General features: G+C 38.8%; 1 protein-coding gene across 3 annotated transcripts; it reads left to right on the top strand.

Annotated features, from left to right (window-relative positions):
- Positions 1–56,283: 56,283 nt before the first annotated feature.
- Positions 56,284–136,795, top strand: wfs1b (Wolfram syndrome 1b (wolframin)). 3 transcript variants are annotated; one of them, XM_039650651.2, is made up of 8 exons: positions 56,285–56,490; positions 59,468–59,653; positions 70,877–70,941; positions 71,017–71,161; positions 73,408–73,581; positions 80,907–80,984; positions 81,091–81,248; positions 133,597–136,795. In XM_039650651.2, exons 2-8 carry the CDS (start codon positions 59,557–59,559, stop codon positions 135,427–135,429), a joined length of 2,550 nt encoding a protein of 849 aa, XP_039506585.1. In that variant the 5' UTR covers positions 56,285–56,490; positions 59,468–59,556; the 3' UTR covers positions 135,430–136,795. The 3 variants fall into 3 exon arrangements, with proteins under 3 accessions (XP_088990851.1, XP_039506585.1, XP_039506584.1); XM_039650650.2 differs by having other exon boundaries at positions 59,414–59,653; XM_089134725.1 differs by lacking the exons at positions 70,877–70,941; positions 71,017–71,161 and having other exon boundaries at positions 56,284–56,490; positions 59,414–59,653.
- Positions 136,796–144,179: the final 7,384 nt, after the last annotated feature.

Below are 144,179 nucleotides of genomic sequence, written 5' to 3'. Positions count from 1 at the left end.
CAAAAAGTTTAAAACAATGTAAACTTTTAGACTTCTTCTGATGTTATATTTGATATACATAGATCAATTTTTGACCACCAGGAACACATTTATGGCACATTTCCAGAAGAAAATGTGAAGTTGAGCCTGAAGTGGCAAATCTCACCACCCGGTTACTAGGGTGTTCTGTGTGGTTGCTAGGTGGTTGTTAGGGTATTCTGGGTGGTTGCTATGGTGTTTTTATGTGGTTGCTAGGTGCTAATGTTCCTAGGTGGTTGCCAGGTTGTTCTGGATGGTTGGTAGGGTGTTGCTAGGTGGTTGCTGGGGTGTTCTTGTTTGTTGGTGTTGGTTGCTGGGTGGTTGCTAGGGTGTTTTAGGTCGTTACTATGGTATTCTGGGTTGTTGCTATGGTGTTACCAGGTGGTTGGTAGTGTTTACATATGGTTACTAAAGAGTTTCTGTAATGTTTTTGGGCATGATTTAGCTCTTAACTAATAAATTCTTTTGCAATATAATGTAATATGATATAAACTAATCAATATGTTTATATTGTTTGAAACCTTTTGAGGACCCTTTTACCATAACAATATAAACTTCTAGAGTCCATCTGATGTTGTATTAGCTATACATGGGTCAATTTTTGACCTATGTAACACATTTATGGCACATTTCCAGAAGAAAATGTGAAGTACTGCTTGCAGTGGCAAATCTCACCACCCGGTTGCTAGGGTGTTCCCGGTGGAAGCTACAGTGTTATGGGTGGTTGCTAGGTGGTTGTTAGGGTATTCCGGGTGGTTGCTAGGGTGTTGCTAGGGTGTTCTGGGTGGTTACTAGGGTGTTAATCGGTGGTTGCTAGGGTGTTCTGGGTGGTTGCTTGGGTGTTGCTAGGGTTGGTTGCTTGCTAGGGTTTTGCTAAGGTTTTCTGGGTGGTTGTTAGGCGGTTGCTAGAGTGTTGCTAAGGTGTTCTGGGTGGTTGCTAGGGTGATTTAGGTTGTTACTATGGTAGTCTGTGTGGTTCCTATGGTGTTTCTAGGTGGTTGGTAGTGTCCAAATTACTATAGAGTTTTTATAATGTTTTTGGCAATTGATTTATATATCATCAAAAGGAGCTCATAAGTTTTTCAGAAATAATTTCAATAGGTCAGATGTGGACAATTCTATATGGCCTAGGAACCATCAAAAGGAGTCTATGACTATGTAGAAAGTTCAAGATCAAGTACACATGGGCAAGAAATACAGTCTGTAGGTCAAATATCTGTCTGGCTAAAATAACATGATAAGAGGTCATTCTGTATAGTATCCTGATTTTCAAAGAACACCTTAGCCAGAAATATGTTCAGTAGTTAAAATAAGGACTCTTGTATGGCTTCAGTAACATCAAAAGGAGTTAATGAGTATGTTTAGAATGTTCAAGATCAAGTACTCGTGGGCCAGAACTATGTTCAGTAGGTCAAAAAGGAACCTATCTATAGCTCATGTAATATCAGAAGGAGTCTAAAAGTTTTTCTTGTTTAAAAACTTTTGAGGACCCTTTGACCAGACATGAGTTAAATACTTAAGATATGGACATTCTATATGCCTTAAGAAGCATCAAAAGGAGTCTATGAGAATTTATACAAAAAGGTCGAGACCTACTACTCGTCGGCAAGGACTATGTTTGTGGGTCAATGAGGAACCTCTAGGCCTAGGAAGTAGTGTAAGAAGTAGCATAAGAAGTAGTCTATTTTTTATGTATAGAAAGTTCAATATCAGGTACTCGTGGGACAGATATATGTTCAGTATATGTTCAAATATCTTCCTGCTCATAAAACATCATAAGTAGTAAATATCAATGTATAGTAACCTAATGATATAGTAACCTATGTTCAGTAGGTCAAATAGGAACCTTTGTATAGCTTATATATCATCAAAAGGTGTCTAATAAGCTTATATTGATTAAAAACTTTTGAGGTCCCTTTTACCAGAAATGAGTTCAATAGCTATACTATGCACTGTAAAGCTCATGTGTTGTTTTCTCGTCTGTGCACAAATAAATTAGTTTGTAAAATAGAAATGCATGCAAAATCACGTTATATCTTTTCATTGCAACGAGGAACAAGTTAGATATGTCATGCAATGCGACGAAACACATCTTAGGTGTTTTCTTTTCATTGCACAGAGGTTAGTTATAGCGTTCATATGCATAACGAGGAACACGTTTGATATGTCACGCAATGCACTGAAACCCATGTTAGGTGTTTTCTTTTCACTGCAGAGAGGTTTATGCGTGCATATGCATAACGAGAAACAAGTTATATCTATCATGCAATGCAATGAAACATATCTTAGGTGTTTTCTTTTTATTGCACAGAGGTTAGTTATTACGTGCATATGCATAACGAGGAACAAGTTAGATATGTCATGCAATGCACTGAAACCCATGTTAGGTGTTTTCTTTTCACTGCAGAGAAGTTAGTTATTTGCGTGCATACGCATAACGAGAAACAAGTTGTATCTATCATGCAATGCAATGAAACACATATTAGGTGTTTTCTTTTCATTGCACAGAGGTTAGTTATTGCGTGCATATTCATAACAAGGAAAAAGTTAAATATGTCATGCAGTGCGAGAAAACACATCTTAGGTGTTTTCTTTTCATTGCACAGAGTTTAGTTATTGCGTGCATATGCATAACGAGGAACAAGTTAGATATGTCAGGCAATACACTGAAACCCATGTTAGGTGTTTTCTTTTCACTGCAGAGAGGTTACTTATTTGCGTGCATACGCATAACGAGAAACAAGTTATATCTATCATGCAATGCAATGAAACACATCTTAGGTGTTTTCTTTTTATTACACAGAGGTTAGTTATTAAGTGCATATGCATTACGAGGAACAAATTAGATATGTCATGCAATGCACTGAAACCCATGTTAGGTGTTTTCTTTTCACTGCAGAGAGGTTAGCTATTTGCGTGCATATGCATAACGAGAAACAAGTTATATCTATCTTGCAATGCAATGAAACACATCTTAGGTGTTTTCTTTTCATTGCACAGAGGATAGTTATTGCATGCATACATAACGAGGAACAAGTTAGATAGGTCATGCAATGCATTGAAACACATCTTAGTTGATTTCTTTTCATTGCACAGAGGTTATTGCGTGCATGTCATAACGAGGAACAAGTTAGATATGTCATGCAATGCAATGAAACACATCTTAGGTATTTTCTTTTCATTGCACAGAGGTTAGTTATTCCGTGCATATGAATAACGAGTAACAAGTTAGATATGTCATGTAATGCACTGAAACACATCTTAGGTGTTTTCTTTTCACTGCACAAAGCGAGTTATTGCGTGCATATGCATAACGAGAAACAAGTTAGATCTGTCATGCAATGCACTGAAACACATCTTAGGTGTTTTCTTTTCACTGCACAGAGGTTAGTTATTGCGTGCATATTGCATAACGAGGAACAAGTTAGGTCATGCAATGCGATGAAACACATCTTAGGTCTTTTCTTTTCATTGCACAGAGGATAGTTATTGCATGCATACATAACGAGGAACAAGTTAGATAGGTCATGCAATGCATTGAAACACATCTTAGTTGTTTTCTTTTCACTGCACAGAACGAGTTATTGCGTGCATATGCATAACGAGTAACAAGTTAGATCTGTCATGCAATGCACTGAAACACATCTTAGGTGTTTTCTTTTCATTGCACAGAGGATAGTTATTGCATGCATACATAACGAGGAACAAGTTAGATAGGTCATGCAATGCATTGAAACACATCTTAGTTGTTTTCTTTTCACTGCACAGAGCGAGTTATTGCGTGTATATGCATAACGAGAAACAAGTTAGATCTGTCATGCAATGCACTGAAACACATCTTAGGTGTTTTCTTTTCACTGCACAGAGGTTAGTTATTGCGTGCATATTGCATAACGAGGAACAAGTTAGATCTGTCATGCAATGCAATAAAACACATCTTAGGTGTTTTTCTTTTCATTGGACAGAGGTTAGTTATCGTGTGCATGTGCAATGCAATCCTACAGCACAAGCATTGCAAATCTCTTCTTTGCACAAGGAACAAGTTAGTGTGTGCATTGTAAAGCGATCACTCTTTTGATGTTTTCTCGTCAAAACAGAAATTAATTAGTTGTAGAATGGAAATGCATGGAAAAGCACGCGTGTTATTGACTTTTGATGATTTGTAAGCTATAGATAGGTTCCTTTTTGTCCTAGTGAACATATTTCTGGCTCACGGGTACTTGATTCTAAGCCATAGAGAAGTCCATATCTGACCTATTGTACTAATTTCTGGTCTATGATTCCTCAAATGTTTTTAAATAATATCAACTGATAGACTCAATCTGATGTGATATACATAGGTTCCTTTTTGACCTACTGAACATGTTTCTTTCCTATGGGTAATTAATTGATCCTTCTCATGATGTTATTTCAGCCAGAAAGATATTTGACCTACTGAACATATTTCTGGCCCAAAAGTACTTAATCTTGAACTTTCCATACATACTCATAGACTCCAATAAATGATTCCTAAGCCATGGAAAAGTCCATATCTGACCTTTTGAACTAATTTCTGGTCAAAGGTTCCTCAAAAACTTTAAAACGATATAAACTTATAGACTCCTTCTGATGTTATATTACATAGGTCAATTTTTGACCTCCAGGAACACTTTTATGGCCCACGGGTCCTTGGTATGTGGGTTATTATACCGAGAGATTTACTTCTCATGATGTCATTTCAGCCAGACAAAAATTTGACCTACTGAACATGTTTCTGGCCCAAAAGTACTTGATCTTGAACTTTCCAAACATACTCATAGACTCCAACAGATGCTTCCTAAGCCATAGAGAAGTCCATATCTGACCTATTGAACTCATTTCTGGTCAAAAGATCCTCAAAAGGTTTTAAACAATATAAACTTATAGACTCCTGATGTTACATTAGCTATACATAGGTCAATTTTTGACCTTCAGAAACACATTTATGGTCCACGGGTATTTGATGTTTGGGTTAATGTACCGAGAGCTTTGCTTCTCATGATGTAATTTCAGCCATAAATATATTTGACCTACTGAACATAAAATCTGGCCCAAAAGTACTTGACCTTGTACTTTCCATTCATACTCATAGACTCCAACAGATGCTTCCTAAGCCATAGAGAAGTCCATATCTGACATATTGAACTAATTTCTGGTCAAAGATTTCTCAAAAAGTTTAAAACAATATAAACTTTTAGACTCCTTCTGATGTTATATTAGATATACATAGGTCAATTTTGACCTTCATGAACACATTTATGGCACATTTCCAGAAGAAAATGTGAAGTGGAGCTTGAAGCGGCAAATCTCAGCACCCGGTTGCTAGGGTGTTCTGGGAGGTTGCTACGGTGTTCTGGGTGGTTGCTAGGTGTTTTTTTAGGGTATTCTGGGTGGTTGCTATGGTGTTGCTATGCGGTTGTTAGGGTATTCTGGGTGGTTGCGAAGGTGTTCTGGGTGGTTGCTAGGGTGTTGCTAGGCGGTTGCTGGGGTGTTAATGGTGGTTGCTAGGGTGTTGCCAGATGGTTGCTGGGGTGTTCTGTTTGTTTCTAGGGTGTTCTGCATGGTTGCTAGGCTGTTGCTTGGTGGTTGCTAGGGTGTTCTGGTTGGTTGGAGATTTACTTCTCATGATGTCATTTCAGCCAGACAAATATTTGACCTACTGAACATGTTTCTGGCCCAAAAGTACTTGATCTTGAACTTTCCATACATACTCATAGACCATGCAATATAACATTCTGATGTTATATTACACAGGTCAATTTTTGACCTCCATGAACACTTTTATGGCCCACGGGTACTTGGATCTGTTGGTTAATATACCGAGAGATTTACATCTCATGATGTCATTTCAGCCAGACAAATATTTGACCTACTGAACATGTTTCTGGCCCAAAAGTACTTGATCTTGAACTTTCCAAACATACTCATAGACTCCAACAGATGCTTCCTAAGCCACAGAGAAGTCCATATCTGACATATTGAACTCATTTCTGGTCAAAGGATCCTAAAAAGGTTTTAAACAATATAAACTTATAGACTCCTGATGTTACATTAGCTATTCATAGGTCAATTTTTGACCTTCAGAAACACATTTATGGTCCACGGGTATTTGATGTTTGGGTTAATGTTCCGAGAGCTTTGCTTCTCATGATGCAATTTCAGCCATAAATATATTTGACCTACTGAACATATATCTGGCCCAAAAGTACTTGACCTTGTACTTTCCATTCATACTCATAGACTCCAACAGATGCTTCCTAAACCATAGAGAAGTCCATATCTGACATATTGAACTAATTTCTGGTCAAAGATTTCTCAAAAAGTTTAAAACAATATAAACTTTTAGACTCCTTCTGATGTTATATTAGATATACACAGGTGAATTTTGACCTCCATGAATACATTTATGGCACATTTCCAGAAGAAAATGTGAAGTGGAGCTTGAAGCAGCAAATCTCAGCACCCGGTTGCTAGGGTGTTCTGGGAGGTTGCTACGATGTTCTGGGTGGTTGCTAGGTGTTTTTTTTAGGCTATTGTGGGTGGTTGCTATGATGTTGCTATGCGGTTGTTAGGGTATTCTGGGTGGTTGCGAAGGTGTTCTGGGTGGTTGCTAGGGTGTTGCTAGGCGGTTGCTGGGGTGTTAATGGTGGTTGCTAGGGTGTTGCCAGATGGTTGCTGGGGTGTTCTGGTTTGTTTCTAGGGTGTTCTGGATGGTTGCTAGGCTGTTGCTTGGTGGTTGCTAGTGTGTTCTGGTTGGTTGGAGATTTACTTCTCATGATGTCATTTCAGCCAGAAAAATATTTTACCTACTGAACATGTTTCTGGTCCAAAAATACTTGATCATGAACTTTCCACACATACTCACAGACTATGTAATATAACATTCTGATGTTATTTTACATAGGTCAATTTTTGACCTCCATGAACACTTTTATGGCCCACGGGTACTTGGATCTGTTGGTTAATATACCAAGAGATTTACATCTCATGATGTCATTTAAGCCAGACAAATATTTGACCTACTGAACATGTTTCTGGCCCAAAAGTACTTGATCTTGAACTTTCCAAACATACTCATAGACTTCAACAGATGATTCCTAAGCCACAGAGAAGTCCATATCTGACATATTGAACTCATTTCGGGTCAAAGGTTTCTCAAAAAGTTTAAAACAATATAGACTTTTAGACTCCTTCTGATGTTATATTAGATATACATAGGTCAATTTTGACCTCCATGAACACATTTATGGCACATTTCCTGAAGAAAATGTGAAGTGGAGCTTGAAGCGGCAAATCTCAGCACCCGGTTGCTAGGGTGTTCTGGGAGGTTGCTACGGTGTTCTGGCTGGTTGGTAGTTTTTTTTTTAGGGTATTCTGGGCGGTTGCTATGGTGTTGCTATGCGGTTGCTAGGGTATTCTGGGTGGTTGCGAAGGTGTTCTGGGTGGTTGCTAGGGTGTTGCTATGTGGTTGCTAGGGTATTCTGGGTGGTTGTGAAGCTGTTCTGGGTGGTTGCTAGGGTGTTGCTAGGCGGTTGCTAGGGTATTCTGGGTGGTTGCGAAGGTGTTCTGGGTGGTTGCTGGTTTGTTCTGGTTTGTTTCTAGGGTGTTCTGGGTGGTTGCTATGCTGTTGCTTGGTGGTTGCTAGGGTGTTCTTGTTGGTTGGAGATTTATTTCTCATGATGTCATTTCAGCCAGAAAAAATATTTTACCTACTAAACATGTTTCTGGCCCAAAAGTACTAGATCTTGAACTTTCCATACATATTCATAGACTATGTAATATAACATTCTGATGTTATATTACATAGGTCAATTTTTGACCTCCATGAATACTTTTATGGCCCACGGGTACTTGATCTGTGGGTTAATATACAGTGAGATTTACATCTCATGATGTCATTTCAGCCAGAGACATATTTGACCTACTGAACATGTTTCTGGCCCAAAAGTTCTTGATCTTGAACTTTCCATACAGACTCATAGACTCCAATAGATGCTTCCTAAGAAGCCATAGAGAAGTCCATATCTGACCTATTGAACTCATTTCTGGTGAAAAGTTCCTCAAAATAGTTTAAAACAATATAAACTTATAGATTCCTTCTGATGTTATATTAGCTATACATAGGTCAATTATTGACCTCCAGGAACACATTTATGGCCCACGGGTACTTGATCTATGGGTGAGTATACCGAGAGATTTACTTCTCATGATGTAATTTCGGCCAGACAAATAATTGACCTCCTTCTGATGTTATATTAGATATACATTGGTCAATTATATTAGATATACATAGGTCAATTTTTGACCTCCAGGAACACATTTATGTCCCACGGGTACTTGATCTGTGGTTTAATATACCGATAGATTTACTTCTCGTGATCTCATTGAACTCATTTCTTGTCAAAGGTTCCTCAAAAAGTTTAAAACAATGTAAACTTTTAGACTTCTTCTGATGTTATATTAGATATACATAGATCAATTTTTGACCACCAGGAACACATTTATGGCACATTTCCAGAAGAAAATATGAAGTGGAGCTTGAAGAGGCAAATCTCAGCACCCGGTTGCTAGGGTGTTCTGGGAGGTTGCTACGGTGTTCTGGGTGGTTGCTAGGTGTTTTTTTAGGGTATTCTGGGTGGTTGCTATGGTGTTGCTATGCGGTTGCTAGGGTATTCTGGGTGGTTGCGAAGGTGTTCTGGGTGGTTGCTAGGGTGTTGCTAGGCGGTTGCTGGGGTATTCTGGGTGGTTGCTATGGTGTTGCTATGGCGATTGCTGGGGTGTTAATGGTGGTTGCTAGGGTGTTGCCAGATGGTTGCTGGGGTGTTCTGGTTTGTTTATAGGGTGTTCTAGATGGTTGCTAGGCTGTTGCTTGGTGGTTGCTAGGGTGTTCTGGTTGGTTGGAGATTTACTTCTCATGATGTCATTTCAGCCAGAAAAATATTTTACCTACTGAACATGTTTCTGGTCCAAAAATACTTGATCTTGAACTTTCCACACATACTCACAGACTATGTAATATAACATTCTGATGTTATTTTACATAGGTCAATTTTTGACCTCCATGAACACTTTTATGGCCCACGGGTACTTGGATCTGTTGGTTAATATACCAAGAGATTTACATCTCATGATGTCATTTCAGCCAGACAAATATTTGACCTACTGAACATGTTTCTGGCCCAAAAGTACTTGATCTTGAACTTTCCAAACATACTCATAGACTCCAACAGATGATTCCTAAGCCACAGAGTAGTCCATATATGACATATTGAACTCATTTCGGGTCAAAGGTTTCTCAAAAAGTTTAAAACAATATAGACTTTTAGACTCCTTCTGATGTTATATTAGATATACATAGGTCAATTTTGACCTCCATGAACACATTTATGGCACATTTCCTGAAGAAAATGTGAAGTGGAGCTTGAAGCGGCAAATCTCAGCACCCGGTTGCTAGGGTGTTCTGGGAGGTTGCTACGGTGTTCTGGGTAGTTGGTAGGTTTTTTTTTAGGGTATTCTGGGTAGTTGCTAAGGTGTTGCTATGCGGTTGCTAGGGTATTCTGGGTGGTTGCGAAGGTGTTCTGGGTGGTTGCTAGGGTGTTGCTATGTGGTTGCTAGGATATTCTGGGTGGTTGCGAAGCTGTTCGGGGTGGTTGCTACGGTGTTGCTAGGCGGTTGCTAGGGTATTCTGGGTGGTTGCGAAGGTGTTCTGGGTGGTTGCTGGGTTGTTTTGTTTTGTTTCTAGGGTGTTCTGGGTGGTTGCTATGCTGTTGCTTCGTGGTTGCTAGGGTGTTCTGGTTGGTTGGAGATTTATTTCTCATGATGTCATTTCAGCCAGAAAAATATTTTACCTACTAAACATGTTTCTGGCCCAAAAGTACTAGATCTTGAACTTTCCATAAATATTCATAGACTATGTAATATAACATTCTGATGTTATATTACATAGGTCAATTTTTGACCTCCATGAATACTTTTATGGCCCACAGGTACTTGATCTGTGGGTTAATATACAGAGAGATTTACATCTCATGATGTCATTTCAGCCAGACAAATATTTGACCTACTGAACATGTTTCTGGCCCAAAAGTTCTTGATCTTGAACTTTCCATACAGACTCATAGACTCCAATAGATGCTTCCTAAGAAGCCATAGAGAAGTCCATATCTGACCTATTGAACTCATTTCTGGTGAAAAGTTCCTCAAAATAGTTTAAAACAATATAAACTTATAGATTCCTTCTGATGTTATATTAGCTATACATAGGTCAATTATTGACCTCCAGGAACACATTTATGGCCCACGGGTACTTGATCTATGGGTGAGTATACCGAGAGATTTACTTCTCATGATGTAATTTCGGCCAGACAAATAATTGACCTCCTTCTGATGTTATATTAGATATACATTGGTCAATTATATTAGATATACATAGGTCAATTTTTGACCTCCAGGAACACATTTATGTCCCACGGGTACTTGATCTGTGGGTTAATATACCGATAGATTTACTTCTCGTGATCTCATTGAACTCATTTCTTGTCAAAGGTTCCTCAAAAAGTTTAAATAATGTAAACTTTTAGACTTCTTCTGATGTTATATTAGATATACATAGATCAATTTTGACCACCAGGAACACATTTATGGCACATTTCCAGAAGAAAATATGAAGTGGAGCTTGAAGAGGCAAATCTCAGCACCCGGTTGCTAGGGTGTTCTGGGAGGTTGCTACGGTGTTCTGGGTGGTTGCTAGGTGTTTTTTTTAGGGTATTCTGGGTGGTTGCTATGGTGTTGCTATGCGGTTGCTAGGGTATTCTGGGTGGTTGCGAAGGTGTTCTGGGTGGTTGCTAGGCTGTTGCTAGGTGGTTGCTGGGGTATTCTGGGTGGTTGCTATGGTGTTGCTAGGGTGTTGCTAGGCGATTGCTGGGGTGTTAATGGTGGTTGCTAGGGTGTTGCCAGATGGTTGCTGGGGTGTTCTGGTTTGTTTATAGGGTGTTCTGGATGGTTGCTAGGCTGTTGCTTGGTGGTTGCTAGTGTGTTCTGGTTGGTTGGAGATTTACATCTCATGATGTCATTTCAGCCAGAAAAATATTTTACCTACTGAACATGTTTCTGGTCCAAAAATACTTGATCATGAACTTTCCACACATACTCACAGACTATGTAATATAACATTCTGATGTTATTTTACATAGGTCAATTTTTGACCTCCATGAACACTTTTATGGCCCACGGGTACTTGGATCTGTTGGTTAATATACCAAGAGATTTACATCTCATGATGTCATTTAAGCCAGACAAATATTTGACCTACTGAACATGTTTCTGGCCCAAAAGTACTTGATCTTGAACTTTCCAAACATACTCATAGACTTCAACAGATGATTCCTAAGCCACAGAGAAGTCCATATCTGACATATTGAACTCATTTCGGGTCAAAGGTTTCTCAAAAAGTTTAAAACAATATAGACTTTTAGACTCCTTCTGATGTTATATTAGATATACATAGGTCAATTTTGACCTCCATGAACACATTTATGGCACATTTCCTGAAGAAAATGTGAAGTGGAGCTTGAAGCGGCAAATCTCAGCACCCGGTTGCTAGGGTGTTCTGGGAGGTTGCTACGGTGTTCTGGCTGGTTGGTAGTTTTTTTTTTAGGGTATTCTGGGTGGTTGCTATGGTGTTGCTATGCGGTTGCTAGGGTATTCTGGGTGGTTGCGAAGGTGTTCTGGGTGGTTGCTAGGGTGTTGCTATGTGGTTGCTAGGGTATTCTGGGTGGTTGTGAAGCTGTTCTGGGTGGTTGCTAGGGTGTTGCTAGGCGGTTGCTAGGGTATTCTGGGTGGTTGCGAAGGTGTTCTGGGTGGTTGCTGGTTTGTTCTGGTTTGTTTCTAGGGTGTTCTGGGCGGTTGCTATGCTGTTGCTTGGTGGTTGCTAGGGTGTTCTTGTTGGTTGGAGATTTATTTCTCATGATGTCATTTCAGCCAGAAAAAATATTTTACCTACTAAACATGTTTCTGGCCCAAAAGTACTAGATCTTGAACTTTCCATACATATTCATAGACTATGTAATATAACATTCTGATGTTATATTACATAGGTCAATTTTTGACCTCCATGAATACTTTTATGGCCCACGGGTACTTGATCTGTGGGTTAATATACAGTGAGATTTACATCTCATGATGTCATTTCAGCCAGAGACATATTTGACCTACTGAACATGTTTCTGGCCCAAAAGTTCTTGATCTTGAACTTTCCATACAGACTCATAGACTCCAATAGATGCTTCCTAAGAAGCCATAGAGAAGTCCATATCTGACCTATTGAACTCATTTCTGGTGAAAAGTTCCTCAAAATAGTTTAAAACAATATAAACTTATAGATTCCTTCTGATGTTATATTAGCTATACATAGGTCAATTATTGACCTCCAGGAACACATTTATGGCCCACGGGTACTTGATCTATGGGTGAGTATACCGAGAGATTTACTTCTCATGATGTAATTTCGGCCAGACAAATAATTGACCTCCTTCTGATGTTATATTAGATATACATTGGTCAATTATATTAGATATACATAGGTCAATTTTTGACCTCCAGGAACACATTTATGTCCCACGGGTACTTGATCTGTGGTTTAATATACCGATAGATTTACTTCTCGTGATCTCATTGAACTCATTTCTTGTCAAAGGTTCCTCAAAAAGTTTAAAACAATGTAAACTTTTAGACTTCTTCTGATGTTATATTAGATATACATAGATCAATTTTTGACCACCAGGAACACATTTATGGCACATTTCCAGAAGAAAATATGAAGTGGAGCTTGAAGAGGCAAATCTCAGCACCCGGTTGCTAGGGTGTTCTGGGAGGTTGCTACGGTGTTCTGGGTGGTTGCTAGGTGTTTTTTTAGGGTATTCTGGGTGGTTGCTATGGTGTTGCTATGCGGTTGCTAGGGTATTCTGGGTGGTTGCGAAGGTGTTCTGGGTGGTTGCTAGGGTGTTGCTAGGCGGTTGCTGGGGTATTCTGGGTGGTTGCTATGGTGTTGCTATGGCGATTGCTGGGGTGTTAATGGTGGTTGCTAGGGTGTTGCCAGATGGTTGCTGGGGTGTTCTGGTTTGTTTATAGGGTGTTCTAGATGGTTGCTAGGCTGTTGCTTGGTGGTTGCTAGGGTGTTCTGGTTGGTTGGAGATTTACTTCTCATGATGTCATTTCAGCCAGAAAAATATTTTACCTACTGAACATGTTTCTGGTCCAAAAATACTTGATCTTGAACTTTCCACACATACTCACAGACTATGTAATATAACATTCTGATGTTATTTTACATAGGTCAATTTTTGACCTCCATGAACACTTTTATGGCCCACGGGTACTTGGATCTGTTGGTTAATATACCAAGAGATTTACATCTCATGATGTCATTTCAGCCAGACAAATATTTGACCTACTGAACATGTTTCTGGCCCAAAAGTACTTGATCTTGAACTTTCCAAACATACTCATAGACTCCAACAGATGATTCCTAAGCCACAGAGTAGTCCATATATGACATATTGAACTCATTTCGGGTCAAAGGTTTCTCAAAAAGTTTAAAACAATATAGACTTTTAGACTCCTTCTGATGTTATATTAGATATACATAGGTCAATTTTGACCTCCATGAACACATTTATGGCACATTTCCTGAAGAAAATGTGAAGTGGAGCTTGAAGCGGCAAATCTCAGCACCCGGTTGCTAGGGTGTTCTGGGAGGTTGCTACGGTGTTCTGGGTAGTTGGTAGGTTTTTTTTTAGGGTATTCTGGGTAGTTGCTAAGGTGTTGCTATGCGGTTGCTAGGGTATTCTGGGTGGTTGCGAAGGTGTTCTGGGTGGTTGCTAGGGTGTTGCTATGTGGTTGCTAGGATATTCTGGGTGGTTGCGAAGCTGTTCGGGGTGGTTGCTACGGTGTTGCTAGGCGGTTGCTAGGGTATTCTGGGTGGTTGCGAAGGTGTTCTGGGTGGTTGCTGGGTTGTTTTGTTTTGTTTCTAGGGTGTTCTGGGTGGTTGCTATGCTGTTGCTTGGTGGTTGCTAGGGTGTTCTGGTTGGTTGGAGATTTATTTCTCATGATGTCATTTCAGCCAGAAAAATATTTTACCTACTAAACATGTTTCTGGCCCAAAAGTACTAGATCTTGAACTTTCCATAAATATTCATAGACTATGTAATATAACATTCTGATGTTATATTACATAGGTCAATTTTTGACCTCCATGAATACTTTTATGGCCCACAGGTACTTGATCTGTGGGTTAATATACAGAGAGATTTACATCTCATGATGTCATTTCAGCCAGACAAATATTTGACCTACTGAACATGTTTCTGGCCCAAAAGTTCTTGATCTTGAACTTTCCATACAGACTCATAGACTCCAATAGATGCTTCCTAAGAAGCCATAGAGAAGTCCATATCTGACCTATTGAACTCATTTCTGGTGAAAAGTTCCTCAAAATAGTTTAAAACAATATAAACTTATAGATTCCTTCTGATGTTATATTAGCTATACATAGGTCAATTATTGACCTCCAGGAACACATTTATGGCCCACGGGTACTTGATCTATGGGTGAGTATACCGAGAGATTTACTTCTCATGATGTAATTTCGGCCAGACAAATAATTGACCTCCTTCTGATGTTATATTAGATATACATTGGTCAATTATATTAGATATACATAGGTCAATTTTTGACCTCCAGGAACACATTTATGTCCCACGGGTACTTGATCTGTGGGTTAATATACCGATAGATTTACTTCTCGTGATCTCATTGAACTCATTTCTTGTCAAAGGTTCCTCAAAAAGTTTAAATAATGTAAACTTTTAGACTTCTTCTGATGTTATATTAGATATACATAGATCAATTTTGACCACCAGGAACACATTTATGGCACATTTCCAGAAGAAAATATGAAGTGGAGCTTGAAGAGGCAAATCTCAGCACCCGGTTGCTAGGGTGTTCTGGGAGGTTGCTACGGTGTTCTGGGTGGTTGCTAGGTGTTTTTTTTAGGGTATTCTGGGTGGTTGCTATGGTGTTGCTATGCGGTTGCTAGGGTATTCTGGGTGGTTGCGAAGGTGTTCTGGGTGGTTGCTAGGCTGTTGCTAGGTGGTTGCTGGGGTATTCTGGGTGGTTGCTATGGTGTTGCTAGGGTGTTGCTAGGCGATTGCTGGGGTGTTAATGGTGGTTGCTAGGGTGTTGCCAGATGGTTGCTGGGGTGTTCTGGTTTGTTTATAGGGTGTTCTGGATGGTTGCTAGGCTGTTGCTTGGTGGTTGCTAGTGTGTTCTGGTTGGTTGGAGATTTACATCTCATGATGTCATTTCAGCCAGAAAAATATTTTACCTACTGAACATGTTTCTGGTCCAAAAATACTTGATCATGAACTTTCCACACATACTCACAGACTATGTAATATAACATTCTGATGTTATTTTACATAGGTCAATTTTTGACCTCCATGAACACTTTTATGGCCCACGGGTACTTGGATCTGTTGGTTAATATACCAAGAGATTTACATCTCATGATGTCATTTAAGCCAGACAAATATTTGACCTACTGAACATGTTTCTGGCCCAAAAGTACTTGATCTTGAACTTTCCAAACATACTCATAGACTTCAACAGATGATTCCTAAGCCACAGAGAAGTCCATATCTGACATATTGAACTCATTTCGGGTCAAAGGTTTCTCAAAAAGTTTAAAACAATATAGACTTTTAGACTCCTTCTGATGTTATATTAGATATACATAGGTCAATTTTGACCTCCATGAACACATTTATGGCACATTTCCTGAAGAAAATGTGAAGTGGAGCTTGAAGCGGCAAATCTCAGCACCCGGTTGCTAGGGTGTTCTGGGAGGTTGCTACGGTGTTCTGGCTGGTTGGTAGTTTTTTTTTTAGGGTATTCTGGGTGGTTGCTATGGTGTTGCTATGCGGTTGCTAGGGTATTCTGGGTGGTTGCGAAGGTGTTCTGGGTGGTTGCTAGGGTGTTGCTATGTGGTTGCTAGGGTATTCTGGGTGGTTGTGAAGCTGTTCTGGGTGGTTGCTAGGGTGTTGCTAGGCGGTTGCTAGGGTATTCTGGGTGGTTGCGAAGGTGTTCTGGGTGGTTGCTGGTTTGTTCTGGTTTGTTTCTAGGGTGTTCTGGGTGGTTGCTATGCTGTTGCTTGGTGGTTGCTAGGGTGTTCTTGTTGGTTGGAGATTTATTTCTCATGATGTCATTTCAGCCAGAAAAAATATTTTACCTACTAAACATGTTTCTGGCCCAAAAGTACTAGATCTTGAACTTTCCATACATATTCATAGACTATGTAATATAACATTCTGATGTTATATTACATAGGTCAATTTTTGACCTCCATGAATACTTTTATGGCCCACGGGTACTTGATCTGTGGGTTAATATACAGTGAGATTTACATCTCATGATGTCATTTCAGCCAGAGACATATTTGACCTACTGAACATGTTTCTGGCCCAAAAGTTCTTGATCTTGAACTTTCCATACAGACTCATAGACTCCAATAGATGCTTCCTAAGAAGCCATAGAGAAGTCCATATCTGACCTATTGAACTCATTTCTGGTGAAAAGTTCCTCAAAATAGTTTAAAACAATATAAACTTATAGATTCCTTCTGATGTTATATTAGCTATACATAGGTCAATTATTGACCTCCAGGAACACATTTATGGCCCACGGGTACTTGATCTATGGGTGAGTATACCGAGAGATTTACTTCTCATGATGTAATTTCGGCCAGACAAATAATTGACCTCCTTCTGATGTTATATTAGATATACATTGGTCAATTATATTAGATATACATAGGTCAATTTTTGACCTCCAGGAACACATTTATGTCCCACGGGTACTTGATCTGTGGTTTAATATACCGATAGATTTACTTCTCGTGATCTCATTGAACTCATTTCTTGTCAAAGGTTCCTCAAAAAGTTTAAAACAATGTAAACTTTTAGACTTCTTCTGATGTTATATTAGATATACATAGATCAATTTTTGACCACCAGGAACACATTTATGGCACATTTCCAGAAGAAAATATGAAGTGGAGCTTGAAGAGGCAAATCTCAGCACCCGGTTGCTAGGGTGTTCTGGGAGGTAGCTACGGTGTTCTGGGTGGTTGCTAGGTGTTTTTTTAGGGTATTCTGGGTGGTTGCTATGGTGTTGCTATGCGGTTGCTAGGGTATTCTGGGTGGTTGCGAAGGTGTTCTGGGTGGTTGCTAGGGTGTTGCTAGGCGGTTGCTGGGGTATTCTGGGTGGTTGCTATGGTGTTGCTATGTCGTTGCTAGGGTGTTGCTAGGCGATTGCTGGGGTGTTAATGGTGGTTGCTAGGGTGTTGCCAGATGGTTGCTGGGGTGTTCTGGTTTGTTTATAGGGTGTTCTAGATGGTTGCTAAGCTGTTGCTTGGTGGTTGCTAGGGTGTTCTGGTTGGTTGGAGATTTACTTCTCATGATGTCATTTCAGCCAGAAAAATATTTTACCTACTGAACATGTTTCTGGTCCAAAAATACTTGATCTTGAACTTTCCACACATACTCACAGACTATGTAATATAACATTCTGATGTTATTTTACATAGGTCAATTTTTGACCTCCATGAACACTTTTTATGGCCCACGGGTACTTGGATCTGTTGGTTAATATACCAAGAGATTTACATCTCATGATGTCATTTCAGCCAGACAAATATTTGACCTACTGAACATGTTTCTGGCCCAAAAGTACTTGATCTTGAACTTTCCAAACATACTCATAGACTCCAACAGATGATTCCTAAGCCACAGAGAAGTCCATATATGACATATTGAACTCATTTCGGGTCAAAGGTTTCTCAAAAAGTTTAAAACAATATAGACTTTTAGACTCCTTCTGATGTTATATTAGATATACATAAGTCAATTTTGACCTCCATGAACACATTTATGGCACATTTCCTGAAGAAAATGTGAAGTGGAGCTTGAAGCAGCAAATCTCAGCACCCGGTTGCTAGGGTGTTCTGGGAGGTTGCTACGGTGTTCTGGGTAGTTGGTAGGTTTTGTTTTAGGGTATTCTGGGTAGTTGCTAAGGTGTTGCTATGCGGTTGCTAGGGTATTCTGGGTGGTTGCGAAGGTGTTCTGGGTGGTTTGCTAGGGTGTTGCTATGTGGTTGCTAGGGTATTCTGGGTGGTTGCGAAGCTGTTTGGGGTGGTTGCTACGGTGTTGCTAGGCGGTTGCTAGGGTATTCTGGGTGGTTGCGAAGGTGTTCTGGGTGGTTGCTGGGTTGTTTTGTTTTGTTTCTAGAGTGTTCTGGGTGGTTGCTATGCTGTTGCTTGGTGGTTGCTAGGGTGTTCTGGTTGGTTGGAGATTTATTTCTCATGATGTCATTTCAGCCAGAAAAATATTTTACCTACTAAACATGTTTCTGGCCCAAAAGTACTAGATCTTGAACTTTCCATAAATATTAATAGACTATGTAATATAACATTCTGATGTTATATTACATAGGTCAATTTTTGACCTCCATGAATACTTTTATGGCCCACAGGTACTTGATCTGTGGGTTAATATACAGAGAGATTTACATCTCATGATGTCATTTCAGCCAGACAAATATTTGACCTACTGAACATGTTTCTGGCCCAAAAGTTATTGATCTTGAACTTTCCATACAGACTCATAGACTCCAATAGACGCTTCTTAAGAAGCCATAGAGAAGTCCATATCTGACCTATTGAACTCATTTTTGGTGAAAAGTTCCTCAAAATAGTTTAAAACAATATAAACTTATAGATTCCTTCTGATGTTATATTAGCTACACATAGGTCAATTTTTGACCTCCAGGAACACATTTATGGCCCACGGGTACTTGATCTATGGGTGAGTATACCGAGAGATTTACTTCTCATGATGTAATTTCGGCCAGACAAATAATTGACCTCCTTCTGATGTTATATTAGATGTACATTGGTCAATTATATTAGATATACATAGGTCAACACAAATCTCACCACCCGGTTACTAGGGTGTTCTGTGTGGTTGCTAGGTGGTTGTTAGGGTATTCTGGGTGGTTGCTATGGGGTTTTTATGTGGTTGCTAGGTGCTAATGTTCCTAGGCGGTTGCCAGGTTGTTCTGGATGGTTGCTAGGGTGTTGCTAGGTGGTTGCTGGGGTGTTCTTGTTTGTTGGTGTTGGTTGCTGGGTGGTTGCTAGGGTGTTTTAGGTCGTTACTATGGTATTCTGGGTTGTTGCTATGGTGTTACCAGGTGGTTGGTAGTGTTTACATATGGTTACTAAAGAGTTTCTGTAATGTTTTTGGGCATGATTTAGCTCTTAACTAATAAATTCTTTTGCAATATAATGTAATATGATATAACCTAATCAATATGTTTATATTGTTTGAAACCTTTTGAGGACCCTTTTACCATAACAATATAAACTTCTAGAGTCCATCTGATGTTGTATTAGCTATACATGGGTCAATTTTTGACCTATGTAACACATTTATGGCACATTTCCAGAAGAAAATGTGAAGTACTGCTTGCAGTGGCAAATCTCACCACCCGGTTGCTAGGGTGTTCCCGGTGGAAGCTACAGTGTTCTGGGTGGTTGCTAGGTGGTTGTTAGGGTATTCCGGGTGGTTGCTAGGGTGTTGCTAGGGTGTTCTGGGTGGTTACTAGGGTGTTGCTAGGTGGTTGCTAGGGTGTTCTGGGTGGTTGCTTGGGTGTTGCTAGGGTTGGTTGCTTGCTAGGGTTTTGCTAAGGTGTTCTGGGTGGTTGCTAGGCGGTTGCTAGAGTGTTGCTAAGGTGTTCTGGGTGGTTGCTAGGGTGATTTAGGTTGTTACTATGGTAGTCTGTGTGGTTCCTATGGTGTTTCTAGGTGGTTGGTAGTGTCCAAATTACTATAGAGTTTTTATAATGTTTTTGGCAATTGATTTATATATCATCAAAAGGAGCCCATAAGTTTTTCAGAAATAATTTCAATAGGTCAGATGTGGACAATTCTATATGGCCTAGGAACCATCAAAAGGAGTCTATGAGTATGTAGAAAGTTCAAGATCAAGTACACATGGGCAAGAAATACAGTCTGTAGGTCAAATATCTGTCTGGCTAAAATAACATGATAAGAGGTCATTCTGTATAGTATCCTGATTTTCAAAGAACACCTTAGCCAGAAATATGTTCAGTAGTTAAAATAAGGACTCTTGTATGGCTTCAGTAACATCAAAAGGAGTTAATGAGTATGTTTAGAATGTTCAAGATCAAGTACTCGTGGGCCAGAACTATGTTCAGTAGGTCAAAAAGGAACCTATCTATAGCTCATGTAATATCAGAAGGAGTCTAAAAGTTTTTCTTGTTTAAAAACTTTTGAGGACCCTTTGACCAGACATGAGTTAAATACTTAAGATATGGACATTCTATATGCCTTAAGAAGCATCAAAAGGAGTCTATGAGAATTTATACAAAAAGTTCGAGACCTACTACTCGTCGGCAAGGACTATGTTTGTGGGTCAATGAGGAACCTCTAGGCCTAGAAAGTAGTGTAAGAAGTAGCATAAGAAGTAGTCCATTTTTTATGTATAGAAAGTTCAATATCAGGTACTCGTGGGACAGATATATGTTCAGTATATGTTCAAATATCTTCCTGCTCATAAAACATCATAAGTAGTAAATATCAATGTATAGTAACCTAATGATATAGTAACCTATGTTCAGTAGGTCAAATAGGAACCTTTGTATAGCTTATATATCATCTAAAGGTGTCTAATAAGCTTATATTGCTTAAAAACTTTTGAGGTCCCTTTTACCAGAAATGAGTTCAATAGCTATACTATGCACTGTAAAGCTCATGTGTTGTTTTCTCGTCTGTGCACAAATAAATTAGTTTGTAAAATAGAAATGCATGCAAAATCACGTTATATCTTTTCATTGCAACGAGGAACAAGTTAGATATGTCATGCAATGCGACGAAACACATCTTAGGTGTTTTCTTTTCATTGCACAGAGGTTAGTTATAGCGTGCATATGCATAACGAGGAACAAGTTTGATATGTCATGCAATACACTGAAACCCATGTTAGGTGTTTTCTTTTCACTGCAGAGAGGTTTATGCATGCATATGCATATCGAGAAACAAGTTATATCTATCATGCAATGCAATGAAACATATCTTAGGTGTTTTCTTTTTATTGCACAGAGGTTAGTTATTACGTGCATATGCATAACGAGGAACAAGTTAGATATGTCATGCAATGCACGGAAACCCATGTTAGGTGTTTTCTTTTCACTGCAGAGAAGTTAGTTATTTGCGTGCATACGCATAACGAGAAACAAGTTGTATCTATCATACAATGCAATGAAACACATATTAGGTGTCTTCTTTTCATTGCACAGAGGTTAGATATTACGTGGATATGCATAACGAGGAACAAGTTAGATAGGTCATGCAATGCGATGAAACACATCTTAGGTGCTTTCTTTTCATTGCACAGAGGTTAGTTATTGCGTGCATATTCATAACAAGGAAAAAGTTAGATATGTCATGCAGTGCGAGAAAACACATCTTAGGTGTTTTCTTTTCATTGCACAGAGGTTAGTTATTGCGTGCATATGCATAACGAGGAACAAGTTAGATATGTCAGGCAATGCACTGAAACCCATGTTAGGTGTTTTCTTTTCACTGCAGAGAGGTTACTTATTTGCGTGCATATGCATAACGAGAAACAAGTTATATCTATAATGCAATGCAATGAAACACATCTTAGGTGTTTTCTTTTTATTACACAGAGGTTAGTTATTAAGTGCATATGCATTACGAGGAACAAATTAGACATGTCATGCAATGCACTGAAACCCATGTTAGGTGTTTTCTTTTCACTGAAGAGAGGTTAGCTATTTGCGTGCATATGCATAACGAGAAACAAGTTATATGTATCTTGCAATGCAATGAAAAACATCTTAGGTGTTTTCTTTTCATTGCACAGAGGATAGTTATTGCATGCATACATAACGAGGAACAAGTTAGATAGGTCATGCAATGCATTGAAACACATCTTAGTTGTTTTCTTTTCATTGCACAGAGGTTATTGCGTGCATGTCATAACGAGGAACAAGTTAGATATGTCATGCAATGCAATGAAACACATCTTAGGTATTTTCTTTTCATTGCACAGAGGTTAGTTATTCCGTGCATATGAATAACGAGTAACAAGTTAGATATGTCATGTAATGCACTGAAACACATCTTAGGTGTTTTCTTTTCACTGCACAGAGCGAGTTATTGCGTGCATATGCATAACGAGAAACAAGTTAGATCTGTCATGCAATACACTGAAACACATCTTAGGTGTTTTCTTTTCACTGCACAGAGCGAGTTATTGCGTGCATATGCATAACGAGGAACAAGTTAGATAAGTCATGCAATGCAATGAAACACATCTTAGGTGTTTTCTTTTCATTGAACAGAGGTTAGTTATTCCGTGCATATGCATAACGAGTAACAAGTTAGATATGTCATGTAATGCACTGAAACACATCTTACTTGTTTTCTTTTCACTGCACATATAGCAAGTTATTGCGTGCATATGCATAACGAGAAACAAGTTAGATCTGTCATTTAATGCACTGAAACACATCTTAGGTGTTTTCTTTTCACTGCACAGAGCGAGTTATTGCGTGCATATGCATAACGAAAAACAAGTTAGATCTGTCATGCAATGCACTGAAACACATCTTAGGTGTTTTCTTTTCACTGCACAGAGGTTAGTTATTGCTTGCATATGCATAACGAGGAACAAGTTAGATAGGTCATGCAATGCGATGAAACACATCTTAGGTGTTTTCTTTTCATTGCACAGAGGATAGTTATTGCATGCATACATAACGAGGAACAAGTTAGATAGGTCATGGAATGCATTGAAACACATCTTAGTTGTTTTCTTTTCACTGCACAGAGCGAGTTATTGCGTGCATATGCATAACGAGAAACAAGTTGGATCTGTCATGCAATGCACTGAAACACATCTTAGGTGTTTTCTTTTCACTGCACAGAGCGAGTTATTGCGTGTATATGCATAACGAGAAACAAGTTAGATCTGTCATGCAATACACTGAAACACATCTTAGGTGTTTTCTTTTCACTGCACAGAGCGAGTTATTGCGTGTATATGCATAACGAGAAACAAGTTAGATCTGTCATGCAATACACTGAAACACATCTTAGGTGTTTTCTTTTCACTGCACAGAGCGAGTTATTGCGTGTATATGCATAACGAGAAACAAGTTAGATCTGTCATGCAATACACTGAAACACATCTTAGGTGTTTTCTTTTCACTGCACAGAGGTTAGTTATTGCGTGCATATTGCATAACGAGGAACAAGTTAGATCTGTCATGCAATGCACTGAAACACATCTTAGGTGTTTTCTTTTCACTGCACAGAGGTTAGTTATTGCGTGCAAATTGCATAACGAGGAACAAGTTAGATAGGTCATGCAATGCGATGAAACACATCTTAGGTGTTTTCTGTTCATCGCACAGAGGAGAGTTATTGCATGCATACATAACGAGGAACAAGATAGATAGGTCATGCAATGCATTGAAACACATCTTAGTTGTTTTCTTTTCACTGCACAGAGCGAGTTATTGCGTGCATATGCATAACGAGGAACAAGTTAGATAAGTCATGCAATGCAATGAAACACATCTTAGGTGTTTTCTTTTCATTGAACAGAGGTTAGTTATTCCGTGCATATGCATAACGAGTAACAAGTTAGATATGTCATGTAATGCACTGAAACACATCTTAGGTGTTTTCTTTTCACTGCACATAGCAAGTTATTGCGTGCATATGTATAACGAGAAACAAGTTAGATCTGTCATGTAATGCACTGAAACTCATCTTAGGTGTTTTCTTTTCACTGCACAGAGCGAGTTATTGCGTGCATATGCATAACGAGAAACAAGTTGGATCTGTCATGCAATGCGCTGAAACACATCTTAGGTGTTTTCTTTTCACTGCACAGAGCGAGTTATTGCGTGTATATGCATAACGAGAAACAAGTTAGATCTGTCATGCAATACACTGAAACACATCTTAGGTGTTTTCTTTTCACTGCACAGAGGTTAGTTATTGCGTGCATATTGCATAACGAGGAACAAGTTAGATCTGTCATGCAATGCACTGAAACACATCTTAGGTGTTTTCTTTTCACTGCACAGAGGTTAGTTATTGCGTGCAAATTGCATAACGAGGAACAAGTTAGATAGGTCATGCAATGCGATGAAACACATCTTAGGTGTTTTCTTTTCATTGCACAGAGGATAGTTATTGCATGCATACATAACGAGGAACAAGTTAGATAGGTCATGCAATGCATTTAAACACATCTTAGTTGTTTTCTTTTCACTGCACAGAGCGAGTTATTGCGTGCATATGCATAACGAGGAACAAGTTAGATAAGTCATGCAATGCAATGAAACACATCTTAGGTGTTTTCTTTTCATTGAACAGAGGTTAGTTATTCCGTGCATATGCATAACGAGTAACAAGTTAGATATGTCATGTAATGCACTGAAACACATCTTAGTTGTTTTCTTTTCACTGCACATAGCAAGTTATTGCGTGCATATGCATAACGAGAAACAAGTTAGATCTGTCATGTAATTCACTGAAACTCATCTTAGGTGTTTTCTTTTCACTGCACAGAGCGAGTTATTGCGTGCATATGCATAACGAGAAACAAGTTGGATCTGTCATGCAATGCACTGAAACACATCTTAGGTGTTTTCTTTTCACTGCACAGAGCGAGTTATTGCGTGTATATGCATAACGAGAAACAAGTTAGATCTGTCATGCAATACACTGAAACACATCTTAGGTGTTTTCTTTTCACTGCACAGAGGTTAGTTATTGCGTGCATATTGCATAACGAGGAACAAGTTAGATCTGTCATGCAATGCACTGAAACACATCTTAGGTGTTTTCTTTTCACTGCACAGAGGTTAGTTATTGCGTGCAAATTGCATAACGAGGAACAAGTTAGATAGGTCATGCAATGCGATGAAAAACATCTTAGGTGTTTTCTTTTCATTGCACAGAGGATAGTTATTGCATGCATACATAACGAGGAACAAGTTAGATAGGTCATGCAATGCATTGAAACACATCTTAGTTGTTTTCTTTTCACTGCACAGAGCGAGTTATTGCGTGCATATGCATAACGAGGAACAAGTTAGATAAGTCATGCAATGCAATGAAACACATCTTAGGTGTTTTCTTTTCATTGAACAGAGGTTAGTTATTCCGAGCATATATGCATAACGAGTAACAAGTTAGATATGTCATGTAATGCACTGAAACACATCTTAGGTGTTTTCTTTTCACTGCACATAGCAAGTTATTGCGTGCATATGCATAACGAGAAACAAGTTAGATCTGTCATGTAATGCACTGAAACTCATCTTAGGTGTTTTCTTTTCACTGCACAGAGCGAGTTATTGCGTGCATATGCATAACGAAAAACAAGTTAGATCTGTCATGCAATGCACTGAAACACATCTTCGGTGTTTTCTTTCCACTGCACAGAGGTTAGTTATTGCGTGCATATGCATAACGAGGAACAAGTTAGATAGGTCATGCAATGCGATGAAACACATCTTAGGTGTTTTCTTTTCATTGCACAGAGGATAGTTATTGCATGCATACATAACGAGGAACAAGTTAGATAGGTCATGCAATGCATTGAAACACATCTTAGTTGTTTTCTTTTCACTGCACAGAGCCAGTTATTGCGTGCATATGCATAACGAGAAACAAGTTAGATCTGTCATGCAATGCACTGAAACACATCTTAGGTGCTTTCTTTTCACTGCACAGAGCGAGTTATTGCTTGTATATGCATAACGAGAAACAAGTTAGATCTGTCATGCAATGCACTGAAACACATCTTAGGTGTTTTCTTTTCACTGCACAGAGGTTAGTTATTGCGTGCATATTGCATAACGAGGAACAAGTTAGACAGGTCATGCAATGCGATGAAACACATCTTAGGTGTTTTCTTTTCATTGCACAGAGGATAGTTATTGCATGCATACATAACGAGAAACAAGTTAGATCTGTCATGCAATGCACTGAAACACATCTTAGGTGTTTTCTTTTCACTGCACAGAGGTTAGTTATTGCGTGCATATTGCATAACGAGGAACAAGTTAGATAGGTCATGCAATGCGATGAAACACATCTTAGGTGTTTTCTTTTCACTGCACAGAGGTTAGTTATTGCGTGCATATTGCATAACGAGGAACAAGTTAGATAGGTCATGCAATGCATTGAAACACATCTTAGTTGTTTTCTTTTCACTGCACAGAGCGAGTTATTGCTTGTATATGCATAACGAGAAACAAGTTAGATCTATCATGCAATGCAATAAAACACATCTTAGGTGTTTTCTTTTCACTGCACAGAGCGAGTTATTGCGTCTATATGCATAACGAGAAACAAGTTAGATCTGTCATGCAATGCACTGAAACACATCTTAGGTGTTTTCTTTTCACTGCACAGAGGTTAGTTATTGCGTGCATATTGCATAACGAGGAACAAGTTAGATCTGTCATGCAATGCACTGAAACACATCTTAGGTGTTTTCTTTTCACTGCACAGAGGTTAGTTATTGCATGCATATATAACGAGGAACAAGTTAGATAGGTCATGCAATGCATTGAAACACATCTTAGTTGTTTTCTTTTCACTGCACAGAGCGAGTTATTGCGTGTATATGCATAACGAGAAACAAGTTAGATCTGTCATGCAATGCAATAAAACACATCTTAGGTGTTTTTCTTTTCATTGGACAGAGGTTAGTTATCGTGTGCATGTGCAATGCAATCCTACAGCACAAGCATTGCAAATCTCTTCTTTGCACAAGGAACAAGTTAGTGTGTGCAAGTTAGTGTGTGCACCCAAAAGTACTTAATCTTGAACTTTCCATACATACTCATAGACTCCAATAAATGCTTCCTAAGCCATGGAAAAGTCCATATCTGACCTTTTGAACTAATTTCTGGTCAAAGGTTCCTCAAAAACTTTAAAACGATATAAACTTATAGACTCCTTCTGATGTTATATTACATAGGTCAATTTTTGACCTCCAGGAACACTTTTATGGCCCACGGGTCCTTGGTATGTGGGTTATTATACCGAGAGATTTACTTCTCATGATGTCATTTCAGCCAGACAAAAATTTGACCTACTGAACATGTTTCTGGCCCAAAAGTACTTGATCTTGAACTTTCCAAACATACTTATAGACTCCAACAGATGCTTCCTAAGCCATAGAGAAGTCCATATCTGACCTATTGAACTCATTTCTGGTCAAAGGATCCTCAAAAGGTTTTAAACAATATAAACTTATAGACTCCTGATGTTACATTAGCTATACATAGGTCAATTTTTGACCTTCAGAAACACATTTATGGTCCACGGGTATTTGATGTTTGGGTTAATGTACCGAGAGCTTTGCTTCTCATGATGTAATTTCAGCCATAAATATATTTGACCTACTGAACATATCTCTGGCCCAAAAGTACTTGACCTTGTACTTTCCATTCATACTCATAGACTCCAACAGATGCTTCCTAAGCCATAGAGAAGTCCATATCTGACATATTGAACTAATTTCTGGTCAAAGATTTCTCAAAAAGTTTAAAACAATATAAACTTTTAGACTCCTTCTGATGTTATATTAGATATACATAGATCAATTTTGACCTTCATGAACACATTTATGGCACATTTCCAGAAGAAAATGTGAAGTGGAGCTTGAAGCGGCAAATCTCAGCACCCGGTTGCTAGGGTGTTCTGGGAGGTTGCTACGGTGTTCTGGGTGGTTGCTAGGTGTTTTTTTTAGGGTATTCTGGGTGGTTGCTATGGTGTTGCTATGCGGTTGTTGAGGTATTCTGGGTGGTTGGGAAGGTGTTCTGGGTGGTTGCTAGGGTGTTGCTAGGCGGTTGCTGGGCTGTTAATGGTGGTTGCTAGGGTGTTGCCAGATGGTTGCTGGGGTGTTCTGGTTTGTTTCTAGGGTGTTCTGGATGGTTGCTAGGCTGTTGCTTGGTGGTTGCTAGGGTGTTCTGGTTGGTTGGAGATTTACTTCTCATGATGTCATTTCAGCCAGACAAATATTTGACCTACTGAACATGTTTCTGGCCCAAAAGTACTTGATCTTGAACTTTCCATACATACTCATAGACCATGCAATATAACATTCTGATGTTATATTACACAGGTCAATTTTTGACCTCCATGAACACTTTTATGGCCCACGGGTACTTGGATCTGTTGGTTAATATACCGAGAGATTTACATCTCATGATGTCATTTCAGCCAGACAAATATTTGACCTACTTAACATGTTTCTGGCCCAAAAGTACTTGATCTTGAACTTTCCAAACATACTCATAGACTCCAACAGATGCTTCCTAAGCCACAGAGAAGTCCATATCTGACATATTGAACTCATTTCTGGTCAAAGGATCCTCAAAAGGTTTTAAACAATATAAACTTATAGACTCCTAAAGTTACATTAGCTATTCATAGGTCAATTTTTGACCTTCAGAAACACATTTATGGTCCACGGGTATTTGATGTTTGGGTTAATGTACCGAGAGCTTTGCTTCTCATGATGTAATTTCAGCCATAAATATATTTGACCTACTGAACATATATCTGGCCCAAAAGTACTTGACCTTGTACTTTCCATTCATACTCGTAGAATCCAACCGATGCTTCCTAAACCATAGAGAAGTCCATATCTGACATATTGAACTAATTTCTGGTCAAAGATTTCTCAAAAAGTTTAAAACAATATAAACTTTTAGACTCCTTTTGATGTTATATTAGATATACATAGGTGAATTTTGACCTCCATGAACACATTTATGGCACATTTCCAGAAGAAAATGTGAAGTGGAGCTTGAAGCGGCAAATCTCAGCACCCGGTTGCTAGGGTGTTCTGGGAGGTTGCTACGGTGTTCTGGGTGGTTGCTAGGTGTTTTTTTAGGGTATTCTGGGTGGTTGCTATGATGTTGCTATGCGGTTGTTAGGGTATTCTGGGTGGTTGCGAAGGTGTTCTGGGTGGTTGCTAGGGTGTTGCTAGGCGGTTGCTGGGGTGTTAATGGTGGTTGCTAGGGTGTTGCCAGATGGTTGCTGGGGTGTTCTGGTTTGTTTCTATGGTGTTCTGGATGGTTGCTAGGCTGTTGCTTGGTGTTTGCTAGGGTGTTCTGGTTGGTTGGAGATTTACTTCTCATGATGTCATTTCAGCCAGAAAAATATTTTGCCTACTGAACATGTTTCTGGTCCAAAAATACTTGATCTTGAACTTTCCACACATACTCACAGACTAAGGAATATAACATTCTGATGTTATATGACATAGGTCAATTTTTGACCTCCATGAACACTTTTATGGCCCACGGGTACTTGGATCTGTTGGTTAATATACCGAGAGATTTACATCTCATGATGTCATTTCAGCCAGACAAATATTTGACCTACTGAACATGTTTCTGGCCCAAAAGTACTTGATCTTGAACTTTCCATACATACTCATAGACCATGCAATATAACAGTCTGATGTTATATTACACAGGTCAATTTTTGACCTCCATGAACACTTTTATGGCCCACGGGTACTTGGATCTGTTGGTTAATATACCGAGAGATTTACATCTCATGATGTCATTTCAGCCAGACAAATATTTGACCTACTGAACATGTTTCTGGCCCAAAAGTACTTGATCTTGAACTTTCCAAACATACTCATAGACCATGCAATATAAAATTCTGATGTTATATTACACAGGTCAATTTTTGACCTCCATGAACACTTTTATGGCCCACGGGTACTTGGATCTGTTGGTTAATATACCGAGAGATTTACATCTCATGATATCATTTCAGCCAGACAAATATTTGACCTACTGAACATGTTTCTGGCCCAAAAGTACTTGATCTTGAACTTTCCATACATACTAATAGACCATGCAATATAACATTCTGATGTTATATTACACAGGTCAATTTTTGACCTCCATGAACACTTTTATGGCCCACGGGTACTTGGATCTGTTGGTTAATATACCGAGAGATTTACATCTCATTATGTCATTTCAGCCAGACAAATATTTGACCCACTGAACATGTTTCTGGCCCAAAAGTACTTGATCTTGAACTTTCCAAACATACTCATAGACTCCAACAGATGCTTCCTAAGCCACAGAGAAGTCCATATCTGACATATTGAACTCATTTCTGGTCAAAGGTTTCTCAAAAAGTTTAAAACAATATAGACTTTTAGACTCCTTCTGATGTTATATTAGATATACATAGGTCAATTTTGACCTCCATGAACACATTTATGGCACATTTCCTGAAGAAAATGTAAAGTGGAGCTTGAAGCGGCAAATCTCAGCACCCGGCTGCTAGGGTGTTTCTGGGAGGTTGCTACCGTGTTCTGGGTGGTTGGTAGTTTTTTTTTTAGGGTATTCTGGGTAGTTGCTATGGTGTTGCTATGCGGTTGCTAGGGTATTCTGGGTGGTTGCGAAGGTGTTCTGGGTGGTTGCTAGGGTGTTGATATGTGGTTGCTAGTGTATTCTGGGTGGTTGCGAAGCTGTTCTGGGTGGTTGCTAGGGTGTTGCTAGGCGGTTGCTGGGGTGTTAATGGTGGTTGCTAGGGTGTTGCCAGATGGTTGCTGGGGTGTTCTGGTTTGTTTCTAGGGTGTTCTGGATGGTTGCTATTCTGTTGCTTGGTGGTTGCTAGGGTGTTCTGGTTGGTTGGAGATTTATTTCTCATGATGTCATTTCAGCCAGAAAAATATTTTACCTACTAAACATGTTTCTGGCCCAAAAGTACTAGATCTTGAACTTTCCAATACATATTCATAGACTATGTAATATAACATTCTGATGTTATATTACATAGGTCAATTTTTGACCTTCATGAATACTTTTATGGCCCACGGGTACTTGATCTGTGTGTTAATGTACCGAGAGATTTACATCTCATGATGTCATTTCAGCCAGAGAAATATTTGACCTACTGAACATGTTTCTGGCCCAAAAGTTCTTGATCTTGAACTTTCCATACAGACTCATAGACTCCAATAGATGCTTCCTAAGAAGCCATAGAGAAGTCCATATCTGACCTATTGAAATCATTTCTGGTGAAAAGTCCCTTAAAAATAGTTTAAAACAATATAAACTTATAGATTCCTTCTGATGTTATATTAGCTATACATAGGTAAATTTTTGACCTCCAGGAACACATTTAAGGCCCACGGGTACTTGATCTATGGGTGAGTATGCCGAGAGATTTACTTCTCATGATGTAATTTCAGCCAGACAAATATTTGACCTCCTTCTGATGTTATAGAAGATATACATTGGTCAATTATATTATATATACATAGGTCAATTTTTGACCTCCAGGAACACATTTATGTCCCACGGGTACTAGATCTGTGGGTTAATATACCGATAGATTTACTTCTCGTGATGTCATTGAACTTATTTCTGGTCAAAGGTTCCTCAAAAAGTTTAAAACAATGTAAACTTTTAGACTTCTTCTGATGTTATATTAGATATACATAGATCAATTTTTGACCACCAGGAACACATTTATGGCACATTTCCAGAAGAAAATGTGAAGTGGAGCTTGATGCTGCAAATCTCAGCACCCGGTTGCTAGGGTGTTCTGGGTGGTTGCTACGGTGTTCTGGGTGGTTGCTAGGTGTTTTTTTTAGGGTATTCTGGGTGGTTGCTATGGTGTTGCTATGCGGTTGCTAGGGTATTCTGGGTGGTTGCGAAGGTGTTCTGGGTGGTTGCTAGGGTGTTGCTAGGCGGTTGCTGGGGTATTCTGGGTGGTTGCTATGGTGTTGCTATGCGGTTGCTAGGGTGTTGCTAGGCGATTGCTGGGGTGTTAATTGTGGTTGCTAGGGTGTTGCCAGATGGTTGCTGGGGTGTTCTGGTTTGTTTCTAGGGTGTTCTGGATGGTTGCTAGGCTGTTGCTTGGTGGTTGCTAGGGTGTTTTGGTTGGTTGGAGATTTACTTCTCATGATGTCATTTCAGCCAGAAAAATATTTTGCCTACTGATTATGTTTCTGGTCCAAAAATACTTGATCTTGAACTTTCCACACATACTCACCGACTATGTAATATAACATTCTGATGTTATATGATATAGGTCAATTTTTGACCTCCATGAACACTTTTATGGCCCACGGGTACTTGGATCTGTTGGTTAATATACCGAGAGATTTACTTCTCATGATGTCATTTCAGCCAGAAAAATATTTGACCTACTGAACATGTTTCTGGTCCAAAAATACTTGATCTTGAACTTTCCACACATACTCACAGACTATGTAATATAACATTCTGATGTTATATTACATAGGTCAATTTTTGACCTCCATGAACACTTTTATTGCCCATGGGTGCTTGATCTGTGGGTTAATATACCGAGAGATTTACATCTCATGATGTCATTTCAGCCAGACAAATATTTGACCTACTGAACATGTTTCTGGCCCAAAAGTACTTGATCTTGAACTTTCCAAACATACTCATAGACTCCAACAGATGATTCCTAAGCCACAGAGAAGTCCATATCTGACATATTGAACTCATTTCTGGTCAAAGGTTTCTCAAAAAGTTTAAAACAATATAGACTTTTAGACTCCTTCTGATGTTATATTAGATATACATAGGTCAATTTTGACCTCCATGAACACATTTATGGCACATTTCCTGAAGAAAATGTGAAGTGGAGCTTGAAGCGGCAAATCTCAGCACCCGGTTGCTAGGGTGTTCTGGGAGGTTGCTACGGTGTTCTGGGTGGTTGGTAGTTTTTTTTTACGGTATTCTGGGTGGTTGCGATGGTGTTGCTATGCGGTTGCTAGGGTATTCTGGGTGGTTGCGAAGGTGTTCTGGGTGGTTGCTAGGGTATTCCGGGTGGTTGCGAAGCTGTTCTGGGTGGTTGCTAGGGTGTTGCTAGGCGGTTGCTAGGGTATTTTGGGTGGTTGCTGGGTTGTTCTGGTTTGTTTCTAGGGTGTTCTGGGTGGTTGCTATGTTGTTGCTTGGTGGTTGCTAGGGTGTTCTGGTTGGTTGGAGATTTATTTCTCATGATATCATTTCAGCCAGAAAAATATTTTACCTACTAAACATGTTTCTGGCCCAAAAGTACTAGATCTTGAACTTTCCATACATATTCATAGACTATGTAATATAACATTCTGATGTTATATTACATAGGTCAATTTTTGACCTCCATGAATACTTTTATGGCCCACGGGTACTTGATCTGTGGGTTAATATACAGAGTGATATACATCTCATGATGTCATTTCAGCCAGACAAATATTTGACCTACTGAACATGTTTCTGGCCCAAAAGTTCTTGATCTTGAACTTTCCATACAGACTCATAGACTCCAATAGACGCTTCCTAAGAAGCCATAGAGAAGTCCATATCTGACCTATTGAACTCATTTCTGGTGAAAAGTTCCTCAAAATAGTTTAAAACAATATAAACTTATAGATTCCTTCTGATGTTATATTAGCTCAAAGGTCAATTTTTGACCTCCAGGAACACATTTATGGCCCACGGGTACTTGATATTCATATTATACACGGGTATGGGTGAGTATACCGAGAGATTTACTTCTCATGATGTAATTTCACCCAGACAAATATTTGACCTCCTTCTGATGTTATATAAGATATACATTGGTAAATTATATTAGATATACATAGGACAATTTTTGACCTTCAGGAACACATTTATGTCCCACGGGTACTTGTACAAAAATTGACCTATGTGAGTTAATATACCAATAGATTTACTTCTCGTGATGTCATTGAACTCATTTCTGGTCAAAGGTTCCTCAAAAAGTTTAAAACAATGTAAACTTTTAGACTTCTTCTGATGTTATATTAGATATACATAGATAAATGTTTGACCACCAGGAACACATTTATGGCACATTTCCAGAAGAAAATGTGAAGTTGAGCCTGAAGTGGAAAATCTCACCACCCGGTTGCTAGGGTGTTCTGTGTGGTTGCTATGGTGTTTTTATGTGGTTGCTGGGTGCTAATGTTGCTAGGCGGTTGCCAGGTTGTTCTGGATGGTTGCTAGGGTGTTGCTAGGTGGTTGCTGGGGTGTTCTTGTTTGTTGGTGTTGGTTGCTGGGTGGTTGCTAGGGTGTTTTAGGTCGTTACTATGGTATTCTGGGTTGTTGCTATGGTGTTACCAGGTGGTTGGTAGTGTTCACATATGGTTACTAAAGAGTTTCTGTAATGTTTTTGGGCATGATTTAGCTCTTAACTAATAAATTCTTTTTGTAATATAATGTAATATGATATAAACTAATCAATATGTTTATATTGTTTGAAACCTTTTGAGGACCCTTTTACCATAACAATATAAACTTATAGAGTCCTTCTGATGTTGTATTAGCTATACATGGGTCAATTTTTGACCTATGTAACACATTTATGGCACATTTCCAGAAGAAAATGTGAAGTGCTGCTTGCAGTGGCAAATCTCACCACCCGGTTGCTAGGGTGTTCCAGGTGGTTGCTAAAGTGTTCTGGGTGGTTGCTAGGTGGTTGTTAGGGTACCGGGTGGTTACTAGGGTGTTGCTAGGGTGTTCTGGGTGGTTACTAGGGTGTTGCTAGGGTTGGTTACTTGCTAGGGTGTTGCTAAGGTGTTCTGGGTGGTTGCTAGGCGGTTGCTAGAGTGTTGCTAAGGTGTTCTGGGTGGTTGCTAGGGTGATTTAGGTGGTTACTATGGTAGTCTGTGTGGTTCCTGTGGTGTTTCTAGGTGGTTGGTAGTGTCCAAATTACTATAGAGTTTTTATAATGTTTTTTTATAATGTATGTAGAATTCAAGATCAAGTACACATGGGCAAGAAATACAGTCTGTAGGTCAAATATCTGTTTGGCTAAAATAAGACCGATATTTGTCTCAGAAGAGGTCATTCTGTATAGTATCCTGATTTTCAAAGAACACCTTAGCCAGAAATATGTTCAGTAGTTAAAATAAGGACTCTTGTATGGCTTCAGTAACATCAAAAGGAGTTAATGAGTATGTTTAGAATGTTCAAGATCAAGTACTCGTGGGCCAGAACTATGTTCAGTAGGTCAAAAAGGAACCTATCTATAGCTCATGTAATATCAGAAGGAGTCTAAAAGTTTTTCTTGTTTAAAAACTTTTGAGGACCCTTTGACCAGATACGAGTTAAATACTTAAGATATGGACATTCTATATGCCTTAAGAAGCATCAAAAGGAGTCTATGAGAATTTCTACAAAAAGTTCGAGACCTAGTACTCGTCGGCAAGGACTATGTTTGTGAGTCAATGAGGAACCTCTAGGCCTAGGAAGTAGTCTAAGAAGTAGCATAAGAAGTAGTCTATTTAGTATGTATAGAAATTTCAATATCAGATACTCGTGGGACAGATATATGTTCAGTATATGTTCAAATATCTTCCTGCTCATAAAACATCATTAGTAAATATCAATGTATAGTAACCTAATGATCAAGTACCCTTTGACCAGAAATGAGTTCAATGGGTCAGATAACAGTAACAGCAGTAACAGCAAAAGGAGTCAATGAGCATGTTTAGAAAGTTTAAGATCTAGTACTCGTGGGCCAGAACTATGTTCAGTAGGTCAAATAGGAACCTTTGTATAGCTTATATATCATCAAAAGGTGTCTAATAAGCTTATATTGTTTAAAAACTTCTGAGGTCCCTTTTACCAGAAATGAGTTCAATAGCTATACTATGCACTGTAAAGCACATGTGTTGTTTTCTCGTCTGTGCACAAATAAATTAGTTTGTAAAATAGAAATGCATGCAAAATCACGTTATATCTTTTCATTGCAACGAGGAACAATTTAGATATGTCATGCAATGCGACGAAACACATCTCAGGTGTTTTCTTTTCATTGCACAGAGGTTTAGTTATTGCGTGCATAATCATAACAAGGAACAAGTTAGATATGTCATGCAGTGCGACGAAACACATCTTAGGTGTTTTCTTTTTATTACACAGAGGTTAGTTATAGCGTGCATATGCATAACGAGGAACAAGTTAGATATGTCATGCAATGCACTGAAACCCATGTTAGGTGTTTTCTTTTCACTGCAGAGAAGTTAGTTATTTGCGTGCATACGCATAACGAGAAACAAGTTGTATCTATCATGCAATGCAATGAAACACATATTAGGTGTTTTCTTTTCATTGCACAGAGGTTAGATATTACGTGGATATGCATAACGAGGAACAAGTTAGATAGGTCATGCAATGCAATGAAACACATCTTAGGTGCTTTCTTTTCATTGCACAGAGGTTAGTTATTGCGTGCATATTCATAACAAGGAAAAAGTTAGATATGTCATGCAGTGCGAGAAAACACATCTTAGGTGTTTTCTTTTCATTGCACAGAGGTTAGTTATAGCGTGCATATGCATGACGAGGAACAAGTTAGATATGTCATGCAATGCACTGAAACCCATGTTAGTTGTTTTCTTTTCACTGCAGAGAGGTTACTTATTTGCGTGCATAGCATAACGAGAAACAAGTTATATCTATCATGCAATGCAATGAAACACATCTTAGGTGTTTTCTTTTTATTGCACAGAGGTTAGTTATTACGTGCATATGCATAACGAGGAACAAACTAGATATGTCATGCAATGCACTGAAACCCATGTTAGGTGTTTTCTTTTCACTGCAGAGAGGTTAGCTATTTGCGTGCATATGTATAACGAGAAACAAGTTATATCTATCTTGCAATGCAATGAAACACATCTTAGGTGTTTTCTTTTCATTGCACAGAGTATAGTTATTGCATGCATAACGAGGAACAAGTTAGATAGTCATGCAATGCTTTGAAACAGTTGTTTCTTAGTTGTTTTCTTTTCATAGCACAGAGGTTATTGCGTGCATATACATAACGATGAACAAGTTAGATATGTCAATGCAATGCAATGAAACACATCTTAGGTGTTTTCTTTTCATTGCACAGAGGTTAGTTATTCCGTGCATGTGCATAACGAGGAACAAGTTAGATAGGCCATGCAATGCAATGAAACACATCTTAGGTGTTTTCTTTTCATTGCACAGAGGATAGTTATTGCATGCATGTATGCAATAACGAGGAACAAGTTAGATATGTCATGCAATGCAATGAAACACATCTTAGGTGTTTTCTTTTCATTGCACAGAGCGAGTTATTGCGTGCATATGCATAACGAAAAACAAGTTAGATCTGTCATGCAATGCACTGAAACACATCTTAGGTGTTTTCTTTTCACAGAGGTTAGTTATTGCGTGCATATGCTTAACGAGGAACAAGTTAGATATGCAATGCGACGAAACACATCTCAGGTGTTTTCTTTTCATTGCACAGAGGTTTAGTTATTGCGTGCATAATCATAACAAGGAACAAGTTAGATATGTCATGCAGTGCGATAAAACACATCTTAGGTGTTTTCTTTTCATTGCACAGAGGTTAGTTATAGCGTGCGTATGCATAACGAGGAACAAGTTAGATATGTCATGCAATGCACTGAAACCCATGTTAGGTGTTTTCTTTTCACTGCAGAGAGGTTTTTGCGTGCATTTGCGTGCATATGCATAACGAGAAACAACTTATATCTATCATGCAATGCAATGAAACACATCTTAGGTGTTTTCTTCTTATTGCACAGAGGTTAGTTATTACGTGCATATGCATAACGAGGAACATACTAGATATGTCATGCAATGCACTGAAACCCATGTTAGGTGTTTTCTTTTCACTGCAGAGAGGTTAGCTATTTGTATAACGAGAAACAAGTTATATCTATCTTGCAATGCAATGAAACACATCTTATGTGTTTTCTTTTCTTTGCACAGAGTATAGTTATTGCATGCATACATAGCGAGGAACAAGTTAGATAGGTCATGCAATGCTTTGAAACATTTGTAAGAATAGTTGTTTTCTTTTCATAGCACAGAGGTTATTGCGTGCATATGCATAACGAGGAACAAGTTAGATATGTCAATGCAATGCAATGAAACACATCTTAGGTGTTTTCTTTTCATTGCACAGAGGTTAGTTATTCCGTGTATATGCATAACGAGTAACAAGTTAGATATGTCATGTAATGCACTGAAACACATCTTAGGTTTTTTTTTCACTGCACAGAGCGAGTTATTGCGTGCATATACATAACGAAAAACAAGTTAGATCTGTCATGCAATGCACTGAAACACATCTTAGGTGTTTTCTTTTCACTGCAGAGAAGTTAGTTATTTGTGTGCATGTATGGTACCAATATGCACCCTTTAGGTACAAAAGTGTACCTTTTTGAAAAGGTACCGCCCCAGTGACAGCTTTCGTACCTTTTTTTCTGAGAGTGTACGCATAACGAGAAACAAGTTGTGTCTATCATGCAATGCAATGAAACACATATTAGGTGTTTTCTTTTCATTGCACAGAGGTTAGATATTACGTGGATATGCATAACGAGGAACAAGTTAGATATGTCATGCAATGCACTGAAACCTATGTTAGTTGTTTTCTTTTCACTGCAGAGAGGTTACTTATTTGCGTGCATATGCATTACGAGAAACAAGTTATATCTATCTTGCAATGCAATGAAACACATCTTAGGTGTTTTCTTTTCATTGCACAGAGGTTAGTTATTGCGTGCATATGCTTAACGAGGAACAAGTTAGATATGTCATGCAATGCACTGAAACCCATGTTAGGTGTTTTCTTTTCACTGCAGAGAGGTTAGTTATTTGCGTGCATATGCATAACGAGGAACAAGATATGTCATGCAATGCAATAAAACACATCTTAGGTGTTTTCTTTTCACTGCACAGAGGTTAGTTATTGCGTGCATATGCATAACGAGGAACAAGTTAGATCTGTCTTGCAATGCACTGAAACACATCTTAGGTGTTTTCTTTTCACTGCACAGAGGTAAGTTATTGCGTGCATATGCATAACGAGTAACAACTTAGATCTGTCATGCAATGCAATGAAGCACATCTTAGGTGTTTTCTTTTCATTGCACAGAGGTTAGTTATTGCGTGAATAGTTATAACGAGGTACAAGTTAGATATGTCATACAATGCACTGAAAAACATCTTAGGTGTTTTCTTTTCCCTGCACAGAGTTTAGTTATTTGCGTGCATATGCATAACGAAAAACAAGTTAGATCTGTTTTGCAATGCACTGAAACACATCTTAGGTGCTTTCTTTTCACTGCACAGAGGTTAGTTATTGCGTGCAGATGCATAACGAGTAACAAGTTAGATATATGTCATGCAATGCTCTGAAACACATCTTAGGTGTTTCTTTTCACTGCACAGAGGTTAGTTATTGCATGCATAAGCATAACGAGAAACAAGTTAGATCTGTCATGCAATGCACTGAAACACATCTTAGGTGTTTTCTTTTCACTGCACAGAGGTTAGTTATTGCGTGCATAAGCATAACGAGAAACAAGTTAGATATGTCATGCAATGCACTGAAACACATCTTAGGTGTTTTCTTTTCACTGGACAGAGGTCAGTTATTGCGTGCATATGCATAACGAGTAACAACTTAGTTATGTCATGCAATGCACTGAAACACATCTTAGGTGTTTCTTTTCACTGCACAGAGGTTAGTTATTGCGTGCATATGCATAACGAGGAACAAGTTAGATAGGTCATGCAATGCAATGAAGCACATGTTAGGTGTTTTCTTTTCATTGCACAGAGGTTATTGCGTGAATAGTTATAACGAGGAACATTTTAGATCATGCAATGCAATGAAACACATCTTAGTTGTTTTCTTTTCATTGCACAGAGGTTAGTTATTGCGTGCATATGCATAACGAGGAACAAGTTAGATATGTCATGCAATGCACTGAAAAACATCTTAGGTGTTTTCTTTTCACTGCACAGAGGTTAGTTATTGCGTGCATATGCATAACGAGGAACAAGTTAGATATGCCATGCAATGCAATGAAACACATCTTAGGTGTTTTCTTTTCATTGCACAGAGGTTAGTTATTGCGTGCATAAGCATAACGAGAAACAAGTTGGATATGTCATGCAATGCAATGAAACACATCTTAGGTGTTTTCTTTTCACTTCACAGATGTTAGTTATTGCGTGCATAATCATAACGAGGAACAAGTTAGATATGTCATGCAATGCACTGAAACACATCTTAGGTGTTTTCTTTTCACTGCCCCGGGGTTAGTTATTGCGTGCATATGCATAACGAGGAACAAGTTAGATGTATCATGCAATGCACTGAACACATGTTAGTTGTTTTCTTTTCATTGCACAGAGGTTAGTTATTGCGTGAATAGTTATAACGAGGAACATTTTAGATCATGCAATGCAATGAAACACATCTTAGTCGTTTTTTTTTATTGCACAGAGGTTAGTTATTGCGTGAATATGTATAACGAGAAACAAGTTAGATATGTCATGCAATGCAATAAAACACATCTTAGGTGTTTTCTTTTCACTGCACAGAGGACAGTTATTGCGTGCATAAGCATAACGAGGAACAAGTTAGATAGGTCATACAATGCAATGAAACACATCTTAGGTGCTTTCTTTTCATTGGACAGAGGTCAATTATTGCGTGTATATGCATAACGAGGAACAATTTAGATATGTCATGCAATGCAATGAAACACATCTTAGGTGTTTTCTTTTCATTAGACAGAGGTTAGTTATTGCGTGCATAAGCATAACGAGGAACAAGTTAGATAGGTCATACAATGCAATGAAGCACATCTTAGGTGTTTTTTTTCATTGCACAGAGGTTAGTTATTGCGTGCATATGCATAACGAGGAACAGAACAACTTAGATATGTCATACAATGCACTGAAACACATCTTAGGTGTTTTCTTTTCACTGCACAGGGGTTAGTTATTGCGTGCATACACTGTCCGAAAAAAAGAAAACATCTAACATGTGTTTCATTGCATTGCATGACATAATCTAACTTGTTCCTCGTTATGCATAACGAAGAACAAGTTAGATTATGTCATGCAATGCAATGAAACACATGTTAGATGTTTTCTTTTCACTGCACAGAGATTAGTTATTGCGTGCATATGCATAACGAGGAGCAAGTTAGATATATCATGCAATGCACTGAAACACATGTTAGGTGTTTTCTTTTCATTGCGCAGAGGTTAGTTATTGCGTGCATGTGCAATGCACAAGCATTGCAAATCTCTTCGTTGCACAAAGGAACAAGTTAGTGTGCATTGTAAAGCGATCGCTCTTGAGATGTTTTCTCGTCAAAACACAAATTAATTAGTTGTAGAATGGAAATGCATGAAATGCACGCGTGTTTTATCTTTTCTTTTCAATCCAAAGAAAAATAAGTTAGAAAATATAAGCATTGCAATGAAACAACACACGTTATCCAGTCAAAGCACTAAGGAAGGGTTTAGTTCTTGAATGCAATAAAGTGCATATTACGTATATGGTATTTTTGATGCACAACGTTCTTCATGCACAATCCACATCTCTTCATTACACAAAGCAAAGCTTTTTTTCAAAATATAATGACAATTATCCAAACACCACACTCAATTTGCATAATTCCTAAATTGTTTGCAAAATGACACACTTCTGTCAAAACATACACACTTCAGTCAAAAGATATACACATATTTGTGAAAATGCTATTAGTTTTCATTTAACCAACACAATCCTCAATGATCAGACACTATTGCACCCAGTTTCACACTGCTGTGATAAATAAAAACATATTTGTAAAAAACTATTTTTAGGAAATAGCATGTGCTAGATTTTTTGGCCAGACATTGTAAGGAATAATTGAAAAAAAGATGAAAATGAAAAAAAAAAAAAAAGTGACAAACTCAACATTCTGATTAGTTTGAGATATAGGGAGATTGTACACGAATATATAAACGTAACAAGCACTGCACAACACTGATGCTGCAGACTGAATATTTCAGGTATTTATTACAATACAGTATTTCTTAGCATAATCAGTTACAGCAATTAACCAAAAATGAAATCAATGAAACAAATAATATCTGTAAACAAATTACAATTACTCCATGAAGTACATACTTGACTCTGAACTAATGTAAAAGCGTCAAGAATATTGTAACTATTCAGTTACAGTATCAACCAGAGATTTGGTTGATCTCTTTGTCCAGCTTCCATCAGTGTCAGTCCATGGTTGATAACATGGTCAATAAGTGTTGCACGGATTTCTTGAGTCAAATTTGGTCCTCGTCTTCTTGTTCAGGTTCTATCAACTCTTCAAGTCATTCTCTATCTCTACCTCTACCTAGGCCTCTTTCTCTATCTCCTTCTTTTCCTCTTCTTCTATACCTCTTTCTCCTGTTCTTCATCCTCTACCCCCTTCTCCTCATCCTCTTCCTCCTTCTCGTCCTCCTCCTTCATGTCCTCTTTGAGCTCCCCCTCTTATTCTCACTCTTCTTCTTCTTCTTCTTCTTCTTCTTCTAGATCCTTCTTTTTTTGTTGAAGACTCATCTGCTGCCTTTTATAGCACACCTGAGTGCTGCGTTTTCAAATTAGCACATCTGTGCTTCCACACCTGGTGGATGTGAATATCCAATTCGTTCATTAGTGTGGTCAATGGCAAACTGGGGCTTTGTAATGACAAGGAAGTAACCTCACAATCCTCATCTGTGTCTAAGGTGTGAAAATGTGTGTAGAGTTTTACAAATCACTGAGTGTAATGTTTTGCAAAAAGGGTGAAGCTGACAATGTGCTTACAATTGTGCAAATCTAGGCCGGTGTTTTGCTCCTTGAGTGTAAGGTTTGCTAATAGTGGGAAAGTTTTAATTTTTAGTGTGTAAGCAATTGAAAAAAACTGTAACTATAAAATGATGCAACTTTGTTAAGATATTTTCTTTGTTTTATTCTGTTGGCAAGGCTCCAAAATTTTTATTTTTGATATTTTTTTTTTTTTTTTTTGCCAGATGGTGCCAGTTGTCCAGGTTTGGCCTATAAGACAAACATTGCTTTATTCCTGTTTTCTGCTTATTACAGTTTTTTTCTGAATGCTTAAGCGCTAATCGTGATTCTTGTAGCACAATTTCTAAAACTATTAATACGTATAGCAAAACCACTCACTGAGTTTGCAAAACTAAGAGCACAAAAACTGCTTTGCACTCAGTTTGCAATTTTGTAACACACACTTTGCAAAACTGTAGGCAGAATTCACTGCACAACACTCTTTTTGCAGAACTTTAAACACAACTCACTGCTTACACTCAATTACCAAATTTCCAACACACTTCTAGCAAAATTATACACATGTATGGCTATCATTAACGCTATTTTGCCAATTGTCTGGCTCACTTTCATATGTGAAAACTGTTTTAGAAAATGAGTTCACTTTGCAATCAGCCTAAGCACTATAAATAAGCCACAGGTAAGCTGTCTGTGTGGAGTACAATGGAAGGAGCAGTAAGAGTGAGAAGAGTGAGAATCAGAGGAGGCTGAGGGAGAGGACGTGGAGGTGAAGAAGTTGGAGGAAGGAGCTAGAAAAGGACAAAGAGGCAGAGGGAGAGGATGTGGAGTTGAAGAGCATACCCGATATGTCATCATATGGGACAATCCGCAACTGGTTTACAGACACATTCTTCATGGCACTCAACCTCCATACTCTCCCTTCTTACGTACAGTAAATCCCATTGAGGAGTTCTGGAAAGTGTACGACCGTCATCCTCATCAACAGGTAGCCCTTTTCCAGGCAATGGAGGAGGCATGTGGAGATATTGACCAGGCATCATGTCAGGCCTGGATACGGCATTCAAGGACATATTTTCCCCGGTGCCTTGGACCGGAGGATATTGCATGCGATGTGGACGGAATTTTGCGGCCGAACCCAAAAAGACGACATGATGTAGGCATGATGTTTTTTTTTTTTTTTTTTAAATTACTATTTTGTGTTCTGACTTTGTCTTGGTTTTTATGAGTGTGAATAAACACCAATACTTGAAGTTTGTATCCTTGTATGGTTACATGACACTATGACAAAAGTATGACCTCAAATTGACATCTGTACACAGAGACAGCAAAAGCCAGATGTGTTTTGTATTCATACCATCAGTGTGTAGTTGGCACATTGTGTGCTTAGTAGTTGATGGCTTGTGTTTACTGTTTGATACGAAAACACAATTTTTCCGAAGGTGTTTGTAGTTCTCTTGCAAAAGCAAACACAGCTAGATTAACTCTAATGTTTTGATAATTGGGTGAAAGGTTTTCTTATTTGTGTGTAGAGTTTTGCAAAACTAGCCAATAGTTACAAAAAATGTGCTTAAGCAATCAGAAAAAACTGTAACAATAATTGTGTGGGTGGATGTCAGAGTGTGGTTTGTATGTGTGTAATACATTTTTTGTGTGTGTATATGTGTTTGTGTACTTGTAATATTTGAGAGAGAAAAACTCATTTGCAAATCTAAAATCCAATCACTGTGTGCACCAGTGGAGTTTTGCTGGCACCCAATGGGGAAAATCTGTTACTGCACCCAAACAAACTCTTACCGAAAGCTAATTTTTTTTTGAGATAGGCCCATCCAACTCAAATTTGGAACACAACCTATTCAGATGCATGGTTTTGACTTTGGAAGGAAGGAAGGAAGGAAATTATTTATTTGAAACAGGGACAATGCACAATAAACATTAAACTTGTTAAAACAAGAGAATATGTCTTGGGCCAGGTTGTAGCAACATTTGCTAATTTCCACCTGTAGTCTCTGGGCAGGTATAACAAATTAAAATTAAGTTTAAAATTGCACATGATTCTGAAAACACATGATTATGATACAGGTATACAGGTAGCAATAATGACATAGGGAGACCATCAGCCCAACAGCATCTTAAACACAGTATAGCACAATCCCAACAATACACACACACACACACACACACACAATCTTAACAATGTGTGCAAACTTGCTTACTTAGCAACCAACTCTTTAACAAACCCGTAAATGTGTTAAAATCTGTGCATAAAATAAGTTCCGTGGGGAGCGTATTCCACTGACTCATAGAGATGTTTGAGAAAGAGGAGCTCCCAAATTTAGTTTTACGGTGAGGGAGGTTACACTCCCCTCTTGTGACATTTCTAGTTAATCGCTCTGTTTGTGTTATAAAGTGTTATACACTTTTTCAGAGGGGGAGCAGTAGCACTATAAATGATTTTATGCATCAAAGACACATTGGAGTGTTTTATTAAATTATTTAGACTAAGTAACTCATATTTGACCAATATATTACAGTGATGATAATGACGAGTTTTTTTTTTTTTTTTACAGTTTTAGATTTTTTACAGTTTTACAATTTTCTTGCAGTTTTAGAGTTCAACCTGATTTATAAAATATATATTTATAAAATATATATTTTATAAATCACATTTTTTTTTATAAATAATTTTCATAAACTTATACCTATATAACTTTTTTTTGGATTTACTTATTATTTTAATTAAGCTTTAGTTTACTTCAGCAATAATCTGCCATGGGTCTTCTTTAAAATGATACCAACTTAAGTCTGTGCTCCAAGCTTCACATATTTATGACAGTTTTTTGACACGGACATTTTTGTCAATTAATTATACGGACCTCAATATAATTGATGCACAAGGGTTAAAAATATTTAATCTACTTAACTAACATAATAATATTACACTGGAGAAAAATGCAAAGGAAAAATAAAAAGTTTTAAAACTTTCTAGATTTGTTTTGGAAGAGTTTTGTTTTGACACAGAAGGGGTAACAGTAGATGGTGGAAGCTAAGAGTTTTTAGCAGCTATAGTGCTATAGTATAGGTATAGAAAGGGGAGCTGGAAGGCAGGTGAAGTTCAGTTTTTTATTTAAAAAAATATGATTTATGAAATATATATTTTATAAATTATGTTTTTGCACAGTGACATCCTGGCTCTGGCTAAATCTACATCTGTCCACTGCAGAGGCTAATAACCACAACCTGGAGGAGGAACTATAAATGTATAAAAGTATAATATTATAACATTTAGCTACAGTAGATTTTAGTCTTCACTCACCCACTATGCTTGTAAAACATTTTAGGCCATATATGCTAGCGAAAGAGTTGCAATGCAGAGCCCTGCTCATAGCATAGGCTACAGCCCTATTCACCAATGTTTTTTTTTTTTTTTTTTTTTTTTTACAAATGTTTAATTCTCCCTAACAGCCAGAGTTATTATTTTATTAGTTTTAATTTTTATTTCAGTTAACTAAAGTGTTATTCACACCCAGTGCTACTTTAGTTGTACTAAAAAAAGTTATATTAGTTCAGTTTTAGTCTACAATCATCTCTGTAGTTACTTTTATTTTGAAAGTGTTTCCGGTTACATTCGCTTCCAAAAAAGGAATGGACCACGTGACTTCCGTTTTTTCAAAGACTCTCTTCATTCTTTGTTCAAAAAGGAATAACGATAAAATGATCTCAAAAAAAACGAAAAACGGGCAGTTTTTAATTGGTTTTTCGTTTTTTGATTCTGACACCAAAAACGGTTATTTGGTTTTTCTATTTGAAACAAAAAACAGAAAAACGGTATTTTCGTTTTATAATTACAAACGAATTACGGATTATCCAGAGATCCCCTGACCTTGAAGACAGTTTCTGTTCATGTGCGCTATGTTAGTTTATAGCCTAACCTACATAGGCTACAGTTAGAGGCTATTAAGGTCTTTAAGGGTTAAAGGCTACCTTTAGGGTGATACAAATTACTTAAATGTGATATTGCCTGCACAGCTCTTGCGTTTCGTTTGGTCAAACACCACAAGGCGTCACTGTGGCCTCAAAGCTTCAGCACTGCCACTCTGAGCTCGATTGCTTAAAAACACGCCCCCCTCATTAACATACGGAGAAAGAAATGTTGGAATAAATAAATGTGGAAATAATTAAATGTGGAAATAAATAAATGTAGAAATAAATAAATGTGAAAATAAATAAATGTAGACATAAAAACATAAATGAATGTGGAAATAAATAAAAGTGGAAATAAATAAATGAAAAAATGTAGAAATAAATAAATAAATAAATGTGTGAAAAAATACAATTATACATAAATATGGAAATAAAAGTATAAATACTCATTTATTTGTACTTTTTTACATTTCTTCGTATATTTATTAATGTATTTATTTTTGTATTTTTGCTTTTTTACATTTCTTCGTATATTTATTTATTTATGTATATATTTATTTTTAATTAAGTCAGCTTTGGCATTCCATAGGCAAGGGCCACAGACAGCAAACACAGTATAGGAGACAAGGCAATACTCAGGATCAGAAACCAAACGAGATGACAAGGGCAGGCGGCAGACGAGATGCGATCCAGGAAACAGACAATGGATCAAAAGGCAGCCAGCAGACAATCGAGGAACAGGTTCATCAAGGGTCGAATACATAGACAAATGTGATAGGCCTAGTTATAGACTAGACTTGGATAACTGACTAGATAACTGACTCGGAAGAACTAGGAACCGCTCGGAGATGTACACAACAGTGAAACAAGACTTTGCAAATGGGTGATAGTGAGAGTGGGGTTTTAATGTGTGTGGAGCTGCGTGTGGAACTAGATGAGAGTGGAATGGAAACGTGCCCAGGGAAGACTGCTGGGCAATATCAGGGCAATGCAGCCGAACATCGTCACAGAAAGCAGTGCCCTGGTGGACAGAAGAATGTAATAAAGCAATAAGGGATAGAAAAAGTGCATTAAGAAAAGAAAGGAAAACATGGTAACACTTTAGAATAAGGTTCATTAGTTAAGTAAGCAATAAGGTACAAGAGGCTGTGCTGTATCGTGAATAAGTAACGGCTGAAGCAGGGCGTTGTTAGGCAGGTTTTTTCAGGTTTTTTTCAGGCAAAGGTTTTTATTTGTGTCTAAAGTAGAAGAGAGGCCTACCTGTATATCTCCAAAACGCTGCAGTAAAATGGTTAGATAATTGGTGTGCACACTCTACGGGACGTCCCGTACATGACCTGACCATTGCTTTTTTCTACTTATTAGAAATGAGGTTTTTATTTGTGTCTAAAGTAGAAGAGAGGCCTATATCACCAAAACGCTGCAGTAAAATGGTTAGATAATTGGTGTGCACACTGTATGGAATGTCCCGTACATGACCTGACCATTGTTTTTTTCTACTTATTAGAAATGAGGTTTTTATTGGCATTTATAGTACAATAATGGCCTATATCTCCAAAACGCTGCAGTAAAATGGTTAGATAATTGGTGTGCACAATCTATGGGACGCCCCGTACATGACCTGACCATTGTTTTTTTCTACTTATTAGAAATTAGGTTTTTATTTGTGTCTAAAGAGAGGCCTATATCTCCAAAACGCTGCAGTAAAATGGTTAGATATTTGGTGAGCACACTCTATGGGACGTCCCGTACATGACCTGACCATTGTTATTTTCTACTTATTAGAAATTAGGTTTTTATTTGTGTCTAAAGAAGAATAGAGGCCTATATCTCTAAAACGCTGCAGTAAAATGGTTAGATATTTGGTGAGCACACTCTATGGGACGTCCCGTACATGACCTGACCATTGTTTTTTTCTACTTATTAGAAATTAGGTTTTTATTTGTGTCTAAAGAAGAATAGAGGCCTATATCTCCAAAACGCTGCAGTAAAATGGTTAGATAATTGGTGTGCACACTATATGGGACGTCCCGTACATGACATGACCATTGTTTTTTTCTACTTATTAGAAAATAGGTTTTTATAGGTGTCTAAAGTAGAAGAGAGGCATTGGGACATTAGGACATGGGACATTTAATTCATGAGAAACTGTCATTTTAATACTAAAAAAACATGAAAAAAGAGGCATTTAAAAAGAGTGTATACTTTTTTTTTATCTCTTTTTACAAATAATTATGCTGTAAACCTGTACATAAAAAATGTCTTGAGGTGTTACCTGTAAAGAAAAAAAAACAAAACATATGTCAAAGAATTACAAATGTCAAAGACGAAATGAGTGTATATAAAAAGGAAAACAGAGTAACACAAAAACATTATCAAAACATGGAATATATCATCATAGATAGATAGATAGATAGATAGACAGACAGACAGACAGACAGACAGACAGACAGACAGACAGACAGACAGATAGACAGACAGACAGATAGATAGATAGATAGATAGATAGATAGATAGATAGATAGATAGATAGATAGATAGATAGATAGATAGATAGATAGATAGATAGATAGATAGATAGATAGATAGATAGATAGATAGATTAATTACAAAGAAAGAAAGAAAGAAAGAATGAATGAAAGAATGAAAGAAAGAAAGAAAAAATAGAAAGATAGAAAGAAAGAAAGAAAGAAAGAAAGAAAGAATGAAAGAAAGAAAGAAAAATAGAAAGATAGAAAGAAAGAAAAATAGAAAGAAAGAAAGAAAGAAAATAGAAAAAAGAAAGAAAGAAAAATAGAAAGATAGAAAGAAAGAAAAAATAGAAAGATTGAAAGAAAGAAATTAAGATAGAAAGAAAGAATGAAAGAAAAAAAATAGAAAGAAAGAAAGAAAGAAAATAGAAAAAAGAAAAAGAAAGAAAAATAGAAAGATAGAAAGAAAGAAAAAGTAGAAAGAAAGAATGAAAGAAAGAAAAATAGAAAGAAAGAAAGAAAGAAAGAAAGAAAGAAAGAAAGAAAGAAAGAAAGAAAGAAAGAATGAGAATGGAAGAAAGAAAAATAGAAAGAAAGAAAGAAAGAAAATAGATAGATAGATATAGAGAGAGAGAGAGAGAGAGAGAGAGAGAGAGAGAGAGAGAGAGAGAGCTGGGCAACTGAAGCGCCATGAAAGCGCATTCTCTCTGCCGTTACTGAAATTACCGTATTCATAGTAATAGGCGCACACGCTTATTTTTTTAGCGGCTGGCTTGACCGTGTATTTTCAAACTGCGGCTGGCTTGACCGCGGTGAAGCACCGTACCTTATTGCTTACTTAACTAATGAACCTTATTCTAAAGTGTTACCATGTTTTCCTTTCTTTTCTTAATGCACTTTTTCTATCCCTTATTGCTTTATTACATTCTGCATTTATATTTGTCTCATTTCAATCGGCTCCACTGCGGTGATATTTTAGTTGGGGCTCAGCGCTGTCAGCGGTGTTTTCTGTTGCAGCAAGAATGTCACAGTCACAGACATAACTTAAAAAGGCTAAAATGTTTCGTTTTATACTAGGTAAATTTCGTAAATAAATCGAAGTCAATTTCGATTTATACTAGGTGGCATGACGATGGATGAGTGGTTTGAGGAACAATTTGGAGAGACTACGAACCGTCATGCTGAAGTGCTGAAATGTAAATTTGATACATTTGAGAAGACTCGTAATGAAAAAAATGCCGTGCAGCAAACCCAATGGGCAGTGAAATGCTTCGGTGACTGGTGTAGTGACAGGTGTGGTGGGATTAAGCGCATCGGACAGTTTTATGGTGCTGAAATCTTTAGTAGAAATCGGTGTGTGATGCTCCGTTTTATCACGACCCTCTCTTCTCATTGTCTTTACGACTCCAATGAAAACATTATTGGATGAGGTGAATTCGCGGTCTCTTATCAGACACCAGGACAAACTCGGTGGATTATTTAGGAATCTGTTCAGACCCGCACGTAACGCTACATAGATACTGTTCCCATATTTTTCTCCTGTGGAGCTTCTGACAGTTCCGTAGAAGTCATGGATAAGTGCGTTGAGTTCCGTCTTGGTGATTTGTTTAAAATCTATGCTGCAACCCTTTTCACTAGGCCTACACCAATCACCGAAGCATTTCACTGCCCATTCATGGGTTTGCTGCACGGTATTTTTTTTCATTAGCCTACGTATTTACGAGTGTTCTCGAATGTGTCAATGTTACATTTCAGCACTTCAGCATGACGTTTCGTATTTGTAGAAGTCTCTCCAAATTGTTCCTCAAACCACTTATCCATCGTCATGCCACCTAGTAAATCGAAATTTAGGTACTTTAAACATTTTAGCCTTTTTAATTCTTAAGTTTTTTTCTGTTTAGCCTATGTTGATATGTGGTTGCTAAGGGTGTTGCTAAGGGCGCAGTGATAAATAGAACCGTTGGGTGAAGCGGTCATAGCCATGTTTTATCGTGAATCACAGCTATGACCAATCAGAATCAAGGATTGGAACTAACCGTTTTATAACATTAGTTAATGTATTAAGTAACATTACATGAACCAACAGTGAGCAATGCATTTGTTACAGTAATGATGTAATAATAATTAATAATAATAGTAATAATTGTGACGGCCCATAGGTTTCTGGTTTCTTTTGGGATGCTTGGGTTTGTTTTGTGTTTGCAGGGTGAACGTCCGGGTGGAGTGGAGTTAAGGCCATCACGCAAATCAGAGTCAGCTGGCCACTGTCTCTAGATGGCATAAAACCCGCCCCTTCCTGATGATCGGGGGCTGCACTGTTTGATCCGTCACGTGTCCCCAGCATGGCGTTGCCTTTTGTTTTGGTTGTGTTCCGTTTGTTTGAATGACTGGCATTATGTTTTGCCAGTTTCATTTGTTGACCTTTTTCTAATGATTTATAACATTTTGTTAAGTTAATTTACTTTTGTTAATAAATATTACTTTTTTTGGTATCCCCTTGAGTCTGGTTTCCTCTATTTGTTGTGGCTTTTGAGCCGGGCCGTAACATAATGCTTGCATTAACTAATGTTATAAAATACAACTTGTATTTTGTATTATTAACTTGATTTTAATAATGTAATAGTAAATGTTTAAATTATTATTAACTAAGATTAATTAATTAACGCTGTAAGAAGTATTGGTAACACTTTACAATAAGGTTCATTAGTTACTACATTAGTTAACATTAACAAAGAATGAACAATACTTCTTCAGCATTTGTTAATCTTTGTTAATGTTAATTTCAACATTTACTAATACTTTTTAAAAATCTTGTTAGCATTAGTTAATGCACTCTGAATTAACATGAACAACAATGAACAGCTATTTGTATTAACTAACGTTAACAAAGAATAACAAATACAGTAACAAATGGTTAGTTCATGTTAGTTAATACATTAACTAATGTTTACCGAAGTATTTTTCATTCTTAGTTCATGTTAACTAAGGTAGTTAACCAATGTTAACTAATGACCCTTATTGTAAAGTGTTACCGAAAACATTTGTATTTGATGATTTTATTAAGTACAACAGGCTAAGGTAAGGAAAAAGTTGGAGAAAATGATGTGGTACTATAGAGGAAAAGATAGATGTAAGTGATTTATTGGGAATGATCAGGAAGATAGGTGGAACCCAAAGATGTAATAATAACAACTTCCTGTTTTAAAAAAAGCAGAAGAATTAGTAAGAACATTTATTAAAGAGCATAGTGGAAATATCCAATTTATTTATATAGCGCTTTTTACAATACAGATTGTATCAAAGCAGCTTCACAGTGTAACATGAAAACAATAGCCTACAATAGTCCACTACGGATGTATTATTTTTTCTATTTGAATTGAAACAAGTGTTAGTGGGGTTGAAACATACTTCTCCTTGAAAGCTTCCCCATAGTGAAATAATTAGAAACCTATCAGATATATCATTTTAAGACTTTTTAACAGGATAAGAAAGAAAGCTTCCGTCTACATGGAATCATGGAGTTCCAGTAGTGAAGCCTGTAAGGATCATTCTAACCCAATTGATTATAGGCCTGTTAACATACAAGATTATCTCAACATTATCTCTCTACAAGTTATGTTCTAAATCAGCGCAATTATTTCTGATATATAAAGCAACTATTGTGTGATTTTAGTTTGCATCGCCAGCTGCAGTCTTGCTCATTGATTTGCATGAATGACCGAAAAACCTTGCCCTCCCTTTCCCCAGTGCAGACTTAGACAAATATGATTCATGCATTTCGATGTAATTAGACTTCACAAACTCACTTGTCACGGCGTTCGTGGTTCGACTGGTTGAGATTCTTTTCCAAAGATGGCTCCTGCCTGTATACGCCAAGTGGACTGTTTTTATAAAATATCTTCGGTAACACTTTACAATAAGGTTCATTAGTTAACATTAGTTAATGTATTTACTAACATGCACTAACCATGAGCAATACATTTGTTACTGCATTTGTTCATCTTTGTTAATGTTAGTTCATGAAAATACAGCTGTTCATTGTTTGTTCATGTTAGTTCACGGTGCATTAACTAATGTTAACAAGATTTTAATCAAGTATTAGTAAATGTTGAAAATAACATTAACAAAGATTAACAAATGCTGTATATGTGCTATTCATTATTAGTTCATATTAACTAATGTAGTTAACTAATGTTAACTAACGAGCTTATTGTAAAGTGTTACCATATCTTCTTATTAAACTGTCTATACACTTACAAAGTTCTCAATGCTTCGGTTTGTATGTATGGACCCTCATTATGTTACTGTGTTAGTGTGGGGCTATTTTGAGCCTTGTTAGTGGTATTAAATAGCGATTTTTATTTTTCACTACTCTATGCCCTATATATAGCATTATAAGCTAAACAGTTTTTAGAGATAAGACTCTTTAGTTTGATTATAATGAAAACAAATCTCACAGAACTACCTGACTAACATTACCCTAGAACTGACTGTAATGTGTTACAGTTAGACCAAAGGTTCTTTTTGCGTTGTATTATTTGCATTAAAGTTGTCCTTTAACGACTAATGCTCAATTGCAACGGAAGTGAATCAATCAAAGCTAACAATAACTTTATTCTAGAGCTGATGTAAAGCCAAAACAATCTCTGTTACTTTAATTTCCTATTATCACTGTAAAGCTGCTTTGAAACAATCTATATTATTAAAAGCGTTATGAAGGTGAAGCGTAAATGAAGGTGACTTGACTTGGTGAATGGAGCCGAACCGACTATATAATCATGTAAACTTCAGTTTTATGTTATACTTTTTTAAAATAATTTACATCCTGAACACAATGTTTTTAATTTAAAAAAAAAAGGATATCAATCTGTGTTGTGGTGTGAGGTCAAGTTTCATTTAGGAATCATCAATGGAGCATGAACGGCACCTAGTGGCCTTTGTTGGTATAGCGGGTCACAAAAAGTTAATCTTTTTAGCTTGTCTCAAATTTGGAACACAACTTATGGCTTTCATTTCATGTAAAAAAAATATATAAAATAAATATATATTCTCTCTAGGCCAAATATATATATAGCCTACACACACACACACACACACACACACACACACACACATATATATATATGAAGAGTTCAGATGCAAAAGCCTCTAAGTGCCATTTGAAATTTTCTTCAAAAATGATCATATTACGGAAGCCAAGCTTGTATATTTAAGTTCAGTAATTTCACTTAAATGGCAATGAGGATTTGATTTTGATTTGATTTGATTTATTATGGATTGGACAGACATAATCCAAAGGATAACATGATAAAGTGTAAACACTTATTTCCAACATGGTCCTTGGTGTTAAAAAAAAGACATACAAACATGTAACTATTATAAGACAAAAATAAAACATTGAGCACAAATCATCCAAAGTAAAAACATTCTAAAACATAAGACACAAGAATAATCAGTCAACTCTAATTAAGAAGATTGGCTACTCTAATCCATAAATAAGCCTTAACTTGATATCTAAAAGCCCCTCTAGTATTTACAGTTTTGAGTGAAAGCGGTAAATCATTCCACAATTTTATTCCTGTGTAAAAAAAAGAACTTTTGGCTGCAGAATTAACACTGGGCACTTTACAAGACCGTACACTGGCCCTAGTGTTATGATTATGCTGGGAATTTACCATTATTACATGGGAGTTTAAATATTTAGGCGCAGAACCATTGATGACTTTATACATGAGATTCAGCTTTAACTGCTCCACTCTGATGTATACTGGTAGCAGACCTACCCTTTTAAAAGCATCTTTACCAATATGAGTCCGGGGAGGTGCATTTAACAGGTAACGGATAGCATTATTTTGTAACACTTGCAGACTGTTTTTAAGTTTTACTGATAGTCCACAGTACCAAGCAGAACAAGCGTAATCAAGATGACATTGAATCAATGATACAACCAGCAATTTCTTGATGTAAAAGTCTAAATGCCTTGTTTTGCGATACAGGAATTTTAATCTACCAGCACACTTAGATAATATTTTGTCAGCAATAGATTTACCAGTTAAGGATTGCTCCGTTAACCCCAAATAAGTAACACTTTTCTGTGATACTATTTCGGTGCCATTGCATGTGACCCTGAGTACATTTGTTCTAGACAACTTCCTTTTAGTTCCAAATAAAATGGACTCAGTTTTACCCAGATGTATTGAAAGTCTGTTGTCTACAAGCCACCTGCTAACACAGTTTAATTCGTTACCTAGCGTCTTCTCGATCAGGCTAACATCATTCCCAGGGACCAACAGTGCAGAGTCATCAGCATATAGAAGCAGCTTACAATTCACAGCAGAGGGCATATCATTGATGTACACTAGAAATAAAAGGGGACCAAGGATTGAACCTTGGGGCACCCCACAAGAGATATCCTGAGGATCTGAAAAGATCCCATTGACATCACATACCTGAGTTCTTCCAGTGAGATAAGATGTGAACCATTTCACAGCAGAGTTTTTAAAGCCAATACTTTGTAGCTTTGATAAGAGTATTGCGTGATTTACAGTATCAAAGGCTTTTTGCCTTTTGATTACCTATTAATTGTCATTTAAGTGAAATTACTGAACTTAAATATACAAGCTTGATAAAAATGGTCATTTTAGAAGAAAATTTCAAATGGCATTTAGAGGCTTTTGCATCTGAACTCTTCATATATATATATATATATATATATTTTTTTTGCCGACATATCTGTGCAAGAAACAAGTGATTCTTCTTTAAAACAAGAATGAGGTTATACTCCAATAACGTTCCAGAGTTACATTCATTTGAATCTCGACATTACCTTTGCAGGTCTACACTCAAACATGGGCGTGACACTTAACAGCTTACATTGTATTTATTATTATTATTATTTTCTTTCCTTTCCATTGTCCGTCAATGCTTCAAACTCCACCCCAGTAGGTGGCGAAAGTGCACCTAAGCTGTTTTGCCAACTGCCATTAATTTCAAAAGAAGAAAAAGAGGACATGTCAACATTGTGGTCCAGTCAGTCAGAGAAGGGAGGGTTTATTCAGTGAGCAGCATCTGGAAGGGCCTCTGCTCTTCACTGTTTAGTTACATCGTGTCTAGTGTCATAACAGACTGAAGTAACGTTAACTGCAGGCTTGTGCTGACAGCTCATACATAAGTTACTCATGATGAACTGATGGAGGAGCTCAGGTAAGAGAAATAAAGCGACAGAAATGTCATTGTAATCGGTCATTGTAGACTCGCTGTGTAATACAGAGTTAATTTGTGAATGTATGTGAACAGACATGCAGAAATACAGAGTCTAAGCGTTTGAAGATGTTCAAGTGTGTTTCTGTTTGCTCCCCGCGGCTTGTTTGTAAAGTGTTTGACGCTGTTTAACACGCATCCATGTGTGTTTGTTTGACTGTAACTCTACTTTCTGTTCTGCCGGCCGGTCATAAGTGAAGGTGACACGGGTGAGCAATGACAGAATGACAGCTCAATCTTATTTGCGTCTCTGACTGGTGCAAAATACAACATTTGCATTTAGCTACCATGGTAACAGTAGCTGTCCTTCGGTTTCGTAGTTTCCATGTAATGCTAAAGTAATTATTTCAATTACTGTAAAAGTGTATTTCAATTACTGAAATTGTCATCGTAGGTGCATGTCCACTGTGAGAGACATAATCTAAAATTTTTTTTTTTTAAAATATGATTTTTAACAATTTATTTGTAAATATAGAAGTATTTGAATGTCTGTCTATCAGCTAGAATTCTGACCCTCAAAGACCTGTTAGTCTACCTTGTGAAAATGTCCACCTCCACTCCATTTATTATCCTAAATTATATGCACCTGTTTGAGTTCGTTAGCTGCATAAAGACACCTGTCCACCCCATACAATCAGTAAGAATCCAACTACTAACATCAAAGAACGTATTGACAAGAAGTGAAAGCCAATAGAACTTTCCATTGCAACACCAGCGCCCAGCAGCAGCCCTACGCTTCCGCCATTTCGGGGTGAAAGCGACTCGGCAGTCATATAATATACATATATTTAGTCCAGTGCAGAGATCATTTTTAGGTTGAAATAATTAGGCTAGGTGATTATTTAACTCACAACAGTTAACTTTATAGCAGTTAAAAAAGAAGTTGCTACTTTGAGACAGGGAAGTTTGAGGATTTAATTCATTATATTACTCTCCAGATTAAGTGTGATAGGTAAGAATAAAGTGATATCAGTTCATAAAGTTATAATAACATAGACCGTTTCCCGGGAGGTACACATAACGTTACTTACAAAAATAAGTTATCAATGAAATAAATTAAGCAAATAAATGTTCTACTAAAATGTAAATGTTTGACAATAAATACGTATATAACAGCAATAGAATAGCTTTACAGTAAAGTTTTTTTTTTTTTTTTGCATTACTAGCCTATCTTATATTAATGACGCAAGACCATGTAAACAAAAAAAACCCCCCAAAAAAACACAGCCAATGTCCAATGTGGCAATTAGTTATATAATGGACACAGCACATCAATGATCATCATGTTTGTAGCATGATCCAGGGGATTAAAACATCCAAAATATATTTCAGGCCTAGTGGAGTTGGTAACTAATAATAGTAGTAAAAGTGTAAAGTTGCATACAATGGAAATACTCACTAATGCAAGAAAAAACTACCTCAAAAAACTGTTATCTGTGCTGTTGTCCAGTAACTCCAGTTGGAATTTTCACCCCGATATGGCTGCCGCGCTACCGAAGCGCCACCTAGTGGCTGTTACCAAAAAAGCATCAGAGTTTTGCCTCTTGTTCTTCTATACTCTTTGCTAACATGGCCAAGAGCTCTCCAACGACACTAGAGACAAAATTGTACACCTCTACAAGGCTGGAAAGGGCTACGGGGAAATTGCCAAGCAGTTTAGTGAAAAAGGTCCACTGTAGGAGCAATCATTAGAAAATGGAAGAAGATAAACATGACTGTCAATCTCCCTTGGACTGGGGCTCCGTGTAAGATCTCACCTCGTGGGGTCTCAATGATCCTAAGAAAGGTGAGAAATCAGCCCAGAACCACACGGGAGGAGCTGGTTAATGACCTGAAAGAGCTGGGACCACTGTTTCCAAGGTTACTGTTGGTAATAAATGGGCCACTGAGCCACGAACCACTGAGCCACTGCCGCCCATATACAGTAAGACTTCATGGTTTGAAGTCATGCATGGCACGGAAGGTTCCCTTGCCTAAACCAGCACATGTCAAGGCCCGTCTTACGTTTGCCAATGACCATTTGGATGATCCACAGAAGTCATGGGAGAAAGTCATGTGGTCAGATGAGACCAAAATATAATTTTTTGTTCATAATTCCACTAACCGTGTTTGGAGGAAGGATGAGTACCATCCCAAGAACATCTCATGTATTGTGAGATTTTGGAGAACAATCTCCTTCCCTCAGTCAGAGCATTGAAGATGGGTCGAGGCTGGGTCTTCCAACATGACAATGACCCGAAAACACACAGCCAGGATAACCAAGGAGTGGCTCTGTGCATATCAAGGTTCTGGCGTGGCCTAGCCATTCTTCAGACCTAAACCCAATAGAGAATCTTTGGAGGGAGCTCAAACTCGGTGTTTCTCAGCGACAGCCCAGAAACCTGACTGATCTAGAGAAGATCTGTGTGGAGGAGTGGGCCAAAATCCCTCTTGCAGTGTGTGCAAACCTGGTGAAAAACTACAGGAAACGTTTGACTTCTGTAATTGCAAACAAAGGCTACTGTACCAAATATTAACATTGATCTTCTCAGGTGTTCAAATACTTATTTGCAACTGTATCATACAAATAAATTGTTAAAAAAAATCATACATTTGTGATATGTACAGTATATATGTATATATAAAACACACACACACACACACACACACACACACATATATATATGTGTGTGTGTGTTTCATAACATACAGTATTACTTGTTATTATATTATGTTTTAATAAATGATTTTTCCCTTCTCTCTATTAAGGCAGGATTAGCTGTAGAAGCAGGACATTTCAGAAATAAAAAAGAAATAAATCAAAACTGCTGCAGCCAATTGCTTTGTTTTCTCAATTATTTCTTATTGTTGTCTTTTTGTGCCATAGTTCAAGGCTTAAAAATGGATGCTTCTCTTCTTGAATCTCCTCTGTCGTCCCCAGCACCACCTGTCCCCACAGCGTTCTCTGCGTCTGGGCACACCATCCATCCGGTGTCCTCTTCTTCAAAGCCTAGCTCCTCCTCTTCAGCAATGACTCCACCCCCACACCTTGCCTCACAGACAGGTCGATCCCAGCTGAATGCAGCCAGCACTGCCTTTCCAGGACAATCATCTTTTCCTCCACAGGGTACAGATTCAGATTCATGTTCGTTATCAACCCGGACTTATGGGAAAATATAACTATTTTATGAGGTGGTGATTAAGCATGAAAGTCCACCCCTAAACATGCCCAAGCACCGCTACAAATTCTAATTCCCATGCATATACAAGTTTTTTTTTTGTTCACCTCAGTTCACTTTTTTTTTGTTTTACTCTAAGTGACACACCAACCAAATTAAGTCAGAGAATACATTAATGATTTGTCAAAAGGTTGTTGAGTTATGTGTATATATATATATATATATATATATATATATTTAGTTAGTTAGTTAGTTAGTTAGTTAGTGCTGTCAAACGATTAAAATATTTAATTGCGATTAATCACATTAATGTCATAGTTAACTCGCCATTACTCGCACTTGATTGCACATTTTTATCTATTATAAATGTCCCTTGATTTCTATTTGTCCCATTATTTTTTCAAATTTTAATGCTCTTATAAACATAGAAAAGTGGATCGGCAGTAAGTTTATTCATAGCTGTGGTATCAATGTGCTTCTGTCTGAAGTCATCCATTGTAAAGCTTATATTGGGCCCAAAGAAATCAAGCCTAACCCTACCAGAGCCTGTGCACATTGTGTCCGAGCCCGGACCGGCCCAGCCTAACACATTAACTGTAATTATGAGCCTGATTTAAACCCAACCTTTTTTTTTTGAGTAGTTCTTCTCAACTACTTTCTATGTTACTTTCTCCCACCCACAACATTTTTGTCCCGCTCCCGCCCGCAAAAAGACTTTTCTTCTGTAGGCTACCTCCAAATACTTTCAGATTAGCCTACGTGTTGCCACCACACACATCACCAGGGTTTGGGAGTAACGGAATACATGTAACGGCATTATGTAATCAGGATACAAAAATCCAGTAACTGTAATTCATTCACAAAAAAACTTAGTAATCAGATTATAGTTACTTTTTGAAAAAAGGGGTATAGACCATTTCAAAAGATGTAAACAACACTGGTCCAGAAGCACTTCCTGTTTCAGTTTTTTAACACTACATAAAAGCAGGGATAAAATACAATCAACAGAACATTTAAAACTGAATCAAAAAGTTAAACAAACATCTTTAAGATGTTTTCTTTACATGTGAAATAAAGAAAATAGTTACAAACTGAAACAGGAAGTGCTTCTGGACCAGTGTTGTTTACATCTTATGAAATGGTCTATACTTTCAGGATTACAGTGGTTTCATTCAAAACTAATTGTAGTGGCAGTGGCACCCAATGTCCGTTTAGTTCTTCTGTACCACCTTTTGAAGTCAGTCAAATTGTAACCAGTATTTGAAACACGAGCAAACCACGATCTTCTTTTTAAATGTTTACTTCTAAAACATAAAACAAAACTGTTACATGGTACGCACGGTCAAAAAACTGTGTTTCTTCCAACGTCTCTAACTTCAAACTAAAACACATCCAATCACTTGCGTTGTGACGTAGTGCGATCTGACTGGAAGCTCAAAATAATTAAATATAATCAGATCTAAACATTACTAAATATACATTTTAAATCCAAAATAACTAAAATAATAATTCTTATAAATCTTCATGAAATATTTTCTTACTATTTTTACTAAATTATTATTTCAGATCAACTAATCCCTATGTGGCTCTTACATTACCCGGCCCCTAATTGGTTAGGCAGGAGGACTAAGCAATTATAAACTTAAACACTAAGAGCCAATCAATTTCTAAATGTCCATAAACTATCAACTTGTTTCTTCTTTCTTCACTCTTCTGACATCGCCTCTTCCAACAAGCACAGTTTATTTATAGGTCTTTCCAGAGTGTTGGTCTTGGTCTTAATCTTCACTCGTCGTACTGTTCCATTGGAATCAGGCAATGTTTCAACAACCTTTCCCATGAGCCAGGAGTTCCGTGGGGAAGAACTATCCACTAGTAACACAACATCTCCTGTCATGAAGTTTCTTCTTGGCTTTAGCCATTTCTGGCGTTCCTGAAGAAGCGTAAGGTATTCACGCATCCATCTAGTCCAAAATAAATCCACAAGATATTGAACTTGCTTCCATCTCTTTCTTGTGTACATATCATTTTTGCTGAAAATCCCTGAAGGCATGCTGGGTTGAGATTTCAACAGTAGTAAATGATTGGGTGTTAGAGGTTCTACATCCTTCACATCATCTGAAACAGTTGTAAGCGGCCTACCGTTGATGATGCTTTCGACCTCACACATTATTGTCAGAAGACAATCATCGTTCACTGCTTGCTCTTTCAGAAGGGAGTTAAGGATTCTTCGCACAGTCCGAATTTGTCTTTCCCAAACCCCGCCTTGGTGCGAAGCAGCTGGGCTATTGAAAATCCACTTTATTCCCTTTGGTTGCAAGGCCTTTTCAATCTTATCATTATCCAGTCGTTGAATGGCTTCTCTCATCTCTCTTTCAGCGGCCACAAAATTTGTGCCGTTATCAGAACGCATGATGGTAACTTGACCTCTTCTGCACATAAAGCGACGAATTGCATTAATGCAGGAGTCTGTGTCAAGGCTATCTGCAACTTCGATATGCACCGCTCTGAGTGTGAGACAAGTGAACATCACGCCATATCTTTTGACTGTACTCCGGCCCCGCTTGACATCAAATGGCCTGAAGAAATCAACACCAGTAAATGTGAAAGGAGGCTTATCTGGCAAGACCCTATCTTGAGGCAGATTTGCCATCTTTTGTTCACCAACCTTTCCATTAATCCTGCGGCACACTGTACATTTGTTGATTATCTTTCGCACTGCGGAATTGGCTTGTGGAATCCAGTACTTGCACCTCAGTTGTGACGAGACGTAATTGCGTCCGCAGTGTCCTGTTTTTTGGTGTATATCTCTCAAAATCAAAGTAGCAACTCTGCTGTGCTTTGAAATAATTGCTGGATGTTTTGCGTTTTCTGGCATGGCAGACTTGTTGAGTCTTCCGCCAACCCTTAAAGTGCCATTGTGAAGAATCGGATCCAATTTAAACAGCTGACTGCTGCGACTAAGCTGTTTACCTTTCTCCAGCACTTTGATTTCTTCTCCAAACTGCTGTCTTTGACTGAATTTGATTATTTCCGATTCTGCGACAACCAGATCATCCAAGGTAAGGGATTTCTTTTCTGTTGCTTTGAATTTCTTCATTTGCTGTTCTAATTGTGATCTTGCCTTTTCAGGGTCCTTCTCAGTTTCCCTGATCTTTCTCGATACTTCCTTTCTTTTCTCTTTCAGTTTCCACAGATTTTCCTTCACCTTTAAAATCCAAGCCACTGATCTTTTTAGTTTATGCCAGTCTGAGTAATAGCTGATAAGCATGTCGATTGGTTCCATGTTTTCTTTAACTTTGATCATGTTGACTGTAGCTATATTCTTGACTTCAGGATCATTTTGAAGGATTTCCTTCCTTCGCACAGGCTGTTCTGACCAATCACATTCATTGTTCAGCAAGAACTCCGGCCCATTGATCCAGGTTCCTCCTTGTGTCAAACTTTTAGCTTTCAGGCCCCTGCTGGCTTGATCTGCGGGATTTTCAGTTGTTCTGACGTACTTCCATTGCGATGGCTTGGTTGCTTCTCGGATCAATGAGATTCTGTTCGTAACAAAGGTTTTGAAACGAGCAGATTCACTGTCAATATATCTCAGCACAGTAGTACTGTCTGTCCAAAAAATTTATTGTTGCAATGGTACTTGAAGCTCTTGATGTAACATCTTGTCTATTTTGACAGCAATAACTGCTGCGGTCAACTCGAGTCTGGGAATGGTGACCAGTTTGAGTGGAGCCACTCTTGCCTTGCCCATGAGGAATGCACAATGCTTCTCACCTTGACTATTCTCTAGCAGCAGATACGACACAGTGCCATATGCGGACTCAGAAGCATCTGAAAATGATGTAACTGTGCTGCTGTAGTGCATCCAAAATCTGTAGGCTTCAAACACCTGCTCACATGGAAGGTAGAGAGGTGACTAACATCTTCAATCCATCTTTTCCAAATTTCAGCGTGTTTTCCGCCAATGTTCTCATCCCATCCATATTGTTCTTTACAAAGATTTTTCAGCAGGAGTTTAGCGGGCAAGATGACCGGAGCCAGAAAGCCAAGGGGGTCGTAGATAGAGTTTACGACTGATAAAATGCCTCTCCTGGTCATCGGCTTGTCTGGCAGCTTTATACTGTAGGTGAAAGTGTCAGTTTCTGTGTCCCACTGTACTCCGAGGGTCCTCTCAACTGGCAAAGCGTCATGTCTTAGATCCAGGTCTTTCACTTTGCTGGCTCTGTGCACTTCAGGAATTGTCATTAACACCTTCCTGCTATTGCTCATCCACTTTGTTAAAGTGAATCCTTCTCTGGCACACAGGGTACGAAGATCTTTAGCCAAGGTCACTGCATCTTCTTCTTTAGCTACACTCTTCAGGCAGTCATCTACGTAGAAGTTGCGCAGAACTGTCTGGACTGCTTCTGGAGATACATCAGCCTTGTGATCTTCAGCAGTTCTTTTTAGTGCATATGAGGCAACACTCGGTGAAGAAGTAGCTGTCAAGTTATCTGGGTTTTTCTTTGCCTCAATGTCTGCCCAAACTTGAAAAGGGCCTCAATCAACTCTGAAGGTGCATGGAATAACTCAAACCATCTGGTTCTTCATCATAGAAGCAGTTTATTGAAAATCTCTCATCATTGACTAGATCTTCTTTTGTACTTGTCTCAATGATAATTCCAGAAGGTTAGCTTAATAACCTACACAGAAACAGATATGTGATACGAGTCACTACAAAGTGCAACTAAAGTACAAACACCATTGTCAAACATTCACAATTTACACAGCAACTTAACAGCAATGTAAATAAAGAAGCTTGTTATGCAGTTAGAAAGTAAAATGCTAAACTACTAGCATTAAACACCTTTCAAACATACACAAAATATGTAGTCATTAAATAAAAATAAGTCTTTGTCCTACCAGTTGCATCTCAAAGTTGATGAAACATTGTGGCTTTTCAACAGTCTTTCTCCTTTGGTTTTTTAAACACCAAAACCCACCAACTTCAGTAGGAGAAGCACATTTGCTGCAAACAAAGTTCCCTCTTGCTCCCAGTAATCACACACACCTGGTGGAGTTTGGAGATGTGGAGTTTCAATGACCAATCAGCTACCTTGATTCTCCCAGGTTGCACCATGTGCTCCCAACCAATAGGCTGCACTCATTTTGATCTTAAATCTTCTTTACCAATGATGAATTTATACTTTTTAACCATGTCTCTTTTTTTTCCTTTTTTTTTTTCTTTCTCTCAAATTCAACTTAACAGTAGCTCCGAAGAGGTGCACAGTCATTCGGAATTCCTCCATAGGCTCGTTCAACTTGCCGTTGGGCCACCAAAGAAAACGCAGCAGGTCTGCATCACGCTCCAGCACCTTGACCTGATAAAACATCGACTCGATGTCCGCCATTATAGCTACTGGCTCTTCACGAAATCTTAAAAGCACACCAATTAACGTGTTGGTCAAGTCAGGTCCTTGAAGCAGTTCGCCGTTCAGTGACCGATCCTGAAACGAAGCTGTGCAGTCAAAGACCACCTGGAGTTTTTGTTTCTTTGGGTGATACACCCCATGATGTGGTATGTAAAATAGCCTGTTGTCGTCACAGTTCAGCTGATGAACTGGAACTTGGACAGCGTAACCTTTTTCAATGATGGTCTCCATGAAGCTCTTGTATTCTTCAAAAAATTCAGGATTCTTCTTGAACTTTTTAAGCAAACTGGCTACACGCTGTTCCGTCACACAACGGTTATTTGGCATTTGGAGCTTCTCATTCCTTAGTGGCAGTCCAATGCTGTAATGCCCATTCTCAAAAACTGTGGTTTTCTGCACAGACTGCAAAAACTGTTTGTCTTCACAAGACATCTCCTCTCGGTCATCGTAATTACGCTCTGGAAAATCAGTATTATACTGTTGGACCAGCAGCTTCTCAATCTCCATCACAGAAACTCTGTTTACTGAAAAGGTAGGCATTTTATTCATTGCATCATTCTGTTCCCTTCTTACAGGCCCATTCACAACCCATCCAATGGCAGTCTTCACAGCATAAGGCCCTCCATCCTCAGCATTAATAACATGCCATGGTTCCATTGCTCTTGAACAATTAGCTCCAATAAGCAGGCCTACATCAGCTTCTATCTCTGGCAAGCGTACTTCATTGAGGTAAGGCCACTTCTGGATATCTGACCTTTTAGGTATGTTCTCGACGTGAACAGGTATGTTGCTATGAGTAAACACCTTAGGTAGATCAATGAACTTGGTGTCTTCCAGCCCACACACTTCCAGGTCTGATATGACGAAACTGTTCATGAGCTTCTGTTCCTCAGGTTTGTCTTGACCCATGGTGCTAAGAAGTATTCGTGTCGGTTTCCCTTTAATGTTTAGTTTCCTTTGCAGGTCTTCTGTGCAAAACGTTGCTGTGCTTCCCGGGTCCAGAAAGGCGTATGTTTCAACACACTTGTCACTCTTTTTCGATTTTATCTTCACCGGTACTATTGACAGCACACATTCTGTTTCTCCAGCCCCTGTGAGACTACAGGACTCTTGCAAAATAGAAACTTGAGCACAGGATACTTCACCTCCATGACGACCATCTTTCTTTTCAGGTGAGACAGAACCTTCTTCCTTTGTTATGTGCAAAATGTCTGGATGTTTCAAAGCACATTCTTTACACTCAATTCTTCTTTTGCAGAATTTGCTAAGATGACCCGGAACTAAGCATCCAAAGCACAAGCCTTTCAGTTTTAAGAAATCCACACGCTCCTTATGTGGTTGGTGTTTGATTTTGCTGCATGAGGCAAGGGTATGTGATTGCTGGCAGTACAAACATGGCTTCTCAAAGGCACTCACAGTTTTAACTGAAATTGTTGGCTTAACATGTGTTTCTTGAGGCCCTTTGCTTTCGGTGAAAACATTTGTTGCGAAACTGCTTCCACGGACCTCTCTTTTTCCTTGATGCTTTTCTTTTTGGTCAATCTTTCCACTTGAGATTGGGCGGCTGTCTGAGATATTTCCAAAGAGGGGATCCATCGCTATTCTAGCTTGGCGGTCAATGTAACTCACCAAATCAGCAAACTTTGCTCTTCTCCCTCTTCGCTCTTTTATGTCAAAAGCTTCAGCACGCCAACGTTCTTTCAGTTTATATGGTAACTTAGACACCACTGTCCGTAAGTTGGTTGGGTTATCCATCTCCTCTAAGAATTCGATGTCTTCCATGGTATTGCGACATCCGATCAAAAACATTGCATAGGCGCTCAATGCTTTCCCGTCGTCAGATTTCACTTGAGGCCATTTGAGTGCTTTATCAATGTACACGCTGGCAATCCGTAATTCATCCCCGTAGTGCTTATGAAGTAGTCGCTTCGCCTCGCAGTATCCTTTGTCTGGCATCATATAAGAACAGCTGCGAACAAGCTCTTGAGGTTCACCAGCCGTGAATTGCTCCAAGTAGTAAAATTTTTCTTTATCATTGCTGGTTTTCTGCTCTATTGCGTGCTCAAACGCCCTCATGAAAGATTTGTACTGTAGTGCATCACCCTTGAACACAGGAATGTCTTTGGTTGGTAGATGAGATAGCTGCTGTTGTTTAACTAGTAGCTCAGTGATTACGTTCTGTTTTTGCATAACCGCTATTATGTCATCACCTTCGTTAGATTGAGCACTAGACACATAATTGAAGACCGGTTGAGATTGACGCATTTGGGAGTGCTGCGTTTGTGGTGGAACATGAGTGTTCGTATTAGCTTGCTGTGGAAGCAGAATGCTAGTTCTTTCCTTCACGTGTCCACCTTGTGGCTTTTGTACTGCTGAATAGCTACTTAAACCATCTTCAGATCTTTCATATTCTTTAAGCACCCTTAATTTTGCTTTACTCTCAGCTAACGCAGTTTCCAGCACTAACTCTTCCTGTTCAGCTTTGATTTTAGCTGCTTCAAACTCAAGCTGTTGCATTTTCTTTAGTGCTGCAGCACGTTCGAGCAGGGCTGCATGTTCCGCTTCCTGTCTAGCTCTTGCTGACGATACTCGTGACGCAGCAGAGGTGCGACTGATTTGTGATCCACGTGTGCTGGCACGTGTGGCCCCTACCTGTGAAACACTGTCACTTGGTTTAACTGTTTCTTGCAGAAAATCAACCACATTTTCTTTTTGCAGCTCCTTTTCTACTGGCAGTACGGGTTCATGCTCAGCTGCAATCCAATTTTTCGTCGTTTTCATAAATCCTCTAATTACTGCCATTTTGGGTTCAAACCAGATCTCTTGATCAGCTGTTTTTTCATCTTCAATCAAAAGATTTGCCACTTCGTTATTGAGACGGTTGAACTCATCTAGTGATGTCGCAAAATCATTTTCCATCATGTATTTCACTCTTTGTAAATTTTGAGCATCACTCATCATTGATTCTAACTACTTCTTTTTGCTTGTCAGAATTCCTAATGTTCTTCTTCTCATTGCAATGCACCTCTGCAATCTCTCTTCTAATCCCTTCTCTGTCAGCTTATGTGACCTTCCCCTTTTCATTGTATCCTCAAAACATCTTTGTTCATCTTCTTCAGCCATCTTACAAGTAGGAGAGTTAATGCTTTAGTTGTACGCAAACGTTTCAAACACTTTCTTCAAAGTTTTCTAGATAAACCGAGTGCAAAACAACTTCTTAAAGATCGCCATAACTCCACATTGACTGAATCAGAGCTTGCAATAAGCATACGTTTTACAGGGGGAAGTTGTTCGACCTTTTTTTCTTTTTTCTTTTTCAAAACTCACTCATTATCTTCGTGCATCCGTATCACGTCCTTAGAAGAAAAAAGTACTCACTTCAACGCGCGCCGCGCGGTTACCTCACTTCTCTGTTGACTGACAAGTCGACCAGCCGTTAGCTACCGATTAGTGCATGCAGATCCGTGTCGCGGGTCTCTTGAAGAAACTGTCCCGGTTCTGTCACTTGTTTGCAGCGCTAAAGTCCAATCCGCTGCTTCTCCTTGAACAACGCCATCGTCGATATCCAGTTAATCCAGCGCCGTTAGTATTAGCGAGTTTTTTGACTAATGTAGCAGTGGCACCCAATGTCCGTTTAGTTCTTCTGTACCACCTTTTGAAGTCAGTCAAATTGTAACCAGTATTTGAAACACGAGCAAACCACGATCTTCTTTTTAAATGTTTACTTCTAAAACATAAAACAAAACTGTTACATGGTACGCACGGTCAAAAAACTGTGTTGCTTCCAACGTCTCTAACTTCAAACTAAAACACATCCAATCACTTGCGTTGTGACGTAGTGCGATCTGACTGGAAGCTCAAAATAATTAAATATAATCAGATCTAAACATTACTAAATATACATTTTAAATCCAAAATAACTAAAATAATAATTCTTATAACTCTTCATGAAATATTTTCTTACTATTTTTACTAAATTATTATTTCAGATGAACTAATCCCTATGTGGCTCTTACACTAATTAAATCTGTATTTTGGCATAATAACAATATATTAAGCGTTGCTTGATTAATGACTCACGACACGAGTCACGTGTGCCACCAGCTGGTGACTGCGCAAAATAACAGCCCTCAACAACAATCTGCTTGGACACAGATGCTCGTTGTTGCTAGAAACGATGCTGCCCATGGGTAAAAATGCTTTAATTTCTTGGAAATTTCTTGGATTTCTTGGAATTTAGTACCTAAAATGTCCTTTCATAATACATATATAATCTCTTCTCAGTCTCACTTAAGGAGATGTGCGCTGCTAGATAACATAGGGGAACTGTCACTGCCAACGGCCCAAGTTCAGTCAGGCAAATTAAGAAAGATCATGACTTTAGTCAACATGTAGGCCTATTTTAAAATAAACTAATACAGTATGTAGATTGTGTAGAATTTTTAAATGTTGTGTTTTTATTATTTCCTTGTAGCATGTTAGTTCAAAATAATCTGTAATAACATACTGTAGCCACTAGATATCTGTATAGCCCTTTAAATATATATTCAGGGCTGTGAAATTCTTAATAAATAAAAGTTGTTTTTTTTTTAAATAATATCTGTCCTTTAAGTAATCCAAAATAAATCTGTTACATTACTTTCATATTGTGGTACTTGGATTACGTTACTGAATACTTTTTTTTATGAAGTCATTTGTAACTGTAACGGAATACATTTTTAAAGTAACACTCCCAAGCCTGCACATCAGCATAACGGCTCCTGATAAATTATTTGTTATTAAAGCATTATTTAACACACAAACCACTGTTACAATATAAAAGCAAGCAGACTACTGCATGCATGGTTTGGCGTGACTGAATGCGCTCCCTTAAAAATTCCTAAAAAGCTGACATCAGTTCATCGTGATCTTACACATCTCTGTTATTATCAATGAAACTGACTGCACAATGAATGGCTACATTGCTCAACGCTGCAAACAAGAAACTCTGGCCTGTAAATCGTTTCTATTTTGTTTTAGTAGTTCTTTTGCTTTTCTGCAACATATGAATACAAATGTTTTATTCCTAGATGTTTCTAGTTTGCGAGAGTCCCGCAAAGTGTTCTATTCTCTATATTCTCCCGCAACCCGCACACACCGCTCGCACTCGGTCATCAAATCTAGGTCTAGGGATGTTGGGGCATAAAGTCAATGGAGAACGTTACTAGTTGTTGCAACAGCATGTGAAAACTACAAAGTTTGCCAGGCCAAAAAGAGTGTTAATCTTGTGTTAATATATATATATATATATATATATATATATATATATTTAAAGTGTTTTTGGAAATCTGTTTTGATCAAATTAATTACAAACTGGTTTGCTATAATATGCAATTATAGACTACTGGTTTTCTAAATTGAATTGAATGCCTTTATTGTCATTGCACTTAGCTGTACAATGAAATTCTTACGTGTAACTCCTTGTGGTAAAATAAACACAAAAGCACAATGCAAAACACTAAGTAAAGATAACACAAAACAAACAATTCAACTTGGCTGCAATAAATAGAAAAATAAGCAGTAGAAAGTACATTGCACAATCCCATGTGAATAAACAATGTACACAGTCCATACTTATACATACATATTTGTTGTGACAGTACAATAATGTACACAGTCCATACTTATACATACATATTTGTTGTGACAGTACAATAAGGTACAATTATGCTGTTTGTGTGTGTGTTTTTTTTTTCCATTTTCCTGGTGAAATCCCAGAGGACCTAAGCATTGATGATCTTAAACAGAGGGCAAAGAATGGGGATCCAAAAGCACAGACCGAGGTCTGAATGCCACAAAAACACACTTGCACAATAAATTGTTTTAGTCATTTGAAAACTTACACTGTTGTTGGACAGGTTGGTAGATATTACCTGAGATTAGCCGAGCAAGAAGACGAAGAAGTAAATTCTGTCACCGCGGTAACATGGCTACTCCAGGCGGCGAAAAATGGACAGAAAGATGCAGTGAAGCTGCTACGACACTGCCTTCATGACAGGAGAGGTAAAGCAGATACCTATGCTCTAGATGAGGGTTAAATTAATTGATGAAAAATGCAACTAGAATTGCCTGTGACAGACTGGTACAGTGTCTTTTGTAACTGGTAGTGAGCTGTTACTCTGTGTTAAATCCTATAGTAGGGCAGTCCTTTACAAAAAGCCTCATTTGTGTGGGGGTGTCCGGGTTTTACACTTGATACTTTAATAAAGCAGTAGGGATGAGTCATGATTTTTGCATATTCGATTTGTTGATTTAATTATAGAATATCAAATAGATCATGTGATTATTGTCTAAAAAAAAATCCCTATGTTTTCGGTGCTGACGCCGTGTTCAAGTAACCAGAGGGTGACGCTGCCAATAATGCAAAAGCTGTCACAAGGAACTGGCAAAAGTAATGCTTATGAATGTTTTAAATATAGCAAGGAGACATTTTAACAATTGTTTATTAGTGTCTGTGTCGGCTTCAATAGTGACTGCAGTAGTTAACGCGCCTATAGAGAGAAATGCTCTTTTCATTAGCAGAGAATAGTCGGTTTGTTTCTTTTCGTTTTGAATTGTTTAGTTTAAAAATTGAGCTATCTGCCGCCAACACGGTCTCATCAGCGATCTGCTCAGCTGAGCTGCATCAGTGCATCTGCTGTTCATCTCCCCTCGCTGCTAATGACTACGCTCAAATCAGGACACCCTATTTAAGCAGATTCAATTCGCTCCTAACTGCTCGCTGCTCGCTCTCTGCAACCCAGATCCTCCTTGTTGTGTATAACGTGGCATTTGCTTTTCTGTCATCGTTGCTGCTCTGTTCATATTAAACTGTGAGCGTTCCCTAATGCTGCTGCTGAACTCCCTGAACAGAGCCATACCACCAAATTTTAATTATAAACTTGAATTGCATTTATTCAATACGGTTGCCTAATCATTTATTGTCATGTGTTCTTGACTTAATGGACCTAACAGAATTAGACATTTTTAAGCTTTCTGTATATTTCTCGTGTCTGTGAAGCAGCTTAAGTTTCGGTTCATTTATGAGAAGAGCTCCAGTTCACAAGCAATGCAATCTCGCCGGCGCCTCCATGTCCTGATTATATTGTCCGCTATATTTGCTTCTTATTTATTAAACCCAGGCAATTGGTTGATAAAACATTGATTAAAAATAAGATACAAATGATACAAAACTAAATTATTTTTTTAGAAAGACTTTCTATAAAACAAAACTTAATGAAGTGGTCAAAATCATGTCTGACCCACATATACATATACCCACACACATATGTCTCCCGATATATTGTGGCATCTTGCAACACATCCTGCCTTTTGGGAGATGTGGACTGGATAAAAATACCTAAAAAAATAAAACATGACTTGAATAAGGCCATTAGTGGCATTTTTGAGTCATGCTCTTCACAAACTAGGCCTATGTTTTATTTCCTGTTTCCATATTGTGAATAATAAATGTGTATCATTTTAATTTGCTTGTTACACAATTGAATCTAACTTTATTGTAATAATTATTGTAATAATTATTTGATGTAGACTACTTTTATACTTTTTAAGCTAGCTGTTGAGAGAAAATGGCACTATCAAAGTGTCTAAAGAAGAAAGTTGACAGCAAAAATAGCCATACAAAGAATAATGAAAAGACAACTATGTGTTCATCCTACTTAATTTTGTAAATGCAAAGCCGGTGTGTCTTATCTGCAACGACAACCCGATCACACTAAATGCGTCTCTATAGCACGCATAGTTTTTATCGTGCAATTTATACAGGAAAAATAGTTTTTACGTGCATGTGATATGCATAGGTAGGTTTAGTAGTGGTGTCGGGTGTGTGTGTGTGTGTTTTATACATTGGGTAGGATTAGTGATGTGGGGTGCGTGTTTATTACACGCAATAAAGTGCGTATCAAATGCACGCGAAAACTGCTTTTCATATGCACGTAAAAACTCATTTTCGTGTATAAATTGCAAGATAAACACAACGCATGCTATAGAGATGCATTTAATATAATATTAGACATTTCATGACGGTTATTTTAGAGGTGTGTCTAGCGATTCATAGACTCTTTTGAATGTCTTTCAGAACTTTTCAGGCTGCGGCGCGGGCCAGATATTAATGCCAGTTGCCGACCCCTAATCTAGATTGTAAACGTATGACATCCTTTTCTCTGTACTTACATTTAGACTGACTTGTGTGTGTTTTTTTTGTGTGTATGTGCGTGCGTGTTTTTTTTTTTTGTGTGTGTGCATGCCAGGCATCACAGCTGAGAACAGAGAGGAGGTGTGTTCCCTGGCATGTGAATCTCGTTTTCAGCGCAATGTCAGGAAAGCAGCTCTGCTCATGTACTGGAAACTAAATCCAGAGAGGAAGAAAAACATCACTGCCTCTGAACTTCTGGAAAATGTCAGCCAGATCAACACTGAGACAGGTGAAACTTATGTTGTTGTGACAAGCCTGTAGGCAGGGGGCTTCGGACATTTTTTTTTTTTTTTTTGTGTGTGATTTTTGTCATCATTGTTTTAATCAATGCTTGTGACAAATATTCTGGGTTGCTGTTTCAAATTAATATGATCATTGTAGCTGGAGGTGTGTGTGTGTGTGTGTGTGTGTGTGCCGCATGTGCAAAATAAAATGGCACAAAATAGCATAGGCTAAGCCAGCGCTGGCATTTGAAAAAAATAAAACACAAGGCTACGTCTGGAATTATACATGCAAATACATTTAAAATGATGAAGTCTTAGCCTACTTACAGATTGTGGCCCAACAACTGTTGCCTCTTGTTTTAAAGTCGGAACTGCTTCATGTTTTAGTAACAGTTTCTTGTTGAATCCGGCATTGAACTCGTGGAGATTCTGGAAGCTGTCTTCCGTAAATGCGCAGCACAGAGAGCTAGATTACGATCGTCATTTTCAGGAACATAATCAAACATAAATTGTATCCATTGTTGAGGAAGTAGAGCATCCATGGGAAGCCCAAACACAGAAGACCTGACAGCTGCGTGAACAATACACTAGACGAGTCGACGTGCCTCAGAAATATGCGCACACCATTTTCTGCATATTCTGAGGGAGAAGTTGATGCAAATGTGTTTGTTAGTGACGTACCATAACCCAGCTGTAGTCCCAATCGAGTCGTTTTTGTAGGCAAAATACTTCCTGATTTTTAAAAGACGATATCTCTGCTTACACTGAACTTTCAGCGCTGCAACTTTGCAGATACTGTTCATGCACCAACAGCAACATTACACACAATTTAAAATGAAAAAAGTGAAAACGCAGTCAACCCCCCCTTTATACTATGTTGGTCATTTAACAAAATTGCAGTATTTAAAACAACTCTGACCGTTTTCTGACTTTTTTTAAGTGAGAGAGCGAATCCACGCTTTTACGTTCAATGGGCTATAGCACGGTTGCCTCCGCATTTATTTACTCATTTGCTCGCTCCACATAAACCAACCCCTCAGTTTGCCAAGAAGAACTTGTGCGCCATCATTTGGATGGATGTTTGACTACATGCAAGTATTTGAATTGTCGTTAAGCCAGGCCTGTCAATCAATTTTAAAAATATACGACACTGCGGTTCTAATGCCCTGTTTTTAATCGAATTTTATTAACAACTTTGTAACAACGGGATTGTTGGCTAAATAACACAATTTTAGTAAAAGTCAATGGGAGAATTTCATTGATAATCTGTTATAAATCTGTTAGCCATCGGTAAATTTTACCGTCACCTTTCTGTCTTTCACTGTCCTGACAAGAACGTCGGTCTCATCGGCTGTGAACGCTCCTGGCGCGCGCCTGGTAAACCCGCCGTTATAATAACAATTCGTCATGCAACATGCGCGCCTGATCTTAAAGGGTATATTGGATGGCGCTCGGATTGGTTTATTTCATGTTACGCCCAAACCACACCTATGAATAATGAAGCTACTTCAGACCAACCCCTTTTAGATTTGCACCAGGCGCAAGAGGCATTTATCCCCCCGGGAAAATAGCAACAGCGCCGGGACCCGCCCACAAAGTTACTTGCGCCATGCGCTTTGACACTTGCGTTTCAGATCGTTAAAATAGGGCCCATGGAGTCACGTTCACGTATGCAATCCGTAATACGTCATTCCCTGCCCCAATAAAGACGTAACTTTACATGAATGAAATAAAACAGACATGAATGAGTGCATGTTGAAAATAAAAGTGCTGAATTTAATTATCTATCTGTTGTATTTGTTCACCAGTCTCGAAAAAAAACTTTGTTCATATTGCTGAGCACTCACTGGGTTGATGATCAGGAATGTTCAGAATCAGGCCACTGAATGAAACTTTTGACAAGATTATCTTGTTTAAACACTCTATTATTATCATTTACTATAGCAATTATTATATGCATGCGCGCGATCGCATTTAAGTAGTCTGTTAGTTCTGTGTAATGCATAGATAAACGGCACTTTGTCAGAAAGCATTTCATGATCTAGACCAGCGGTCGGGAACCTATAAATGGCTCGTGAGCCACACCTGGCTCTTTGGTAAAAATCATGTGGCTCGCGATGATCACCCTTTACCAACAAACGAGCGATACAAAAAATAAGACCCATCAATACAGGTCGTCTCTCAACAGAAAAATCTGCCAGTTATAATTCCCTTGTAGCACAATCTACCGAAGTTAGTTAAACGTTTATGATAATTAAATTCTTGAAGCGGCAAAAGTGCGTATTCAGTGCTGGTCGCCCTCACGAGTGTTACAGTCATCAGAGAAATCAACTTGTCTCTGTGATAACCCACCGCTCCTGCACTGGGATTCAAACAGCTGCAGCTTTTTTAAGTTTTTTAAAACGATTCTGTTTTAAGTTATTAATAACCAAAATTGAAGGAATAAAAAAGAGCAGGATGTGCTTTATAATGAAAAGAAATATTAAAAGCACGATAAGTCACGAAAGAGAACGGAATTACTGGCAGGATGCTGTGTGCGCGCGCTCCGAGCGCAACACGGAAAAGCAGAGTAGGCCTTTATCTTCAGTTGTGCACCAAAACGGCCAAATAAATACAAAAACATATCAAAATGCCAAGTCGAGTATTCACGTAAACACGGTAGATTTAAGGACTGTGTTCTCTCTCACTCTAACTCACTCTCTCTCACTTACGCAGACAGAAAGGATTTATGCTCATCAGTTGATAACTCAACTTCACAGTGAAAGCCCTTCACAATTAATATTCAAACTTTGCTAAATATTTGTTTGATTTTAGCCTAATACAGTGGCTCAACTATAAGTTTATCAAGCGACGAGAATACTTTTTGTGCGAAAAAACAAACAAAAATAACGACTTTATTCGACTATTCCTTTTCTTCCTTGTTGGCCTGAAACGAGACTTGCGCGAGACCTCCACGACGCATGCGCGAGAATTGCGATCTCCTTCAACTACTTCAGTTCAGTTCTCGCGCATGCGTCGTGGAAATCTACTGAAGTCTCGTTTCAGGCCAACAAGGAAGAAAAGGAATAGTCGAATAAAGTCATTATTTTTGTTTGTTTTTTCGCACAAAAAGTATTCTCGTCGCTTGATAAACTTATAGTTGAGCCACTGTAGTCACATGGAATATTTAAACATTTTCTTCATTGACTTTCTGGGCCGTCAAGTGTCATTCCCTTAGGAGCCTATGTGGTTGTTATACAGCTCTCAAATTTAATCAAAAATATCTTCATTTGTATTCCGAAGATGAACGAAGGTCTTACGTGGTTGGTACAACATGGGGGTGAGTAATTAATTACTTAATTTTCATTTTTGGGTGAACTAACCCTTTAAGAGTGAGCGCTCGTGAGCGGGAGACATGCATAACCTGATTTATACGAGGTTGAACTGGCCGTGTACTATTCGACTATAACGTTCATAGTCGAATCAGACCTATCCGAATCGAATCGTCGAATCCTCGACTATTAGAAGTCAGCCCTAATAGTAATCGTATAGCTCTTATCAAACTAAAATAATGGCCGAACGGGGGGAGTTGAACCGACCGTGAACTCAGCGACCTGGAGAGCGGGCGGGGGGAAAGACGCAACTCCTTTTTATTTAAAGGGGACGTTTCGAAACGGGTTGCTCACAGAAGCACATCAGAAAAGGGGTAGAAAAGGGGCCTGTTGAGCTATAATAATGAGGAATTCTGACCTAAGCATTGCAGTTATGCTTTATATAGACCACAAATGTATGATTTATAAGTAAAAATGAATGATTTAAAAGCATGATATGTACCCTTTAAATCAGAAAAGTATTTGGGGGCCTGGTTGTTTAGTGATTTATAAACAAATAGTACAATTTAAAAATCGATTCTAAATCGGACTGGCAGCCAGTGTAAAGAACGAAGAATTGGAGTGATGTGGTCTCATTTTCGACTGCCAGTGAGCAAATGGGCAGCTGCATTTTGGACCACCTGAACTGAAGACATGAAATAGAAGTGAGAGGTAGCCCAGCATATAATAAATTGCAATAGTCAAAACATGTAGAAATAAAAGCATGAATAATTGTTTCAAAGCTATTCCTATTTAAGAATGGCTTTACTTTGGCCAACCGGCGTAGATGATAAAAACTGGTTCTGACTGTGGCATTAATTTGTTTGTTCAGCTTGAGACTAAGGTCTAGATAAAATCCTAAGTTTTTGACTTCGGAAGTGAGGTGTGGTGTAAGGGTGCCAAGGTCAGTGCAATATCTCTCAGAGAGCGTGCTAAGACCCAATTGGGTGATTTGGGTTTTCTCTTCATTAAGCAGCATAAAGTTGTTAGTGAGCCACATTTTGAGTTCATGGAGACAGTCTCGTAGTCTCTTACATGTGGTCATATCATTATGTTTTATGGGTATGTAGAGTTGGGTATCGTCCACATAGCAGTGGTATGACACACCCAGCCTACTCATAATTGACCCAAGAGGAAGGATGTACAATGAGAAAAGTAGGGGTGCCAGAATTGAACCCTGGGGTACACCACAGTTGAGGTGAGTTGCAGAAGATAAATGAATACCTAAACTAACAGAAAAACTTCTGTTTGAAAGGAAAGATTGAAACCATTTGAGTACTATACCTGAGACTGAGAGACTGATCGAACATTTTATCCGAGATAGGAGAATCTTATGGTCAACAAAGTCAAAAGCTGAGCTTAGATCTAAGAGCACTAAGGCCATGGTATCGCCAGCATCTGTCGTTATTAAAATATCGTTAAGAACTTTTAAAAGGGCAGACTCAGTGCTGTGAAGGGGTTTGAAGACATATTTAAAGATGTCTAAATTCCAAAATAGAATTGTTATATAAATACTGTTGGAGCTGTATAAAAAAAATGTTTTTTTCAAGTATTTGGATAAGAAGGACGGGTTTGAAATTGGTCTGTAATTCGCATATACAGCGGAGTCGAGCTTCTTTGCGGCCTTCATCTTGTTCCGCATCCGACTGCAGTACAAACTCATACGGTTGCACAGATGTGTCCTCAATGACTCCCGCTGCCATTCTTTCTCCAAAATATACCCTCGACTGTTGTTAAAGAGCACCTATCATGGATTTTTGAAAATGACTGCAGTAATGGCTGCAGTAACTCATAGCCCCGGGGTTATTAATTTATTTATTAATAAATAAATGTTTTTCCTTAAAATACAGGGTGCATAAGTCAGGACACCCCTATGTTAAATTCCCATAGAGTCAGGCAGATTTTTATTTTTAAAAGCCAGTTATTTCATGGATCCAGGATAATATGCATCCTGATAAAGTTCCCTTGGCCTTTGGAATTAAAATATCCCCACATCATCACACACCATTCACCATGCCTAGAGATTGGCATGGGGTAATTTGCATAAGATCATCTTTCAATGCAAATAAAACCAGCTATTAGGCTACCTGAAGTAAAACCATGCCAATCTCAAGGCATGGTGAATGGTGTGTGTGTGTGATGATGTGGGGATATTTTAATTCCAAAGGCCAAGGGAACTTTATCAGGATGCATATTATCCTGGATCCATGAAATAACTGGCTTTTAAAAATAAAAATCTGCCTGACTCTATGGGAATTTAACATAGGGGTGTCCTGACTTATGCACCCTGTATTTTAAGGAAAAACGTTTATTTATTTGATACATTTTATTCATTCACAAAGAAAATTTGTGTCCTTAAAGGTTGGAGTTTTCCTCATTTTTCTAATTAAGGCATTAAGATCAATATCCAGAAGATGATTTTTTTTATTCCTCTTTTTAGGCAAATTTAGCATGGGTGTCCAAACTTATTCATATCACTGTATATTGTGTTGTGTGTGTTGTGTACACTCCGCGCAGCTTCTAAGCGGGTCAAAGTTAGTTTTGTTTTTGATATTCACCAGACATTAATTGAAAAATGGCAATTACCTCCTAAACGACTTGGCCAAATATGACTTCACTCTTTATAATAAGCACTGCCCCTCAAAAGCCCCCGCAAAGTGAGTTTCGCCGGGAAAGCTTGCTCTTGACCGTGTAAGGGACCGTGTGGAAAGTTCACTTTTTCTGACACGTTTGTTCAAACACTATATACAATTTTCAACACTTGACAAGCTATAATCCTGGTTATGGGCGTTCCGTTGCCGACAGTCTCTGCCTACGGTTTACCAATAACAACCAATAACAAACTGATTGGTCAAATGACCCAGTCGGTTGTTATGCTAGACTGTATTTTTTTACAGTCTATGATAACAACTGACTGGGTCATTTGAACAATCGCCGCAGATTCGCATCACTCAAAGGAGGTGTTTGGGAAAATGAATCGTCGAACGAATCATTTGGGAGTCGTTGAGCAAATCAGTTAAAAATAAATGCATATTATAAGACAAATAAAGTGTTTTTTATCCTTGCATGCACGTTAAACTGTTTTTGGGAACTCCTAAAACAAAAATAGGAACATTTCAAATGCTATGATAGGGGCTCTTTAAGGCAACACTCCACGTGCATTGTGTCGAAACGCCTGCAGAACAAAGGGGAGGAGTGAGCAAAGCTCATTATCATTTAAAGGCATATGCACAGAAATGACGTGCTGAAAACAGCTGGTTTTGACCAGGTAAAATGATTTTTTTTCTTACAATACTAATGAGATTTTTTTAAATTAAAGTGTATACAAACTTTTCATTTAGACCCTAAATAATTAAATTAACTTGAAAGTGGCAAAGTATGAAAGTGGCATTATATGACCCCTTTAACTGTTGTGAGTTTATTTTGCACTGATTCACTGATAGGAGGATATATGATGTCACAAGTATGTACTAGTTTATTGAAGTTGGATGTACATACATCTAATGAATGAGTGTTTAGTCAGTCGTTTTGACTGTTTTTGTCAGGCGGTACAACGGTACAGGCGGTACAAAGAGCAGGAGAGACGGAAGAGAAAGCAGGCAGCAGTGTCAGCTAATGCAGCACAAATAAGTGCAAAAAAGGTCACCAAAATTAAGTGTTTTAACCTCATAATTAAATACAAAAGGAGAAAAACTGCGAAAAACTCAACTTTAAAAAAAAAAAAAAAAAAAAAAAAGAATTTCCTCTTTCAATAGGCTGGCTACAGACCTGTGTGATTAACCTATTTGGATAATGCAAAAGGAATAGTTCATCTAAACGTGAAAATTCGGTCATTGCTCTTAACCTGTATGCTGTTATTATTTTTCTGTAGAACGGCAAATAAAAAATTAAGAATCTTCATGCAGTTATTTTACATTAATCAATAGGGTCGACTGTAACTATCTTTAGAGCATATGTTGTGTTTCCTGCTCCTCATCCAGATGGTGCTCCCAGCAGCCCTCTCTCAAGCCCAGCACAGAAACAAAGAAAAGTATTGGAGAGTTTGGTCTCAAGAGATGGTGAATTCATTGTGTTATCTTTGCAGAATCAAATGTTTTAGACTTATATTACATATGTGGTAATTTGAATATAATAACCTGAATCTGTGTATTTTTGCTGTGACAGGGGCTGAATATGTTGGTGTAGAAGAGTTTGTTGAGTATACTAAACAATATACTGAGGGTATTTCACCAACACCTGCCATGGAAGCAGCAGGGAATGATGATGATGATGATGATGAAGGGCCAGTAAAGAACCCTGATGAACTGCCTTTGCATCAAAAGGTGCCATTATTATTTCTGCTTATTTCCATGGTAAAACTTGGCAAGCTTACTTAGTGTACAGACTACATGGCTAGCTGTCCACACAAATGTCGCCCAAACTAAAGTAGAATATCATAAGTAATTGTTATTGTTTAGCTGTCCATGAGATGCTCATGGACAGCTACACACAGGATTACAGGATACAGAGTATAAAACACCTATGTACTGGATTAATTGATACACCTTTAATTAGATTAAAAATGTTTCCGGTTACATCTGTAACACAGGCTCCCTGAAAAGCGAACGAGACGCTGCGTTGAGATGCTGTGGTGGGAACACTTGGGAACATCATACCCACGCCCCCATAATAGAAAGTTCCTGTCGGTGTGAAATTGAGCATACAATAGGACGAGAGAGTGTCTTAGGGACATAACCACTGATCTGTATAATGACTGGATAGCTCATGACATTCTAAACTGCCACCAGGCAGTGAAGCCACCGGAAGTATTCGAGCAGCCATCTTACGATTCCCTACCATCAGAGGGCTCCAACGGCTGCTATACAGAGATTGGTAGCTCCAACGGCAATAAGATGACACACTGTGCATCAACAAGGGTAAAACGAAGTTCACAAAAGGATCTAGAAAAACTGCTCACAGGTTGTAATTAAAGGCCATAAACGGTCATTTCACAATCGTCGCTATTTCCATGCTGTTTTATCCGAGGCAAGAGTAGCCTAATGCTGCTTCTTCAAAAAACACAATCAGATAATCAGCTATAATCCCAATTAAGTGCCCAGGAGCGACCCCATTTCAGGGTTCCCGCGGATCTTTAAAAAGTCTTAAAAAGTCTTAAATTCGATTTTTAAAATGTAAAGCCATAAAAAGTCTTAAAGTCTTATTTTTACTTGTGAAAGGTCTTACGTTTTAGATGACACTTTGACTTAGTAATATCTAAATGTTTTCTAAATTAAAACCATCTAATTTGCTTAAGTATTATTTTTTATTGGCCTATTCTATCTTTGTGGATTTGCTTGTTCACGTGACAATTCGCATTACATATGCGGCAGAATTACGTCTGGGTCCTGCACGCGAGAGAAGTTGGCAAATGTCAGTTCAATCTTAAGTTACTTCTTTATGTGCGTAAGGTTGTGCAATGTGTATTGTCTATTATGATATTCAAATTTTTTTAACGACTTACAAGGCACTGTGAGCTGACATCGCATTAGTCTCTCATGCTTTCACTGCGTGATGTGTGCAGTTATAGGCATAGACATGTAGGCTATTTATTATGTCTATGGTTATAGGTATGTACCCAAATTAGTTTTTGTCTTATATTTACTTATATTATCATATTCCTTAGTGTCGTTTTCCCGTGCACAAGTGTGATGTTTGTTATACAATGGTTAAATTAAAAATAAATTGACATTGTGAGTTAGTTTTTAGACATAACATGATCAATATTCTTTGTTTTCCCTTTATTTCGTCGACGAGAATTTCAAAATGAAACCGTAGCAGAGTCTCAATGCAACAAACAGCGATGATTTCTTGAATGAAATCCGCGTTTTGAACGAATCATTTTAACGATTCAGTGAACAATCACTTGCTTCTTTCCCGAATGAATCAGCCGTTTAAACAAATCATTTGAATGAATGACCCTGAACTCGCTTATTAAGTCGGTGACTTGTAACCGCGTATTGGCAGTTTTAGTGTCATATTTAAAGTAAAACGTTAAAGTTTGAAATCATTTCATATTTAAATATTGAATATTGAAATAAATTCAAGGACCGTGACGTCACCCGGTATGGCGCAACCGGGGCCCCACCCTGGAGCCAGGCCCGGGGTTGGGGCGCGTATGCGAGCGCCTGGTGGCCGGGCCTCTCCCCATGGGGTCCGGCCGGGCTCAGCCCGAAGTCTTCCTGTGGGCTCACCACCTGCAGGAGGAGCCGTAAGGGGTTGGTGCAGAGAGGATCGGGCGGCAGTCGAAGGCAGGGGCCTCGGCGACCCGATCCCTGGACACGGAACGTCACCTCGCTGGCGGGGAAGGAGCCCGAGATTGTGCGTGAGGTTGAGAGGTTCCGACTAGAGATAGTCGGGATCACCTCTACGCATGGCTTGGGCTCTAGAACCACACTCCTTGAGAGAGGTTGGACTCTTCACCACTCTGGAGTTGCCCATGGTGAGAGGCGGCGGGCTGGTATGGGTTTGCTTATAGCCCCCCAGCCGCCATGTGTTGGAGTTTACCCCGGTGAACGAGAGGGTCATTTCCCTGCGCCTACGGGTCGGGGATAGGCCTCTCACTGTCGTGTGTGCCTACGGGCCAAACGGCAGTGCAGAGTACCTGGCCTTCTTGGGGTCTCTGGGAGGAGTGCTGGAAAGTGCTCTGACTGGGGACTCCGTCGTTCTGCTGGGGGACTTCAACGCTCACGTGGGCAACGACAGTGACACCTGGAGGGGCGTGATCGGGAGGAACGGCCCCCCCGACCTGAACCCGAGTGGTGTTCAGTTATTGGACTTCTGTGCTAGTTACAGTTTGTCCATAACGAACACCATGTTTAAGCATAAGGGTGTCCACTAGTGCTAGTGGCACCAGGACACCCTAGGCTTTGTGGTCGTTTCATCTGACCTGCGGCCGTATGTCTTGGACACTGGGGTGAAGAGAGAGGCGGAGCTGTCAACTGATCACCACCTGGTGGTGAGTTGGATCCGATGGCGGGGGAGTAGGCTTGACAGACTTGGCAGACCCAAGCGTACTGTAAGGGTTTGCTGGGAACGTTTGGCCACCTCCGGCAGAGCTACGACCAGATCCCGAGGGAGGCTGGATATATTAAGTCTGAGTGGACCATGTTCTCCACCTCCATTGTCAAAGCGGCTGCTCGGAGCTGTGGCCATAAGGTCTCCGGTGCCTGTCGAGGCAGCAATCCCCAAACCCGGTGGTGGACACCGGAAGTAAAGGATGCCGTCAAGCTGAAGAAGGAGTCCTATCAGGCCTGGTTGGCTCGTGGGACTCCGGAGGCAGCTGACAGGTACCGGCAGGCCATGCGGACTGCGGCCCGGGTGGTCGTGGAGGCAAAAACTCGGGCCTGGGAGGAGTTCGGTGAGGCCATGGAGAAGGACTATCGGCTGGCCTCGAAGAGATTCTGGCAAACTGTCTGGTGCCTCAGGAGAAGGGAAACAGTCCCCTACCAATGCTGTTTACAGTAGGGGTGGGCAGCTGTTGACCTCAACTGGGGATGTCGTCGGACAGTGGAAGGAATACTTCGAGGACCTCCTCAATCCCGCCGTCACGTCTTCCATTGAGGAAGCAGAGGCTGAGGGCTCAGAGGTGGACTCGTCCATCACCCTAGCTGAGGTCACCGAGGTATTCAAGAAACTCCTCGGTGGCAAGGCACCGGGGGTGGATGAGATCCGCCCTGAATACCTCAAGTCTCTGGATGTTGTGGGGCCGTCTTGGTTGACACGCCTCTGCAGCATCGCGTGGCAGTCGGGGACAGTGCCTCTGGAATGGCAGACTGGAGAGGAGAATATGGCCGATAGGGGAACCTCGGATTCAGGGGGAACGGTGCGGTTTTCGTCCGGGCCATGGAACACTGGACCAGCTCTATACTCTCTACAGGGTGCTGGAGAGTTCATGGGAGTTTGCCCAACCAGTCCACATGTGTTTTGTGGATTTGGAGAGGGCATTCGACTGTGTCCCCCGAGGCGGCCTGTGGAGGGTGCTCCGGGAATATGGATCCTTTGCTGTCCGGTATGACCGAAGAAGGAGCTTGGTTCACATTGCCGGTAGTAAGTCAGACTTCTTCCCAGTGCATGTTGGACTCATGCAGGGCTGCCCTTTGTCGCCGGTTCTGTTCATAATTTTTATGGACAGAATTTCTAGTCGCAGCCAGGGGCCGGAGGGTGTCAGGTTTGGGGACCACACGATTTCGTCTCTGCTCTTTGCGGATGATGTTGTCGTGTTGGCCCCTTCACACCAGGACCTTCAGCATGCACTGGAACGGTTTGCAGCCGAGTGTGAAGCGGCTGGGATGAAGATCAGCACCTCCAAATCCGAGGCCATGGTCCTCAGTCGGAAAAGGGTGGCTTGCTCACTTCAGGTTGGTGGAGAAATCCTTCCTCAAGTGGAGGAGTTTAAGTATCTTGGGGTTTTGTTCCCGAGTGAGGGAAGGATGGAACGGGAGATTGACAGACGGATCGGTGCAGCTTCTGCAACAATGCGGTCGATGTACCGGTCTGTTGTGGTAAAGAAGGAGCTGAGCTGAGATGACTAATGAGTCAAAGTCCAAATTACAGCCTTTGCGGTCCAAACTTAACTAATAAGCATAGTGTGGAACATTATATAGAAACTGTGTCTATTCCTCGTTTAGTGAAGCCAAACAATAAATCTAGTGTAGGATCTAGCAAAAATCTTATTGTAATTAAACCAGAAAATCTAAATATCAGTGAACAAAAACAATTTCTAAAGCTAGGTCTCCTAAACATTAGATCGCTCACACCTAAGGCGGTTATTGTAAATGAAATGGTCACAGACAATAACTTCGATGTTCTGTGCCTTACTGAAACCTGGCTTAAACCAAATGAGTATTTCGGTCTAAACGAATCTACTCCGCCAGGATACTGTTATAAACATGAGCCTCGTCTGATCGGTCGTGGCGGCGGTGTTGCAACAATCTATAAAGATATTTTTAATATTACTCAGAAAACAGGTCACAGGTTTAATTCATTTGAAGTACTTGTGCTAAATGTTACGCTCTTAGATGTAAGAAGGAAATCCATATTATCTCTAGCCCTGGCTACTGTATATAGACCTACAGGGCCATATGCTGAATTCCTAAAAGAGTTTGCAGACTTTCTCTCGGATCTATTGGTAAATGTCGATAAAGCAATAATTGCTGGAGATTTTAACATACACGTAGATAATACAAATGATGCTTTAGGGGCTGCGTTTACAGACTTATTAAACTCCTTTGGGGTCAAACAAAACGTCAGTGGTCCCACTCATCGTCTAAATCATACACTAGATTTAATTATATCATATGGAACCGATCCAACTGATATAGATATTATACCGCAAAGCGATGATGTAACTGATCATTACATGGTGACTTGCATAATACGTACTGATGAAATATGTCATGTTGCACCACGTTATAGACCAGGCAGAACAATCCTTCCAACCACTATAGATGGATTCTCAGATAGCTTACCTGATCTATCTAAGCTGCTAAGTGAACCCAAACAAACAGATGAATTAGAGGAAATGACTAGCAGTTTAAGCACCATTCTTACTAGTACATTAGATATTGTTGCGCCAATTAGATTAAAAAAGGTTTGTAAAAAAGGTTAGAGAGAAAATTAAAGCACCATGGTACAACAGTGCTACACATGCTATCAAGAGAGAAACTCGCAACTTAGAGCGTAAATGGAAACAAACTAATTTAGAGGTCTTTAGAATCGCGTGGAAAGACAGCATGTCACGTTATAAAAAGGCCCTAAAAACAGCCAGGGCTGAGCATCTCCGCAAACTAATCGAAAATAACCAAAATAATCCAAGGTTTTTATTTAACACCGTGGCTAGACTAACAAATAAACAGACATCACCAGAGCAAAATATACCGTTACAGTTTAGTAGTAATGATTTTATGAATTACTTCAATGCGAAAATAGAAAGCATCCGAAACAAAATTATAAATGTACAATCCGCTATGGTGTCTTATGATTCAGCTTCAATTATGGCCCCTCTAGAACAACTACACCGCTTTACAACGATAGGACAGGAGGAGCTAAATAAACTTATCATTGCATCTAAACCAACAACATGTTTATTAGATCCAATACCCACTAAAGTAAACTACTGAAAGAACTATTACCTGCAGTGGAAGAGCCTCTCCTCAATATTATTAACTCGTCTTTATCTTTAGGTTATGTCCCAAAAATATTCAAGCTGGCAGTAATAAAACCGCTCATTAAGAAACCGCAATTAGATCCAAATAACTTGGCAAATTACAGACCCATTTCAAATCTTCCATTTATGTCCAAAATACTTGAAAAAGTGGTTTCCGCTCAATTGTGCTCTTTTTTGCAAGAAAATGATATCTATGAAAAATTCCAGTCAGGATTCAGACCGCATCATAGTACAGAAACTGAGCTAGTTAAAATTACAAATGATTTACTTTTAGCTTCTGACCAAGGCTGTATCTCAATACTAGTCCTACTTGATCTTAGCGCTGCGTTCGACACTATAGATCATATAATACTCTTGGATCGACTACAAAACTTCACCGGTGTCCAGGGACAGGCATTAAGCTGGTTTAGATCGTACTTATCGGACCGTTCTCATTTTGTCTGTTTAAATGGGAAAAAATCAAAGATAATGTCAGTAGACTATGGAGTACCGCAAGGATCGGTTTTAGGCCCTCTGCTATTCTCAATATATATGCTGCCACTTGGTAATATTATAAGAAAACATGGAATTAATTAAGTTGGCTTGAGAAAGCCAACTTACTGAAATCCTATTTAAACTTATTAAGTTGGCTTGAGAAAGCCAACTTACTGAAATCCTATTTAAACTTATTAAGTTGGCTTGAGAAAGCCAACTTACTGAAATCCTATTTAAACTTATTAGTGGTGCTTGCAAAGCAACACTATTGTTATCCTGCATACTTATTATTATTCTTCTTATTATTCCGGACACTTTTTTGTCCCGCTACTCCTCCCGCAGTTTTTGTCACAGACCCATGAATGAGGTGTCAAAACATGCGGCTTGTTCGGGAATGGTGTGCTATGACTTTTCTAAGCGATCGGGGGTACGATGTTCGCCCCAGGGGCGAAAAATCGGCCGAAAAAGTCCCATTGACTTAACATTACGACAAACTTTGACGAGTCATAGCTCTGAGCGAGGAATTTGCAGAAACCTGCGATTTACCACATTTGAAGAGGCTGGCAGGCTCTGTAAGAACATACCTCACAATGGGGTAAAAGTTGCACCCCTGGGGGGCAGGAGGGGCCCAAATTTGCCCCATTGACTTACTATGGTGAAGGACGTCCCATCAAATGCATGTGTTTTTCCTACTATGGTAAATTGCATAGGGATTTTGTATTGAACATAGCTCTGGATCACAGTGTCATAGAGACAAGGGGGCGGGCTCATTTTACTCAGACGACCAATCAGTCTGTCAAGATCATTGTGAAGCTATTAAGCCACGCCCTAGCAACCATTTAGCACACCTTAGCAACAACTCCCATAGACTTCCATTAAAAAAGATCAAAGGGATATCTCAGGATATAAGTGTCATAGAAACATAAGGGTGGGCTCGTTTGATTTGGGCCAGCAAACAGCCAATCCTGAATCACCTCAACACTTACTGGCCACGCCCTAGCAACCATTATCGAGGACCTTAGCAACCAAATTTCAAAGAGGGATATCTTCCATTCTGAATGTCACAGAGGCATGGTAGTTGTATTATATCAATCAAACTGACAAGCAGCCTTTGGAGATTCATGATTGGCAGCTGCCAAGCCACTCCCTAGCAACCAAACAGAGTACCCTAGCAACCATTTTACAAGAACTACATCTCTACATCAGAACATCGTATAGAGATGGGGGTTGGTTTATATCATTCATACTGACAAGCAGCCTTTGGAGTTTCATGATTGGCAGCTGCCAAGCCACTCCCTAGCAACCAAAAACAGTACCCTAGCAACCATTTTGTAAGACCTATATCTCTGCACCAAAACATCATATAGAGATGGGGGTTGGTTTATACATTCACATTGACTTTTGAGCTTCATGATTGGCAGCTGCCAAGCCACTCCCTAGCAACCAAACAGAGTACCCTAGCAACCATTTTGCAAGACCTATATCTCTGCATCAAAACATCGTATAGAGATGGGGGTTGCCTCTTTTTACTCATGCTAGCAAACAGGACTTGCTACATGCTACACATGCTAGCAGTGAATAGCTACTTGCTAATATTGATTAGCTAAGTGTTAAATCATGCCATGAACATTATAAAAACTCTATAGTAACCATATGTGAACACTACTAACCACCTAGTAACACCATAGCAACCACCCAGAAGACCCTAGCAACCACCTAGCAACACCATAGCAACCACCCAGAACACCCTAGCAACCGCCTAGCAACACCCTAGCAACCGCCTAGCAACCATCCAGAACACCTTAGCAACACCCTAGAAACCACCTAGCAACCACCTAGCAACACCCAAGAAACCACCCAGAACACCCTAGCAACCACCTAGCAACACCTTAGCAACCACCCAGAATACCCTAGCAACCACCTAGCAACACCATAGCAACCACCCAGAACACCCTAGCAACACCCTAGCAACCATCCAGAATACCTTAGCAACACCCTAGCAACCGCCTAGCAACACCCTAGCAACCACCTAGAACATTCTAGCAACCACCTAGCAACACCCTAGCAACAACCCAGGACATCCTAGCAACCACCCAGAACACCCTAGCAACCACCCAGAACACCTTAGCAACCACCCACAATACCCTAGCAATCACCTAGCAACACCCTAGCAACCACCTAGCAACCATCCAGAACACCTTAGCAACACCCTAGCAACCACCTAGCAACACCCTAGCAACCACTCAGAACACCCTAGCAACCACCTAGCCACATGCTAGCAACCATCTTGCAACACCCTAGCAACCACTCAGAACGCCATAGCAACCGCCTAACAACACCCTAGCAACCACCCAGAACACCATAGCAACCACCTAGCAACCACCCAGAACACCCTAGCAACCACCTAGCAACACCCTAGCAACCACCCAGAACACCCTAGCAACCACCCAGAACACCCTAGCAACCGAGCGAGCTTTTTGCCACTGCAAGCACCACTTCACATTTTCCTCTGGAAATGTACATTCTAGTTATTATTCTTCTTCTTATTTTTCTTACCCAAAATTTTCTGACTGCTACTCCTCCTAGAGCTTTAACTCTACAAACTCCAAACTCGGGTCAGACCTTCAGACTGTTCTGACTCGAGTTGCTATATCTTTTTAGACTGATTCGACTTTCAGATTTCTTAAAAATTTATATTAAAAATCATAAAAATCCCATTGACTTTCATTGCAGCATGGTCAAATTGAGCCAAGACTACGGTGGCCCAATAGCGTACAACAAAAACTCAAATCTAAATTCCCTGAAGCCCTAGACTCAATTAAACTACCATTCTATATGTACTAATGATCTATCTATCTATCTATCTATCTATCTATCTATCTATCTATCTATCTATCTATCTATCTATCTATCTATCTATCTATCTATCTATCTATCTATCTATCTATTCTTCTACCTAATCTTTCTTTCTAACTAATCTATCCATCTTTCTTTCTAACAAATCTATCCATCTTTCTTTCTAACTAATCTATCCATCTTTCTTTCTAACAAATCTATCCATCTTTCTTTCTAACTAATCTATCCATCTTTCTTTCTAACTAATCTATCCATCTTTCTTTCTAACTAATCTATCCATCTTTCTTTCTAACTAACTAATCTATCCATCTTTCTTTCTAACTAACTAATCTATCCATCTTTCTTTCTAACAAATCTATCCATCTTTCTTTCTAACAAATCTATCCATCTTTCTTTCTAACTAACTAATCTATCCATCTTTCTTTCTAACTAATCTATCGTTCTTTCTTTCTACCTAACTAATCTATCCATCTTTCTTTCTAACTAATCTATCCATCTTTCTTTCTAACAAATCTACCCATCTTTCTTTCTAACAAATCTATCCATCTTTCTTTCTAACTAATCTATCCATCTTTCTTTCTAACAAATCTATCCATCTTTCTTTCTAACTAATCTATCCATCTTTCTTTCTAACGAATCTATCCATCTTTCTTTCTAACTAATCTATCCATCTTTCTTTCTAAATAATCTATCGTTCTTTCTTTCTAACTAATCTATCCATCTTTCTTTCTAACAAATCTATCCATCTTTCTTTCTAACAAATCTTTCCATCTTTCTTTCTAACAAATCTATCCATCTTTCTTTCTAACAAATCTATCCATCTTTCTTTCTAACTAATCTATCCATCTTTCTTTCTAAATAATCTATCGTTCTTTCTTTCTAACTAATCTATCCATCTTTCTTTCTAACAAATCTATCCATCTTTCTTTCTAACTAATCTATCCATCTTTCTTTCTAACAAATCTATCCATCTTTCTTTCTAACAAATCTATCCATCTTTCTTTCTAACAAATCTATCCATCTTTCTTTCTAACTAATCTATCCATCTTTCTTTCTAAATAATCTATCGTTCTTTCTTTCTAACTAATCTATCCATCTTTCTTTCTAACAAATCTATCCATCTTTCTTTCTAACTAATCTATCCATCTTTCTTTCTAACAAATCTATCCATCTTTCTTTCTAACAAATCTTTCCATCTTTCTTTCTAACTAATCTATCCATCTTTCTTTCTAACTAATCTATCGTTCTTTCTTTCTAACTAATCTATCCATCGTTCTTTCTACCTAATCTTTCTTTCTTTCTAACAAATCTATCCATCTTTCTTTCTACCTAATCTATCCATCTTTCTTTCTACCTAACTAATCTATCCATTTTTCTTTCTAACTAATCTATCCATCTTTCTTTCTAACAAATCTATCCATCTTTCTTTCTACATAATCTATCCATCTTTCTTTCTACCTAACTAATCTATCCATTTTTCTTTCTAACTAATCTATCCATCTTTCTTTCTAACAAATCTATCCATCTTTCTTTCTACCTAATCTATCCATCTTTCTTTCTACCTAATCTATCCATCTTTCTTTCTACCTAACTCATCTATCCATCTTTCTTTCTAACTAATCTATCCATCTTTCTTTCTAACAAATCTATCCATCTTTCTTTCTAACAAATCTATCCATCTTTTTTTCTAACTAATCTATCCATCTTTCTTTCTAACAAATCTATCCATCTTTCTTTCTAACTAATCTATGCATCTTTCTTTCTAACAATTCTTTTTTTCACTTTCTTTCTTTCTTTCTTTTTTCTTTCTTTCTAACAATTCTATCTTTCTTTCTTTCTTTCTTTCTTTCTTTCTTTCTTTCTTTCTTTCTTTCTTTCTTTCTTTCTTTCTTTCTTTCTTTCTAACAATTCCATCTTTCTTTCTTTCTTTCTTTCTTTCTTGCTTTCTTGCTTTATGCTAATCATGTTAGCTTCTTGCTAAAAACATGCTAGCATGATGCTAGCTACATGCTAATCATGCAAGCTTCTCGCGAAAACATGCTAGCATGATGCTAGCAACATGCCAATCATGCTAGCATGATGCTAGCTACATGCTAATCATGCTAGCTTCTTGCTAAAAACATGCTAGCATGATGCTAGCTACATGCTAATAATGCTAGCATGATGATAGCTACATGCTAATCATGCTAGCTTCTTGCTAAAAACATGCTAGCATGATGTTAGCTACATGCTAATCATGCTAGCTTCTTGCTAAAAACATGCTAGCATGATGCTAGCTACATGCTAATCATGCTAGCATGATGATAGCTACATGCTAATCATGCTAGCTTCTTGCTAACAACATGCTAATCATGCTAGCTTCTTGCTAAAAACATGCTAGCATGATGCTAGCTACATGCTAATCATGCTAGCTTCTTGCTAAAAACATGCTAGCATGATGCTAGCAACATGCTAATCATGCTAGCATGATGCTGGCAACATGCTAATCATGCTAGCATGATGCTAGCTACATGCTAATCATGCTAGCTTCTTGCTAAAAACATGCTAGCATGATGCTAGCTACATGCTAATAATGCTAGCATGATGATAGCTACATGCTAATCATGCTAGCTTCTTGCTAAAAACATGCTAGCATGATGTTAGCTACATGCTAATCATGCTAGCTTCTTGCTAAAAACATGCTAGCATGATGCTAGCTACATGCTAATCATGCTAGCATGATGATAGCTACATGCTAATCATGCTAGCTTCTTGCTAACAACATGCTAATCATGCTAGCTTCTTGCTAAAAACATGCTAGCATGATGCTAGCTACATGCTAATCATGCTAGCTTCTTGCTAAAAACATGCTAGCATGATGCTAGCTACATGCTAATCATGCTAGCTTCTTGCTAAAAACATGCTAGCATGATGCTAGCAACATGCTAATCATGCTAGCATGATGCTAGCTACATGCTAATCATGCTAGCATGATGCTAGCTACATGCTAATCATGCTAGCATGATGCTAGCTACATGCTAATCATGCTAGCATGATGCTAGCTACATGCTAATCATGCTAGCATGATGCTAGCTACATGCTAATCATGCTAGCATGATGTTAAAAACATGTTAGCATGATGCTAGCAACATGCTAATCATGCTAACATGATGCTAGCTACATGCTAATCATGTTAGCATGATGCTAAAAACATGCTAGCTTCTTGCTAGCAACATGCTAATCATGCTAGCATGATGCTAATCATGCTAGCATGATGCTAGCTACATGCTAATCATGCTAGCTTCTTGCTAAAAACATGCTAGGATGATGCTAGCTACATGCTAATCATGCTAGCTTCTTGCTAAAAACATGCTAGCATGATGCTAGCAACATGCTAATCGTGTTATTATTATGCTAGCTACATGTTAATCATGCTAGCATGATGCTAGCTACATGTTAATCATGCTAGCATGATGCTAGTTACATGTTAATCATGCTAGCTTCTTGCCAATAACATCTATCTATCTATCGATCTATCTATCTTTCTAACTAATCTATCTTTCTAACTAATCTATCCATCTTTCTTTCTTTCTTTCTTTCTTTCTAATTCCATCTTTTTCCAACTTAATTCAAACTTCAAGATTCTTCAAACGCTCTGGTCCGGCTTTCTCAAGCCAACTTAAAGTTTGTGTCATCAAACTTTTTTTTCTAGTTATTATTCTTCTTCTTATTTTTCTTACCCAAAATTTTCTGACTGCTACTCCTCCTAGAGCTTTAACTCTACAAACTCCAAACTCGGGTCAGACCTTCAGACTGTTCTGACTCGAGTTGCTATATCTTTTTAGACTGATTCGACTTTCAGATTTCTTAAAAATTAATATTAAAAATCATAAAAATCCCATTGACTTTCATTGCAGCATGGTCAAATTGAGCCAAGACTACGGTGGCCCAATAGCGTACAACAAAAACTCAAATCTAAATTCCCTGAAGCCCTAGACTCAATTAAACTACCATTCTATATGTACTAATGATCTATCTATCTATCTATCTCTCTATCTATCTATCTATCTATCTATCTATCTATCTATCTATCTATCTATCTATCTATCTATCTATCTATCTATCTATCTATCTATCTATCTATCTTTCTTTCTTTCTAACTAATCTATCCATCTTTCTTTCTAACAAATCTATCCATCTTTCTTTCTAACTAATCTATCCATCTTTCTTTCTAACTAATCTATCTATCTTTCTTTCTAACTAATCTATCGTTCTTTCTTTCTAACTAATCTATCCATCTTTATTTCTAACTAATCTATCCATCTTTCTTTCTAAGTAATCTATCCATCTTTCTTTCTAACTAACTAATCTATCCATCGTTCTTTCTAACAAATCTATCCATCTTTCTTTCTAACTAATCTATCGTTCTTTCTTTCTAACTAATCTATCCATCTTTCTTTCTAACTAATCTATCGTTCTTTCTTTCTAACTAATCTATCAATCTTTCTTTCTAACTAACTAATCTATCCATCGTTCTTTCTAACAAATCTATCCATCTTTCTTTCTAACAAATCTGTCCATCTTTCTTTCTAACAAATCTATCCATCTTTCTTTCTAACTAATCTATCCATCTTTCTTTCTAACAAATCTATCCATCTTTCTTTCTAACAAATCTGTCCATCTTTCTTTCTAACTAATCTATCCATCTTTCTTTCTAACTAACAAATCTATCCATCTTTCTTTCTAACTAATCTATCCATCTTTCTTTCTAACTAATCTATCCATCTTTCTTTCTAACAAACCTATCCATCTTTCTTTCTAACTAATCTATCGTTCTTTCTTTCTACCTAACTAATCTATCATCGTTCTTTCTAACAAATATATCCATCTTTCTTTCTAACAAATCTATCCATCTTTCTTTCTTACTAATCTATCCATCTTTCTTTCTAACTAATCTATCCATCTTTCTTTCTAACTAATCTATCGTTCTTTCTTTCTACCTAACTAATCTATCCATCTTTCTTTCTTACTAATCTATCCATCTTTCTTTCTTACTAATCTATCCATCTTTCTTTCTAACAAATCTATCCATCTTTCTCTCTAACAAATCTATCCATCTTTCTTTCTACCTAACTAATCTATCCATCTTTCTTTCTATCAAATCTATCCATATTTCTTTCTAACAAATCTATCGTTCTTTCTTTCTAACAAATCTATCCATCTTTCTTTCTAACAAATCTATCCATCTTTCTTTCTAACAAATATATCCATCTTTCTTTCTAACTAATCTATCCATCTTTCTTTCTAACAAATCTATCCATCTTTCTTTCTAACTAATCTATGCATCTTTCTTTCTAACAATTCTTTCTTTCACTTTCTTTCTTTCTTTCTTTCTTTTTCTTTCTTTCTTTCTTTCTTTCTAACAATTCTATCTTTCTTTCTTTCTTTCTTTCTTTCTTTCTTTCTTTCTTTCTTTCTTTCTTTCTAACAATTCCATCTTTCTTTCTTTCTTTCAAACAAATCTTTTTCTTTCTTTCTTTCTTTCTTTCTTTCTTTCTTTCTTTCTTTCTTTCTTTCTTTCTTTCTTTCTTTCTTTCTTTCTTGCTTTATGCTAATCATGTTAGCTTCTTGTTAAAAACATGCTAGCATGATGCTAGCTACATGCTAATCATGCTAGCTTCTTGCTAAAAACATGCTAGCATGATGCTAGCAACATGCCAATCATGCTAGCATGATGCTAGCTACATGCTAATCATGTTAGCTTCTTGCTAAAAACATGCTAGTATGATGCTAGCAACATGCTAATCATGTTATTATGATGCTAGCTACATGCTAATCATGCTAGCATGATGCTAGCAACATGCTAATCATGCTAGCATGATGCTAGCTACATGCTAATCATGCTAGCTTCTTGCTAAAAACATGCTAGCATGATGCTAGCTACATGCTAATCATGCTAGCATGATGATAGCTACATGCTAATCATGCTAGCTTCTTGCTAGCAACATGCTAATCATGCTAGCATGATGCTAGCTACATGCTAATCATGCTAGCTTCTTGCTAAAAACATGCTAGCATGATGCTAGCTACATGCTAATCATGCTAGCATGATGCTAGCTACATGCTAATCATGCTAGCTTCTTGCTAAAAACATGCTAGCATGATGCTAGCAACATGCTAATCATGTTAGCATGATGCTAGCTACATGCTAATCATGCTAGCTTCTTGCTAATAACACGCTAGCATGATGCTAGCTACATGCTAATCATGCTAGCTTCTTGCTAGCAACATGCTAATCATGCTAGCATGATGTTAGCTACATGTTAATCATGCTAGCATGATGCTAGCTACATGCTAATCATGCTAGCTTCTTGCTAATAACATGATAGCATGATGCTAGCTACATGCTAATCATGTTAGCATGATGATAGCTACATGCTAATCATGCTAGCTTCTTGCTAGCAACATGCTAATCATGCTAGCATGATGCTAGCTACATGCTAATCATGCTAGCATGATGCTAGCTACATGATAATCATGCTAACTTCTTGCTAACAACATGCTAGCATGATGCTAGCTACATGCTAATCATGGTAGCTTCTTGCTAACAACATGTTAATCATGCTAGCATGATACTAGCTACATGCTAATCATGCTAGCTTCTTGCTAAAAACATGCTAGCATGATGCTAGCAACATGTTAATCATGTTATTATGATGCTAGCTACATGTTAATCATGCTAGCATGATGCTAGCTACATGCTAATTTTGCTAGCATGATGCTAGCTACATGTTAATCATGTTAGCTTCTTGTCAATAACATCTATCTATCTATCTATCTTTCTATCTATCTTTCTAACTAATCTATCTTTCTAACTAATCTATCCATCTTTCTTTCTTTCTTTCTTTCTTTATTTCTAATTCCATCTTTTTCCAACTTAATTCAAACTTCAAAATTCTTCAAACGCTCTGGTCCGGCTTTCTCAAGCCAACTTAAAGTTTGTGTCATCAAACTTTTTTTTCTAGTTATTATTATTAGTGGTGCTTGCAAAGCAACACTATTGTTATCCTGCATACTTATTATTAGTGGTGCTTGCAAAGCAACACTATTGTTATCCTCCATACTTATTATTCTTATTTTTATTATTCCGGACACTTCTTCGGCGCGCTACTCCTCCCGCAGCTTTCGTCACAGACCCATGAGAGTGGTGTCAAATCGACCGGCTCGTTTAGGAGAGGTGTGCTATGACTTTTCTAAGAGATCGGATGTACGATGTTCGCACAGCGGACGAAAAAGAGGCCAAAAAAAGGCCCATTGACTTACATTGAAAAATTTTCAAAAATTCAAATCCCAACTGTCACTTTCTCACAGACACAAAAGGTCCTGACAGCCCTGCTGTCAGGCAGACGTCTCTCTCTCCCTAGGAGGATTTAATTTATCAAGCAGCCAATGAGTAATGGCCTAAAATCTTCATAGCCACACCATAGCAACCAGTTACAGCATCCTAGCAACCGTGGGCAATAGGCACGAGGCCGCAGGCCTCGTGCCATACTAAATAACTCTATAAAAACTATAAAAACTCATTTTAGAGACTAAATAGTAATCATCTGTTAAAAAATACACGCCGACATCACAGACCCCTGATTGAGGCGTCAAATTTTGCGGATTATTGAGGAGAGGTGTGCTGTGACTTTTCGTAGCGATCGGGGGTACGGTGTTCGCCCCAGGGGCAAATCATTGGGTAAAAAAGTCCCATAGACTTTTAGTGTTTTTCCTACTATGGTAAATTGCATAGGGATTTTGTATTGAACATAGCTCTGGATCACAGTGTCATAGAGACAAGGGGGCGGGCTCATTTTACTCAGACGACCAATCAGTCTCTCAGCATCATTGTGAAGCTATTAAGCCACGCCCTAGCAACCATTTAGAGCACCTTAGCAACAACTCCCATAGACTTCCATTAAAAGAGATCAAAGGGATATCTCAGGATATAAGTGTCATAGAAACATGAGGGTGGGCTCGTTTGACTTGGGCCAGCAAACAGCCAATCATGAATCACCTCAACAATTTCTGGCCATGCCCTAGCAACCATTGTAGAGCACCTTAGCAACCAAAATCCAAAGAGGGATATCTTCCATTCTGAATGTCATAGAGGCATGGGACTTGGTTTATATCATTCATACTGACAAGCAGCCTTTGGAGTTTCATGATTGGCAGCTACCAAGCCACTCCCTAGCAACCAAACAGAGTACCCTAGCAACCATTTTGCAAGACTTTATCTCTGCATTAAAACATCGTATAGAGATGGGGGTTGGTTTATACATTCACATTGACTTTGGAGCTTCATGATTGGCAGCTGCCAAGCCAGTCCCTAACAACCAAACAGAGTACCCTAGCAACCATTTTGTAAGACCTACATCTCTGTATCAAAACATCGTATAGAGATGGGGGTTGGCTCTTTTTACTCATGCTAGCAAACATGACTTGCTACATGCTACACATGCTAGCAGTGAATAGCTACATGCTAATATTGATTAGCTAAGTGCTATATCATGCCATGAATGTTATAAAAACTCTATAGTAACCATATGTGAACACTGCCAACCACCTAGTAACACCATAGCAACCACCCAGAATACCATAGCAACCACCTAGCAACACCCTAGCAACCACCAAGAATACCCTAGCAACCACCTAGCAACACCCTAGCAACCACACAGAACACCCTAGCAACCGCCTAGCAACACCCTAGCAACCAACCAGAACACCTAGCAACACCCTAGCAACCACCCAGAACACCCTAGCAACCACCTACCAATACCCTAGCAACCATCTATAACACCCTAGCAACCACCCAGAACACCCTAGCAACCGCCTAGCAACACCCTGGCAACCGTATAGAACACCCTAGCAACCACATAGCAACACCCTAGCAACCACCCAGAACACCCTAGCAACCACCTAGCAACACCCTGGCAACCATCTATAACACCCTAGCAACCACCTAGAACACCTTAGCAACCACCTAGCAACACCCTAGCAACCACTCAGAACACCCTAGCAACCACCTAGCAACACCATAGCAACCACCCAGAACACCCTAGCAACACCCTAGCAACCACACAGAACACCCTAGCAACCACCTAGCAACACCCTAGCAACCACCCAGAACACCCTAGCAACCGAGCGAGCTTTTTGCCACTGCAAGCACCACTTCACATTTTCCTCTGGAAATGTACATTCTAGTTATTCTTCTTATTATTCCGGACACTTTTTTGTCCCGCTACTCCTCCCGCAGTTTTTGTCACAGACCCATGAATGAGGTGTCAAAACATGCGGCTTGTTCGGGAATGGTGTGCTATGACTTTTCTAAGCGATCGGGGGTACGATGTTCGCCCCAGGGGCGAAAAATCGGCCGAAAAAGTCCCATTGACTTAACATTACGACAAACTTTGACGAGTCATAGCTCTGAGCGAGGAATTTGCAGAAACCTGCGATTTACCACATTTGAAGAGGCTGGCAGGCTCTGTAAGAACATACCTCACAATGGGGTAAAAGTTGCACCCCTGGGGGGCAGGAGGGGCCCAAATTTGCCCCATTGACTTACTATGGTGAAGGACGTCCCATCAAATGCATGTGTTTTTCCTACTATGGTAAATTGCATAGGGATTTTGTATTGAACATAGCTCTGGATCACAGTGTCATAGAGACAAGGGGGCGGGCTCATTTTACTCAGACGACCAATCAGTCTGTCAAGATCATTGTGAAGCTATTAAGCCACGCCCTAGCAACCATTTAGCACACCTTAGCAACAACTCCCATAGACTTCCATTAAAAAAGATCAAAGGGATATCTCAGGATATAAGTGTCATAGAAACATAAGGGTGGGCTCGTTTGATTTGGGCCAGCAAACAGCCAATCCTGAATCACCTCAACACTTACTGGCCACGCCCTAGCAACCATTATCGAGGACCTTAGCAACCAAATTTCAAAGAGGGATATCTTCCATTCTGAATGTCACAGAGGCATGGTAGTTGTATTATATCAATCAAACTGACAAGCAGCCTTTGGAGATTCATGATTGGCAGCTGCCAAGCCACTCCCTAGCAACCAAACAGAGTACCCTAGCAACCATTTTACAAGAACTACATCTCTACATCAGAACATCGTATAGAGATGGGGGTTGGTTTATATCATTCATACTGACAAGCAGCCTTTGGAGTTTCATGATTGGCAGCTGCCAAGCCACTCCCTAGCAACCAAAAACAGTACCCTAGCAACCATTTTGTAAGACCTATATCTCTGCACCAAAACATCATATAGAGATGGGGGTTGGTTTATACATTCACATTGACTTTTGAGCTTCATGATTGGCAGCTGCCAAGCCACTCCCTAGCAACCAAACAGAGTACCCTAGCAACCATTTTGCAAGACCTATATCTCTGCATCAAAACATCGTATAGAGATGGGGGTTGCCTCTTTTTACTCATGCTAGCAAACAGGACTTGCTACATGCTACACATGCTAGCAGTGAATAGCTACTTGCTAATATTGATTAGCTAAGTGTTAAATCATGCCATGAACATTATAAAAACTCTATAGTAACCATATGTGAACACTACTAACCACCTAGTAACACCATAGCAACCACCCAGAAGACCCTAGCAACCACCTAGCAACACCATAGCAACCACCCAGAACACCCTAGCAACCGCCTAGCAACACCCTAGCAACCGCCTAGCAACCATCCAGAACACCTTAGCAACACCCTAGAAACCACCTAGCAACCACCTAGCAACACCCAAGAAACCACCCAGAACACCCTAGCAACCACCTAGCAACACCTTAGCAACCACCCAGAATACCCTAGCAACCACCTAGCAACACCATAGCAACCACCCAGAACACCCTAGCAACACCCTAGCAACCATCCAGAATACCTTAGCAACACCCTAGCAACCGCCTAGCAACACCCTAGCAACCACCTAGAACATTCTAGCAACCACCTAGCAACACCCTAGCAACAACCCAGGACATCCTAGCAACCACCCAGAACACCCTAGCAACCACCCAGAACACCTTAGCAACCACCCACAATACCCTAGCAATCACCTAGCAACACCCTAGCAACCACCTAGCAACCATCCAGAACACCTTAGCAACACCCTAGCAACCACCTAGCAACACCCTAGCAACCACTCAGAACACCCTAGCAACCACCTAGCCACATGCTAGCAACCATCTTGCAACACCCTAGCAACCACTCAGAACGCCATAGCAACCGCCTAACAACACCCTAGCAACCACCCAGAACACCATAGCAACCACCTAGCAACCACCCAGAACACCCTAGCAACCACCTAGCAACACCCTAGCAACCACCCAGAACACCCTAGCAACCACCCAGAACACCCTAGCAACCGAGCGAGCTTTTTGCCACTGCAAGCACCACTTCACATTTTCCTCTGGAAATGTACATTCTAGTTAGTGGTGCTTGCTGAAAGCAAGGCAACACTATTACTATTGTGTTTTTTGAGTCGGCCCAAAAGTTTGGCACGCTACTCCTCCCGCAGTTTTTGTCACACACCCATGAATGAGGTCTCAAAACGTGCGGAATATTCGGGAATGGTGTGCTATGACTTTTCTAAGCGATCGGGGGTACGATGTTCGCCCGAAGGGCGAACAAATTTCCCAAAAATCCCATAGACTTAACATTGCGACAAACTTTGACGACTCATAGCTCCGAGCGAGAATTTCACAGAAGCCTGCGATTTACCACATTTGAAGAGGCTGACAGGCTCTGTAAGAACATACCTCACAATGGGGTAAAAGTTGCACCCCTGGGGGGCAGGAGCTGCCCAAATTTTCCCCCATTGACCCCCATGTTATTTAAAATTTCTAGTATAGCATTATACTATTCCAGGAAAAAGTTTGGCGCACTCCTACGTCCACAGTTTTTGTCACAGACCCATGAATGAGGCATCAAATCGTGCGGCCTATTGAAGAGAAGTGTCCTATCACTTTTATCAGAGATCGGGGGTACGGTGTTCGACCCAGGGGCGAACAAATTTCCAAAAAATCCCATAGACTTAACATTGAGACAAACTTTGACGACTCATAGCTCCGAACAACGATTTCGGAAAAACGTGTGATTTGCCACATTTGAAGAGGCTGGCAGCCTCTGTAAGAACATACCTCACAATGGGGTAAAAGTTGCACCACTGGGGGGCAGGAGCTACCCAAAATTTTCCCCATTGACTTACTATGGTGAAGGATGACCCATCAAATGCATGTGTTTTTCCTACTATGGTAAATTGCATAGGGATTTTGTATTGAACATAGCTCTGGATCATAGTGTCATAGAGACAAGGGGGCGGGCTCATTTTACTCAGACGACCAATCAGTCTCTCAGGATCATTGTGAAGCTATAAAGCCACGTCCTAGCAACCATATAGAGCACCTTAGCAACAACTCCCATAGACTTCTATTGAAAGAGATCAAAGGGATATCTCCGGATAGAAGTGTCATAGAAACACAAGGGTGGTCTCGTTTGACTCGGGGTAGCAAACAGCCAATTATGAATCACCTCAACAATTTCTGGCCACACCCTAGCAACCATTATCGAGCACCTTAGCAACCAAATTTTAAAGAGGGATATCTTCCATTCTGAATGTCATACAGGCTTGGGAGTTGTATTATATCAATTATACTGACAAGCAGCCTTTGGAGATTCATGATTGGCAGCTGCCAAGCAACTCCCTAGCAACCAAACAGAGTACCCTAGCAACCATTTTGCAAGATCTATATCTCTGAATCAAAACATCGTATAGAGATGGGGGTTGGTTTATACATTCACAATGACTTTGGAGCTTCATGATTGGCAGCTGCCAAGCCACTCCCTAGCAACCAAACTGAGTACCATAGCAACCATTTTGTAAGACCTATATCTCTGCATTAAAACATTCTATAGAAATGGGGGTAAGTTTATACATTCACTTTGACTTTGGAACTTCATGTTTGGCAGCTGCCAAGCCACTCCTTAGCAACCAAACAGAGTACCCTAGCAACCGTTTTGCAAGACCTATATCTCTGCATCAAAACATCATATAGAGATGGGGGTTGGCTCTTTTTACTCATGCTAGCAAACAGGACTTGCTACATGCTACACATGCTAGCAGTGAATAGCTACATGCTAATATTGATTAGCTAAGTGCTAAATCATGCCATGAACATTATAAAAACTCTATAGTAACCATATATGAACACTACCAACCACCTAGTAACACCATAGCAACCACCCAAAATACCATAGCAACCACCTAAAACACCCTAGCAACCACCTAGAAACACCATAGCAACCACCCAGAACACCATAGAAACCGCCTAGCAACCATCCAGAACACCTTAGCAACACCCTAGCAACCGCCTAGCAACCATCCAGAACACCCTAGCAACCACCTATCAAGACCCTAGCAACCACCCAGAACACCATAGCAACCACCTAGCAACACTCTAGCAACCACCAAGAAAACCCTAGCAACCACTCAGAACACCGTATTAACCACCCAGAACACCCTAGCAACCGGGTGGTGAGTTTTGCCACTGCAAGCACCACTTCACATTTTCGTCTGGAAATGTACATTCTAGTTAGTGGTGCTTGCTGAAAGCAAGGCAACACTATTACTATTGTGTTTTTTGAGTCGGCCCAAAAGTTTGGCACGCTACTCCTCCCGCAGTTTTTGTCACACACCCATGAATGAGGTCTCAAAACGTGCGGAATATTCGGGAATGGTGTGCTATGACTTTTCTAAGCGATCGGGGGTACGATGTTCGCCCGAAGGGCGAACAAATTTCCCAAAAATCCCATAGACTTAACATTGCGACAAACTTTGACGACTCATAGCTCCGAGCGAGGATTTCACAGAAGCCTGTGATTTACCACATTTGAAGAGGCTGACAGGCTCTGTAAGAACATACCTCACAATGGGGTAAAAGTTGCACCCCTGGGGGGCAGGAGCTGCCCAAATTTTCCCCCATTGACCCCAATGTTATTTAAAATTTCTAGTATAGCATTATACTATTCCAGGAAAAAGTTTGGCGCACTCCTACGTCCACAGTTTTTGTCACAGACCCATGAATGAGGCATCAAATCGTGCGGCCTATTGAAGAGAAGTGTCCTATCACTTTTATCAGAGATCGGGGGTACGGTGTTCGACCCAGGGGCGAACAAATTTCCAAAAAATCCCATAGACTTAACATTGAGACAAACTTTGACGACTCATAGCTCCGAACAACGATTTCGGAAAAATGTGTGATTTTCCACATTTGAAGAGGCTTGCAGGCTCTGTAAGAATATACCTCACAATGGGGTAAAAGTTGCACCCCTGGGGGGCAGGAGCTGCCCAAAGTTTCCCCATTGACTTACTATGGTGAAGGACGTCCCATCAAATGCATGTGTTTTTCCTACTATGGTAAATTGCATAGGGATTTTGTATTGAACATAGCTCTGGATCACAGTGTCATAGAGACAAGGGGGCGGGCTCATTTTACTCAGACGACCAATCAGTCTCTCAGGATCATTGTGATGCTATCAAGCCACGCCCTAGCAACCATATAGAGCACCTTAGCAACAACTCCCATAGACTTCCATTGAAAGAGATCAAAGGGATATCTCCGGATAGAAGTGTCATACAAACACAAGGGTGGTCTCGTTTGACTCGGGGTAGCAAACAGCCAATCATGAATCACCTCAACAATTTCTGGCCACACCCTAGCAACCATTATCGAGCACCTTAGCAACCAAATTTTAAAGAGGGATATCTTCCATTCTGAATGTCATACAGGCTTGGGAGTTGTATTATATCAATTACACTGACAAGCAGCCTTTGGAGATTCATGATTGGCAGCTGCCAAGCCACTCCCTAGCAACCAAAAAGAGTACCCTAGCAACCATTTTGCAAGGCCTACATCTCTGCATCAGAACATCGTATAGAGATGGGGGTTGGTTTATACATTCACATTGACTTTGGAGCTTCATGATTGGAAGCTGCCAAGCCACTCCCTAGCAACCAAACAGAGTACCCTAGCAACCGTTTTGCAAGACCTATATCTCTGCATCAAAACATCGTATAGAGATGGGGGTAGGTTTATCCATTCACATTGACTTTGGAGCTTCATGATTGGCAGCTGCCAAGCCACTCCCTAGCAACCAAACAGAGTACCCTAGCAACCATTTTGTAACAGCTATATCTCAGCATCAGAACATTGTATCGCGATGGGGGTTGGGTATTTTGACTCATGCTAGCACATAGAACTTTCAAAATGTTAAACATGCTAGCTGTGAATAGCTACATGCTAATATTGATTAGCTAAGTGCTAAATCATTCCATGAACATTATAAAAACTCTATAGTAACCATATGTGAACAATACCAACCACCTAGTAACACCATAGCAACCACCCAGAACACCCTAGCAACCACCTAGCAACACCATAGCAACCAACCAGAACACCCTAGCAACACCCTAGCAACACCCTAGCAACCGCCTAGCAACCATCCAGAACACCTTAGCAACACCCTAGCAACCACCTAGCAACACCCTAGAAACCACCCAGAACACCCTAGCAACAGCCTAGCAACACCCTAGCAACCACCTAGAACATCCTAGCAACCACCTAGCAACACCCTAGCAACAACCCAGGACACCCTAGCAACCACCCAGAACACCCTGGCAACCACCTAGAAACAACCTAGCAACCATCCAGAACACCTTAGCAACACCCTAGCAACCACCTAGCAACACCTTAGCAACCACCCAGAACACCCTAACAACCACCTAGCAACACCCTAGCAACCACCCAGAGGTGTCAAATCGACCGGCTCATTTAGGAGAGGTGTGCTATGACTTTTCTAAGCGATCGGTTGTACGATGTTCGTCTGGCGGGCGATAAATCGGCCGAAAAAAGTCCCATAGACTTAACATTGGCACCAAATTTGTGAGATCATATCTTTTGACCAGAAGGTCGTAGAAACTTGGGGTTGGGCTCTTTTGACTCGGCCTATCATGCAGCTAACAATTAGTGACATAATAACTTCATATTCATGCCCTAGCAACCACTTAGGGCAGCCTAGCAACCATAAAACAACATATACAAGACATATCTCAGCTCCAGAAAATAGAAGAAACATGGATTTTGCCTTTTTTTGACTCAGACTGTCAACTAGTCTTTAAATATCATCTTATAAACTGTATAATCACACCATAGCAACCATGTAGGGTACCCTAGTAACCACACAAACACACGAATAAGCCATATCTCAGCCCCAGAACATCGTACACACATGATTGTTGGCTCGTATGCAATTCTGTAACACACCCTAGCAACCGGGTGGTGAGTTTTGCCACTGCAAGCACCACTTCACATTTTCCTCTGGAAATGTACATTCTAGTTAGTGGTGCTTGCAAAGCAACACTATTGTTATCCTGCATACTTATTATTCTTATTATTCCGGACACTTCTTCGGCGCGCTACTCCTCCCGCAGCTTTTGTCACAGACCCATAAGAGTGGTGTCAAATCGACCGGCTCGTTTAGGAGAGGTGTGCTATGACTTTTCTAAGAGATCGGGCGTACGATGTTCGCACAGCGGACGAAAAAGCGGCCAAAAAAAGGCCCATTGACTTACATTGAAAAATTTCAAAAATTCAAATCCCAACTGTCACTTTTTCACAGACACAAAAGGGCCTGACAGCCCTGCTGTCAGGCAGACGTCTCTCTCTCCCTAGGAGGATTTAATTTATCAAGCAGCCAATGAGTAATGGCCTAAAATCTTCATAGCCACACCATAGCAACCAGTTACAGCACCCTAGCAACCGTGGGCGATAGGCACGAGGCCGCAGGCCTCGTGCCATACTAAATAACTCTATAAAAACTCTATAAAAACTAATTTTAGAGACTAAATAGTAATCATCTGTTAAAAAATACACGCCGACATCACAGACCCCTGATTGAGGCGTCAAATTTTGCGGATTATTGAGGAGAGGTGTGCTGTGACTTTTCGTAGCGATCGGGGGTACGGTGTTCGCCCCAGGGGCAAATCATTGGGTAAAAAAGTCCCATAGACTTTTAGTGTTTTTCCTACTATGGTAAATTGCATAGGGATTTTGTATTGAACATAGCTCTGGATCACAGTGTCATAGAGACAAGGGGGCGGGCTCATTTTACTCAGACGACCAATCAGTCTCTCAGCATCATTGTGAATCTATTAAGCCACGCCCTAGCAACAATTTAGAGCACCTTAGCAACAACTCCCATAGACTTCCATTAAAAGAGATCAAAGGGATATCTCAGGATATAAGTGTCATAGAAACACAAGGGTGGGCTCGTTTGACTTGGGCCAGCAAACAGCCAATCATGAATCACCTCAACAATTTCTGGCCATGCCCTAGCAACCATTGTAGAGCACCTTAGCAACCAAAATCCAAAGAGGGATATCTTCCATTCTGAATGTCATAGAGGCATGGTAGTTGGTTTATATCATTCATACTGACAAGCAGCCTTTGGAGATTCATGATTGGCAGCTACCAAGCCACTCCCTAGCAACCAAACAGAGTACCCTAGCAACCATTTTGCAAGACTTTATCTCTGCATCAAAACATCGTATAGAGATGGGGGTTGGTTCATACATTCACATTAACTTTGGAGCTTCATGATTGGCAGCTGCCAAGCCACTCCCTAGCAACCAAACAGAGTACCCTAGCAACCATTTTGTAAGACCTACATCTCTGCATCAAAACATCGTATAGAGATGGGGGTTGGATCTTTTTACTCATGCTAGCAAACATGACTTGCTACATGCTACACATGCTAGCTGAGAATAGCTACATGCTAATATTGATTAGCTAAGTGCTAAATCATGCCAAGAAAATGCTACAAACTTCATAGTAACCATCTGTGACAACTACCAACCTCCTAGCAACCACCCAGAACACACTAGCAACACCCTAGCAACCACCCAGAATACCCTAGCAACCGCCTAACAACACCCTAGCAACCACCAAGAACACCCTAGCAACCACCCAGAATACCCTAGCAACCGCCCATCAACACCATAGCAACCACCCATAACACCCTAGCAACCACCCAGAACACCCTAGCAACCACCTAGCAACACCCTAGCAACCACTCAGAAGACCCTAGCAACTGCCTAGCAACACCCTAGCAACCACCCAGAACACCCTAGCAACCGCCTAGCAACACCCTAGCAACCACCCAAAACACCCTAGCAACCACCTAGCAACACCCTAGCAACCACCCAGAACACCCTAGCAACCACCTAGCAACACCCTAGCAACCACCCAGAATACCCTAGCAACCACACAGCAACCACCTAGCAACACCCAGAACAACTTAGCAACCAACAATAATACCCTAGCAACCGCCTAGCAACCACCCAGAACACCATAGCAACCAGCCATAACACCCTAGCAACCGGGTGGTGAGTTTTGCCACTGCAAGCACCACTTCACATTTTCCTCTGGAAATGTACATTCTAGTGTTGTGAATACTATTCTCCAAGACAAAACTTTGGCACGCTACTCCTCCCGCATTTTTTGTCACAGACACATGAATGAGGTGTCAAATCTACCAGCTCGTTAAGGAGAGGTGTGCTATGACTTTTCTAAGAGATCGGGCGTACGATGCTTGTCTAGCGGGCGATAAATCGGCCGAAAAATCTCCCATAGACTTAACATTGGCACCAAATTTGTGAGATCATATCTTTTGACCAGAAGGTCATAGAAACTTGGGGTTGGGCTCTTTTGACTCGGCCTATCATACAGCTAACAATTAGTGACATAATAACTTCATATTAATGCCCTAGCAACCACTTAGGGCAGCCTAGCAACCATAAAACAACATATTCAAGACATATCTCAGCTCCAGAAAATAGAAGAAACATGGATTTTGCCTTTTTTTGAATCAGACTGTCAACTAGTCTTTAAATATCATCTTATAAACTGTATAAGCACGCCATAGCAACCATGTAGGGTACCCTAGTAACCACACAAACACACGAATAAGCCATATCTCAGCCCCAGAACATGGTACACACATGATTGTTGGCTCGTATGCAATTCTGTAACACACCCTAGCAACCGGGTGGTGAGTTTTGCCACTGCAAGCACCACTTCACATTTTCCTCTGGAAATGTACATTCTAGTTAGTGTGAATGCTTCAAGCATTCACACTCTTGAAATCCAAATCTTTCTTATTATTATTATTCCGTATTCTTCCGTACGTTTTTCGGTCGCTTTCTTCTCCTCTCTACTTTGTGCTACAAAAACCATTCAAGTATCAAAATGTGCAGCTTTTCAAGGACATGTGTGCTATTACTTTTCTTTTTTATAACCTTTATAATTTTTAAATTATTAAACTTTTTATGCATATTTTTTAACATGGAAGTCAATGGAGAATTCTTCAAATTCTGTTTTATGCTCCTTCTGCTTTCAAAGCCTACAACTTCTGCATACTTTCAGCTATTTCTGTCATTTAAACTTTAAAATGTTGAGAAATTTGTAAGCTATTAAAGTTGTATTCAACTTTTTGATATCTATTATACTTTTTTCACAATCTCTACTTTAGTCTCATGATGTTTTTCAACCCGTTTCTGAAATTATAATGGGAGTGAATGAGAGAGACTGTTCAGAGCTAGAGCACGTGCTAGAGTGAGCCAGCTTGAAACCTAATGCTAAAAAATAATTTTTAAATCGCTGGCCTGGCCACAATTTTCACTCTTTGGGCATAAAATTATACTTGAAATGTAGGTATTTTTGTTGTGGTTCCTCTCATGTGTTTAGTAAATCCCTGGGACTTATAGTTTTTTCTCTGTGTCCTTCCAAACGACAGGAGTGACAGACATTCCTCCATTGGCAGCAATTATAAATTCAGGTCAAACTTTTGTGATCAGAGCAATACAAACCAGTTTTTTAACTTGCCAAAGTGGTCCCTTTTTTTAACTCTATCCACAAAAAAAATACATCACATCGTTCACAAAGGCCTTGTCTCGCTCACGGTCAGGTCATTTCGCCAATACAACCTATAGTTTTGTCTCTATTGAGGTTTGTTCGAGGCCAAGTATCAGCAATTTTGGCCTCTGTCTAAATAGGAAAGCTGATTGCACAGGTGATGCTGATTAGCAAAGATCAAAGGGAGACACACATAGTTGGTCCTGTGTTCTGATTGGTGGACAGTCACTCAGCTCTTTTCTGAAGGATACTACAAGTTTTTGTTGCATTTATGCCTCTACTTCTCCTGTTCTCCCTCTCTCTTCCCTCCTCTTCTCCTCCTCCAATCCTCTACTCCTTCTGTCCTCCTATTCTACCCTCCTTTCATAATCTCTTCTCCTTTCTACTCTTCCTTTTATCCTCTTCTACCCATCTGCCTGTCTTAACTATTTGACTTTCTGTGTCCAAATGATCTATCTATCTATGTATAGACTATGTATGTATCTATCTGTGTATCTATCTGTGTATCTATCTATGTATCTATCTATCTATCTAACTAACTAATCCATCTATATTTCTAACTAATCTATCTTTATTTCTTTCTAGATAATCTATCTTTCTTTCTAACTATACTATCTTTCTTTCTAAATAATCTTTTCTTTCTAGCTATACTAACTATCTTTCTAACTGATCTATCTTTCTTTCTTTCTAACTAATCTTTCTTTCTTTCTAACTATACTATCTGTCTTTCTGTCTAACCAATATATCTTTCCTTCTTTCTTTATAACTAATCCTTTCTTTCTTTTTTCATCCTTTCAAATCCATCTTTCTTTCTAACTAATTCTTTCTTTCTTTCTTTCAAATTCATATTTCTTTCTTACTAATCATTGCTTTCTCTTTCTTTCATCTATCTATCATCTATTTTTCTTTCTTTCTTTCTTTTTCTAATAATCTTTCTTTCTTTCTTTCTTTCTTTCTTACTTTCTTTCTTTCTTTCTTTCTACCTAATTTTTCTTTCTCTCTTTCTTTCTTTCTTTCTTTCTTTCTTTCTTTCTTTCTTTCTTTCTTTCTTTCTTTCTTTCTTTCTTTCTTTCTTTCTTTCTTTCTACCTAATTCATCTTTCTTTCTTTCTTTCTTTCTTTCTTTCTTTCTTTCTTTCTTTCTTTCTTTCTTTTTACCTAATCCATCTTTCTTTCTTTCTTTCTTTCTTTCTTTCTTTCTTTCTTTCTTTCTTTCTTTCTTTCTTTCTTTCTTTCTTTCTTTCTTTCTTTTTCTTTATTTCTAATCTATCTATCTATCTATCTATCTATCTATCTATCTATCTATCTATCTATCTATCTATCTATCTATCTATCTATCTATCTATCTATCTATCTATCATTCTTTTTTTCTTTCTACCTAATCCTTCTTTCTTTCTTTCTTTCTTTCTTTCTTTCTTTCTTTCTTTCTTTCTTTCTTTCTTTCTTTCTTTCTTTTTCTTTATTTCTAATAATCTATCTTTCTTTCTCTTTCTATCTCTTTTTTTCCTTCTACCCATCTTTCTTTCTTTCTTTCTTTCTTTCTTTCTTTCTTTCTTTCTTTCTTTGCATTTCAGCTTATTAAATGCATTTGAATTAAGCCTTTTTTCTTTTTTGCACTGTTTTGCATTTGTTTGTGCATTTAAGTTAAGCTTTTGAAGCATTCACACGCATATTCCGCAGGAAATGCAATTTTTCTAGTTTATTATTCTTCTTCTTATTATTATTCTGGCCACTTTTTGGTTCGCTACTCCTCCCGCAGCTTTTGTCACAGACCCATGGGTGAGGCGTCAAATCGACCGGCTCATTTAGGAGAGGTGTGCTATGACTTTTCTAAGCGATCGGAGGTACGATGGTCGCCCCAGAGCCGAAAAACGGCCCAAAAAAATCCCATAGACTTAACATTGCGAAAAAATTTGACGAGTCATAGCTCTGAGCACGGATTTCGCAGAAACCAGCAATTTACCACATTTGAAGAGGCTGACAGGCTCTTTAAGAAAATACCTCACAATGGGGTAAAAGTTGCACCCCTGGGGGGCAGGAGCTGCCCAAAATTTTGCCAAAATTCCCATTGAAAATTTTCTAGTATAGCATTTTACTATTCCAGGAAAAAGTTTGGAGCACTCCTACGTCTACATTTTTTGTCACAGACCCATGAATGAGGCATCAAATCGTGCGGCCTATTGAGGAGAAGCGTCCTATCACTTTTATCAGAGATCGGGGGTACGGTGTTCGCCCCAGGGGCGAACAAATTTCCAAAAAATCCCATAGACTTAACATTGAGACAAACTTTGACGACTCATAGCTCCGAACAACGATTTCGGAAAAACGTGTGATTTGCCACATTTGAAGAGGCTGGCAGGCTCTGTAAGAATATACCTCACAATGGGGTAAAAGTTGCACCCCTGGGGGGCAGGACCTGCCCAAACTTTTCCCCATTGACTTACAATGGTGATGGACGTCCCATCAAATGCATGTGTTTTTCCTACTATGGTAAATTGCATAGGGATTTTGTATTGAACATATCTCTGGATCACAGTGTCATAGAGAGAAGGGGGCGGGCTCATTTTACTCAGACGACCAATCAGTCTCTCAGGATCATTGTGAAGCTATTAAGCCACGCCCTAGCAACCATTTAGAGCACCTTAGCAACAACTCCCATAGACTTCCATTAAAAAAGATCAAAGGGATATCTCAGGATATAAGTGTCATAGAAACATGAGGGTGGGCTCGTTTGACTTGGGCCAGCAAACAGCCAATCCTGAATCACCTCAACACTTACTGGCAACGCCCTAGCAACCATTGTAGAGCACCTTAGCAACCAAAATCCAAAGAGGGATATCTTCCATTCTGAATGTCATAGAGGCATGGGAGTTGGTTTATATCATTCATACTGACAAGCAGCCTGTGGAGTTTCATGATTGGCAGCTACCAAGCCACTCCCTAGCAACCAAAAAGAGTACCCTAGCAACCATTTTGCAAGGCCTACATCTCTGCATCAGAACATCGTATAGAGATGGGGGTTGGTTTATACATTCACATTGACTTTGGAGCTTCATGATTGGAAGCTGCCAAGCCACTCCCTAGCAACCAAACAGAGTACCCTAGCAACCGTTTTGCAAGACCTATATCTCTGCATCAAAACATCGTATAGAGATGGGGGTTGGTTTAAACATTCACATTGACTTTGGAGCTTCATGATTGGCAGCTGCCAAGCCACTCCCTAGCAACCAAACAGAGTACCCTAGCAACCGTTTTTCAAGACCTATATCTCTGCATCAAAACATCGTATAGAGATGGGGTTTGGCTCTTTTTACTCATGTTAGCAAACATGACTTGCTACATGCTACACATGCTAGCAGTGAATAGCTACATGCTAATATTGATTAGCTAAGTGCTAAATCATGCCATGAATGTTATAAAAACTCTATAGTAACCATATGTGAACACTACCAACCACCTAGTAACACCATAGCAACCACCCAGAATACCATAGCAACCACCTAGCAACACCCTAACAACCACCAAGAATACCCTAGCAACCACCTAGCAACACCCTAGCAACCACACAGAACACCCTAGCAACCGCCTAGCAACACCCTAGCAACCAACCAGAACACCTAGCAACACCCTACCAACCACCCAGAACACCCTAGCAACCACCTACCAATACCCTAGCAACCATCTATAACACCCTAGCAACCACCCAGAACACCCTAGCAACCACCTAGCAACACCCTGGCAACCATATAGAACACCCTAGCAACCACATAGCAACACCCTAGCAACCACCCAGAACACCCTAGCAACCACCTAGCAACACCCTGGCAACCATCTATAACACCCTAGAAACCACCTAGAACACCTTAGCAACCACCTAGCAACACCCTAGCAACCACTCAGAACACCCTAGCAACCACCTAGCAACACCATAGCAACCACCCAGAACACCCTAGCAACCGCCTAGCAACACCGTAGCAACCACACAGAACACCCTAGCAACCACCTAGCAACACCCTAGCAACCACCCAGAACACCCTAGCAACCACCCAGAACACCCTAGCAACCGAGCGAGCTTTTTGCCACTGCAAGCACCACTTCACATTTTCCTCTGGAAATGTACATTCTAGTTAAGTTGGCTTGAGAAAGCCAACTTACTGAAATCCTATTTAAACTTATTAAGTTGGCTTGAGAAAGCCAACTTACTGAAATCCTATTTAAACTTATTATTATTCTTCTTCTTATTTTTCTTACCCAAAATATTCTGACTGCTACTCCTCCTAGAGCTTTAACTCTACAAACTCCAAACTCGGGTCAGACCTTCAGACTGTTCTGACTCGAGTTGCTATATCTTTTTAGACTGATTCGACTTTCAGATTTCTTAAAAATTAATATTAAAAATCATAAAAATCCCATTGACTTTCATTGCAGCATGGTCAAAATGAGCCAAGACTACGGTGGCCCAATAGCGTACAGCAAAAACTCAAATCTAAATTCCCTGAAGCCCTAGACTCAATTAAACTACCATTCTATATATGTACTAATGATCTATCTATCTATCTATCTATCTATCTATCTATCTATCTATCTATCTATCTATCTATCTATCTATCTATCTATCTATCTATCTATCTATCTATCTATCTATCTATCTATCTATCCTTCTACCTAATCTTTCTTTCTTTCTTTCTAACTAATCTATCCATCTTTCTTTCTAACAAATCTATCCATCTTTCTTTCTAACTAATCTTTCGTTCTTTCTTTCTACCTAACTAATCTATCCATCTTTCTTTCTAACTAATCTATCCATCTTTCTTTCTAACAAATCTATCCATCTTTCTTTCTAACAAATCTATCCATCTTTCTTTCTAACTAATCTATCCATCTTTCTTTCTAACTAATCTATCCATCTTTCTTTCTACCTAACTAATCTATCCATCTTTCTTTCTAACAAATCTATCCATCTTTCTTTCTAACTAATCTATCCATCTTTCTTTCTACCTTACTAATCTATCCATCTTTCTTTCTTTCTAACAAATCTATCAATCTTTCTTTCTAACAAATCTATCCATCTTTCTTTCTAACTAATCCATCGTTCTTTCTTTCTAACTAATCTATCCATCTTTCTTTCTAACTAATCTATCGTTCTTTCTTTCTAACAAATCTATCCATCTTTCTTTCTAACTAATCTATCCATCTTTCTTTCTACCTAACAAATCTATCCATCTTTCTTTCTAACTAATCTATCCATCTTTCTTTCTAACTAATCTATCCATCTTTCTTTCTACCTAACTAATCTATCCATCTTTCTTTCTAACAAATCTATCCATCTTTCTTTCTAACTAATCTATCCATCTTTCTTTCTACCTAACTAATCTATCCATCTTTCTTTCTTTCTAACAAATCTATCCATCTTTCTTTCTAACAAATCTATCCATCTTTCTTTCTAACTAATCCATCGTTCTTTCTTTCTAACTAATCTATCCATCTTTCTTTCTAACTAATCTATCCATCTTTCTTTCTACCTAACTAATCTATCCATCTTTCTTTCTTTCTAACAAATCTATCCATCTTTCTTTCTAACAAATCTATCCATCTTTCTTTCTAACTAATCTATCGTTCTTTCTTTCTTTCTAACAAATCTATCCATCTTTCTTTCTAACAAATCTATCCATCTTTCTTTCTAACTAATCCATCGTTCTTTCTTTCTAACTAATCTATCCATCTTTCTTTCTAACTAATCTATTGTTCTTTCTTTCTAACAAATCTATCCATCTTTCTTTCTAACTAATCTATCCATATTTCTTTCTACCTAACTAATCTATCCATCTTTCTTTCTTTCTAACAAATCTATCCATCTTTCTTTCTAACAAATCTATCCATCTTTCTTTCTAACTAATCTATCGTTCTTTCTTTCTAACTAATCTATCCATCTTTCTTTCTAACTAATCTATCGTTCTTTCTTTCTAACAAATCTATCCATCTTTCTTTCTACCTAATCTATCATTCTTTCTTTCTACCTAATCTTTCTTTCTTTCTAACTAATCTATCCATCTTTCTTTCTAACAAATCTATCTATCTTTCTTTCTAACTAATCTATCATTCTTTTTTTCTAACTAATCTATCCATCTTTCTTTCTAACTAATCTATCCATCTTTCTTTCTAACAAATCTATCCATCTTTCTTTCTAACTAATCTATCATTCTTTTTTTCTAACTAATCTATCGATCTTTCTTTCTAACTAATCTATCCATCTTTCTTTCTAACAAATCTATCCATCTTTCTTTCTAACAAATATATCCATCTTTCTTTCTAACTAATCTATCCATCTTTCTTTCTAACAAATCTATCCATCTTTCTTTCTAACTAATCTATGCATCTTTCTTTCTAACTAATCTATGCATCTTTCTTTCTAACAATTCTTTCTTTCACTTTCTTTCGTTCTTTCTTTCTTTCTTTCTTTCTTTCTTTCTTTCTTTCTTGCTTTCTTGCTTTATGCTAATCATGTTAGCTTCTTGTTAAAAACATGCTAGCATGATGCTAGCTACATGCTAATCATGCTAGCTTCTTGCTAAAAACATGCTAGCATGATGCTAGCTACATGCTAATCATGCTAGCATGATGCTAGCTACATGCTAATCATGCTAGCTTCTTTCTAAAAACATGTTAGCATGATGCTAGCAACATGCTAATCATGTTATTATGATGCTAGCTACATGCTAATCATGCTAGCATGATGCTAGCAACATGCTAATCATGCTAGCATGATGCTAGCAACATGCTAATCATGTTAGCATGATGCTAGCTACATGCTAATCATGTTAGCTTCTTGCTAAAAACACGCTAGCATGATGCTAGCTACATGCTAATCATGCTAGCTTCTTGTTAAAAACATGCTAATCATGCTAGCTTCTTGCTAGCAACATGCTAATCATGCTAGCATGATGTTAGCTACATGCTAATCATGTTAGCATGCTGCTAGCTACATGCTAATCATGATAACTTCTTGTTAAAAACATGCTAGCATGATGCTAGCTACATGCTAATCATGCTAGCATGATGCTAGCTACATGCTAATCATGCTAGCTTCTTGCTAAAAACATGCTAGCATGATGCTAGCAACATGCTAATCATGCTAGCATGATGCTAGCTACATGCTAATCATGCTAGCTTCTTGCTAGCAACATGTTAATCATGCTAGCATGATGCTAGCTACATGCTAATCATGCTAGCTTCTTGCTAAAAACATGCTAGCATGATGCTAGCAACATGCTAATCATGCTAGCATGATGCTAGCTACATGCTAATCATGCTAGCTTCTTGCTAGCAACATGTTAATCATTCTAGCATGATGCTAGCTACATGCTAATCATGCTAGCTTCTTGCTAAAAACATGCTAGCATGATGTTAGCTACATGCTAATCATGCTAGCTTCTTGCTAAAAACATGCTAGCATGATGCTAGCAACATGCTAATCATGTTATTATGATGCTAGCTACATGTTAATCATGCTAGCATGATGCTAACTACATGCTAATTATGCTAGCATGATGCTAGCTACATGTTAATCATGTTAGCTTCTTGTCAATAACATCTATCTATCTATCTTTCTATCTATCTTTCTAACTAATCTATCCATCTTTCTTTCTTTCTTTATTTCTAATTCCATCTTTTTCCAACTTAATTCAAACTTCAAAATTCTTCAAACGCTCTGGTCCGGCTTTCTCAAGCCAACTTAAAGTTTGTGTCATCAAACTTTTTTTTCTAGTTATTATTCTTCTTCTTATTTTTCTTACCCAAAATTTTCTGACTGCTACTCCTCCTAGAGCTTTAACTCTACAAACTCCAAACTCGGGTCAGACCTTCAGACTGTTCTGACTCGAGTTGCTATATCTTTTTAGACTGATTCGACTTTCAGATTTCTTAAAAATTAATATTAAAAATCATAAAAATCCCATTGACTTTCATTGCAGCATGGTCAAATTGAGCCAAGACTACGGTGGCCCAATAGCGTACAACAAAAACTCAAATCTAAATTCCCTGAAGCCCTAGACTCAATTAAACTACCATTCTATATGTACTAATGATCTATCTATCTATCTATCTATCTCTCTATCTATCTCTCTATCTATCTATCTATCTATCTATCTATCTATCTATCTATCTATCTATCTATCTATCTATCTATCTATCTATCTATCTATCTATCTTTCTTTCTTTCTAACTAATCTATCCATCTTTCTTTCTAACAAATCTATCCATCTTTCTTTCTAACTAATCTATCCATCTTTCTTTCTAACTAATCTATCTATCTTTCTTTCTAACTAATCTATCGTTCTTTCTTTCTAACTAATCTATCCATCTTTATTTCTAACTAATCTATCCATCTTTCTTTCTAAGTAATCTATCCATCTTTCTTTCTAACTAACTAATCTATCCATCGTTCTTTCTAACAAATCTATCCATCTTTCTTTCTAACTAATCTATCGTTCTTTCTTTCTAACTAATCTATCCATCTTTCTTTCTAACTAATCTATCGTTCTTTCTTTCTAACTAATCTATCAATCTTTCTTTCTAACTAACTAATCTATCCATCGTTCTTTCTAACAAATCTATCCATCTTTCTTTCTAACAAATCTGTCCATCTTTCTTTCTAACAAATCTATCCATCTTTCTTTCTAACTAATCTATCCATCTTTCTTTCTAACAAATCTATCCATCTTTCTTTCTAACAAATCTGTCCATCTTTCTTTCTAACTAATCTATCCATCTTTCTTTCTAACTAATCTATCCATCTTTCTTTCTAACTAACAAATCTATCCATCTTTCTTTCTAACTAATCTATCCATCTTTCTTTCTAACTAATCTATCCATCTTTCTTTCTAACAAACCTATCCATCTTTCTTTCTAACTAATCTATCGTTCTTTCTTTCTACCTAACTAATCTATCATCGTTCTTTCTAACAAATATATCCATCTTTCTTTCTAACAAATCTATCCATCTTTCTTTCTTACTAATCTATCCATCTTTCTTTCTAACTAATCTATCCATCTTTCTTTCTAACTAATCTATCGTTCTTTCTTTCTACCTAACTAATCTATCCATCTTTCTTTCTTACTAATCTATCCATCTTTCTTTCTTACTAATCTATCCATCTTTCTTTCTAACAAATCTATCCATCTTTCTCTCTAACAAATCTATCCATCTTTCTTTCTACCTAACTAATCTATCCATCTTTCTTTCTATCAAATCTATCCATATTTCTTTCTAACAAATCTATCGTTCTTTCTTTCTAACAAATCTATCCATCTTTCTTTCTAACAAATCTATCCATCTTTCTTTCTAACAAATATATCCATCTTTCTTTCTAACTAATCTATCCATCTTTCTTTCTAACAAATCTATCCATCTTTCTTTCTAACTAATCTATGCATCTTTCTTTCTAACAATTCTTTCTTTCACTTTCTTTCTTTCTTTCTTTCTTTTTCTTTCTTTCTTTCTTTCTAACAATTCTATCTTTCTTTCTTTCTTTCTTTCTTTCTTTCTTTCTTTCTTTCTAACAATTCCATCTTTCTTTCTTTCTTTCAAACAAATCTTTTTCTTTCTTTCTTTCTTTCTTTCTTTCTTTCTTTCTTTCTTTCTTTCTTTCTTTCTTTCTTTCTTTCTTTCTTGCTTTATGCTAATCATGTTAGCTTCTTGTTAAAAACATGCTAGCATGATGCTAGCTACATGCTAATCATGCTAGCTTCTTGCTAAAAACATGCTAGCATGATGCTAGCAACATGCCAATCATGCTAGCATGATGCTAGCTACATGCTAATCATGTTAGCTTCTTGCTAAAAACATGCTAGTATGATGCTAGCAACATGCTAATCATGTTATTATGATGCTAGCTACATGCTAATCATGCTAGCATGATGCTAGCAACATGCTAATCATGCTAGCATGATGCTAGCTACATGCTAATCATGCTAGCTTCTTGCTAAAAACATGCTAGCATGATGCTAGCTACATGCTAATCATGCTAGCATGATGATAGCTACATGCTAATCATGCTAGCTTCTTGCTAGCAACATGCTAATCATGCTAGCATGATGCTAGCTACATGCTAATCATGCTAGCTTCTTGCTAAAAACATGCTAGCATGATGCTAGCTACATGCTAATCATGCTAGCATGATGCTAGCTACATGCTAATCATGCTAGCTTCTTGCTAAAAACATGCTAGCATGATGCTAGCAACATGCTAATCATGTTAGCATGATGCTAGCTACATGCTAATCATGCTAGCTTCTTGCTAATAACACGCTAGCATGATGCTAGCTACATGCTAATCATGCTAGCTTCTTGCTAGCAACATGCTAATCATGCTAGCATGATGTTAGCTACATGTTAATCATGCTAGCATGATGCTAGCTACATGCTAATCATGCTAGCTTCTTGCTAATAACATGATAGCATGATGCTAGCTACATGCTAATCATGTTAGCATGATGATAGCTACATGCTAATCATGCTAGCTTCTTGCTAGCAACATGCTAATCATGCTAGCATGATGCTAGCTACATGCTAATCATGCTAGCATGATGCTAGCTACATGATAATCATGCTAACTTCTTGCTAACAACATGCTAGCATGATGCTAGCTACATGCTAATCATGGTAGCTTCTTGCTAACAACATGTTAATCATGCTAGCATGATACTAGCTACATGCTAATCATGCTAGCTTCTTGCTAAAAACATGCTAGCATGATGCTAGCAACATGTTAATCATGTTATTATGATGCTAGCTACATGTTAATCATGCTAGCATGATGCTAGCTACATGCTAATTTTGCTAGCATGATGCTAGCTACATGTTAATCATGTTAGCTTCTTGTCAATAACATCTATCTATCTATCTATCTTTCTATCTATCTTTCTAACTAATCTATCTTTCTAACTAATCTATCCATCTTTCTTTCTTTCTTTCTTTCTTTATTTCTAATTCCATCTTTTTCCAACTTAATTCAAACTTCAAAATTCTTCAAACGCTCTGGTCCGGCTTTCTCAAGCCAACTTAAAGTTTGTGTCATCAAACTTTTTTTTCTAGTTATTATTATTCTTCTTACTCAAAATTTTCTGACTCTAACTCCTCCTAGAGCTTTAACTCTACAAACTCCAAACTCGGGTCAGACCTTCAGACTGTTCTGACTTAGTGTGCTATATCTTTTTAGACTGATTCGACTTTCAGATTTCTTAAAAATTAATATTAAAAATCATAAAAATCCCATTGACTTTCATTGCAGCATGGTCAAATTGAGCCAAGACTACGGTGGCCCAATTGCGTACAACAAAAACTCAAATCTAAATTCCCTGAAGCCCTAGACTCAATTAAACTACCATTCTATATGTACTAATGATCTATCTATCTATCTATCTATCTATCTATCTATCTATCTATCTATCTATCTATCTATCTATCTATCTATCTATCTATCTATCTATCTATCTATCTGTCTATCTATCTATCTATCTATCTATCTTTCTTTCTAACTAATCTATCCATATTTCTTTCTAACAAATCTATCCATCTTTCTTTCTAACAAATCTATCCATCTTTCTAACTAATCTATCCATCTTTCTTTCTAACTAATCTATCCATCTTTCTTTCTACCTAATCTATCCATCTTTCTTTCTACCTAACTAATCTATCCATCTTTCTTTCTAACAAATCTATCCATCTTTCTTTCTAACAAATCTATCCATCTTTCTTTCTAACAAATCTATCCATCTTTCTTTCTAACTAATCTATCCATCTTTCTTTCTAACTAATCTATCCATCTTTCTTTCTAACAAATCTATCCATCTTTCTTTCTAACAAATCTATCCATCTTTCTTTCTAACAAATCTATCCATCTTTCTTTCTAACTAATCTATCCATCTTTCTTTCCAACTAATCTATCCATCTTTCTTTCTAACAAATCTATCCATCTTTCTTTCCAACAAATCTATCCATCTTTCTTTCTACCTAATCTATCCATCTTTCTTTCTACCTAATCTATCCATCTTTCTTTCTAACTAATCTATCCATCTTTCTTTCTAACTAATCTATCCATCTTTCTTTCTACCTAATCTATCCATCTTTCTTTCTACCTAACTAATCTATCCATCTTTCTTTGTAACAAATCTATCCATCTTTCTTTCTACCTAACTAATCTATCCATCTTTCTTTCTAACAAATCTATCCATCTTTCTTTCTACCTAATCTATCCATCTTTCTTTCTACCTAACTAATCTATCCATCTTTCTTTCTAACAAATCTATCCATCTTTCTTTCTACCTAATCTATCCATCTTTCTTTCTACCTAACTAATCTACCCATCTTTCTTTCTAACAAATCTATCCATCTTTCTTTCTACCTAACAAATCTATCCATCTTTCTTTCTAACTAATCTATCCATCTTTCTTTCTAACAAATCTATCCATCTTTCTTTCTAACAAATCTATCCATCTTTCTTTCTAACTAATCTATCCATCTTTCTTTCTAACAAATCTATCAATCTTTCTTTCTACCTAATCTATCCATCTTTCTTTCTACCTAACTAATCTACCCATCTTTCTAACAAATCTATCCATCTTTCTTTCTAACTAATCTATCCATCTTTCTTTCTAACTAATCTATCAATTTTTCTTTCTAACTAATCTATCCATCTTTCTTTCTAACAAATCTATCCATCTTTCTTTCTACCTAATCTATCCATCTTTCTTTCTAACAAATCTATCCATCTTTCTTTTTACATAATCTATCCATCTTTCTTTCTACCTAACTAATCTATCCATTTTTCTTTCTAACTAATCTATCCATCTTTCTTTCTAACAAATCTATCCATCTTTCTTTCTACCTAATCTATCCATCTTTCTTTCTACCTAATCTATCCATCTTTCTTTCTACCTAACTAATCTATCCATCTTTCTTTCTAACTAATCTATCCATCTTTCTTTCTACCTAACTAATCTATCCATCTTTCTTTCTAACTAATCTATCCATCTTTCTTTCTAACAAATCTATCCATCTTTCTTTCTAGCAAATCTATCCATCTTTTTTTCTAACTAATCTATCCATCTTTCTTTCTAACTAATCTATCCATCTTTCTTTCTAACAAATCTATCCATCTTTCTTTCTAGCAAATCTATCCATCTTTCTTTCTAACTAATCTATCCATCTTTCTTTCTAACAAATCTATCCATCTTTCTTTCTAACTAATCTATCCATCTTTCTTTCTTACTAATCTATCCATCTTTCTTTCTAACTAATCTATCCATCTTTCTTTCTAAATAATCTATCATTCTTTCTTTCTAACAAATCTATCGTTCTTTCTTTCTACCTAACTAATCTATCCATCTTTCTTTCTAACAATTCTATCCATCTTTCTTTCTAACAAATCTATCCATCTTTCTTTCTAACTAATCTATCCATCTTTCTTTCTAACAAATCTATCGTTCTTTCTTTCTACCCAAGTAATCTATCCATCTTTCTTTCTAACAATACTTTCTTTCTTTCTTTCTTTCTTTCTTTCTTTCTTTCTTTCTTTCTAACAAATCTATCCATCTTTCTAACTAATCTATCCAGCTTTCTTTCTAACAAATCTATCCATCTTTCTTTCTAACTAATCTATGCATCTTTCTTTCTAAAAATTCTTTCTTTCTTTCTTGATGCTAAGAACATGCTAATCATGCTAGCTTTCTGCTAATCATGTTAGCTTCTTGTTAAAAACATGCTAGCATGATGCTAGCTACATGCTAATCATGCTAGCATGATGCTAGCTACATGTTAATCATGCTAGCTTCTTGCTAAAAACACGCTAGCATGATGCTAGCTACATGCTAATCATGCTAGCATGATGCTAGCTACATGCTAATCATGTTAGCTTCTTGCTAAAAACATGCTAGCATGATGCTAGCAACATGCTAATCATGTTATTATGATGCTAGCTACATGCTAATCCTGCTAGCTTCTTGCTAAAAACATGCTAGCATGATGCTAGCAACATGCTAATCATGTTATTATGATGCTAGCTACATGCTAATCATGCTAGCATGATGTTAGCTACATGTTAATCATGCTAGCTTCTTGCTAGCAACATGCTAATCATGCTAGCATGATGCTAGCTACATGCTAATCATGCTAGCTTCTTCCTAAAAACATGTTAGCATGATGCTAGCAACATGCTAATCATGCTATTATGATGTTAGCTACATGCTAGTCATGCTAGCTTCTTGCTAAAAACATGCTAATCATGCTAGCTTGATGCTAGCTACATGCTAATCATGTTAGCTTCTTGCTAAAAACATGCTAGCATAATGCTAGCAACATGCTAATCATGCTATTATGATGTTAGCTACATGCTAATCATGCTAGCTTCTTGCTAAAAACATGCTAGCATGATGCTAGCAACATGCTAATCATGCTATTATGATGTTAGCTACATGCTAGTCATGCTAGCTTCTTGCTAAAAACATGCTAATCATGCTAGCTTGATGCTAGCTACATGCTAATGATGTTAGCTTCTTGCTAAAAACATGTTAGCATGATGCTAACAACATGCTAATAATGTTATTATGATGCTAGCTACATGCTAATCATGGTAGCATGATGCTAGCTACATGCTAATCATGCTAGCTTCTTGCTAAAAACATGCTAACATGATGCTAGCAACATGCTAATCATGCTAGCATGATGCTAGCTACATGCTAATCATTCTAGCTTCTTGCTAAAACATGCTAGCATGGTGCTAGCAACATGTTAATCATGTTAGCATGATGCTAGCTACATGCTAGTCATGCTAGCTTCTTGATAAAAACACGTTAGCATGATGCTAGCAACATGCTAATCATGCTATTATGATGCTAGCTACATGCTAATCATGCTAACAACATGCTAATCATCTTAACTACATGCTAATCAAATTGGCATCAAGCTAGCTACATGCTAATCATGTTAGCTTCTTGCCAAAAACATCTATCTATCTATCTATCTATCTATCTATCTATCTATCTATCTATCTATCTATCTATCTATCTATCTATCTATCTATCTTTCTTTCTAACTATCTATCTATCTATCTATATTTCTTTCTAACTAATCTATCTTTCTAACTAATCTATCTATCTTTTTTTTTCTTTCTTTCTAATCTATCTTTAAAACTTAATTAAAACTTCAAAATTCTTCAAACGCTCTGGTCCGGCTTTCTCAAGCCAACTTAAAGTTTGTGTCATCAAACTTTTTTTTCTAGTTTCCACTGTTATGCTGACGACACTCAATTATATATTTCATCACGACTAGATGAAAACACTAACTCATCTAAAATGACAGAGTGTCTCAAAGATATAAAATGCTGGATGACGCGTAATTTCCTGCTATTAAATTCAGATAAAACGGAGGTATTACTTATTGGTCCAAAAAACTACTCACAAAACCTCTCACAATACAACTTTAATATAGACGGATGTCCTGTTACTTTATCCACTACAGTAAAAGACCTGGGTGTTATACTAGACCGCAACTTGTCGTTCGAAAATCATATCTCATATGTTACAAGAACAGCCTTTTTCCACCTTAGAAACATTGCTAAGCTGCGTAACATGCTATCTATCTCTGATGCAGAAAAATTAGTTCACGCATTCATGACCTCGAGACTAGATTACTGTAATGCTTTATTAGCTGGTTGTCCTGCATCCTCAATAAACAAGCTACAGTTAGTACAAAATGCAGCTGCTAGAGTTCTTACTAGGTCAAGAAAATATGATCATATAACACCGATTTGATCATCTCTACACTGGTTACCTATTAAGTTCCGCATCAACTACAAAATACTACTACTGACCTATAAAGCCCTAAATAGTTTAGCACCTATGTACTTAACGGACCTTCTTTCGCCCTACAATCCACCGCGTTCCTTAAGATCACTAAATTCAAGGCTTCTGGTCATTCCTAGGATATCGAAGTCCAGTAAAGGAGGGAGGGCGTTCTCGCATTTAGCTCCAAAACTCTGGAATAGCCTTCCCGATACGGTCCGAGCCTCTGACTCGCTGACACAGTTAAAAACTAGATTAAAGACGCTTCTCTTTAGTCAAGCATTCACATAATGCTTACCTTCTAGTCCTCTGTTATGCCATACGGAACCGTTTGCCACTGAAACTGCTTAACGCACCAGTGGGGCTCGACAGCCTTTTAGACAAACGGGTCGGCGCGTATGGTTGGGTTGCGGAGAGTTCAGGTTACGGAGAGTTTGTGAGTTATAACGGAAATCATTATGAACATCAGCTATGCTAATTATTTCCCATCTGCCTTTCTGCTGTTATTGCCCTGAATTAATCAATTTGGCCAATAATGGCAGACAGGAAACAAAGAGCTGGCTTAAGTTCAGGAAGTAGTGCAGCTGTGCATAAAGCCCATTCTTTGCAAATTAAGTTATTTTTTAACTGCAAAGTGAGGAGCTCTGTCCTAGGTCTTAGTGACAATCACAATCGCGCACCTGACCACACCACACGCTACAAAAATTATAACCACTATCTGCCACATAATGAAAAATACTAACAAAAGCTCTCATTTATACAGGCTGTATATTCTGCTTTACTTTCAAAGCTATGGGTTAACTTTCGTCCAGCCGATCTAGGAGTTTTAAAACAAACACACAAAAAACCCAAATAGCCTAAAAAAACAATCCTAATAATAATAGGCTGTATTGTAGGACCGCATATAGGTTTATTTTCGTTTTGTTACATTATTTAGGCTATTTTCAAATGTGAAATGTGTACAAAACAAAAACAAAAACATATCAAGAAAACACAATCAATCGAGTCAGCATGATAAAGCTGTTAAAGGGACTGCTCATGCCTTTTGCACGCTCAAGTTCGATTTCAAATGTAGGTGCGCAACGTGCACGCTCATAATGGAAGCAACGCGGTTGCGGTGCGACGCGCTCTTCTTTTTTTTTCCAAGTGCGTCCATGCCGCATCGAGATAAAAACAAATAGTGTATAAAAACCAAAACAAGTAGCATTCTAACTGAATGAATACAGCTAAACTACCTATATCCCTTACTGAGCGCGAAGCAGCAGCGCAGCCAGCCACAGGTGCGGACTGAGTGTTCTGTGTGTATGCGCTAAACTGTGGCGCTGTGACAAAATAGACTAAATTAAAACATTTAAAGTTGGGGATAAAACATAGGCTAATTATATTTAGAATACAGTGATATAACTGCTTATTAAGGAATAAATATCAAGGAGTATATCATTGAAAATTTCTTTCTATTGGTAAAAATTTTTTTAAAAAATAAATGCAACTGGTCGACCAACAAGAATGTTGACCAAGACGGCATCGACCGATTAGTCGACTAAACGACTAAAGTTGACAGCCCTATTTATTTCCTCGTTTATTTATTTCTACATATATTTATTTCGATATTTCTTTCTCTGTATGCTAATGAGGGGGCCGTGTTTTAACTCCGACATCAGCAATCGAGCTCAGAGTGGCAATGCTGAAGCTTTGAGGCCACAGTGACACCTTGTGGTGTGTGACCAAGCGAAACGCAAGAGGTGTCCGACAATATCACATTTTAAGTTGTGTATGTCACCTTAACTGTATGTAGGGTAGGCTATATACACTCACCGGCCACTTTATTAGGTACACCTGTCCAACTGCTCGTTAACACTTAATTTCTAAGCAGCCAATCACATGGCGGCAACTCAGTGCATTTAGGCATGTAGACATGGTCAAGACAATCTCCTGCAGTTCAAACCGAGCATCAGTATGGGGAAGAAAGGTGATTTGAGTGACTTTGAACGTGGCATGATTGTTGGTGCCAGAAGGGCTGGTCTGAGTATTTCAGAAACTGCTAATCTACTGGGATTTTCACGCACAACCATCTCTAGGGTTTACAGAGAATGGTCCGAAAAAGAAAAAACATCCAGTGAGCGGCAGTTCTGTGGGCGGAAATGCCTTGTTGATGCCAGAGGTCAGAGGAGAATGGCCAGACTGGTTCGAGCTGATAGAAGGGCAACAGTGACTCAAATAACCACCCGTTACAACCAAGGTGGGCAGAAGAGCATCTCTGAACGCACAGTACGTCGAACTTTGAGGCAGATGGGCTACAGCAGCAGAAGACCACACCGGGTGCCACTCCTTTCAGCTAAGAACAGGAAACTGAGGCTACAATTTGCACAAGCTCATCGAAATTGGACAATAGAAGATTGGAAAAACGTTGCCTGGTCTGATGAGTCTCGATTTCTGCTGCGACATTCGGATGGTAGGGTCAGAATTTGGCGTCTACAACATGAAAGCATGGATCCATCCTGCCTTGTATCAACGGTTCAGGCTGGTGGTGGTGGTGTCATGGTGCGGGGAATATTTTCTTGGCACTCTTTGGGCCCCTTGGTACCAATTGAGCATCGTTGCAACGCCACAGCCTACCTGAGTATTGTTGCTGACCATGTCCATCCCTTTATGACCACAATGTACCCAACTTCTGATGGCTACTTTCAGCAGGATAATGCGCCATGTCATAAAGCTGGAATCATCTCAGACTGGTTTCTTGAACATGACAATGAGTTCACTGTACTCAAATGGCCTCCACAGTCACCAGATCTCAATCCAATAGAGCATCTTTGGGATGTGGTGGAACGGGAGATTCGCATCATGGATGTGCAGCCGACAAATCTGCGGCAACTGTGTGATGCCATCATGTCAATATGGACCAAACTCCCTCAGGAATGCTTCCAGCACCTTGTTGAATCTATGCCACGAAGAATTGAGGCAGTTCTGAAGGCAAAAGGGGGTCCAACCCGTTACTACCATGGGGTACCTAATAAAGTGGCCGGTGAGTGTATGTGAGTATCCAAAGTATCTCACCACTCTTGTGAGTACCACTCAAAGTATCCACTATTAATAGGGCTGATAGCTTGCGTTTGGCTTGCGTTTATTGTCGACGAGACTCGCACACCTGCGCAGAACGTGGAAAAAAATACACAGTTTACATTCAGCGCCTGCAGCACAGCAGAAATAGACTGGGTGCGGGAATGATCTGTATACGCACCGCACTTGGAATGTATTGACGGGCGTCCACGTGCAGTGAAAGCTCTAACCTGTTAACATCGGTATAGTGAAAAATATGCACTGGAAACAGGGTAAGCCTATGTGTAACCCCTTATTAACACTGCACACATCTGCGGCGCATTATGGCTCTGACAATGTTTTATTCCGTCCTTCATGCAGTGTCATCTCACACAGGAACATTTCTATGTGATTTGCCTGTCCAATGTTTTTTCTTGATTTTTGGGTTTCTACCTTATGGTTTCTACCAATTATAGCATTAAAATTATAGCATGATTGTCTGCAATACAACTGAGTCTGCACAGGGTGTTTATTTTGAAATTTTTTGTTGTTGTTGTTGTTGTTGTTGTTTTAACTTTTATTTTGTATTGATGGTGCGGCCTGAACGCGGTGTCCGTCGAAAAAAGACTCGCCGCTCATCTTTAGCAACGTGCCCTGGCTGGTTCACACATGCATTGACTAGAGTGGGCGCGATCAGCTCCAGTAGCGGTGTCGCAGCCGAAACACGCCGCCGCAGACGTGTGCAGTGTAATGGGTAAATAAGAGGTGAAACAGGCGTACATTAACCCATACAATTTGTATATGCATTTTCTGAACATGTTTTTGCTAACTAATCAAATACTTGAACAGATCTATATTTTAAGTTACACAATAAACATATACTTAATTTTTAATAAGCAGGAATAATTTCCAACTTTAAACAAATAGCCATTTAAATGTTTAGGATGTTTGCGTTGTAAGAAAAATGGTGTCTCGTTATGCAATGTTTTCTTATTCCAGTCATACAATTTCCTTCAATAGAACGCGTAAGCTCACTAGGGAATACCAATATGGCGGCGCGGTGGCTTCACTGTTTATGACGTCATGATCTATCCAGTCATTCTATATAGATACAGTGGACATAACCCAGTCTAGGGTGGAGAAAGGCTTTCGCCATGCCAGGTACAAATTCCAGGCACAAAGGTGCTACCGACAGGGTTTGTAAGTTTCAGATTATTTTGAGAGACGAGATGGCGAGGAGGAACACCACTTTAAGAGTGTAAAGTTAAAGTTGAACTTTTCTGGAACCTCTTCAATAGGCTCAAAGGGAGCCAAAGTAAGGCCTTCGCTCTGTTGTACAACAGAGTCAGCACTCTGTTGTAGAGATCAACCGATATGTAGTTTTCCGGATATTTACGTGTTTTTCCATAATAGGGTTTCAGTTTTGTAATATAGGATTCACTATAAATGGCGTTAAAGCACTGAAGGGAGATGAGTCAACAATGGTGTTCAAAGGGAAAATAACTTGCATCCCTTAATTAATAAACTTTTTCACACAACAGCTATTAATGCACAAATGAGAAATGTACAAATGAGATGTTGCATAAATGCTTAATTTAGTCTAAACTTGCCACTAAAAAAAATAGAGACAACGTAGTCACGTAATCCATCAAGTCATGTCCCAATACGTAACTTTACAATAATTAAATAAAACAGACATGAATGAGTACATTTTGGAAATGTAATTCTCTCTCTGTTGTCTATGCTCATCATTGGTCTCATGAAGTAGCGTTCCTACTGCAACTTGAAATCATGTGAAATCGTGTATGATGCCTTCAGGGTGTGAGGGGTTAAAAGTGACACCCAACAGAAAGCTTATATATCTCTTATATAAAGATTGAATGATAGGGATCTGTATCGGTCGATCATGATGACTAGGAATCAGTAGTCTGGATCAGCTGCAAAAGTCCTGATCAGAGCATCCCTACCTAATATTTTTTACATTCTCTCATAATTGAGTCCACTCATTGAAAGTCAATGAGTTTCAAGCTTTAGAAAGTGCAATAAGACATTGTAAAAGTAAACAATATGATTTTAATCTTTAAATCAGGTTGACTGAAGAGACAGATTTTATTAAAGGCACATTGTGCGATTTTTGTCCGATTTTTAGCCGAATTCTAACTCGTGCGACTCTTTTTCGGGTCGAGGCGATTGTTAAAGCAGAGCTGTGCACCGAATCCCCCAAACTCATTGTTTTTTCCCTCATTGTGCCTGTGTAAAAACAGTAGTTTAAGCATTTCACCTGCAGCAAAAAAGAGGGAGATCTTTGAGTTTTGTAGTTCAAACTAGCTACAAATTACTGTTGCTTACCTCCAGTTCGTGTTGCAAAGTGGATTAACCATAAATTACCCACATCTTCCCAGCCACCTGGGATGAATCTACATCGTACCTCTTATTGATTTGTTAAACCTTGTTTGGTAACACTTTATTTGAAGGGGTGTGTATAAGACTGTCATGACACTGTCATAAACATGACATAACACCTGTCATGAACATGAAGGAGTCTTTATGAATTATGACTGTTGTCATTAAGTGTCATTCGGTAAATTATGACACTTTAAATGTTAAGTTGACATTGTTTAAAATGTCTTTGTTATGACAACTTGACATTAACAAAGACAAAAAATGTCTTTGTTATGACAACTTGACATTAACCAAGAAATAAACAGGTCTAATTATCAAACTTAAAGAAGTTATTTAGCTTTGTGTTAACATTACATTACCCTGTCCCTTTCATATGTTATGGTTGGTTTTAACTTTGGTTGTCATGACACCATTATAACTGTGACATGAATATTTTACTTGTCCCTCAAGTAAAGTGGATCACATTGTACTAGTTATAAAGATGTCATTAAGGGTTATTACACTGTCAAATGCTTTAACAACAGTGTCATTAATATTTCCCCTTACCTCAAGTAAAGTGAAACACGTTGGACTAGTTATGATTTCTTGGTTAAAGTCAAGTTGTCATAACAAAGACATTTCTGTCTTTGTTAATGTCAAGTTGTCATAGTCGAGACATTTTTGTCTTGGTTAATGTCAAGTTGTCATGACAAAGACATTTTTGTCTTTGTTAATGTCAAGTTGTCATAACAAAGACATTTTAAACAATGTCAACTTTGCATTTAAAAGTGTCATAATTTACCGAATGACACTTAATGACAACAGTCATAAACATTCATGAAGACTCCTTCATGTTCATGACAGGTGTTATGTCATGTTTCTGACAGTGTCATGACAGTCTTATGCACACCCCTTCAAATAAAGTGTTACCCATTGGGTTTGAAATAAACCTGTTTTTAATTTTTATTGATGACTAATTATTGCAGTGTTTGGATATATTATTGACTGTTAATAGTTACTGCCAATAATTCATTGTAATCGACCTAAATGTTTTAGACAATTTTCAAAGAGGAGTAATCTTCTATTTAATATTTTATTATCATCTCAGCGCTTTGGTTATGCAGTGATGTGCTGTGAAATTATTGCGTGGCAAATTAATTATAATAGCAGATCAATTTAATAATAAAATTAGCCTAGGCCTTCCCTAATAATACAATAATACAAATAGTAATTTAATTGAAAATCAATTGAAAGTTCTAAATCATCTCGATATTGATAGCTGATGCTTGTTTTGACTATCTCTGGGTAAATGATATCGTCTATAGGCGCAACCCAGCACGGGGGTTTATCGCACATATTTCACATGATTAGTGTGTCAGTCAAGTCGCAGCTTGATGATCGGACTGTATAGTGTGAGCACATAAATCCTGAGCTTTGGCTTTACATCACATGCGATTTACTTGTTCACTGTGAGTAGGTTCATTCAGTGCTGAAATCGCACAGTGTTTGCCCGTATTTAGGGGTTTATTTACGGCTCTGTATGCGTGTTGATCAGGGTTTACATCAAATATGGTCAACGATAGCTCAAAAGGGCTTGCCGGTTGAAAACAAGGCTTTTCATTGGCTTGGCAAAAATGATGAGGAAATAATAAAATATTGTTTGGTTTCTGAAGACGAACAAAAGCCTTATGGGATTAGAAAAACATTGACATTTTATGGTTAACCTATCCCTTTAAGACAACAAATACTGAGTATTCTTGAAAATTGACGTCCCTGCTATTTAGTTTAGCAGCTCACCATGTCTTGAGAAACAGACAATATTATATACTGTTCTAAATATTATTTTTGACTAACTAATTAATTTTCTTGATACTTGCAGGTATTGAAGTTTCCCCTTCATGCAGTGTTGGAGGTGAAAGAGGTGTTGATTGACTGGGCGTCCCGTGCGGGCATGCAGTGGATTAGCGCCCTTATACCTACTCATCATGTCAATACCCTCATCTTTTTCTTCATCATCTCCAACCTAACCCTGGAGTTCTTTGTTCTTGTCATTCCTCTCATTATATTCTACCTCTCTTTTCTGTCAATGGTAACTTGTACTCTCCGAGTATTTCAGAACAGCAAGGCATGGGAGAACTTTAGAGCATTGACGGCAATGTTGTCTCATTTTGAGCCAGGCATAGACCTCGAGCAGGCAGAGTCAAACTTCACATGGAACCACCTTGAGCCATACCTCTACTTCCTCCTTTCTTCGCTTTTCCTCATCCTTTCGATTCCTGTGGCAGACAAGTCCTGGTTGCCATGTTCGGAACTGGCAACAGTTGCAGTCTTCTTCACTGTAAGCAGCTACTTAAGCCTGAGACCAGCAGCGCAGCAGCATGCCAAATTTGCTCTCCTCTCCCAGGTTGCCTCAGCCATTTCTGCGTTCTTGAATAAGTTGCTGGGAGGCTGGGTGGGTCGTGTGGTTGGTGGCGCTTGGTTCAACATGCACCTTTGTGACTGGTTGGTACTGCATGTGGGTGTGCCTTGTTTTCTGTATCTCTACCTCCTGTATCAATGTACCCGTATGGCCACAGCAGGTGGTGCACGTGGCACCTACTGTGTACTGCTGCCCTACCTGGTATGCTTCATCTGGTGTGAACTATCCGTCACGCTGTTGCAAGAGTCTACTGCATTGGGGTTAATGCGAACAGCTGTGGGCTACCTCCTTTTCTTCTTTGCTTTGCCCGTGCTTTCGCTGGCTCTAGCAGCCGTAATGCTGGTGCAGCTGGTGCAATGGTTCCTCGCCCTGGAACTGACCAAAATGTGTGTAACCATGTGTGTTTGCGTGCTGCCTGTCTTGCTGCGCTGGTGGACACGTTTTAGCATGTCACCCTTGGCAGTGCTGCACTTTTTGCGGCGCAGCAGTGTGGTCAAGTTGATCCTTGTGTGGATTTCAGCTCTGGTGCTCTTCAGCTGGTTCTACGTGTACCGTTCTGAGGGGAGGAAGGTATACAACTCCACCCTGACTTGGCAGGAGTACAGCGACCTGTGTGGCCCTCGTGCCTGGAAGGAGCATAACATGGCACACGCCCAGATCCTCTGCAGCCACTTGGAGGGACATCGGGTGACGTGGGAGGGTCGGTTTAAGTATGTTCGTGTCACTGAAATCGAAAATGGAGTGCTAGCTGTCATTAACCTTCTACCAGTCTTTATAGCAGACTGGGTCCGATGTCTGTACGGCGAGGAGTACCCTGTCTGTGACAAGACCCAGCCTGGACCCGCTGAATCAGTGTGTCAGCTCAAGGCGCTTGCAAAGCATAAGTGCCATGTCAAACGGTTTGACCACTACAAGTTTGAAGTGACCATGGGGATGCCACAGAAGGGGCGCAATGGGGCACAAGATTTCGATGATGGCACCAAAGACATTGTGCTTCGGGCTAGTAGCGAATTCAGACACGTACTACTGGCACTCAGCTCAGGCAGTGTGGTGGAGTTCAGCACGGTACTTGAAGGTAGACTGGGCAGCAAATGGCCGGTGTTTGAACTCAAAGCTTTGCACTGCAAGACATGTGCTTCACCGCTTGTACCAATACGACGACAGGTCAAGATCGAGCAGGACTGGAGGGTTAACTTCCGAAATGCCGTTGCTTTTGCCTTCAATTTCCTGTTCCACCCTCTGCTTTCGGCTGAGGTAGACGCCACTGTAGCTACTACAGAAGTATCTGTGTGAAGCTAGTGGTTGACCACTGGCATTCTCTTTAGTATTAGAAAGGGAAACTGTTGAGATTTGATAAAAGCGTTATTAAAACGCTTAAGGCGTTGTCATCTTGTTTTGTTTTGTTTCATGTATGAAGGTGTACAAAGAAGCAAGAAGAGCCTTCTGTAGCTCTGTGGTTAAATCTTGGTTCTGTGGACCCACCGCCCTGTACATTTTGTATATTTTTATCTTGACACAGTCAGTTCGAGAACAGAGGAATGGAGGACTTTCCAATCAAGCTGATGGTCTGAATGATGGGTATTAAATAGGGGAAACATACATAATGTGCAGTGCTATGGGTCCTCAGGACCAGGACTGAAAACCACTGCTGTATGTGCTAAAGCAGGGGTGTTCAATCCTGCTCCCCAGCCTGCCTCCAACACACCTGGTTGGAAGTTTGTAGTAATTCTGAAGAACTTCATCAGCTGGTTTAGGTGTTGATGCTAAACTTGGATGGAAAGTGACCCTCCAGGAGCAGGATTGAACACCCCGGTGCTAAAGGAACCAAATAAAATACAACTTCAAGCCCTTAACTATTTCACAAAACTGAATCAAATGTTAAGAAATGTGAATCTCATGTCAAAGCCATGCCTACATTTCTTAAAAGCCATGACTAAATTTCTTAAAAGACTTTGAATCTGGATGAGCTCATTTATCTGCAGTGAAAAGGTTACATCCACTGGTTTTCCCGTTTTATTGATTTTAATAGGGTTTATAAATATGTGATATCTATTTTAGTTTGTTTTGGAAGATATTGCATTAATACTTGGGTGTGTGCATGTGTCTGTTTTATTATCATTGATGCCTTAGATTGGTTCAAACGTGTCTTTTTGAAGATTTAAGTAATTTTGCATTTTAAGGCATATAGAAAAAATTTGAAAATGATTTAACTTTTCTGTGAAAATACTGTATAGTAAAATAGAGATTTTTCTTGAACAGGTCTAAAGATCTCTTTATTTTAAGTACAATTTAGGTTATTGTCATCTATCAATAAGATCTGATTGAGATTTTATTGACATTTCAAACATTAAACATTGCTGAACAGATGTTTGATGGCTTGTGGCTGCATTAGAAGTACAATTTGAACACTACATTGCACAATAATAAAACGCTGTACATGGTGATTGACTTTGTCCTGTGTAAAAACCAGTACTTTTATAAATTTCATTGGTGGTGTGTGAATGTTCCACCCTACATTAGGCTAGATAACGGTCAATAATAATGAAGTGGCACTCATTGTTTATCATTCATATACAGCCAAAGAGAAACCACCCACACATGCCTTTGTATTTCGTCTGTGTTATCTTCATTTACACAAATAAACTGCCTTTGTTTTGCCTTTCTGTCTTGATACGATATTTCAAGATAACATTTCTGGGTCTATGTTCATGAAACAGTTCATCTTACCACTAAGAGTTTAGTAGCAGTAAAAGTTCTTAGTTCACAAAGCTGATGAGACCAACCTTTACTGAGGAACAGAGAGGGTGGTGTTGATCTCAACATGATGTCAACACACTTACTAACTGCCCACAGTGATTGGGTGATGGGGGAGGAGTCTCTTTCAGTAATTTCAGTAATAGATTTTAAAATGTAAGCTAATATTTCACTATTAAAAGTATATGTTCAGCTAATTGTCAGCCTACATTGCATCTCAAAAGATTGCAGAATTCAAGTGACAAATTATCTTTTATAAACATAGTTTGGGAGGAGCACGTTCAAAATCAAATGGTTTCTAATCAGCTCGAGAGGAGGCATATATACACAGCTGACTCTAGTTACTGCTAGTTAGTTTTCTGAATCCCCCCACCACCTATTCCCACCGGTTATTTTTCCCAGCCATGGTTATGGGAGAGAGTACTCTGGGTTTGGGCTAAATTCCAAGCTCGGAGGCGCGGACAGCATGGCAAATATACTTATTTTACTAATTTACTTTATTCGATCATTTGTAAGTGTGAACTCGTGAAAACAACTGCCACAGCTAAACAGACATTATTTATTAAAGTAGTTAAAAAAATGTTGGGTGTTTTTGCCTTTTTTATTATGGGGCTGTTTACACCTGACCGCTTAGAGGTGCCATCTGGAACTAAAAATCCAAAAATATTCCATATTCCATAACAGGTGGGGGCAGTATACCTCCAGAAAATGTGTTGTGCCGCGGCCACGTGCACTCTCACGTCTTCAAACAACACAAGCGAGCGCTGTTTTGCTCTCTTTCTACCCATATTATTCAAATCATTTGACACGATAGTAAAAGGTCGGAAGACCACAGTTTCACGTGGAGCATTTTGAGATTTTTAGAGATCAGAGACTCAATGAACAACATCTCAACACTAAATGATGAAGACCATCTCATAGACACCTGTCTCCAAAACAAGCTGGTGCATTTCGACGATATGGGAAAATAAAAGCCTGCGGGCTATTATTTTAAGTTTATGGTATTCGTTTTGTTCATATTACACTTTTATTGTTAGTTTGAATTAATTTGACAGACAGCAATTCGCTGATGTTGATCAACCTAGCGCCATTCAGAGCTGCCAACTCTCACGAATTCACCGTGAGACACATGCAATTAACACTTAGCAAGCAGGTTAGTTAAGCTCTCAGATTCTGTCAATTTTATTACACAATTCAAACAATAAATACCGTTTTGGCGCTTGTAACTGTTACACGACAGATCCCTAGCACACGTGAACCGATCATCTCTACTAGCTAATGGAAAAAGAACACGAACACTGTTGAAAGATACAGTATTCTACAACTTACCAACATGTATTCCTCATGCATAATGTCGACCAATCATTTTTTGAACTCTTCCCTGAACTGAAATGTAGTAGTGGGCTGTATTTCCACACGACTGACATCAGGTTCAAGTACACATACGCCGCGCGAGTTACTCGTCTATTGAAGTTTGGCTGGTGGTAATGTTGCCTGCCCGCATACCGCCTCCCATGGCCGAAACTGGTATTACGACACCTGCCGGGCCGGGGTTAGTAATTTAGCATGCTAATTTAGGTTTATATCTCGGCAGCACTATAACTTGTCAATTTTTGAATTACATCATTGCACTTATTTCTTCTCATTCTTTTGATGCGTGTAGCTCATTTTTTGGATATTTTTACCTAAATTATTACATATCAAGCATGCCGCACAAGCCCTCAAAAGTGAAGCCAAAACGTCTCTATTGCCCCCCTGTGACCGGACCTAGTATAGCTCATAACCCCCGCCTCCCCATGTTATTCAATGGGACACGAGACCAACTAAACAATTAAATTACACTTCACATATCCTTTTCCCAAAGATAGTTTCTGTCATTTACTGTAGTTTCTAACACGTTGGTGTAATTTCAAGTGTTTGTTTTTAAAATAAGTTTGTTTTTAGTTGGTTATGTGATGATAAAATAACAGTGCTCTGACATCATGATTGACAGCTGTGATTGACTGGTTCTCTGTGCGAGGTAGTCACTGAAGCACCAGCGGACTTTTTTTTAATAATGTTGATTATGTGGTTAGTAGTTGTATTTACCTTATTTTAACGAGGTTCTGCAATCAGCAGACATCATTGGAGAAGAACAAAGCAGACAGAGGACACTTGATGAAAGTGCGGGGCGTGTGCTTGCGTTTGATTCAGCGAGAATGAGGGCGCGGCCTTGATTTCGCGGCTTTACTTCCTGCTCACGACTGCGCATGACTGGTCCCGAAACACGCAAGTGCGCAGACTCAAGTTCCAAGATGTCAGCGTCATATCGAGACACTGGTGGCTTCAGTTCTCTCTGATGGAAAAGAGCGAAGGGGCGTCGTCCATCTTTTTTTACAGTCTATGTTACATATGGCACTTTTAATGCTTTTTCTCAGATCGGATAGCTATCCTATTCACAAAGAATTTTAAGGCTAAAAGTAGCTCCTAACTGGCGAATTTAGGAGCAACTCATAAAAATAATGGGTGTGTCACTCCTAACTTTAGGACTCCTCATTTTTTTCACTAAGAGTAATTCACAACGCATTTTAGCCCTAAAAGTAGCACCTAAGTCTGAGACAGCTTAAAAGAAGTCGAGAGGACTCCTTACTCACTAAGACCTATTCACAAAGGATTGTAACGCAGACCACCACCTCTCGCAGTCGTCCGGGGTCCGCGAAACAAGCGGGAAAGCTCCATTGATCTGCAAACAAATCCTCTCCCATATCTCACGCTTCGTTTTGCTTTATCCCAGTGCCGAATTTCCCTTTTATTATGATGTTGTTGTTGTTGTTGTTGTTTTTTCAGCACTGGGTCAGCAGCAGTACCGGTCCTCCGTCCAGTTGGGCTTTCTTTTCCATTTTGGCGAGTTCATAATCCACCACCGTCATTCAACTATTACATTACTTCAATAGCAACTTTTCCTTGGTTTAAGTAGTCTTTAAGGATATCAATTAACCAAGCAAGTGTTAATGGAAGTGTCGTTTTTTCATTATTAGGCAAGTGGAGGTTTTCATTATGGTATTAGGCACCATTCACATATAGCGCCTAAAAACGCAAGGCGCTTTTACCAAAGCACTAGGGTGGTTGCGTTCCGTTTGGTTCTTGTCACGTGACCCATGCTCCATAAGGACACGCTTCGAAAAACAAGTACGCATGCCGCACGCCTACATTTAAAATAACAAACTTTCTCTCTCTCTCTCTCTCTCTCTGCCTTTTTAGAATTACACTTCACTGGGGCCTGAGAGAGAATATGGGGTGCTTTTCATCAAACTGAAAGTGACAGTTTTATTGCCCCCCCCATAAAAATAAGCCCCGCCCCTTTTTACCCCTCCCACCCACCCACTTCCGGTCAGCCCACCTGGACCGTGGGAAATTTCCCACGGTCTCCCCTCCTCTTTTCGCCCACCACCACCCCTTACCACCACCCCGCTTCTGGACTGGTCACGTGATCGTGTGAATTTCCCACGATACGGAACCCATCCCATCCGACCCACTTCTGGAGAGGTCATGTGATCGTGGGAAAATTATCCCACGGACCACATTTGAAGATGTACTTTTACACAATTACACATTGTTTAAAACTATTAAATAATTTGTATCGTTGTTCAAACACTAAAATGTTAAAACGTTTAGACATAAAAATAAATAATTAATAAATGTTATCAAAATGCGTATTAAAACAGCAAAACATAAAAACTGACTTACGTTTTTAAATCCTGTTTTGTTGGTGAAAGAAGAACAAAATTATCCCGTTTAAATATCCATCTCCCTAGATTTATCCAGTTTTAAAGATCCATCAGCAAATATATATCCAACAGTAACGGTTATCCAAAAGGTACATCCAACAGCAACGCTTTAATCCAAAAGGTATATATCCAAAACTTAGAGATATTATCCAACAGCAACGCTTTATCGAAAAAGGTATATCCAAAACTTAGAGATATTCCAAATGTCCTCGTGAGGAGGTCGACAAAACACGTTCGTACTCTTACAATCCAAAAGTTAGAATGCCATCTCTATCCGATAGCCAAGCTGAAGCTCCACCCCTAGACCCCTCCCACAACACGTGATGATGAGGGGTGTGAAAATAGAAAGTTCCCACGCCTCTTCATACAGGACAGATGGAGGGGTGTCCTTGTAGCTCCTCCCAATTCTACAACCATTAATACCATCCCACACAGTCATTCTATCTCAAAACACTCAACATGTCTCAAGAGTAATCACTTTACCAATCCCCCCTTCCAGATCTGTTGATGGATATGCTACAAACGGATACCCCCACCAAAGCATCGACTAGCTAAATAAATTTTGTACGGAACTTGGATTTCACAATCTCGCATTCCTCACAAGGCCGGTGTTTGTGCTGCTGCTACTGTTGCAGCTGAGACTCCTGAGTCTAGTGACGAGCTGGACGGATGCCTAGGTGATACTGGCCACAGGATTATTAAAGCAGTCGTTACCATCATACTTGAATATCTGATTGATAAGCAAATGAAGAAGGATTGCGTCGGATGTACCGTAGACCATCCGTCCCAAACAAGACATTCGTGCCTGTTTGATCTCGTCAAAACATCCATAAAAATAATACGGTGTAGGCTCAGTCTGAAACTCCTCAAACCTGAGCTGAAAACTATCTTAGCTCAGGCTTTGAATCTGTACGGGGCTACCCCACACCTGCAAAGAATCCAGGGAGCTGTGGAGACCATTTTGTTTGAGCTCAAAGATGAGATGTACACTGTGGAGCATCTGGCATCTATCAGACAGAAGCTAGTTGACGAAAGCTGTGAACAGATCGTATACAACGCAGTTGACAAATGGAAACACGTTGATGCTGAAAACCTTGATTCTACCTCTGTTTGAAGATGGGAAACTGCTGCACCTCCTGGATTGTCAAACATTTCTTAAAATCATATGTAAAACGTGAAATATCAAACTTGCTGTACAAGATTATCTATGATAATCATGCAACAGGTGATAACGTATCTATGGTTTATAAACGTCTGACAAAATTATCGAATCAGATGAACACTGTAAGGGGAATATCAAATGAATGGAATAATATGATAAACATGTCCGTCAAACACAACTTGCACGACTATCAACAACATTCTTGAACTGATGCCGAATGCAAGGAATCTCTTATATATATATATATTATGTCTTTGTACGTATGTGACTGATGTTTGTAAATTGTCAAGGAAGGAATACCCCGATGTTTGTAAAATGACTGATATTTTAGTTGAATACATGTTGGAGAAAAATTTTGAAATGTGTGTAAATTTTATTTTGATGTTTGGATGAACCATGTAGATATCTGGAATAAAAATCTGTGTGACATCAAGACAACTGGTCATTATTTTATGAAGAGTGACAGAGGTAGTAACATGTCAGAGCTAATGAAAAAAGTTTACTATAACCCCTCAAGCCCCGGAGCTATTGGCGGTAAGGACAGATTAAAACAGGCTGTGTTACAGGTAAAATTAAATGATAAGGATATTAACGAATGGTTGTCCAAACAGGATGTTTATACGTTACACAAGACTGTGCCAATAAATTATAAATGGAACCGTGTAGTCGTATACGGTAAGGATCATCAATTCCAGGCTGACTCGGTCGATATGACAGCATACTCAAAAGAGAACGATAATATTAAATTGATTCTTACAGTTATCGATGTGTTCAGCAAGTACTCATGGACACGTGCATTGAAAAATAAGACGGGTCCTGAGGTGACTAAAGCTTTCGAATCTATCCTGAAAGAAGGACACGTACCAATGAAGTTACAAACAGATAAGGGGACAGAGTTTTTCAATAAACATTTTCAACTGCTGATGAAAAAATATGGCATACATGATTTTGCCACAGCAACCGATTTAAAAGCGTGTGTAGTCGAGAGGTTTAATAGAACTCTAAAAGGATCGGATGTGGAAGTTTTTAACAGCTGTAAACTCCAAACGTTTCTGTGATATACTGCAAGACCTGACAGAGGGTTATAATTGTAGTTATCACAAATCCATCAAATTGCGTCCGCTGGACGTTCATAAAGAAAATGAGGTGGTGTTTAATAAAATACGGTAAAATACGTAAAGAGACACCCGTCTTTAAATACTCTGTAGGGGATGTTGTGAGAGTCTCTAAAGTCCGAGGTATATTTATCTAGGTATATTTAAAAGTCACGTACGTTCTAGTCAAATGGTGGGGTTGGCCCTCCAAATTTAACAGTTGGATAGCTGAAAAAGAGGTGATGGATCTGCAGGGCCCGTTAAAGCCGTAGTGAATTCATAACAGACGTCATAATAATTACCATGGCTGAGGAAGGATTCTATCGATGAACATCTACCCTGATAACAAAATATCTAATTACAGAACTAGATTGGCTAGAAGTATAAATTTAAAAGGTCTGTGGGAGGTGGCATTGGTTGAATTTGAATATCCATTGACGTGGTATACATTTAATGAGGATGACGCAGTTTTTATTATTGTTTGTGATCAACATCTACTACAGAATAGTCTCAGCCTCAGACGTCACGCCCACGGAACGTTGGCTAAACGTCTGATGCATATGGTACACTTAACTGGAAACACTTCAGGAATGTCGAAGTCGTCATCTGATTGGTTGAATTTTATCGTATTTCCGGGGGGCGTCAGTGTCGCGTTTATTTTCGGTCCGCCGGGAAACAAAGCGCAGAAGTGTGATTGCGGAAGAAAAACTGTTGTGTTTATGAGTGACAATGAGCATTAATCAAGATCAGCTAAACGTAGTTGTATGTCCCCTCCTATCAATTATGGAAGATCAAGTGAAGTACTTAATTGCGAAGGGTATATCAGCCGCGTTTGTGGGCAAACATGAAACAACAGCCCAGCTAACAAAAACACGTCCCCAGGACGTCCCCTGAACGTCCCCTGCGAACGTCCCCTGAACGTCTTCGTGTAGGGTTCTTTAAACGTTCTCAGGACGTCGCAGGGGACGTTTGCGGGACGTTCACAGGACGTCGCGGGGGACGTTCGCGGGACGTTTACATGACGTCGCGGGGGACGTTTGCGGGACGTTCAGCAAACATTCGGGGACTTTTCAGACTTCTATAGTGAACTTTAACGTTCACTAGAAGTATTTTTAACATATTAACTACCCAAGGAACAAACACACAACAAGGAATATTAGGAAACAAAATAATTTTATTTTCATTATCAAAAAAGAGCGTGTGTGTTTGCGTGTCCGGTTGCCAGGTTCAGATGATGGTCAGTTCAACTCTGCTACTGAGCAGGAC

The sequence above is a fragment of the Pimephales promelas genome, chromosome 9 (genome assembly GCF_988280905.1).
Source record: "Pimephales promelas chromosome 9, fPimPro1.hap1.1, whole genome shotgun sequence".
Taxonomy (NCBI): Eukaryota; Metazoa; Chordata; class Actinopteri; order Cypriniformes; family Leuciscidae; genus Pimephales; species Pimephales promelas.
The sequence above is the reverse complement of the archived record's forward strand: the minus strand, read 5'-3'. Positions and strand labels throughout refer to the sequence as shown.

What these genes read in the sequence shown, in the direction of transcription:
- wfs1b (XM_039650650.2), top strand. Translation starts at nt 59,428, where the DNA reads ATGGATGCTTCTCTTCTTGAATCTCCTCTGTCGTCCCCAGCACCACCT. An exon ending in ATCCAAAAGCACAGACCGAG is followed by an intron (nt 70,942 to 71,016) that starts GTCTGAATGCCA and finishes GTTGTTGGACAG; the next exon opens with GTTGGTAGATATTACCTGAG. An exon ending in CTGCCTTCATGACAGGAGAG is followed by an intron (nt 71,162 to 73,407) that starts GTAAAGCAGATA and finishes TGTGCATGCCAG; the next exon opens with GCATCACAGCTGAGAACAGA.